Source organism: Triticum urartu, chromosome 6 (genome assembly GCF_003073215.2).
Source record: "Triticum urartu cultivar G1812 chromosome 6, Tu2.1, whole genome shotgun sequence".
Taxonomy (NCBI): domain Eukaryota; kingdom Viridiplantae; phylum Streptophyta; class Magnoliopsida; order Poales; family Poaceae; genus Triticum; species Triticum urartu.
Genome location: NC_053027.1, coordinates 295,958,144 through 296,102,322, shown reverse-complemented (window position 1 = coordinate 296,102,322; position 144,179 = coordinate 295,958,144).

Below are 144,179 nucleotides of genomic sequence, written 5' to 3'. Positions count from 1 at the left end.
CAGGTCGATCTCCTTAATACATGAGGTAGGCCTCTCTCCTCCTCCACACATATACCAGCCATTGTACCTCTATAGTTAATTGGGCCTCCCTCTTCCCCCACCACACACCGATAGTCGAGCGCTGCAGGTAGGTATCCATGCCACAGAGACAACCTGGACATGTCCCATCTCACGTTCCAGTAGACCAGCCACTCTATATCTTTGACGTGGGCACACACAAATTCGATGACACTCTTTATCGATCGCGCGCGCACACACACACACGCACGCACGCACACACACACACACACATCATCCCTCTCTTTGATTCTATGGACACCTCAAGCCGATGATACCTCCACTCTCTTCTCGTGGATCGCCCCCTCTATATATATGTTACATCCAGGACTCTATTTCACACACATTGCATATGTTAAATTTTTTGATTGACCCCCCCCCCACAAAAAAAACTCTCAAGAACCCACACACTATATCTCTCTAGGTTTGTATCTCTCTCACACAACCCCACATAGGTGGTGTACGTATACAAGAAGAGAATAGGTGCACCGTGCACGTACTCACGCTTCGTGCCCAGCCACACCCGCGCGGGTACACGGTGGAGCTCAATTCTCCTCAGAAGCTAAATTTGTTTTTGAAACATCAAGTGGCCAGAGACTCGAAAACTTATTTGCCCATTAGTGACTTGTCAGGGCAGTGGATTTTAGTTTGTACAATAATGTTGCATCCACCTAAAGTAACGAAAGTTCTTACGTAAACTTCCTAGTAATTCCCTCTTCGTAGGTGCAACATTACTCCTAACATTTGTAATATCAGTTTGAAACTGGTAATATTGCCGTGTCCTATTCCCGCGTTTTTCGAAATCCTGCGAATCAAACAGGTCCTGAGTTGGTGATGATGTTGTGCCTCCCATCTTTCACCAATAGCCGTCGGATCTAGATCTGACGCATACAAACCAAGCTTCTCCATTTTTCCAAAAAGATGCCCGCACTTGTTCCCTGTTTACAAACAACTCATTGTCTCTCACAATCAGCCTCATCTCCTCCCCACCACATCTAGGAGTAGAAGGCCATGGAAAAATCTGGAGCGATGGCCGCTGCCGGAGCCGTCCACCCCCAATCTTGGTGTTCCGTGCAATGCACGGGCATCTACGCACGGGAAATTATGTCGAACAGGGCTAGTTGTAAGCAGGATAGCTCTACAGCCATGATGATAGTAACTGCAGACGGTGAGGCTGACTATGGTATGCCGAACACGGCGCCTATACTCAGCTGTCATCTCCGGCGCAGGGTCTTGTCACTTCACTGTGAGGAGCAGCACGTAATAATTTGACCAAAGGATATTCACTTTGAGGAACTGCCTTTGGGTGAATGACACGTGGCCCCAGGGGGTGGCTAGCCCACCTATCATACAGCCAAAGGCAGGTGCAGTAGAGGTCTGAGGAGTAGTACGAAATCCTACGCACCTACAAACGCTAACCTAGGGCTGAGTGATCACTCGAATCGCAAGATCAGTTGACTAGAAGCTACGCTAGACCCATGGAGGCGATGAGCGCGAGCATCAGCCGGCAGTGCCAGATGGTCCACGACGCCGGCCTGCGGCCCGGCACCGAGGAAAGTCTTGTGGTAGTATTGCTTGGGGCCGCCAGGGCGAGGGGACGCTTGGACGACAGCTTCGTCTCCTTGTTCGATAAGGTCCTCGTCGGTTTCCTCGACAAGTTCACCGTCGTCAAGAAGCTTGCGGACGACTTTGACGTAAGCCTCCAGCCGACACGCCCAGGCTCTGCGATGCCCGCCACCCTCAACGGCCACTATGGTAACAACCTCTTCGACGCACTGGTGGCCCTGCGACTGCCCGCCGTTGCGCCAGAGAATGTCCACCTCGAGGTCGCGCTCGCCGCGCAGCGCCTGGCGCAGCAAGACACCATCGACATAATCACCCACGTCTACGCGCAAATCGTCCACAAGGACTACTACATGCAAGAGGAGGACGATAGGACGCTGGCCTTCTTGGAGCGCAGGGCAACCTTGGACGACACTATTCAGAAGCACGTTGAGCTCGCCACCAACGCCACTGCTCCTCACACGTCAGTTGGTGACCCGGCGCACTAGGGCGTGAGGATGTCGTTGAACGTTGATGGATCCGTATGTATTTTTATCTTTCCGTAAAATCCATGTAGTAGTATATGATGTTGGGGAACGTAGTAGAATTTAAAATTTTCTACGCATCACCAAGCGTCGAACGGACGGCACCTCCGCGTTCAACACATGTACGGTTGGGAAGACGTCTCCTCCTTCTTGATCCAGCAAGGGGGAAGGAGAGGTTGATGGAGATCCAGTAGCACGACGGCGTGGTGGTGGAAGCAGCGGTGATCTCGGCAGGGCTTCGCCAAGCTCAACGAAAGGGAGAGGTGTCACAGGAGGGAGAGGGAGGCACCAGGGGCTAGGGTTCTGCTGCCCTCCCTCCCCCCCACTATATATAGGGCCCCTAGGGGGGGCGCCGTCCCTAGAGATTGGATCTCAAGGGGGGGCGGCGGCCAAGGGGAGTGGCTTGCCCCCCAAGCCAAGTGGGGCGCCCCCACCCCTAGGGTTTCCAACCCTAGGTGCAGGGGGAGGCCCAAGGGGGGCGCACCAGCCCACCAGGGGCAGGTTCCCTTCCCCACTTCAGCCCATGGGGCCCTCCGGGATAGGTGGCCCCACCCGGTGGACCCCTGGGACCCTTCCGGTGGTCCTGGTACAATACCGGTGACCCCCGAAACTTTCTCGATGGCCGAAACTGGACTTCCTATATATAATTCTTCACCTCCGGACCATTCCGAAACTCCTCGTGACGTCCGGGATCTCATCCGAGACTCCGAACAACTTTCAGGTTACCGCATACTAATATATCAACAACCCTAGCATCACTGAACCTTAAGTGTGTAGACCCTACGGGTTCGGGAGACACGCAGACATGACCGAGATGACTCTCCGGTCAATAACCAACAGCGGGATCTGGATACCCATGTTGGCTCCCACATGCTCCTCGATAATCTCATTGGATGAACCACGATGTCGAGGATTCAATCAATCCCGTATACAATTCCCTCTGTCAATCGATACGTTACTCGCCCGAGACTCGATAGTCGGTATCCCAATACCTCGTTCAATCTCGTTACCGGCAAGTCACTTTACTCGTACCTTAATGCATGATCCCGTGATTGACCACTTGGTCACATTGAGCTCATTATGATGATGCATTACTGAGTGGGCCCAGAGATACCTCTCCGTCATAGGAGTGACAAATCCCAGTCTCGATTCGTGCCAACCCAACAGACACTTTCGTAGATACCCGTAGTGCACCTTTATAGTCACCCAGTTACGTTGTGACGTTTGGCACACCCAAAGCACTCCTACGGTATCCTGGAGTTGCACAATCTCATGGTCTAAGGAAATGATACTTGACATTCGGAAAAGCTCTAGCAAACGAACTACACGATCTTTGAGCTATGCTTAGGATCGGGTCTTGTCCATCACATCATTCTCCTAATGATGTGATCCCGTTATCAACAACATCTAATGTCCATAGTCAGGAAACCATGACTATCTTTTGATCAACGAGCTAGTCAACTAGAGGCTCACTAGGGACGTGTTGTGGTCTATGTATTCACACATGTATTACGATTTCCGGATAACACAATTATAGCATGAACAATAGACAATTATCATGAACAAGGAAATATAATAATAACCATTTTATTATTGCCTCTAGGGCATATTTCCAACAGTCTCCCACTTGCACTAGAGTCAATAATCTAGTTACATTGTGATGAATCGAACACCCATAGAGTTCTGGTGTTGATCATGTTTTGCTATAGGGAGAGGTTTAGTCAACGGATCTGCTACATTCAGGTCCGTATGTACTTTACAAATATCTATGTCTCCATTTTGAACACCTTCACAAATGGAGTTGAAGTGATGCTTGATATGCCTGGTCTTCCTGTGAAACCTGGGCTCCTTGGCAAGGGAAATAGCTCTAGTGTTGTTACAGAAGAGAGTCATCGGGCCCGACGGGAATGACTCCTAGGTCGGTAATGAACTCCTTCACCTAGATTGCTTCTTGTGCTGCCTCCAAGGCTGCCATGTACTCCGCTTCACATGTAGATCCCGCCACAACGCTTTGCTTGCAACTGCACTAGCTTACTGCCCCACCATTCAAAATATACACGTATCCGGTTTGTGACTTAGAGTCATCCAGATCTGTATCGAAGCTAGCATCGATGTAACCCTTTACGACGAGCTCTTCATCACCTCCATAAACGAGAAACATATCCTTAGTCCTCTTCAGGCACTTCAGGATATTCTTGACCGCTGTCCAGTGTTCCATGCCGGGATTACTTTGGTACCTTCCTACCAAACTTACGACAAGGTTTACATCAGGTCTGGTACACAACATGGCATACATAATAGACCCTATGGCCGAGGCATAGGGGACGACACTCATATTTTCTCTATCTTCTACCGTGGTCGGGCATTGAGCCGTGCTCAATTGCACACCTTGCAATATAGGCAAGAACCCCTTCTTGGACTGATCCATATTGAACTTCTTCAATATCTTGTCAAGATACGTACTTTGTGAAAGACCAATGAGGCGTCTCGATCTATCTCTATAGATTTTGATGGCTAATATATATGCAGCTTCTCCAAGGTCCTTCATCTAAAAACACTTGTTCAAGTAGGCCTTTATGCTTTCCAAGACTTCTATATCATTTCCCATCAACAGTATGTCATCCACATATAATATGAGAAATGCTACGGAGCTCCCACTCACTTTCTTGTAAACACAGGCTTCTCCATAAGTCTGTGTAAACCCAAACGCTTTGATCATCTCATCAAATCGAATGTTCCAACTCTGAGATGCTTGCACCAGCCCATAGATTGAGCGTTGGAGCTTGCACACCTTGTTAGCATTCTTAGGATCGACAAAACCATCTGGCTGCATCATATACAATTCTTCCTTAAGAAAGCCGTTAAGGAATGACGTTTTGACGTCCATTTGCCATATCTCATAATAATAGAATGCGGCAATTGCTAACATGATTCGGACGGACTTCAGCTTCGCTATGGGTGAGAAAGTCTCATCATAGTCAACCCCTTAAACTTGTCGATAACCCTTAGCGACGAGTCGAGCCTTGTAGATGGTCACATTACCATCTGCGTCTGTCTTCCTTTTAAAGATCCATTTATTTTCTATGGCTCGTCGATCATCGGGCAAGTCAGTCAAAGTCCATACTTCGTTTTCATACATGGATCCTATCTCGAATTTCATGGCTTCTAGCCATTTGTCGAAATCTGGGCCCGCCATCGCTTCCTCATAGTTCGAAGGTTCACCGTTGTCTAACAACATGATTTCCAAGACAGGGTTGCCGTACCACTCTGGTGCGGAACGTGTCCTTGTGGACCTACGAAGTTCAGTAGCAACTTGATCTGAAATTTCATCATCATCATCATTAACTTCCTCTCTAGTCGGTGCAGGCACCTCAGTAACATTTTCTTGAGTTGCGCCACTTTCCGGTTCAAGAGGTAATACTTCATCAAGTTCTACTTTCCTCCCACTTACTTCTTTCGAGAGAAACTCTTTCTCTAGAAAGGATCCATTCTTGGCAACAAAGATCTTGCCTTCGGATCTGAGGTAGAAGGTATACCCAATAGTTTCTTTAGGGTATCCTATGAAGACGCATTTTCCGACTTGGGTTCAAGCTTTTCAGGTTGAAGTTTCTTGACATAAGCATCGCATCCCCAAACATTTAGAAATGACAACTTAGGTTTCTTCCCAAACCATAATTCATACGGTGTCATCTCAACGGATTTCGATGGAGCCCTATTTAAAGTGAATGCGGCAGTCTCTAAAGGATAGCCCCAAAATGACAGCGGTAAGAGACATCATAGATCGCACCATATCCAATAGAGTGCGATTACGACGTTCGGACACACCATTACGCTGAGGTGTTCCAGGCGGCGTGAGTTGTGAAACTATTCCACATTTCCTTAAGTGCGTGCCAAATTCGTGACTCAAGTATTCTCCCCCACGATCTGATCACAAGAACTTGATTTTCCTATCACGTTGATTCTCAACTTCACTCTGAAATTCCTTGAACTTTTCAAAGGTCTCAGACTTGTGTTTCATTAAGTAGACATACCCATATCTACTCAAGTCATCAGTGAGGGTGAGAACATAATGATAGCCACCGCGAGCCTCGACACTCATTGGACTGCACACATCAGTATGTATGATTTCCAATAAGTTGGTTGCTCGCTCCATTGTTCCTCAGAATGGAGTCTTGGTCATTTTACCCATGAGGCATGGTTCACACGTGTCAAATGATTCGTAATCAAGAGACTCCAAAAGTCCATCTGCATGGAGCTTCTTCATGCGTTTGACACCTATGTGACCAAGGCGGCAGTGCCACAAGTATGTGGGACTATCATTATCAACCTTACATCTTTTGGTATTCACACTATGAATATGTGTAACATTACGCTCGAGATTCATTAAGAATAAACCATTCACCAGCGGAGGATGACCATAAAACATATCTCTCATATAAATAGAACAACCATTATTCTCGGATTTAAATGAGTAGCCATCTCGAATTAAACGAGATCCTGATACAATGCTCATGCTCAAAGCTGGCACTAAATAACAATTATTGAGGTTTAAAACTAATCTCGTAGGTAAATGTAGAGGTAGCGTGCCGACGACGATCACATCGACCTTGGAACCATTCCCGACGCGCATCGTCACCTCGTCCTTCGCCAGTCTCCGCTTATTCCGCAACTCTTGCTTTGAGTTACAAATGTGAGCAACCGCACCGGTATCAAATACCTAGGAGCTACTACGAGTACTAGTAAGGTACACATCAATTACATGTATATCACATATACCTTTAGTGTTGCCGGCCTTCTTGTCCGCTAAGTATTTGGGGCAGTTCCGCTTCCAGTGACCACTTCCCTTGCAATAAAAACACTCAGTCTCGGGCTTGGGTCCATTCTTTGGCTTCTTCCCGGCAGCTTGCTTACCTGGCGCGGCAACCCCCTTGCCGTCCTTCTTTAAGTTCTTCTTACCCTTGCCTTTCTTAAACTTAGTTGTTTTATTCACCATCAACACTTGATGTTCCTTTTTGATCTCCACCTCCGCTGATTTCAGCATTGAATAGACCTCAGGAATGGTCTTTTCCATCCCTGCATATTGAAGTTCATCACAAAGCTCTTGTAGCTCGGTGGAAGCGACTGAAGGATTCTGTCAATTACCGCGTCATCCGGGAGATTAACTCCCAGCTGAGTCAAGCGGTTATGCAACCCATACATTTTGAGTATGTGCTAACTGATAGAACTATTTTCCTCCTTCTTACAACTGAAGAACTTGTCGGACACTTCATATCTCTCGACCCGGGCATGAGCTTGGAAAACCATTTTCAGCTCTTCGAACATCTCATATGCTCCGTGTTGCTCAAAACGCTTTTGGAGCCCCGGTTCTAAGCTGTAAAGCATGCCGCACTAAACGAGGGAGTAATCATCAGCACGTGACTGCCAAGCGTTCATAACGTCTTGGTTCTCTGGGATGGGTGCGTCTCCTAGCGGTGCTTCTAGGACATAATCTTTCTTGGAAGCTATGAGGATGATCCTCAGGTTCCGGACCCAGTCCGTATAGTTGCTGCCATCATCTTTCAGCTTCGTTTTCTCTAGGAACGCGTTGAAGTTGAGGGCAACATTAGCGTGGGCCATTTGATCTACAAGACATATTGTAAAGAGTTTAGACTAAGTTCATGATAATTAAGTTCATCTAATCAAATTATTCAATGTACTGCCACTCAGATAGACATCCCTCTAGTCATATAAGTGAAACATGATCTGAGTCAACTAGGCCGTGTCCGATCATCACGTGAGACGGACTAGTCAACATCGGTGCACATCTTCATGTTGATCACATCTTCTATACGACTCATGCTCGACCTTTCGGTCTTCTATGTTCCGAGGCCATGTCTGTACATGCTAGGCTTGTAAAGTCAACCTAAGTGTATTGCATGTGTAAATCTGGCTTACACCCGTTGTATTCGAACGTTAGAATCTATCACACCCGATCATCACGTGGTGCTTCGAAACAACGAACCTTCGCAATGGTGCACAGTTAGGGGGAATACTTTCTTGAAATTATGTGAGGGATCATCTTATTTAAGCTATTGTCGTTCTAAGCAAATAAGATGTAAAAACATGATAAACATCACATGCAATCAAATAGTGACATGATATGGCCAATATCATTTGCTCCTTTTGATCTCCATCTTCGGGGTGCCATGATCATCATCGTCACCGGCATGACACCATGATCTCCATCATCGTGTCTTCATGAAGTTGTCTCGTCATCTATTACTTCTACTACTATGGCTAACGGTTTAGCAATAAAGTAAAGTAATTACATGACGTTTATGTTGACACGCGGGTCATAAATAAATTAAGACAACTCCTATGGCTCCTACCGGTTGTCATACTCATCGACATGCAAGTCGTGATTCCTATTACAAGAACATGATCAATCTCATACATCACATATATCATTCATCACATCCTTTTGGCCATCTCACATCACACGGACATGCTGCAAAAACAAGTTAGACGTCCTCTAATTGTTGTTGCAAGTTTTTTACGTGGCTGCTATAGGTTTCTAGCAAGAACGTTTCTTACCTATGCCAAAACCACAATGTGATATGCCAATTTCTATTTACCCTTCATAAGGACCCTTTTCATCGAATCCGATCCGACTAAAGTGGGAGAGACAGACACCCGCTAGCCACCTTATGCAACTAGTGCATGTCAGTCGGTGGAACCAGTCTCACATAAGCGTACCTGTAAGGTCGGTCCGGGCCGCTTCATCCCACGATGCCGCTGAATCAAGATAAGACTAGTAAAGGCAAGTAAATTGGCAATATCGACGCCCACAACTGCTTTGTGTTCTACTCGTGCATAGAAACTACGCATAGACCTGGCTCATGATGCCACTGTTGGGGAACGTAGCAGAATTTAAAATTTTCTACGCATCACCAAGATCAATCTATGGAGTTATCTAGCAACGAGGGAAAGGGGAGTGCATCTACATACCCTTGTAGATCGCGAGCGGAAGCGTTCAAGAGAACAGGGTTGATGGAGTCGTACTCGTCGTGATCCAAATCACAAATGACCTAGGGCCGAACGGACGATACCTCCAGGTTCAACACACGTACGGTTGGGAAGACGTCTCCTCCTTCTTGATCCAGCAAGGGGGAAGGAGAGGTTGATGGAGATCCAGTAGCACGACGGCGTGGTGGTGGAAGCAACGGTGATCTCGGCAGGGCTTCGCTAAGCTCATCGAGAGGGAGAGGTGTCACGAGAGGGAGAGGAAGGCGCCAGGTGCTAGGGTTCCACTGCCCTCCCTCCCCCCCCCCACTATATATAGGGCCCCTAGGGGGGCGCCGGCCCTAGATATTGGATCTCAAGGGGGGCGGCGGCCAAGGGGGGTGGCTTGCCCCCGAAGCCAAGTGGGGCGCCCCCCACCCCTAGGGTTTCCAACCCTAGGCGCAAGGGAAGGCCCAAGGGAGGCGCACCAGCCCACCAGGGGCTGGTTCCCTTCCCACTTCAGCCCATGGGGCCCTCCGGGATAGGTGGCCCCACCTGGTGGACCCCCGGGACCCTTCCGGTGGTCCCGGTACAATACCGGTGACCCCCGAAACTTTCCCGATGGCCGAAACTGGACTTCCTATATATAATTCTTCACCTCCGGACCATTCCGGAACTCCTCGTGACGTCCGGGATCTCATCCGGGACTCCGAAAAACTTTCGGGTTACCACATACTAATATCTCAACAACCCTAGCGTCACCGAACCTTAAGTGTGTAGACCCTACGGGTTCAGGAGACATGCAAACATGACCGAGACGACTCTCCGGTCAATAACCAACAGCGGGATCTGGATACCCATGTTGGCGCCCACATGCTCCTCAATGATCTCATCGGATGAACCATGATGTCGAGGATTCAATCAATCCCGTATACAATTCCCTTTGTCAATCGATACGTTACTCGCCCGAGACTCGATTGTCGGTATCCCAATACCTCGTTCATTCTCGTTACCGGCAAGTCACTTTACTCGTACCGTAATGCATGATCCCGTGATCAACCACTTGGTCACATTGAGCTCATTATGATGATGCATTATCGGGTGGGCCCAGAGATACCTCTCCGTCATATGGAGTGACAAATCCCAGTCTCGATTCGTGCCAACCCAACAGACACTTTCGGAGATACCCGTAGTGCACCTTTATAGTCACCCAGTTACGTTGTGACGTTTGGCACACCCAAAGCACTCCTACGGTATCGGAGAGTTGCACAATCTCATGGTCTAAGGAAATGATACTTGACATTTGGAAAAGCTCTAGCAAACGAACTACACGATCTTTGAGCTATGCTTAGGATCGGGTCTTGTCCATCACATCATTGTCCTAATGATGTGATCCCGTTATCAATGACATATAATGTCCATAGTCAGGAAACCATGACTATCTTTTGATCAACGAGCTAGTCAACTAGAGTCTCACTAGGGACGTGTTGTGGTCTATGTATTCACACATGTATTATGATTTCCGGATAACACAATTATAGCATGAACAATAGACAATTATCATGAACAAGGAAATATAATAATAACCATTTTATTATTGCCACTAGGGCATATTTCCTACATATGATACTACAGTAATTATCTTACCTTTCGCATCAACTTCATAATTTTCGTACGTACTCCATGCATGAACGGCGCTAGAACCAAACTTCTCATTACTCTAGGCAAAATCGTTATTTTCTATCTATCGGTCGCGCCATGGAGCAGAACCAAATTTTACAAGTTACGAGTTCAAAAGGAAAAGCCTGCCGTGTTCGCGTCGCACCCCCACACGGTTGGTCCGGCACGCCGCTCAAGCGGGAATGCGTGCGGTGTTGCATTTTCACTTACAAGTGGGACCGCAGTTGAGCAAACCGACTATCGGCAAACCCCCACCCCGCCACCGCGCGATGGCTGAGAAAACAGGAGGGATAAGAGAAGGTTGTAGCATGGACTCCAAGAAAATTGGTGTCGAATAGGACTCGTGTGGGTGGCGTGTGCCGTACTTCTAGACGTGAATGCTAGTTATGGCCCATGCCACCCCACTATATCGAGCCTATATCGAGGTACGTAGAACAAATTTCCTGCAGTCCGTGCTCAACCCTCCTCTATCTCTTTTCTGAGCCAGCCATCGGACGCGCGAAGCCCATCGTCTGTTTGCTCACATGCGGCCCCACATGTCAGTGAAAACGCAAGAGGAGGACCCACTGAACCTGCACATCTTTCACCTCGACATGCTAGTGATGAAAAACAAATCCAATAAAGATCTTCGGTGGCCGCTTTTGGAGTTACTCAAGAGTAGTAAGATTCTATTTACAGTTTAACCCAAGATGCACATCTCGTGGCTTCAACTACCACTCTATTTTCTTTCATGACACGACCTGGATGCTGGATGTCCAACATGTTGGCAAAAGGAGGAAGAACCCGACCAAATCTTCGGTTCTACTCTCGGATTAGATTAGTGCACTTGTTGATACTCCTACTAGAATAGAGGCTAGACATGAGACTAGATGCGAAGAAGCAACGTCTACTTCTTTACACTCGAAGAAGAAAGAAGCACGCAAGATCGAGCCTCCGCAGATCAACAATGAATGCATCGAGAAGACACTAATCCAACTTACAGGAGTAGTAAAATGTATTCTTGTGGTTCTTGTTTTCTTTGGTCTTGCTTTTCTAGTCAAAATTATCGTTGGAGTTCGTGCAAAATGGAGGTGCATTTGGGGTCGTGCGTTGGAGTTGGCCTTACAAGTGGGACCGCAGTTAAGGAAACCGACTATCGGCAAACCCCCACCTCGTCCGCCGCGCGATGGCTGAAGTTAGAGAAACGACGAGGTTGAAGAGATTGCTCTAGCACGAACTCCAAGAAATAATACGGTGTCATATGGATGTCGTGGTGGTGGCGTGTGCCGTACTCCTAGACGTGAATGCTTGTTCTGGCCCATGCCACCCTACTACTCCTATTACTTACTCCTACTAGTATATAGTATATAGTAGTATCGAGGATTCAAGGTGCTGGTTACGTACAACGAACACATTAACATATGGCTACAGTAAAAAAACCCGCCCGACGCGCGAAGTATGTGAAGCTAGTACAAATTTAGAGAAGCGACTCGAAAGCCATTCATAAATTTAGTAAGTTTATCACAGGCATATCATTTTATTACATACAACAGGTCATCAACCCACATCGACAACAAGGATACATTATAAATACTAAAGTTTTCACCACACAACAAATAACAAGCCATGAAATGAACTTCAACTCAACCATTCCACGGCGTTGGAAACGCTTGCGTTGAACCACAAGTGATTCTTTGGGACGGGCCATCCGTTGTCGATCTGGAGACCAACGCAGGACCGATCATCCAGGCTGAAGCGGCCTACTATATCAGTACCAGGGTAGGGAACCACCCAAATGTCCGAGGTATAGACACAGGTGCTTCTCATAAATGTGTCAACAGCAGTTGGATCGCCTTTCACCATCATCAGATAGTTTTGTCCAAGGAAGAGTGAGTTTTCTCCAAGACTATCAATTCTGTGCCAGGGAGAAGGAGTTGGCGCTAGCACACTAGTAACCATCCCGAATACCATGCAACGGGTGTTGGAATAGGTCCGGAGAGTGCGACCATGGGAGACACCTGCTTCCTTACCAGTAACATCATCAGTGGGCTGTATACACACAAGAAGAGGTGATCCATCGGAATTAGTTGCCAGGCGCCACAGAGTATATGGGCGCTGCTCGTCCTCATGCTCGTGATCATCACCATCAGAATCTCCCCCTTGGTTATAAAATTTTTCAAGAATAGGTGGTGGGATGTTCACAGGACATTGGAAACACAAGAAGAAGGTTAATTAGTAAAGGGAAACTTGCTAACCCGCATGCATGTGGATGAAACCATTATAATTACGGTGGAAGACAAACGTACCGAAACTACCAGGATGCCATGCAAAAACAGTGCCACGAGTGGTGGCAGCAAACACAAGGCCCTCGTATTGAATTGCATCACAGTACTTATCCGTGTACAGAAACTGATTTTTGAGCAATATCCATCGAGTCGAACCACGAAGGACGGCAACAAGCTTGACGAAGATAGCAACAACTTGATAGTTGTTGTAATTCCAAGGGCGGTTGGGAACTCGAAAAATTTCTATCTTCCGTAGAAGACAGTCACCATGATCGTATTTGAACGTGCGTACATTAACGGTGTGCTCAACCTCTGGGCAGTGTGCTGAGATTTTTGGAAGTGGAACCCAGTGACGAGTGTACGCATTCACAAGTTCCCACTCGCAGTTGGACCCAATGTAAGCAACCGAATCTCCATTTGCGCCCGCCCAAGCCTTGCCCTCAAGCGATGGCATCTTAACATCATACGTATCATTATCAAGCGGCATCAACTGGCACAGGGCGAGGCCTCCGTCGTGCCGGCGCCAGTCATTAGGGTCACGGCGAAGAAGATAGGGGAGATCAAACCGCTCCTTGACTCTTGGGTTCTTTGTAATGGTGTTATTAGTTGAGTCGAGAATGGGCTTGAACGAACCTGCCATGCTAGCCGAGGTGATGACGTCGCACTGATCAATGAGTTCCTCCACCATGTCATCTTTCAGATCGGGGCAAGAATAACGGGGTTGTTTCCGGCCTGTTCCCTCCATGGAGAAGACGATCGAACAATGGCAGAAGAAAGGGTGAAGGGCTGAAGGAAAATGGAGGAGGGAGAGCAAGAGCGTGCGACAGCAGTTCCAAATCGAGAGGGAAAGGCGAAGAGTCGGTGGACGGTTGCGAGTTTGCCACGGTTCACGAAGAGGCGCCCCGGCCTACACGTCCGTTCGGAAATACTCCTACTACTCGTCGTTGTCTCACTGATATGTTGGAACGGGACCACATGTCAACGAAACATGGTGTGTAATTTCTCGTGCAAAATGCGATCTGGCCGCGTTGGCCCGAGGTGCCGCATTAGTTATCCACCTTTATTTTTGTAATGACGTGCCGATCAGTTTTGAACCACGACTAACTGGTACTGTATGTGGAGAGGATGACAGCAGGGACCCGCCAAGTTCATGGCAGTACGCAAGCAAGCGCCTCCTTATTTCAAGCCAATAAAAAAATGGCTCCTCCTAGTGGATTTTTGACATCTGGGTCCCATGCCATTGTCAAACATAGTCAATAAACGAGAGAATTGCACAACGAGCGACTGGCACCAGGGACCCAGCAGCTCGCCCAGTTATTTTTGTTTTGGGTTAATTTGATAAATGCCACTCCAAATCTGGTGTATCCGAGAAATGCCACTGCAATTTCCAAACTTTGAAAAATGCCATTTCATGCCATTTCTAGTGGCATTTTTCGAAGTCTGGAGTGGCGTTTTTCAAAGTTTGCAAACTGCAGTGGCGTTTTTCAAAGTTTGCAAACTGCAGTGGCGTTTTTCAAAGTTTGCAAAAATTGCAGTGGCATTTTTCAAAGTTTGGAAATTGCAGTGGAATTTTTATGAATCGCCATAATTGGAGTGGAATTTATCTAATTTGTTTTTGAGACGAAAGCAGGGTGTCAATTGGGCTGTGCGGGACACTCTGGCCTGTCTAGACAGCCTTTTCTTTTATGTTTACCACAGACCAGCCCAGTAGTTTTTTTCTTTTTGAAAATGGCTAGCCCAGTTCTTTTGTGATTTGTCAAGTAAGTCACTTTATCAGGCCTGTTGGGATGCAAATCTTTCAAGACGAGGAGAGCTTCATTGGGCTGGCCGAGAAAATGGCCTATCAGTAATGAGAAATGGGCTGTACATTTTTAAAGCACATCAAACCCGCAATTATATTCAAATATCTTTTTTTTCATTTCGAGATTTTAAATTGCATTGATTTTTATGCGTGGACAATTTATTGGATTTAATATTGATATACATTTATTTTTAAAATTAGTCTGAATGTGACTCGAAATTTCGGGATTAAAAATAGTTCAGACTGCACCGACATATGCAAAATTTCGTATAATTTTTTAACTGTGGCCACAATATGGGCTGTAATGCTAACATAAAGAATATGGGATCCAAAAACCCGTAAGAATTAGCAAATGGGTTGTAAATTATTTGAAATAATGGCAGATGGGTTGTATGCTGTTTTCCACAGATTTGAGGCTTTCCACAGATGGCCTGTATACTGTTGGATGTCCATCCGACGGCCATCGTGCTTCTTCAATCTCTGCTCTTCCTACTCCAGTCGCTAAAAACAAGCGCTGGCGGGACTGCCTGATCCCTCCTCCCCGCGGCCGGCTGTGCTGCCGCGCATGCCTCACCGCCCCACCGTACTCCCATTGCTGGCCTAGCCATCCCTCTACTCACCCACACCTGTTGTTATTCTCTGGCGACCGCAGACAAACCAGTAAACCCTCGTACAGTCGTACTCCCGTCCGCGTGGGAAACAAAAACAACGGTCGAGTCTTCCCTGCCTCCGTGTCGTTCCCTTCCTAGGCCTCGCCGTCGTCCACCGCCCTGATGCTCTCGACGTGGCATGGTCAGCGTGGTCAACAACCGACATGCATCTGAAGTGGACTGTACGTGGAGAGGCTGACAGCTGGGTCCACGGCCGCACGCAAGGAAATGACTCCTTATTACGCGCAAAATAATGATTTCCTCCGCTTGACATCTGGGACCCACCGAAACGGCCTCTGTATTTCGCGAAAAAAAATGTTACCGCCGCTGACAGCTCGGACCCACCAGCTATATCTTCGCACGCAAGGAAGTGCCTCCTTATTACGCACAAAAAAATGAATACCCCCCAGCTAGTTGGGACCCAGTATAGTGGGCCTACTAAGTTGACGGGGACGCAGGGCTTTGTCAACTTAGTCAATATGCACAATTCTAGCTCGACTGACCGTACGATGTCCATCCAACGGCCGTAGTGCTTCTTCAACCTCTGGTCTTCTTGCTCTAGCCGACCAAAGCAGCACCGGTCGTGCCGCCTGCTCCTGCCTCCCGTGGCCGGCTGTGCTGCCGCGGAGGCCTCACCACCCCCATACTACTCCCACCGCTTGCCAGGCCATCCCTCCACTCCACTCACCCACACCCCCTGTTATTCTGCAGCGACGGCAGCGCAGCCGAACCAGTGAACCCTCGTACTCCTCTCCACGTGGGCATCCACTGCCACGTCTTCCCCGGCTCCGCGTCGTCCCCTTCCTAGGCCTCGCCGTCATCCACTGCCGTGGTGTTGTCGGCGCGGCGTGGTCAATGTGGTCAACGACCGAATTCCATCGGAAGAATACTGTATGTGGAGAGGCTGACAGCTAGGTCCACGGCAGCCGCAAGAAAGTGCCTCCTTATTACGCGGAAAATAATTATTCCTCCACCTTACAGCAGGGTCCCACTGGACGCCCACCAGCATATCGCAAAAAAAAACATTTGCCCCTGATTGCTTGGACCCACCCGACGGGCCACCGTATTTCGCAAAAAAACGTTCCCCCTGATGTCAGCTCAGACCCACCGGAAGTGCCTCCTTATTACGCATAAAAAATGAATACCCCCCTACTAGCTAGGACCCACCTTGGTGGGAGGCTGACTTGTGGGCCTACTAAGTTGATGGGGACAGAGGGCTTTGTCAACTTAGTCAATATGCACGATTCTAGCTCCAGTGACCGTACGATGTCCATCCAACGGCCGTAGTGCTTCTTCAACCTCTGGTCTTCTTGCTCCAGCCGCCCAAACCAGCGCCGGTCGTGCCTCGTGCTCCTGCCTCCCGTGGCCGGCTGTGATGCGGCGGAGGCCTCACCGCCCCTACTACTCCCACCGCTGGCCAGGCCATCCCTCTACTCACCCACACCCCCTGTTATTCTGCGGCGACGGCAGCCTCACACCGCAGCGAACCATTGAACCCTCATACTCCTCTACGCGTGGGCATCCACTGCCGCGTCTTCCCCGGCTCCGCATCGTCCCCTTCCTAGGCCTCGTCGTCGTCCACCACCCTGGTGCTCTCGGCGCGGCGTGGTCAACGTGGTCAAGGAATGCCTTCCATCAGACGTGGACTGTACGTGGAGAGGCTGATAGCTGGGTCCACGGCCGCAGCAAAGTAGTGCCTCCTTATTACGTGTAAAATAATTATTCCTCCACCTGATACTGGGGACCCACCAGACGGGCCACCGTATTTCACGAAAAAAACGTTTGCCCCTGACTGCTGGGACCCACCAGCTACATCTTCACACGCAAGGAAGTGCCTGATAGTCGGGACCCACCTGGTCGAAGCGTACGTAGCGTTGTCATTCTGGTCGCGAACGTGTACGTACATATATACTAGTGGATGTAGAGGCGCACACATGTCGTATTAGAGGCGCACACGTAGCATGTACACGTACGTATAGCGGCCAGGGTGCAAGAAAGAAAATACGGCCACGTATATGTATATACGGGCGGGGTCTCGAACGCCTACCCGCGCAAATGTACGGCCAGGGCTCGTGTACATGTCTAGGTCAGAACAGAGAAACAGCGTCGTCGTCGTGTTCATGGGGAGGCAACGGAATGCGTCGTGTTCATGGGGAGGCAACGGAATGCGTCGTGTTCATCTAGAGGGCTTGGACGGAACAGGCGATGGAAACGAGGCCTGGCGTACCGCAGAACGGAGGAAACGACCTTGTGTTCGACTGGCCACGTTCGAAACGGGATCCTGTTGATTTGGAGGGGTCTGGCATACCGCAAAACGGAGGAAACGGACCTCCTACGGTCGAAACGGGGGGCCTGTTCATCGGGAGGGGTGTAGTGTACCGCAAAACGGAGGAAACGGACTTGTGTTGGAGCGCTACGGTCGAAACGGGGGTCCTGTTCATTGAGAGGGGTGTGGCGTACCGCAAAACGGGACTCCACGGGATACTGTTCATCTCCACCGTCGACCCCCTCCAGCCTCCACGAGCTACTGTTCATCCACCGTCGACCTCCTCCAGCCTCCACCTGCGACTGTTCATCCATGGGCTCCTGTTCATCCAGCCTCCACCGCGCGCTACTCCACCGACTACTGTTCAACCAGCCCTCTCCACGGGCTCCTGTTCAACCACCCCTCCACGGGCTACTATTCATCCTGCCCTCCACCTTCTACTGTTCATCCTGCCCTCCACGGGGTGGTCCTGTTCATCCAGCCCTCCACGGGGTCCTGTTCATCCAGCCCCAACCGGCTCGATCGATCGGGGTCCTGTTCATCTAGAGGAAACACCACGGGGTCCTGTTCATCCACCCCCACCGGGAACTGTTCATCCAAACCCCCCGCAACGCTCACTGTTCATCCAGAGGCAGCATCGATCGGCGTCAGTTAGTAGCAGTAGCGAAGGAATCGCTCGATCGGGTTCAGTTAACAGCCATCGATCGATCGCTCGGGTTAAGTAACGCATAGCCTGCAGTGCAATCGCTCGGGTTCAGTTAGAGCCCAATGCCTCGCTCGGGTTTAGTTAGAGCCAACGCCTCACACACACGCGCGCACGTGTACGAGAGAAGCACGCATCGCTCGTCCCCCGACCTCCCACCGTAACCGGGAACTCCCCGAAATTTTCCTCCCCCTCGCTTCTACCACGGTTTTTTCCATCATGGACAGCCTAAAGAATGTCATGCAGCTGCGTCTCCGGCCCGCCCATGACGAAAAGCCCATTTTCTGTCATAATTTTTTGTCATAGAAGTAGGAGCCCATCACATCTATGATGATACCGGGTTTTGTCACAATTATCGTCATAGAAGTGTCTTATGTATGATAGAAAAAAATTTCGTTCGGCCCAAAATGTCACGGATGTGTCTTTTTTTGTAGTGTTTCTTTCTGTGTTGTGAGTTCATCGAGTTCATCCGCAAGATCTTAGCGAGCTTGAGCGTAGATCGGTAGGAGGGAAAGACTTCACGCACACCCCAGTGTTCGAACCTTAAGGGTTAGCTGGAACCCCACATCCGACATTTGGTGCACCAGGTAGGGGTGCGCCGTAGCTTCCTTTCCGTCAGTCCGTCCCACGCGTCGCTGTGTCGTCTCCATGTCGGACGCTCGCCGCGCTTGAGCTGAGCATCAGGCTGCCCTCGCCGCCCGTGTCGCTCAGACAGCTCCCATCGGTGGGCCACCTCCTCGTTCTCCATCCCCCGCCGCCAATGCTGCCACCGGCCCGGTGGGGAACGAGCAGCAGGCGTCCTCGCAGCATCCTTTGGTGCGGCAGGATGGCCGCACCGCTACTCCATCACTCACCCCTGTTGGTTGTTCGTCCCACATGCACCGCACTCCCATGGAGGCATGGGCCACGCTCATCGTGGCGAACGAGCTCCTGTGTTACCACTCCGTCGACGACCTCTACGAGGAGTGGCTCGACCGCGTCGCCGAGCTCATCCGTGCCGCAGGGGGCTCTCCGACGCCGTCTCGCTCTCTGCCTCCCCCTCAACCAGCCACAGGCGACGGGGCTCATGGCGTGCCTCCACCACCTTGACCCCAAGACGGTGCCTTGGCACCAAGGCGCGCGCCTCCGCAACGTGATCCACCGCGCCCGGCGCCCGCGCGTGAAGAAAGAAGCTACCAAGAAATCCCGCGACCGCGAGAAGCTGCACCGGCGCTCCCCACGCCACCTCGCCAAGATCGCGTGCCGCCTGCAGTGGTGCAATGCGGACCTCGTCAAGACCTAGCTCCACCTCCGAAACGGGCCCCGGCAACCACAGCCGGCTGCCGCACCTTCACCCCTGAGCTGCGTAGCGTTGCCTGGCCAGGCAAGTTCAAGCCAGATCTACCTCCTCGATACGACGGCACCGCCGACCCCGCGGAGTTCCTGCAGCTCTATGAGCTGAGCATCGAAGCGGCCAACGGCGACGAAAAAGTCATGGCGAACTGGTTTCCCATTTCTCTCAAGGGTAGGGCCCGCTCCTGGCTCCTGAACCTGCAGCACGGCTCGATCTCCTCCCGGGACGATATGCGCGACCGCTTCATCGCCAACTTCCAGGGCACTCGCGACCGCCCACCGGCCGCAGGCGATCTACGCCGCATCAAGCAACAGCTAGGAGAGACCCTCCAGAAGTACATCCAGCGCTTCAACAACACCCGCCTCAAGATCCCCAAGGTCACGGACGAAGCCATCATCTCCGCGTTCTCGGACGCCGTCCGTGATGTCAAGATGAAGGAACAGTTGGCTATCCGAGAGGAGCTTTGCATATCTCAGGAGCTGTTCAACCTGGCGACCAAGTGCACAAGAGCTGAGGAGGGGCACCTCTCTCTCCTTGAGCTGGCAGCTGCAGGAGTGGAGGAGAAGAAGGCCAAGGCCAAGGATGTGAAGTGCAAAGAGGCAGTGGTGCTCGCAGCGGAGCCCGACACCAAGCGAGACAGAGATCAGCCCGAGTCATCCAAGAACGGCCGTCTGTTCTGCGCCTTCCACAACATGAACACCCACAACACCAGTGACTATCAAGAGCTCAGAGCCATCCGGGAAGGACGCTTCGGTCGACGCCCCGAGCGCAACGACTGGGGCTACGGCCGCGGAGGTGGACGCTGCGACGACCGTGGCCCACGCCAGGAGTGGTGCGACCGGCCTCGTGAGGACCGCTGGTAGGACCAGCCTCGCGAGGGTGCCTAGAGGGACCCGCCTCGTGAGGATCGCCCCCAGGGCAACACCGGTCTTCCCCCGTTGCCGCCACCGAGAAGGAACGATGACCACCACCAGGACGTGGGGGCTGGGGGCTTCCAGGAGCCGCGTGCGATCGCTTGCATCTTGGGCGGAGCTCAGGCCCCCGCCTCCCAGCACATCTTTAAACAGTTCGCTCGCGAGGTGAACGCGGTGCTCCCCAAGCTCGAGGCCACGCGCCCACTCAGGTGGTCCCAATGCGCCATCACCTTCAAGTCGGCAGAATAGCTCAAGTGCGCAGCCACCGCTGGCACCCTGCCAATGCTGTGTTCCCCAGTCATCAGCAATGTGCAAGTCACCAAGACTCTCATCGACGGCGGCGCAGGGCTCAACGTCCTATCCGTCGACATGTTCCACAACCTCCAAGTGCCCTATGAGCAGCTCCAGCCAACCAAGCCTTTCTCAAGAGTGACTGACGGTTCTACCACACCGATAGGGCAAGTCCGCCTGCCTGTCACCTTCGGGGAGCGCAATAACTACCGCACCGAGCTCGTCGACTTCGACGTCGCGCACATCCGCCTGCCGTACAATGCCATCCTCGGGTATCCAGCCCTGGCCAAGTTCATGGCAGTCACTCACCATGGCTACAACGTTCTCAAGATGCCAGGAAGCGGGGGAATCATCACGGTCCCATGTGAAGAAAGGGATGCGGTGTGCTCCCTTGAGCGCACCTTCCAAGCCGTAGCAATCGACAACCCTAACAGCAGAAGTGAAGGCCCTCCGGAGACCATCCCCAAGAAGAAGTTGCCATACTGCGCAGGAGCCCAAGAAGATGGCGTCACGTCAGGAGCCTCGTCGGGATCAGCGCCCGCTACAGGGGCGCCTCCCTCCACCGCATAGGAAAGCGCGCCCGGCGCCCTCCTCAGGCAGGACTCGGGGACTCTCTCCTGGAGAGCCTCAGACCTTGGCAACCTCACAAGGGAGGCGCTTGGGCACCACTTGGAAGCATGCTTCACCGCACACTTTCCTCATGAGAGCACAAGGCAAGGTGTGCCCACCGCTCAGGAGTTCATCACCAAGAACACCGAGGAACCGCAAGAAGCAAGGGCCATGTGCGGCCACGACCGCTCACAAGGCGCAGCCCCCCATCCAGGCGAGGATGCCGGGCTGCGGGTCTGCATCGACATCCCATGGCTCAACAGGGCCGCATCTCAGGAGCGCTTCTGGCCTTCGAGTGCGGGTCGTTGCGAGTGTCCACCACACAGCTACGTCTGCATGCCCTTCGGCTTGCGGACCGTGGCGTCGGCCTAGCAACGCAACCTGCGGCCTGTACTGGCGGCTCAGGAAGCCATATACCATGCCGTCCTGGAAGAGATGGAGACAGTCTTTAGGGAACCTCCTGAGCCCCCAGAGCCTCCCGAGGCTCAGGGTCCCGGTGGCTCATGAGGAGCCATTCCTTCAAGGTGTGGCTTCAGCTGCACCAACTCTACTTCGTCTACAGGACCACGTGGCATCTTCCAAGTTCATTTAAGTTGAGAGCGCCCCTCGGGCTGCATTATTCCCAGGCCACATGGGTCCGTCCCTGTGGCATGTATCCCTTTTGCTTATATCTTTAGCTTACCTAGTTGGGGGCGCCCCTCGGGCTGCATCATCCCCACGCCGCTCGGGCCAGACCCAGTGGCATGTATCTTCCTGCATTTATCCAAGTCGATCTGCTCTTCATGCTTAACCTGCCGACGGCTATCGCCTACTCGGTTGCCGCCCGCCGCGGCTCTGTTTATCCCATGCAACCCGCTTGCACGTTAAAAGGGGGGATCCTAAGCATCGCGACTCAGTGGCTCTTACTGGCTCTCCAACCCTCACCCCCTGGCCTTGACCACGGCATCGCGACCTGGCATACTAGCGGCGGCTGAGATCGCTCGATGGCCGGGACCTGAGGACGCAGAGTGCTTGCATCTAACCGCCTTGCAGGGACATACAGTCACCAAGACGCAAGACCAGGCGCAACCCGCCTTGAGGTAGGGCCTCGTGAGTCCCGCGCTGGCTCACGAGTACCCAGATAGACCTTGCAGCCCTGCCGTGCAAGCCACGTGTCAGGGCGGGGTTGTACACGCCCCTAGGGCTCCTCCCGGAGGGGGCCCCCATCCCACGCCCAAGTGGAAGCTCCATGCTCCGCGCTGACTGTCGACACTGCGGAGGAGCGGCTATGCCCGTGCACAAGCGGAAGCACTATGCTCCGCGCTGGTGATAAACAACTGAGGGCGACCCCACGGTCGTACCAACCTCAGGGAGCCCAGATCTCAGCGCCCAGCCTCACCACGACGCCTCCCCTTGGGAGAGTCGCGTGAGGGGGCTGCGCTCGGGTCACGCCCAAGCGCACGCCACCCAACCAGGTCCCCCAGACCTGGGCGTCGTGCACCCCTCCCGAGGCCTCGGCGAGGGCAGGTATGGGAATTGTTTGAACGTCAAGGGGGACTCCTGAGCATCGCGACTCAGGAGCCTAACTGGTCACGTAGCCCCTCACTCCTTGGTTCGTCCTGGTCTCCAGTCGGCCCAATGGCGTTTGAGGTATGCGCGGGGCCGGGCTCTGCCAACGTAGAACATTAATCTATCCTCACGAACTCTCCCTATATGATGTTCGGACGTCAAGGGGGACTCCTGAGCATCGCGACTCAGGAGCCTAACAGGTCACGTAGCCCCTCACTCCTTGGACCGTCCTGGTCTCCGGTCGGCCCAATGGCGGTTGAGGTATGCGCGGGGCCGGGCTCTGCCGATGCCGAACAAAGCAAATAGGAAGGAAAACCCAAAATCTCGAAGCAAATATTACAAGCATACTATTCTCACAATACCAAATGAAAAGTCTAAACGCCTCCACGAGGCCTGATGTATGTCGCAGGAATGAAACGAGAAGAATAGCCGCAGGTCACCCTGGATGTCGCCGTCGCCCGCGGAAGGTGCTCCCCCATGGGCGACGATGTTCTCACCTTCACCACCAGCCGCAGGATCCGCGGCATCGCCAGAGAGAGGATCCGAGACAAAGCCATGGAACTTCCCCAGCAAAGTTTCCACTTGACCTTGAACAGCTGCGGCGGCGGCTTTGCAGAGATCTTCAGCCACAGGCTCCAGCAGCTCGTCAAGGCGGGCGTCGGGGTCGCGGAGGTGCAGATGGCTGAGGACGCGAGTCAGTGCGGCTGAAGACAGAACGTGAGCTTCTGCCTCCGCCATGGGACCGAGGCCCTCAACGATCTCCTCAAGTGCCTTCACCACGAGAAGAAGCAGCTGGGTGGGGCCGTCCTCATCAGTGTCCAGCGTCTTCTCCAGGCCATGCTCGTAGAGCGTCCTCAGCGCCTTGCGAGATCTCTTCTCGAGATCGGCAAAGGCCACACGGTCTTCGGCTAGGACTCGTGCATTGGCATCAAGATCGACCTCCCTCGCCCACATCTTCTGCTCCAACTCTTCCAACCGGTTGCGCTCGACAGCCGGCTTCTTCCCCACCTCAGCATCACGGTTCTTGACGGCTTCCTCCCGGGCCTTCATCTCCTTCTCCTCTGCTTGGCGGCGGCGTACCTCTTCAGCGTGCTTGTCAGCGGTCACAGGCGGCATTGGCGACTTTCAGCGCCGCCTCACGATCGGCTGTAGCACCGATGACCCCTTGCTTCTCCCTCTCGGAAGTCGCAACAGCCTGGCCCAGCGCCGCGCGAGCGCCAGGTCAGAATGAAGCCAGCAGAGGCCAACTCCAGACGCCCGGCCACTAGGCGCGGGTCAGCGCTCAGGAGATCCGCCTGTAGTTGGGTCATCTCTGAAAGGGCATGCTCCAAGATGGCAGCAGGAGTAGAAGGACTAGGAAGTGGAGATGCGGCAGTAGGAGGAAGCGACATCATCACCAGGGCTTGGGAGACCACGGGTTCCGGAGCTGCTGGGACCCATATAGCCGCGCCAAGTACCGGCACCTCCGGAGCCAGCGGGGCCATGGGGGCTGACTCCACGTGGCGATGCTCCTCTTGGCCCTGCGAGGACGACCGGGCTGGCGAGACACGGGCGATGTTGCCTCCTCGCTCTACGGAGGGAGGCACAGCCGCCGTACCCTCCTTTCTCTTCTTCGCCGAAGATGTCGGCCTGATCAACAAAAGGTGAGCGTCAGGAAATAACAAGTACCAGCAGGGATAAAGTGAAGTTCAAGACACCCACCGGTCCTCCGCGAAGTACTTCACCTTTCGCTAGTGAAGCTTGAGTCCTGGCAGCATCGGGGCCTGAGGGGCAGGCGTCTGGGCCCCGGCGGCTCCATGCGATGCGGAGGCAGAACCGGATCCTGCCCTAGGAGGTGTTGGGGTGGAGTCGGCACCACGGTCCACCAGCGATGACCTACCCTTCGTCGGGACGAGGGGTTGCCTCTTCCTCCCTTCGTAGGCGTCGGCCTCAACATCATCAGGAAGGGCGCGGAGAATCTCGGCCTTGCTCAGAGGGGAAGTCTCCCCAACCTCTTCCGGGGTCTCCTCCGAGTCCACCTCCTCTTCCCCCTCTCCGCGGGACTCGCCAGAAGACACCTCCACCGGTTTCTGTACCGAAGGAGCTCCCGAAAACACCGGTGGCACCAGCCCACACGCATCAAAAGTCGGCCTGGAGGTGACGAACTCCTCGCGGTCCCTGCGTTGGAACAGGGGGATGAAGGCGCTAGGCGGGTACTCCTGGTTGTCTCCGACTATGAGACGCAAGACGGCGTCCAGTTCGTCGTCAGGCGGGCCTTGTTTTCCCCTCCACAAGCTCCCGGAAGGGGCGCGCGCGCCTGGAGCAGGGCAACCCGCAGCGTCAAGAACTCCCTCAGGAGCATCGCTCCCGTTATTTTGGCCGCCCTCGCATTGCCTGGCTTCAGGTCAGTCATCATCTGGCCCAACAATGACGATGCCCGCTTGTCGACAAGCTCCGCCCTGGGCCACTCCTTGCCTTGCCGGGGCGCCTCCGTTGGCAGCACCAGGCGCGGATGGGCAAGCTTGGCGTCCACCATGACCCATTTGGATCGAATGTTGTCGTCCCTCTTCCCGGTGCTCCAGATCGAGTTGGCCTTGCCAGACGCAACAAAGTTGGCGCATCCAGAGATGTGACCCTCGCTGACGCGGAGAAAGAAGAAATGGCGCAGGAGCGCCACGGACGGCATCACGCCTAGGTACGCCTCATAGTAGTAGGCAAAGATGGATAGGAGGAGGATAGAGTTGGGATGGAGATGCAACACTTGCAGCCCATAGCGGTCGAGGACTTCATAAAAGAAATTAGAGAAGGGAGGGACCAACCCAACGGCAACGTTGCTCGAAAAGAAGGGAAAGAAGGTGCTCCCCTCAGGCTCCGGCTCATCGGAGGCAAGCCGGAGCTCCGTCTTCCCCCATTCGTTGCTCTCTCCCGCCGTCAGCAGGCGCACGGAGGCAAGGCCCTTCTCCGTGATAGTGGGCACCTCAAGAGCAGGCTCGTACCAAGCCGGAGCCGAGGAAGTCTTGGCCTTGCGCGGCACCATGGGCGGCAGATGCAGAGCAAGGCCGGAGCAGATCTGTAGGTAGCGGCGGCGAAGAGCGAGAAAGGGGATCTGGGGCGAGGCAAGGAAGAAGCAATGAAGGCAAGTGCAGCCCGCGCTAGCCTTTTGTCAGGTCAAGCAGTTGCCGAGGCAACATGGGGAAGCGGAGACGCCCACGTCCAATCAACCGCCACGCGTCAACCGAGGCCGTAGGCTTTTTGGGCCCGCGGTTCTCCGAGCTTGACCCATGGCTTCACCGCGAAGCCAAGCCCGAGTGCACCTTGGGCCCGGGGGCTACTGTCGGTGTTCTGGGAACGGGGGCCCCTAGACCTGCCTGCCTACGGCCCACGGCGTGGCTGAGCCAGCAGGCCGTATGACCCATCTTCACCAACAAGGCATCCAAGACCCTCGCGAGGGGCCAAGCCTCACGAGGGGGACGACGCAAGACCTCCTCTGGAGTGTCCTGGTCAGGCAGGCTCATGAGGAGCAGAGATATCAAGGCGGGGCAAACCTCATGAGGCTCTCATGACGTGAGCCATGACGGTCGACACCAGACGGGCGCCAGGCAGGCGCCAGAGCACGCAACGTCCTTGTTTCCACTTTGGTGCAAAGGTTGCCATTTCGGTGCAACAAGACCAAGACCACGGACTGCAAGACGGAGGTCATCATGGAGCCCAAGACGACGTCACCCTAGAGCTTTTCGCAGGCGAAGAACGCTTTTGTCAGGATAGCTTGTACTAGTTGTCCCCCTTCGAATTATCCCGCCATTGTTGGCTCCCCTCCCGCTCAATATTTGGGAAGAGGACCAGGGCCGTATAAGTAGAGCTAGCCACCACCAAAGTAGGGACGCCTCATCTTAGCTTGAGGGAATCTACACAGCACAAGTTCATACGCACAAGAACACCTCAACCTCAGGAGGCTGTTCTTTCACTTGTATTGTTCATCATTAGCCCAAGAAGGCAATCCACCACCACCACACTGGAGTAGGGTATTACACCACAACGGTGGCCTGAACCAGTATAAACCCCGTGTCTTCCTGTGTTGTGAGTTCGTCGAGTTCGTCCGCATGATCTTAGCGAGCTTGAGCGTAGATCGGTAGGAGGGAAAGACTTCGCGCGCACCCCGGTGTTCGAACCTTAAGGGTTAGCTGGAGCCCCACATCCGATAGCGGAGTACCGAGGCATAAAGCAAAGGTTTCCATATTGGTGCAACGAGATCAAGATGAGAAGGATGACAAGACAGAGGTCACCATGGAGCCCAGGACGGCGTCACCACCAGAACCTTTGGCAGGCGAAGACCACCTTTTGTCAGGATAGCTTGTACTAGCTGTCCCCTTTCAAATTGGCCGTTGTTGACTCCCTTCCCGCTCAATATTCAGGGAGAGGACCAGGGCCTCTATAAATAGGACTAGCCACCACCATAGGCAAGGGGATCGAGCATCAAGGTCATCCCCAGCCACACAAGTGCACCAAGCACAAGAACATCTCAACCTCAGGAGGCTCTTCTTCCCCTTGTACTATTCATCATCAGTCCAAGAGGCAATCCACCACCACCACACTAGAGTAGGGTATTACACCACAACGGTGGCCCGAACTAGTATAAATCTTGTGTACCTTGTGTTGTAAGTTCGTCGAGTTAGTTCGCGAGATCTAGGCTAAGTTAGGACGTGGATCGATAGGGGGGAGATCTTCACGCACACCCCAGTGTTCGAACCTTAAGGGTTTTGCCAGAACCCGTGATCCGACATTTGGCGCGCCAGGTAGGGGTGCGCCGGAGTCTTCCTTCTGTCGGCTCGCGCTCCACCATCTTCGCGCCCGCTGCCCATGGCGGACGCCCCTCCAGGTGGATCTACCGGTGCCCACGGCAACGCTCGGGGGCTCTGAGCCCTCGCCCCCGCCTTGCGGCTGGTGTAGTGGCCACCCAAGTTCAAGACGGAGATGCCGCCACGCTACGATGGCACGGCGGACCCGTCGGCTTTCCTGCTGGCATACGAGGAGGCCGTCCTGGAAGCCGGGGGCGACGACAAGGTCATGGCCAACTGGTTCCCAATGTCCCTTGCGGGCGCGCCGAGCACCTGGCGCCTCCACTTGTCGGAGTCTTCTATCGCCACCTGGGAGGAGCTGCGCGACCTCTTCGTCACATGCTTCGGGGAACCGGCGGCCACCATCGTCGCAGCTCTTCTCGGCGGTTCGGAAGCATCACCCTCAGATCGGCACATCAAGCCGTACCTTCGCCAGATCGGTGTCTCTTCCAAGCGCCCGGGGGCTCCGCCCGGCTGGGCCGCGCCTGAGGCCAACCTCACCTTCAACTCGGTGGACCATCCCACCTCCACCGTCGGTTCGGATGCGCTCCCGATGCTGTGCGCACCCACCATCTACCACGTATCCATCACCAAGACGCTCTTCGACGGCGGCGCCGGCCTTAGTGTGCTCTCTGTCGAGGACTTCAACCTCCTTCACATACCGTTCGAGCGACTCCACCCCAGCAAGCCCTTCTCGGGAGTTCGAGGGGACCCCGCCCGCTCCCTGGGGAAGATCCACCTCCCCGTGACCTTCGGCACGCGCAACAACTACCGCACCAAGCTCATCGACTTCGACATCGCCCGCATTGGCCTTCCATACAACGCCATCCTCGGGTACCCAGCTTTGGCCCAGTTCGTGGGAGCAACCCATCCTGCTTACAATCTCATGAAGATGCCGGGGAGCCAGGGCGTCCTCACCATCAAGGGGGACGCCAAGGAGGCCCTGGCGGTGCTCAAGCTCGCCCACAAGGCCGCCGCGGCAGCACGACCCACCGACGCGGATACTTCCAAGGCCAAGGGAGCCGTACCAACCAACAAGAAGCAGTTCTTCACTCAGGCCAAGGCAGAAACCAAGCAAGTGTTGGTCGAGGAGGATGGGTCCTCAGGGGCAACCTCTACCATAGGTGCCAACCTCGAGCCTGCTCAGGAGGAGGCTCTAGTGAAGGTTTTGCATGCAAACAAGGAAGTGTTTGCCTGGGAGCCCGATCAGCTGGTAGGGGTCCCAAGAGAGGTAATAGAGCACCACCTAAAGGTGTGCCCCAACATACGCCCTTTGACACAGAAGGCAAGGCGGCAGTCCATGGAGAAGCAAGCTTTCATCGTCCAAGAAACCCGCGAGTTGGAGGCCGCGGGTGTCATTCGCGAGGTTCGTTACCCCAAGTGGCTGGCAAACCCCATCGTCGTCCCCAAGAAAGGCGGGAAGGAGCGGATGTGCATCGACTTCACCAACCTCAACAAAGCCTGCCCCCAAGATCCATTACCACTTCCGCGCATCGACTAGATCGTCGACTCCACCGCCGAGTGCGATTTGCTATGCTTCCTGGATGTGTTCTCAGGATATCACCAGATCAAGATGGCGGTAGAAGATGTGGAGAAGACGGCCTTCCTGACCCCATGTGGGGTGTACTGCTACACCTGCATGTCGTTCGGACTGTGCAACGCGGGCGCAACCTTCCAGCGACTCATGCACATCGCCTTTGGGCGGTAGCTCAGGAGAAACGCTGAAGCCTACGTCGATGACATCATGGTGAAGTCTCGGGAGGCGGAGACCTTGATCCGAGATCTAGAGGAGGCCTTTGAAAGCCTTCGCCAGGTGGACCTGCGGCTCAACCCGGAGAAATGCGTGTTTGGCGTCCCTTCCGGCAAGCTGCTGGGGTTCCTGGTGTCCCACAGGGGGATCAAGGCCAACCCAGAAAAGGTGAAGTCCATTGAAGACATGAGTCCACCACAGACCCTCAAGGAAATGCAGAAGCTGGCTGGTCGGGTGACTGCATTGGGGCGCTTCATCTCCAAGCTGGGAGAGCGCACCCTACCCTTCTTCAAGCTGATGAAAAAGAAGGGCCCATTCGAGTGGACCCCGGATGCCGACCAAGCTTTCCAAGACCTCAAGAGATATCTGACCAGCCCCCCAGTAATGGTGGCGCCATTACCTCGCGAGCCACTAGTGCTCTAGCTGGCTGCCACTCCGTACTCAGCCAGCGCGGCCATGGTGGCGGTTCGGGAAGAACACCAAGCCAAGGGCGCATCGCGCCGTGCCACACCTCCAGCGGAGACGAGGAAAGACCGGAAGGGTGCCGCAAGGGCCGAAGTAGCAGCGGCAGAGGGTCGGGCTCGGTAGGACGACGCCCCCGAACCTGCAAAGACTTCAGCAGGCGACCAATCATCAGGGGCTCTGCCCCCTCAGGAGACTCCTCAGCTTCCAGAAGACACAAACCTCATCACCTCACCAACCCTCGTTGAGCACCCGGTATACTTCATCAGCACAGTGTTGAGAGATGCAAGAGCGCGATACCCCGTGCCTCAGAAGCTCCTACTGGCACTCCTACCCACCTCGCGAAAGATGTGGCACTACTTCCAGGGCCATCCCATCAAGGCCGTCTCAGCTTACCTATTAGAGAGAGTTCTCAGGAGCCCCAACTCTGCCGGAAGAGTTTCTGAATGGAACATCGAGTTGCAAGCATTCCGACTGGAGTTCAGTACCACCAGGGTCATCAAGGGGGCCGCACTTGCTGATTTCATGGAAGAGTGGATGGATGCCCCAGCATTTGAAGAAGGCGAGGACTGGTCCCTCTCGCCGGGGAGCGAAGCGCCCGACGGCTGGGTCATGTATTTCGATGGTGCCTTCGCGCGTCGGGGCATGGGGGCTGGAGCTGTACTTATCTCGCCCACTCAAGACAAGCTCTACTACGCCGTGCAGCGATCCATTTATGGACTGGTGCAAGCCTCTCGGAGTTGGAATATATGCTTTGATAGTGTGATCAAAGCATATGGTTTTATACAAACTTTTGGAGAAGCTTGTATTTACAAGAAAGTGAGTAGGAGCTCTGTAGCATTTCTGATATTATATGTGGATGACATATTGCTAATCGGAAATGATACTAAATTTCTAAATAGCATAAAAGGATACTTGAATAAGAATTTTTCAATGAAAAGACCTCGGTGAAGCTGCTTATATATTGGGCATCAAGATCTATAGAGATAGATCAAGACGCTTAATTGGACTTTCACAAAGCACATACCTTGATATAGCTTTGAAGAAGTTCAAAATGGATCAAGCAAAGAAAGGGTTCTTGCCTGTGTTACAAGGTGTGAAGTTGAGTCAGACTCAATGCCCGACCACTTCAGAAGATAGAGAGAAAATGGAAGCCATTCCCTATACTTCAGCCATAGGTTCTATCGTGTATGCAATGCTGTGTAGCAGACCTGATGTGTGCCCTGCTATTAGTTTAGCATGGAGGTACCAACGTCATCCAGGAGTGGATCACTGGACAACGGTCAAGAACATCCTGAAATACCTGAAAAGGACAAAGGATATGTTTAACGTGGGAGACTGAAGGACGAGCTCCTAGTGCAAGTGGGACACTGAAGGAAATATGCCCTAGAGGCAATAATAAAGTTGTTATTTATATTTCCTTATATCATGATAAATATTTATTATTCATGCTAGAATTGTATTAACCGTAAACTTAGTACATGTGTGAATACGTAGACAAACTGAATGTCACTAGTATGCCTCTACTAGTCTAGCTCGTTAACCAAAGATGGTTAAGTTTCCTAGCCATGGACAAAGAGTTGTCATTTGATAAACGGGATAACATCATTAGAGAATGATGTGATTGACTTGACCCATCCGTTAGCTTAGCACTATGATCGTTTAGTTTATTGCTATTGCTTTCTCCATAACATATACATGTTCCTATGACTAAGATTATGCAACTCCCGGATACCGGAGGAACACTTAGTGTGCTATCAAACGTCACAACATAACTACATGACTATAAAGATGCTCTGCAGGTGTCTCCGATGGTGTTTGCTGAGTTGGCATTGATCGAGATTAGGATTTGTCACTCCGTGTATCGGAGAGGTATCTCTAGGCCCTCTCGGTAATGCACATCACTATAAGCCTTGCAAGCAATGTAACTATTTAGTTAGTTACAGGATGTAGCATTATGGAATGAGTAAACATACTTGTCGGTAACGATATTGAACTAGGTATTGAGATACCAACAATCGAATCGCAGGCAAGTAACATACGGATGACAAAGGGAACAACGTATGTTGTTATGCGGTTTGACCGATAAAGATCTTCATAGAATATGTAGGAACCAATATGAGCATCCAGGTTCCGCTATTGGTTATTGACCGGAGATGAGTCTTGGTCATGTTTACATAATTCTTGAACCCGTAGGGTCCACACGCTTAACGTCTGGCCGGACATGTCCACTCCGCCTGTCCGCGCCTCCCTAATCGCACGGTTGCCGCGCCCACTTCGCCGCGCCTCCACCCGCGCACCGGCCCGCTCGGCCCACGTAGGGCCCCTGCGGGCCTGAAGCTCCACGCCGCCCGGGAGCCCGAGCCGCCGCCGTCCTCTTCCCCGCGACGCCTGGTCGCCGGCCGCCGCCGCGCGCCATCGCCGACCTCCACCTCTTCCCCGCCGTCCGCCGCCGCCAAACCGCGTCGGGGCCGCGCCCGACGGCCGCCGTCTCCTCCTCCGCCGCCCTCGTGCTCGGATCCGGCTCCCTCTCCCTCCTCCTCCTCTGAACGGCAAGTCCGGCGACCCGCCAGCGACCTCAAAGCTCCGGCCGACGAACCTCGTAGAGCGTGCCAGATCTGAGATCTAAAATCTCGAGGGTTGACTTTTTGCCCAAAACCCTAGTTCATTTGCTCATCTTCATCGCATTGTAACTTTGCATCTGTAGCACCGTTTTGGGCACATAGCATATCAAAATGTTTGTCTCAGAGAGTACATCATTTCATTCCATTGCATAATTTTCATTTGAGTTCATCTTGACGCCCGAAATGCTGTTAGAAGAAGGCTACTTGAGATAATTGTCAGATCTGCTGCTCCATTTAGAGATTTGTCAGTTTTGCCATGATTAATGTGTGCACGATATGCCCATGAGTTCTACATATGTTTTGTTAAGGGTTTTGCCATCTTTCTAGACGTGCAACCCATGTATTTTTGTGATGTGTGTGGTGGCTAGCACAAGCTTGCCACTAATTCTGATTTCAGGGACTTAGCATTTCCACTAAGTCCTTGATCTGTTTATCTCATATTGCCATATGTTTATGTTGTTTCCTAGTGATCCGTGCCTCTTTTGAGGATGATCAGTAAGGATGTTTTATTAATCTTGTAGTGCTCTATCCGTCCATGTCTTTGATTGCATTTATGGAGCACCCTAGCTTGAGTCAATCGAGCTCTACTTTTGCTACTTCGTGAATCTGGGCAGATTGTCTACGTGTTAGCAATTTTGCCGAGGATGTTGTAGTTGATCCGTGCATGCTATGTTATTGTTCTTGCCATGTCTAGCTTTCATTTTGTGTATTATTGATGGATGTATGCTTAGCTTATCATGACTTGCTCCGTAGTGAGTGCATCGAGCTCGTAAACATGCCTACTTGATATCAGTTTTCAGCATGTGCCAGTTTTCACTAAGTCTAAAAACTGATTATGCTTTTGCTATGTTCACATGCTTGCAAATGTGTTTTCTGATCCCTTTTGGCTCAAGGTCACTAAGGGACTTTTGTTAAGCCTTTTGAGTAGCTCCATGCCATGTTTTACTTTTCCATGTTCAGGTCCTGTAGCTTGTAGTTTTGTTGCTCCGAAGAGTGCTACCTGATCTAAAATTCCAGACAAGTGTTAATTTCACTAAGTCTGAGATCTGTTTGCCATATTCATTTTTGCCATGCTTATTTGAACCTGTTAGTGGATGAATTGGCCGTAGCTCAGTGCTATACTTTTGTTAAGCATCTTGAATGCATCCCTGCCATGTATTTTGTTGTCATGTTTGGGTGCTGTAGCATGTTCATCTCATTGCTTTTAGATGACTACTTGCTGTAAATCGCAGATCGTGGTCATATTTGAATTGCTTGCCATTTCCAAACCGTAACTCTGATTCCGGTGATCTTTATATCGTTTTCAAGCGATTTTATCTCACCTTTCCAGTGGCATGCTTGGATTTCCAAGTTGAGGCCAGGTTCATGCATCCCTTGTCAAATCTTGCACATGCATCCCGCATAGCATACCATCCTTGCATCATATTGCTTGAGCTTTGCACGTGATTGATTGTGTTCCGTTTGCTTGTTTGTCTTGTTTGGATAAATCCGGGAGACTAGTTTGCTAACGAGGAGCCTGTTGAGTTTGCTTTTGAGGATCCAGTCAACTCTGACAACTTTGCAAGCAAGATGATCATACCCTCGAAATCACTACTATCTTTGCTATGCTAGATGCTCGCTCTTTCGCTATGCCAATGCTACGATGCCTACCACTTACTTTCAAGCCTCCCAAATTGCCATGTCAAACCTCTAACCCACCATGTCCTAGCAAACCCTTGATTGGCTATGTTACCGCTTTGCTCAGCCCCTCTTATAGCGTTGCTAGTGGCAGGTGAAGATTGGAGATCGTTCCTTGTTGGAACATTTATTTACATGTTTGGTTATCTTTTATTTTGGCGTCGTAGTCGGGCCATGAGTGTTTGGATGATGTAATGTTATTTATGTACTTGATTGACGTGGCGAGTGTAAGCCAACTATGTTATCTCCCCTTTTATTATCTATATTACATGGGATGTTCTGATGATTGCCTAACTTGCGACATATGCCTTCAATGCGATTATGTCTCTAAGTCGTGCCTCGACACGTGGGAGCTGTAGTCGCATCGAGGGTGTTACAGACCTCATCTGGATCTAGAGATCATGGGATGTCACCGAGCTGAACGTGTGCAGATCATGGAGGTGTCGTATCTTTGGTGCTTGGATCAGTCGGATCGTGAAGACGTACGACTACATCAACTGCGTTGTCATAACGCTTCCGCTTTCGGTCTACGAGGGTACGTGGACAACACTCTTCCCTATCGTTGCTATGCATCACCTAGATAGATCTTGCGTGTGTGTAGTAATTTTTTAAAAAATTACTGCGTTCCCCAACATAGAGTGGAGCAGCTTCAGGGCCTCGAGGAGGGCCTCGAAGAACATGGTCAGCCCGGCGCTCGTAGTCACCCTCTCCTCGGAAGAATACCTGAAATTCGATAGGCCCACGGTGGATAGTTATGCTGTGACCCTCTCCACGACGTCAATAAGGCGCTCAGTCTAGATGCCCACGCCTTATTCATGGTCATTATAGGTGCCGGCAGCGCTCTCAAGCAGATCCTTCTCGTCCTTGAGGATCTTGGCCAGGATCTTCTCCTTATCCATGCTGATCTCAAGGGACTCCTTCAGCGTGGTCAGCTTCAGCTCCAGATCGGCAATGGAGTCGTTGGTAGAGGAGAGCTCCTTGGTTTTCTTGGATATGTTAGTCTGCATCTCCGTGAAGGTATAGAGAGTTTTTCTCTGTCGCTTTTATGTGTAGAGATCTCCTTGCCGTGCTTCTCCAGATCCGCCTCCAACTTCTCCACCTTCCCGGCCAGCTCATTCTTGTCGGCCTCTGCAGCTTTGGCGGCATTGACAGCTCCCTTCAGCTTGCCGGCATGGTCCAAGACCAGAGCGTCAAGTGTCTTTTTGTGCCCCTGCTCCAATTCTTGGGTCTGGCGCGCAACAAGTTTCTCAATTTCTTCATCCTTGCCACAGAGCTTGGCAGCAAGTGCCTCCTCGCGAGCGGCAAGGTCCTCTTCATGAGCGTCGAGCAAGACACAACGTTCCGTAGTTGAGCATCTTCCTTAGCGGCCTATTGAGCGGCCTCCTCCTGTGCCTTCTCAATGTCGGACTACTTCAAAAGGAGCTCGTCCCAACATTGGCTCAGCTACTCCCAGCCAGTCCTCGGCTCTTGCTAGGCCTCGGCAAACCAGACCTGCATCTACTCGATGCGCTTCTGGAGGCCTGCCTCTGTTGCATCGACAACTGCTGCCCTGAAGTCTAACTTCTCCTTTCGCGTGCGGTGAAGCGCCTGGAGCTTTTGGAAGTTGTCACTCATGGCCTGGAGGAGCTGATCTTCTTTGGATCCACTGCTGCTGGCGCACGGCTCGTCAACAATCTTGAGCTCGGCAGCAACAATGACTTCTTCATCAAAAACCTCTCCCTCGATTGGTGTTCCAGTGCTTGTCGTCCCCGGGATGTTGATGAAAAGGTTGTCGCCAACTTTTAGGTACCTGCTTGAGGGGGGTTTGGGATGTTGATAGTTGGTCCTCGACAACTTTCTCCCTGGCAAATGAGGGCTTCGGGACCGATGTAGCGCCAGGCGCTCCTGCGGCAGGAATGCCATAAGTACGGTCACCGGTCTCCTTGCCGGCCTCCCCAGCAGACCCTGTGGCGGTTTCTTCTTGCAGATCCTTGGCGGCCTCGTCAACAGGGACCCTAGCGCCTTTGGTGGCAGCATCCTTGGCGGTCTCCTCGATGACGACGTCTGTCAGGGTATGGGGTCCCAGCAAACCCTTAAGGTTCGAACACTAGGGTGCGCGTGAAGTCTTTCCCTCCAACCGATCTACGCTCTAGCTCGCTAGGATCTTGTGGACAAACTCCTGGAATATGCCTGAAAAGGACGAGCTCCTAGTGCAAGTGGGAGACTAAAGGAAATATGCCCTAGAGGCAATAATAAAGTTGTTATTTATATTTCCTTATATCATGAGAAATGTTTATTATTCATGCTAGAATTGTATTAACCGTAAACTTAGTACATGTGTGAATACGTAGACAAACTGAATGTCACTAGTATGCCTCTACTAGACTAGCTCGTTAATCAAAGATGGTTAAGTTTCCTAGCCATGGACAAAGAGTTGTCATTTAATAAATTGGATCACATCATTACAGAATGATGTGATTGACTTGGCCCATCCGTTAGCTTAGCACTATGATCGTTTAGTTTATTGCTATTGCTTTCTCCATAAGATATACATGTTCCTATGACTGAGATTATGCAACTCCTGGATACCGGAGGAACACTTAGTGTGCTATCAAACGTCACAATGTAACTAGATGACTATAAAGATGCTCTGCAGGTGTCTCCGATGGTGTTTGTTGAGTTGGCATTGATCGAGATTAGGATTTGTCACTCTGTGTATCGGAGAGGTATCTCTGGGCCCACTCGGTAATGCACATCACTATAAGCCTTGCAAGCAATGTAACTATTTAGTTAGTTATGGGATGTAGCATTATGGAATGAGTAAAAAGACTTGTCGGTAACGATATTGAACTAGGTATTGAGATACCAACGATCGAATCTCAGGAAAGTAACATACGGATGACAAAGGGAACAACGTATGTTGTTATGCGGTTTGACCGATAAAGATCTTCGTAGAATATGTAGGAACCAATATGAGCATCCAGGTTCCGCTATTGGTTATTGACCGGAGATGAGTCTCGGTCATGTTTCATAGTTCTTGAACCTGTAGGGTCCGCACGCTTAACGTTCGGTGACGATCGGTATTATGAGTTTATGTGTTTTGATGTACCGAAGGTAGTTCAGAGTCCTGGATATGGTCACGGACATGCCTAGGAGTCTAGGAATGGTCGAGACATAAAGATTGATATATGGGAAGCCTATGTTTGGACATCGGAATGGTTCCAGGTGTGTTCGGGCATATACCGGAGTACCGGGAGGTTACTAGAACTCCCCGGGAAGTATATGGGCCTTATTGGCCCAAAGTGGGAGAGAGGAGAGGGGAGCCTAGGAGGGGGCGCCCCCCAATCCCAATCCGAATTGTGTGGGGGGCGGCCCCCCTTTCCTTCCCCCTCTCTCCCTTCCTTCCTCTCCTAATCCCACTAGGGAAAGGGGGGATCCTACACCCGGTGGGAGTAGGACTCCCTTGGGTGCGCCATAGAGGGGTTGGCCCTCCCCCTCCTCCACTCCTTTATATACGGGGAGGGGGGCACCCCATAGACACACAAGTTGATTGTTTAGCCATGTGCGGTGCCCCCCTCCACAGATTTCCACCTCGGTCATATCGTTGTAGTACTTAGGCGAAGCCCTGAGTCAGTAACTTCATCATCACCGTCATCATGCCATCGTGCTGACGAAACTCTCCCTCGACCTCATCTGGATCTAGAGATCATGGGATGTCACCGAGCTGAACGTGTGCAGATCATGGAGGTGTCGTATCTTTGGTGCTTGGATCGGTCGGATCGTGAAGACGTACGACTACATCAACTGCGTTGTCATAATGCTTCCACTTTCGGTCTACGAGGGTACGTGGACAACACTCTCCCCTCTCATTGCTATGCATCACCTAGATAGATCTTGCGTGTGTGTAGTAATTTTTTTAAAAATTACTGCGTTCCCCAACATAGAGTGGAGCAGCTTTAGGGCCTCGAGGAGGGCCTCGAAGAACATGGTCAGCCTGGCGCTCGGAGTCGCCCTCTCCTCGGAAGAATACCTGAAATTCGATAGGCCCATGGTGGACAGTTATGCTGTGAGCCTCTCCACGACATCAATAAGGCGCTCAGTCTAGATGCCCACGCCTTATTCATAGTCATTATAGGTGGCGGCGGCGCTCTCAAGAAGATCCTTCTCGTCCTTGAGGATCTTGGCCAGGGTCTTCTCGTTATCCATGCTGATCTCAAGGGACTCCTTCAGCATGGTCAGCTTCAGCTCCAGATCGGCAATGGAGTCGTTGGCAGAGGAGAGCTCCTTGGTTTTCTTGGATATGTTAGTCTGCATCTCCATGAAGGTATAGAGTGTTTTTCCTCTGTCGCTTTTGTGCGTCAAGATCTTCTTGCCGTGCTTCTCCAGATACGCCTCCAACTTCTCCACCTTCCCGGCCAGCTCGTTCTTGTCGGCCTCTGCAGCTTCGGCGGCATTGACAGCTTCCTTCAGCTTGCCGGCATGGTCCAAGACCAGAGCGTCAAGTGTCTTTTTGTGCCCCTGCTCTAATTCTTGGGTCTGCCGCGCAACAAGTTTCTCAATTTCTTCATCCTTGCCACAGAGCTTGGCGGCAAGTGCCTCCTCGCGAGCGGCAAGGTCCTCTTCATGAGCGTCGAGCAAGACACAACGTTCCTTAGTTGAGCATCTTCCTTAGCGGCCTGTTGAGCGTCCTCCTCCTGTGCCTTCTCAATGTCGGACTGCTTCAAAAGGAGCTCATCCCAACATTGGCTCAGCTACTCCCAGCCAGTCCTCGGCTCTTGCCAGGCCTCGGCAAACCAGACCTGCATCTACTCGATGCGCTTCTGGAGGCCTGCCTCTGTTGCATCGACAACTGCTACCCTGGAGTCTAACTTCTCCTTTCGGGTGTGGTGAAGCGCGTGGAGCTTCTGGAAGTTTTCACTCATGGCCTGGAGGATCTGATCTTCTTTGGATCCACTGCTGCTGGCGCACGGCTCGTCAACAATCTTGAGCTCGGCAGCAACAATGACTTCTTCATCGAAAACCTCTCCCTCGATTAGTGTTCCAGTGATTGCCGTCCCTGGGATGTTGATGAACAGGTTGTCGGCAACTTTTAGGTACCTGCTTGAGGCGGGTTTTGGATGCTGATAGCTGGTCCTCGACAACTGTCTCCTTGGCAAATGAGGGCTTCGGGACCGATGTAGCGCCAGGCGCTCCTGCGGCAGGAATGCCATAAGTACGGTCACCGGTCTCCTTGCCGGCCTCCCCAGCAGACCCTGTGGCGGTTTCTTCTTGCACATCCTTGGCGGCCTCGTCAACAGCGACCCTAGCGCCTTCGGTGGCAGCATCCTTGGTGGTCTCCTCGATGACGACATCTGTCAGGGTATGGGGTCCCGGGAAACCCTTAAGGTTCGAACACTGGGGTGCGCGTGACGTCTTTCCCTCCAACCGATCTATGCTCTAGCTCGCCAGGATCTTGTGGATGAACTCGACGAACTCACAACAAAGAAGGACATAGGGTTTATACTGGTTCGGGCCACCGTTTTGGTGTAATACCCTACTCCAGTGTGGTGGTGCTGGATTTCCTCTTGGGCTGATGATGAACAATACAAGGGAAGAACGGCCTCCCGAGGGTGAGGCGTTCTTGTGCTCAGTGAGCTTTTGTGTGTGGGGGTGGTCTCTAGCTAAGATCAGATCGTCCTCTCCAGCCTCGATCAAGCCCAGATCCGATCCTCCTTCTCTACTGTGGTGGCTAGTCCTATTTATAGAGGCCCTGATCCTCTTCCCAAATATCGAGCGGGAAGGGAGCCAACAATGGCGGGCTAATTTGAAGGGGGACAGCTAGTACAAGCTATCCTGACAAAAGTAGTCTTCGCCTGCACAAAGTTCTGGTGGTGACGCTGTTCTGGGCTCCATGGTGACCTCCTTCTTGCAGTCCATGGTCTTGGTCTTGTTGCACCAGAATGGCAACCTTTACCTGGGGCCTCGGTACTCCGCGGCTGCGCTTGCGCCCTTTGCACCAAAGAGGAAACAAGGATGCTGTGCACGCTGGCGCCCGCCTAGTGCCCGCCTGGTGTCAATCGTCACGGCTCACGTCACGAGAACCTCGTGAGGTTCGCCTCGCCTTGATATCTCCGCTCCTCGTGAGCCTGCCTGGCTAGGCCACTCCAGAGGAGGTCTTGCGTCGTCCGCCTCGCGAGGCTTGGCCCCTCACGATGGTCTTGGGTGCTTTGTTGGTGAAGATGGACCATACGGCCTGCTGGCTTACCCACGCCGCGGGCCGCAGGCAGGCAAGTCTGGGGACCCCCGTTCCCAGAATGCCGACAGTAGCCCCTGGGCCCAAGGTGCGCGCGGGCTTGGCTTCCTGGTGAAGCCAAGGGTCAAGCTCGAAGCGTCGCGGGCCCCCAAAGCCTGCGGCCTCGGTTGGCGCGTGGCAGTTGATTGGACGTGGGCGTCTCCGCTTCCCCATGCTGTTTCGGCAACTGCTTGACGTGACAAAAGGCTGGTGTGGGCGGCACTTGCCTTCATTGATTCTTCCTCGCGTCGCTCCAGATCCCCTTTCTTGCTCTTCGCTGCCGCTACCTACAGATCTGCTTCGGCCTCACTCTGCATCTGCTGCCCATGGCGCCGCGCAAGGTCAAGACTTCCTCGTCCCCGGCTTGGTACGAGCCCGCTCTTGAGGCGCCTACTGTCACGGAGAAGAGCCTTGCCTCCGTGCACCTGCTGACGGCGGGCGAGAGCAACGAGTGGCGGAAGACAGAGCTCCGGCTTGCCTCCGACGAGCCGGAGCCTGAGGGGAGCACCTTCTTTCCCTTCTTCTCGAGCAGCATAGCCGTCGGGTTGGTTCCTCCCTTCTCTAATTTCTTTTATGATGTCCTCGACCACTATGGGTTGCAAGTGTTGCACCTCCATTCCAACTCTGTCCTCCTCTTGTCCATCTTTGCCTACTACTGTGAGGCGTACCTGGGCGTGATGTCGTCCGTGGCACTCCTGCGCCATTTCTTCTTCCTCTGCGTCAGCGAGGGCCACATCTCTGGATGTGCTAACTTCGTCGTGTCCGGCAAGGCCAAATCGATCTCGAGCACCGGGAAGAGGGCCGACAATATTCGATCCAAGTGGGTCATGGTGGACGCCAAGCTCGCCCATCCGCGCCTGGTGTTGCTGATGGAGGCGCCTCAGCAAGGCAAGGAGTGGCCCAGGGCGGAGCTTGTCGACGAGCAGGCGTCGTCAGTGTTGGAGCAGACGATGGCTGACCTGAAGCCAGGCAATGCGAGGGCGGCCAAAATAACGGGAGCGATGCACCTGAATGAGTTCTTTATGCTGCGGGTTGCCCCACTCCAGGCGTGCGCGCCCCCCTTCTGGCAGCTTGAAGGAGGGGAAAACAAGGCCCGCCTGAGGCCGGGGGACCTGCCTGACGACCAACTGGACGTTGTCCTGTGCCTCATAGTTTGACACAACCAGGAGTACCGGCCTAGCGCCTTCATTCCCCTACTCCAATGCATCGACCGGGAGGAATTCATCGCCTCTAGTCCGACTTTTGATGCGCTCGGGCTAGTGCCGCTGGTGCTTTCGGGAGCTCCTTCAGCGCCAAAGCCGGTGGAGGTGTCTTCTGGCGAGTCCCGGGTGCGGGGGAGGAGGAGGAGGACTCTGAGGAGACCCCGGAAGAGGTGGAGGAGACCTCCCCTCCGAGCAAGGGCAAGATTCTCCGCGCCCTTCCTGATGAGGCTAAGGCCGACGCTTGTCAAGGAGGGAAGGTGCAACCCCTTGTCCCGACGAAGGGTAGGTCGTTGTTGGTGGACCGTGGTGCCACCTCCACTCCAACACCTCCTGGGGCTAGATCCTGTTCCGCCTCCGCACCGCATGGCGCCACCGGAGCCCGAGCGCCTGCTCCTTAGGTCCCGATGCTGTCGGGCCTCATGCTTCACAAGCGAAGGGTGGAGTACCTTGCGGTGGACTGGTAGGTCTTTTGAACTTCACTTGGTCCGTGCAGGTGCCTATTTTTTTCTGACGCTCGCCTTTGGTTGATCAGGCTGACATCTTCGGCGAAGAAGAGGAAGGATGGTAAGGTAGTTGTGCCTCCCTCCACAGACCAAGGATCCAACATCACCCGTGCCTCCCTAGCCCGGTCGTCTTCGCGGCGCCAAGAGGAGCCTCGTCGCATGGAGTCAGCCCCCATGGCCCCGCTGGCTCCGGAGGTGCAAGTACATGGCGCGGCTGATGAGGTCCCAGCTGCTCCGGAGCCCGTGGTCTCCCAAGCCCTGGAGACGGCGCCACTTCCTCCTACTGCTGTGTCTCCACTCCTTGGTTCCACTGCTCCTGCAGGCGGAGCGTGCCTTTTTAGAGATGACCCAACTGTAGGCGGATCTCCTGAGCACTGACCCGCACCTGGTGGCCGCCCGTCTGGAGTTGGCCTCCGGCTGGCTTCACTCTGACCTGGCGGTACGCGCGGCGCTGGGCCAGGCTGTTGCGGCTTCCGAGAGGGAGAAGCAAGGGGCCGTCGGCGCTGCAGCCGATCGCGAGGTGGCGCTGAAAGACGCCCAGGCCGCCCATGACCGCTGCCAAGCACTGGAGGGCGAGTTGCGGAGCCTGCGCAATAAGCACGACGAAGAGGCGTGCCGCCGTGAAAGCAGAGGAGAAGGAGATGAAGTCCCGGGAAGAAGCCGTCAGGAACCGTGATGCTGAGCTGGCGGAGCTACGAAAGAGGCAGGTTGCCGAGCGCAACCGGTCGAAGGAGCTGGAGCGGAAGATGGGGGAAAAGGAGGCCGATCTCAACGCCAAGGCGCGGGTCTTGGCCGAAGACCGTGTGGCCTTCACCGATCTCGAGAAGAGATCTCGAAAGGCGCTGAAGACGCTCTATGAGCGTGGCCTGGAGAAGCCGCTGGATACCGAGGAGGACGGCCCCGCCCAGCTGCTTCCTCTCGTGTTCAAGGTGCTTGAGGAGGTTGTTGAGGGCCTCAGTTCCATGGTAGAGGCGGAAGCTCGCGTTTTGTCTTCAACCGCTCTTACCCGCGTACTCAGCCATCTGCACCTCCGCGACCCCAACGCCCAGTTTGACGAGCTGCTAGAGCCTGTGGCTGAAGATCTCTACGAGACCACTGCCGTAGCCGTCCAAGGTCAAGTGGAGGCTTTGTTGGGGAAGTTCTGCGGCTTTGTCTCTGATCCTCCGTCTGGTGATGCCGCGGAACCTGCGGCTGGTGGCGAAGGTGAAGACATCGCCGCCCACAGGGGAGCTCCTTCCACAGGCGAAGGTGACATCCAAGGGTGACCCGCGGCTATTCTCCTTGTTTCATTCCTGCGACATACATTATGCCTCGTGGAGGCGTTTAGACTTTTCATTTGATATTGCAAGAACTGTATGCTTGTAATATTTGCTTTGAGATTCTGCGTTTTCCTTCCTTATTTGCCTTGTTCTGTGTCGGCAGAGCCCAGCCCCGCTCATACCTCAACCGCCATTGGGCCGACTGGAGACCAGGATGGTCCAAGGAGTGAGGGGCTACGTGACCAATTAGGCTCCTGAGTCGCGATGCTCAGGAGTCCCCCTTGACGTGCGAACAGCATATAGGGAGAGTTTGTGAGGAATGATTAATGTTCTACATCGGCAGAGCCCGGCCCCGCGCATACCTAAACCGCCATTGGGCCAACCAGAGACCAGGACGGACCAAGGAGCAAGGGGCTACATGACCAGTTAGGCTCCTGAGTCGCGATGCTCAGGTGTCCCCCTTGACGTTCAAACAATTTCCATACCTGCCCTCGCTGAGGCCTCGGGAGGGGTGCGCGATGCCCAGGTCCGGGGGACCTGGTTGGGTGGCGTGCGCTTGGGCGTGACCTGAGCGCAGCCCCCGTGCTCAGCCCCCTCGCGCGACTCTCCCGAGGGGAGGCATCGTGGTGAGGCTGGGCGCTGAGCTCTGGGCTCCCTGAACTTGGTACGACCGTGGGGTCGCCCTCAGTTGTTTATCACCAGCGCAGAGCGTAGTGCTTCCGCTTGTGCACGGGCACAGCCGCTCCTCGGCAGTGTCGACAGCCAGCGCGGAGCATGGAGCTTCCACTTGGGTGTGGTATGGGGGCCCCCCTCTTGGAGGAGCCCCCGGAGCGTGTACAGCCCCGCCCTGACACGTGGCTTGCACGGTAGGGCTGCGAGGTGTATCTGGGCAATCGCGAGCCAGCGCAGGACTCACGAGGCCCTACCTCAAGGCGGGTTGCACCTGGTCTTGAGTCTTGGTGACTGTATGTTCCTGCAAGGCGGTTAGATGCAAGCACTCTACGTCCTCAGGTCCCGGCCCTCGAGCGAGCTCAACTGCCGCTGGTATGCCAAGTCGCGATGCCGTGGTCAAGGCTAGGGGGTGAGGGCTGGAGAGCCAGTAAGAGCTCCTAAGTCGCGATGCTCAGGAGCCCCCCTTTTAGCGTGCAAGCAAATTGCATGGGGCGAACGGAGCCGTGGCGGGCAGTAATCAAACAGGTGATAGCAGTTGGCAGGTTAAGCTTGAAGCGCAGATTGCCTGAGATAAATGCAGGAAGGTACATGCCACTGGGTCTGGCCTGAGCGGCGTGGGGATGATGCATCCTGAGGGGCGCCCCCAGTGAGGTAAGCTTAGAAACATAATCATAAGGGATACATGCCACAGGGACGGACCCACGTGGCCTGGGAATAGTGCAGCTCGAGGGGTGCTCCCAGCTTAAATGAACTTGGAAGATGTCACATGGGTCTGTAGACGGAGTAGAGCTGGTGCAGCTGAAGCCACGCATTGAAGGAATGACTCCTCATGAGCCACTAGGACCCTAAGCCTCGGGAGGTTCTCGGGGCTCAGGAGGTTCCCTGAAGGCCGCCTCCATCTCCTCCAGAACGGCGTGGAACCTGGCCTCCTGAGCCGCCTGGACTTGCCCCATATTACGCTGATGGGCCGACGCCACGCTCGGCAAGCCGAAGGGCATGCGAACGAAGCTGTGTGGTGGACCACCACAGCGGCCCACGCGTGATGGCCAGAAGCATTCCTGAGATGCGGCCCTGTTGAGCCCTGGGATGTCGACACAGGCGCGCAGCTCAGCACCTTCGGTTGGGTGGTGAGCCACACTCTTTGAACGGCTGTCGCCACGCATTGCCCTTGCGTCTTGTAGCTCTTGGGTGGTCTTGGTGATGAACTCCTGGGTGGTGGGCATTCCTCGCCCCATGCTCTCCTGAGGAACACGTGCCGTGAAGCACGCTTCCAAGTAGTGCCCAAGCGCCTCCCTCGTGAGATTGGCAAGGTCTGAGGCCCTCCAGAAGAGATCCCCCGAGCCCTGCCTGAGGAGGGCGCCGGACACAGTTTCCTATGCGGTGGAGGGACGTTCCCCTGGTGCGGGCGCTGATCCTGACGAGGCTCCTGATGCGACGCCATCTTCTTGGTGTCCTACTCGGCGCGGCAGCTTCTTCTTGGGGATGGTCTCCGGAGGGCCTTCACTTCTGCTGTCAGGGATGTCGATTGTCGCGCCTTGGAAGGCGCGCTCAAGGGAGCACACTGCATCCCTTTCTTCACATGGGACTGTGATGACCCCCCCCCCCGCTTCGTGGCATCTTGAGAACATTGTGGCCGTGGTGAGTGACTGCCATGAACTTGGCCAGGGCTGGATACCCAAGGATGGCATTGTACGGCAGGCGGATGTGCGCAACATGGAAGTCGATGAGCTCGGTGCGGTAATTCTTGCGCTACCCAAAGGTGACAGGCAGGCAGACTTGCCCAATTGGTGTGGTGGAACCGTCAGTCACACCTGAGAAAGGCTTGGTTGGCTGGAGCTGCTCATAGGGCACTTGGAGGTTCTCGAATGTGTCAGCGGATAGGATGTTGAGCCCTGCGCCGCCATCAATGAGAGTCTTGGTGACTTGCACATTGCTGATGACTGGGGAGCACAACATAGGGAGTGTGCCAGCGGTGGCTGCGCACTTGAGCTGGTCGGCCGAGCTGAAGGTGATGGCGCACTCGGACCAACGGAGCGGGCGCGTGGCCTCGAGCTTGGGGAGCGCCGCGTTCACCTCGCGACCGAACTGTTTCAAGATGCGATGAGAGGCTGGGGCCTGAGCGCCGCCCAAGATGCAAGCAACCACGCGTGGCTCCTGGAAGCCCCCAGCCCCCTCATCCTGGTGGTCGTCGTTGTTCCTCCTTGGCGGCAGCAACGGGGGAAGAGCAGCATTGCCCTGGGGGTGATCCTCATGAGGCAGGTCCCTCCAGGCGCCCTCGCGAGGTTGGTCCTGCCAGCGGTCCTCACAAGGCCGGTCTCGCCACTCCTGGTGCGGGCCATGGTCGTCCCAGCGTCTGCCTCCACGTCCTCCTCCGCGGCCGTAGCCCTAGTCGTTGCGCTCGGGGCATCGGCCGAAGCATCCTTCCAGGATGGCTCTAAGCTCTTGACAGTCGCTGGTGTTGTGGTGTTCAGGTTGTCGAAGACGCAGAATGGGCGGCCATTCTTGGATGACTCGGTCTGATCTCTGCCTCGCTTGGTGTCGGGCTCTACTGCGAGCACTACTGCCTCCTTGCGCTTCACATCCTTGGCCTTGGTCTTCTTTTCCTCCACTCATGCAGCTGGCAGCTCAAGGAGAGAGAGGCGCCCCTCCTCAGCTCTTGCGCACCTGGTCGCCGGGTTGAACATCTCCTGAGATGTGCAAAGCTCCTCATGGATAGCCAGCTCTTCCTTCATCTTGACGTCGCGGACGCAGTCGGAAAACGCGGAGATGATGGCCTTGTCCGTGACCTTGGGGATCTTGAGGCGGGTTTTGTTGAAGTGCTGGATGTACTTTTGGAGGGTCTCTCCTGGCTGTTTCTTGATGCGGCGTAGGTCGCCCGCGACTGGTGGGCGGTCACGAGTGCCCTGGAAGTTGGCGACAAAGCGGTCACGCATCTCGTCCCAGGAGGAGATCGAGCCGTGCTGCAGGTTCAGGAGACAGGAGCGGGCCCCATCCTTGAGAGCCATGGGAAACCAGTTCAACATGACTTTTTCGTCACCGTTGGCCGCTTCGATGCTCATCTCATAGAGCTGCAGGAACTCTGCGGGGTCGGCGGTGTCGTCGTACCAAGGAGGCAGATCTGGCTTGAACTTGCCTGGCCAGGCAACGCTACGCAGCTCAGGGGTGAAGGCGCGGCAGCCTACCGTGGTTTCCGGGCCCCGTTTCGGGGGCAGAGCTTGGTCTTGGAGGGGTCCGCGCTGTGCCACCGCAGGCGGCATGCGGTCTTGATGAGGCGGCGCGAGGAGCGCTGGTGCAGCTTCCCGCGGCCGCGGGATTTCTTGGCAGCTCCTTTCTTCACGCGCGGGCACCGGGCGCGGCGGATCACACCGTGGAGGCGCACGCCTTGGCACCAAGGCATCGTCTTGGGTTCGAGGCGGTGGAGGCACGCCACGAGCCCCGTCGCCCACGGCCTGCTGAGGGGGAGGCAGAGAGTGAGACGGCGCCAGAGAGCCCCCCACTGCACGGACGAGCTCGGCGACGCGGTCGAGGCACTCCTCATAGACGTTGTCGATGGGGCGGTAATGCAGGAGCTCGTTCGCCGCGATGAGCGTGGCTCGTGCCTCCATGGGAGCGCGGTGCACGTGAGACGAAGAGCCAGCAGGAGTGAGCGATGGGGTAGCGGTGTGACCGTCTTGCCGCACCGAAGGATGTTGCGAGGATGCCTGCTGCTCGTTTCCCACCGGGCCGGTGGCAGCGTTGGCGGCGGGGGACGGAGAACGACGAGGCGGCCCGCCGACGGGAGCCGTCTGAGTGATGCGGGCGGCGAGGGCGGCCCGACGCTCAGCTCGAGCGCGGCAAGCGTCCGACATGGAGACGACGGCGCGACAGAGCGACGAACTGATGGAAGGGAAGCTACGGCGCACCCCTACTTGGTGTGCCAAATGTCGGGGTATGGGGTCCCGGCAAACCCTTAAGGTTCGAACACTAGGGTGCGCGCGAAGTCTTTCCCTCCAACCAATCTACGCTCTAGCTCGCTAGGATCTTGCGGACGAACTCGACGAACTCACAACACAGAAGGACACAGGGTTTATACTGGTTCGGGCCACCATTGTGGTGTAATACCCTACTCCAGTGTGGTGGTGCTGGATTGCCTCTTGGGATGATGATGAACCATACAAGGGAATAACGGCCTCCCGAGGTAGAGGCGTTCTTGTGCTCGGCGAGCTTGTGTGTGTGGGGGTGGTCTCTAGCTAAGATCAGATCATCCTCTCCAGCCTCGATCAAGCCCAGATCCGATCCTCCTTCTCTATTGTGGTGGTTAGTCCTATTTATAGAGGCCCTGGTCCTCTTCCCAAATGTCGAGCGGTAAGGGAGCCAACAATGGCGGGCTAATTTGAAGGGGGGCAGCTAGTACAAGCTATCCTGACAAAAGTAGTCTTCGCCTGCACAAAGTTCTGGTGGTGACGCTGTTCTGGGCTCCACGGTGACCTCCGTCTTGCAGTCCATGGTCTTGGTCTTGTTGCACCGGAATGGCAACCTTTGCCTGAGGCCTCGGTACTCCGCGGCTGCGCTTGCCCCCTTTGCACCAAAGAGGAAACAAGGACGATGTGTGCGCTGGTGCCCGCCTAGCGCCCGCCTGGTGTCGATCGTCACGGCTCACCTCATGAGAACCTCATGAGGTTCGCCTCGCCTTGATATCTCCGCTCCTCATGAGCCTGCCTGGCTAGGCCACTCCAGAGGAGGTCTTGCGTCGTCCGCCTCGTGAGCCTTGGCCCTTCGCGAAGGTCTTGGGTGCTTCGTTGGTGAAGATGGACCGTATGGCCTGCTGGCTTAGCCACGCCGCGGGCCGCAGGAAGGCAAGTCTGGGGACCCTCGTTCCCAGAACGCCGACAACGTCGATGTCCATCTGGTCCGTCAAGGGAAGATCTGGAAGCCATGGAGGAGAAACAAGATGAAACCAAGGTTGAAGCTCAAAGCAGAAAGGGAAGAGAGGAAAATCATACATCAAGAATGATGAGTGCCCAAAAGCAAGTGGCATACTTGTGACGAGCGCCTGGGAGGTGGCCCCCTCCCTGTCAACATTCGTTGCCGGTATGGAGCTGCCGGCGCCTGTGCTCGCCTGCTCTTCCTCCACGCGCGTGGGCTCGCCAATGGAATCCCTTGCCGGGGATCCATCCTTGGGCGGTGTGGTTGATGGAGGCCACATGTCAGGGTCGGCCCTCAGTGGCTCTCCTTGTTGTTGTTCTTCTCCTGCAAACCCGACAATATCAGCAGCAAGGATACACACCCGATGCCCGCCAGCGAGAGATGAGTAATGGGCTCACGCTGGGGGCTGGTTTGGGGACTGCGTCGTGGGATGGACTCTGGGCTGATTGTGATCATCTTCGGTGCACCTGAGGTGCTTGCCGGGGGCCCGTCACCCATTGAGGTCTTGGCCTTCTTTGCCATCCTTTGTGGCAACGTTTCCGTGTCTTTGTGAGGACGGGCCAAAGCAAGGGTAAGATAAGATAAGCAAATCAGAGACTCAGGGGATAATGAAAGCGGCGGGACAATTACTCGTCTTCTACTCCTGGCCTCTTCTCCCTCCTCGGGCTAAAAGAGGAGAGGCCAAAGTCGACCTCCGCTATTGTAGGATCAAAAGTATGTCTAGAGGGGGGGGTGATTAGACTACTTGACCAAATAAAACTTAGCCTTTTCCCAATTTTAGTTCTTGGCAGATTTTAGCTAATTTGGGACAAGTCAAGCAATCATCACATAATTCAAGCAAGCATGCAAAGACTATATAGGCAGCGGAAAGTAAAGCATGCAACTTGCAAGAATGTAAAGGGAAGGGTTTGGAGAATTCAAACGCTATTGGAGACACGGATGTTTTTCCCATGGTTCGGATAGGTGGTGCTATCCTACATCCACGTTGATGGAGACTTCAACCCACGAAGGGTAACGGTTGCGCGAGTCCACACAGGGCTCCACCAAAGGGTAACGGTTGCGCGAGTCCACACAGGGCTCCACCCACGAAGGGTCCACGAAGAAGCAACCACCCACAAAGGGTCCACGAAGGAGCAACCTTGTCTATCCCACCATGGCAATCGCCCACACAGGACTTGCCTCACTAGCGGTAGATCTTCACGAAGTAGGCGATCTCCTTGCCCTTACAAACTCCTTGGTTCAACTCCACAATCTTGTCGGAGGCTCCCAAGTGACACCTAGCCAATCTAGGAGACACCACTCTCTAAGAAGTAACAAATGGTGTGTAGGTAATTGAACTCCTTGCTCTTGTGCTTCAAATGATAGTCTCCCCAACACTCAACTCTCTCTCATAGGATTTGGATTTGGTGGAAAGAAGATTTGAGTGGAAAGCAACTTGGGAAGGCTAGAGATCAAGATTCATATGGTAGGAATGGAATATCTTGGTCTCAACACATGAGTAGGTGGTTCTCTCTCAGAACATATGAGTTGGAATGTGTGTGTGTTCTGATGGCTCTCTCACTTAATGAAGAGGAGGTGGAGGGGTATATATAGCCTCCACACAAAATCCAACCGTTACACAGTTTTCCAATCTCGGTGGGACCGAATCAACAAACTCGGTCGGACCAAAAAGGTAAACCTAGTGACCGTTAGTGATTTTTGGTGGGACTGAGATGCAACTCGGTAGGACCGATATGGTTAGGGTTTGGGCATAACGTAATCTCGGTGAGACCGATTACACAAACTCGGTGAGACCGAATTTGCTAATTAGCTAACCAGAGAGTTGGTCAGGTAAACTCGGTGGGACCGATTTGCTCTTTCGGTGGGACCGAGTGGAACTCGGTGAGACCGAAAAGTTACAAAGGGGAAACACTAAGTTTACATTGCAATCTCGGTGGGACCGATTCGCTCTTTCGGTGGGACCGAAAAGTTACAAAAGGGAAACAGAGAGTTTGCAACCCCATCTTGGTGAGACCAAGATCCCTATCGGTAGGACCGAATTGCTAGGGTTTGGCAGTGGCTAATGACAAGTGAAACTCGGTGGCGCCGGATAGGAAGAATCGGTAGGACCGAGTTTGGCTTAGGGTTTAGGTCATATGTGGATATGGGAAAGTAGTTGAGGGTTTTGGAGCATATCACTAAGCACATGAAGCAAGAGGCTCATTAAGCAACACCTCATCCCTCCTTGATAGTATTGGCTTTTCCTAAAGACTCAATGTGATCTTGGATCACTAAAATATAAAATGAAGAGTCTTGAGCTTTTGAGCTTGAGCCAATCCTTTGTCCTTAGCATTTTGAGGGTTCCACTTTCACATCCATGCCATGCCAATCATTGAGCTTTCCTGAAATAATCATCTTGGAATAGCATTAGCTCAATGAGCGATATGTTGTTATGAATTACCAAAACCACCTAGGGATAGTTGCACTTTCAATCTCCCCCTTTTTGGTAATTCATGACAACATATAGATCAAAGCTTCGACAAATGATAATAAGCAAGAAATACATCGTCGCTTTGAGAAGTATGTGATAAGTAAGAGCTCCCCCTAAATTTGTGCATATTTAAAATTTGCTTTGGACTGCAAATGCACAAAGAGTTAGAGTCATGGGTTACTCTTCCATGTCACATACATCTTGGTGGAGCGCTCAAAATGATAAGAATGAAATACTTGCACTCATCACCAAGAAAAGTGAATGATCACACAAGATAGATAGACAGGATAATAGTATTAAGCAAGCATTATGTGTAGCATATGATCAAACACATGATCATCAATGTCTCACAAGCAATGACATAGTATCTCACACAAAAGCAAACAAGGTTCGAAAAAACCACCAAATAAAGCAAGAGAGAAAAGCAACACTCTCTCTCTCGAAGCCTATGATCTATACATCTTCTCCCCCTTTGGCAACAAGTTATCAAAAAGTTCCTAGAAAATGCATAGCACTAGATCGACGCTCAGGCTTGATCTTCAGGTGGTGGTGGAGGCCGGATCACTCCAAGGACGAAGGCTTCAGTAGATGCTGAAGTAGTCGCTGGAGTTGGAGCTGAAGTAGATGCTGGAGCTGGTGGAACTGAGGCTGTGGCTGGTGTGTCAGCAACTGGCATGGCAGATGACCTCAGGCCTCGTGGCACTCTGGCAAAGGCATGAGTGGTAGTCCTGCCTCTCCTCTCCTACATGTCCTCCTGGAGCTGCTCCACTGCAGACTGAACTTCCGTTACCTTGACATCCAAGTCATAGAACTTCTGTTCCATGATTCTCTCTAGGCTCTGCTGATTCTGAGTGAGGGTGGCCAGACTTTGCTCAATCCTCAGCGTGGATGCAATCAAGTAACCAAGCTGCTCTTGTTTAGTCTTCAAGAAATACTCAGATGCCTCCTCTTGAGTAGGCATCTTGGCAGCTTTCTCCTTCCTCGCCTTCTCCTTCTTCGCGTATGCTTGGGCAGATGATGGCTCGTTCTCAGTCATGACAACCCGATTGTCCTCGAAATCTGGACGGATGGGCAGGTGTTCCTTGTCCAATAGATATATGCCCGTGCCCATCTTGGAGTTGATGAGCTCCTGAATTTGAGGGGCATATCCGCAGCTCCTCTTCTGATCTGCTGGAGTCCTCTTGATTGTTTCCACTATGAGGCTCATCACCTTGAACTTCTGAGGCACATCAAACACATGTAGCAAGTTGATAGCATGGCCTCTGATCATCTTGTGATCTCTAGACTTGGGCAGTAAGGTGTGCCTTAGTATCCAATTGATTGTAGGCAGTCCTGACAGAAGGTAATGCACAAACCCAAATTTGAAGGTGTCAAGAGCTTCATTGGGAATTTCCTTGTACATATTGGACATGGAGTTATGGTCCATCTTCTTCTTGGCATAGATATCCAAGTCATCATCTTGCTCCTCTGGGGCATTAATGATCTGTGCCCACTCAGCCACTGTGGATTGGTACCTTGTACCCTCATACATCCATGTGATCCTCCCATCTGGATAAAAGTGTCTCGTGGAGTAGAACTGCATGATAAGCTCCTCGTTCCACTTTGTGAGCTTCTGCCCAACAAAGTCAGCAACTCCACAAGCATGAAAGCTGTCATATACTCCTGGGTAGTGTTCCTCCTTCTCCCTCATGTAGGTCCAGTCAACCCATCTCATGTCACAGACAATTGGCTTCTTATCTAGCAAAACAGTCTCATAGAAATCCTGCTGCTCCTTGGTGTGAAACCTGTAGTCCACTGATGTCCTTCTCCTTGAAGCATATGGGTCTGCTTCTCTCCACTTCCTCAGCCCTGAATCTCTCCTGAGCTTCATATCCTCGGCCATAGGATGAGCATCGTTGTGGTCTGGGATCTTGGGCTTTAGCTTTCTCAGGACGTTCTCTTCCTCTTCTTCAGCAAAAGTCTCAGGCACTGGGGCCTTGTTCTTCTCAGCTGCAGGAATGCTCCTTGTATTCCTCTTTGGTTTTGTCTTGGAGGCAGCTTTGGGATTAGATGCAGTAGCCCCTGACCTTATGGCATCACCCATCAGCTTGGGTGCCTTGGGTGCTGGTGCAGCTACCTCTTCTTCCTCTTCCTCTTCCATGATGGAAGCTTTTCCAAGCACTCTAGCCACAGTCTTCTTCACCGTTTCCTTTCTTTTCTTGCCCTCTGCAGCAACTGGCTCTTGGGGAGTGGGCTTCTCAGTTGAGGCTCTTGCCTTTGACATGGGCTGCCTGCCTGCTGGCCTTTTGATTTTCAGCCCTGGCTTAGTGCCTTGAGCTGGCTCAACTCTCTTGGAAGTGGCCTCCTCCTCTGCCACATAGTCCTCATCTTCGGAATCTGATGTCCTCTTCTTCCTTTGTCTCGTGGCAGCCTTTGGCAAATTGCTAGGAGTGCTCCTGCTGCCTTCATCAGATGAACTGGAGGGACTAGTGCCCTCACTCATCACCACTTGCTGCTCTGACATATTTTGGCTATCACTTTGATCAGACATGCTGCAAACTAACTGTTGACCCCTAGTTCGGCGGGGACTTGCTACGGTGGCAATGGCGGGGCAGAATTCCCGTTGACGGTGACGGAGACCAGCGACTGCAGGCTGCTGGCGGCGAGAAGACGATCCGAAGACCACGAGGGCAGAGCAGGCTATCGCGCGGGCGAAGGGGTTCGGAGAAATTTCCAAAATTTTGCCCGTGACTATATATAGCCCGACCCTGTCGGTGTGACCGAGTGGAACAACTCGGTGGCACCGAGATTCATAACTGCGTGCAGTTACTGAAACTCGGTGTGACCGAAAGGTTCAAATCGGTTGCACCGAGATCAAAAACCTAGATCAACTTAATGATCTCGGTAGGACCGAAGGTGGAGTATCGGTCAGACCGAGTATCATAAAGAGGTTTTGGAAGTTTAAGTCTATGACGAATCGGGGACTCCGAGCGCTCCTCACACAGAGTGGTTCGAATCTGACTTGATCAAATTTTGTGATGCAGCATGAATAGAGTTTGAGACGAGAAAAGCATAGATAGCTAGAGGAGGTTCTTAGGCATTCTTGTCCATCCACTTGGCAAAAAAAGATAAAACCAAATAATCAAAACAACAAGTGGATGTCCTCGAATGAGTAAAGTATGCAACCAGCATGCTCACACAATAAGATGGCAAATGAAATATGTGACAAGGCATGCACAACCAATTCTAGCATCTATCAAGCAATTTGCGATGACTGGGTCATCTATATATGAGTATATTGACTTAGGAGCCAAGTGAGAACACTTGATCATAGGTCATACTCATCGTTTAAGCTCAAGTGGGGTTACCACTTTTACATAATGCATTGTTTTGTTCACATCTTTAGAGTTGCTTTAGCTCAAGTCTTAGAGTAAAGCTCCCCCTAGATGTGATATCCCCCCTAAGAGGGATGAACTAACCTTGGGTTTTTTCGATGATGACTTCATGTAGATGTTGAAGATGTGGATGCTCAATGTTGATGTAGATCACTTGGAGCTATCCATTTGAGTGAATTGCACTTTCAATACCTACATGGGTTAGTCCCACAAGGAACAAACAAGGATATGCATAGACATAGAGTGATGCACACAAAAGATGATGTCCATGAAAACTTTTTAGGTTACCTTGTCCCTTGTTTTACCAACAAGAGGGTTTGTGACTCCTTGAACTAGTGCAAGATGTGGAAGTTGATTGCACTTGTTCTTGCCAAAATGATAAGAGTGAAGTATGTTGGCGGAGTCACCCTCAAGAACTCTCTAGTTCTTCTTCTTTTGGATCCACATCATCTTGATGGGAATCCTTGGAGTTGTAGTCGTACTTGATGAAGTGGAACTTCAAGTAGTCTTGGGAATCCACTTGACTAAGGTCTTAGGAGCTTATTCAAATGCATCAATTTCCTCTTAAAGCTTGTCCTTCCCTTTTTGCTCGTAGTCTTGTGGTGGAAGATCATCTTGAGCTTGCGTCCCCTTGAAAGAAGCATACTTCTCTTGTTGAGGGACAAACTTTGTCTTGGGGTATTGATCTTCTTCCCACTCAACTCCATTGGCATTGAACTTTCGTTCAAAACCAACGCCTTGATTCTTCTGATGCATTCCTTGCTTGCGCACAATTTCCTCGAATTGCTTACTCCCGGCAAGGCTTTTGTACACTCCTTTCTCTATATTCCCTTCAATAAGCTATTTTCTTGCTCAAGTGTAACTTGGCTAAGAGAATCATTAGTGGAATCAAGAGAACTACTAGAAGCAACAACATTGGATTTAACATGATCATTGTTACTGCTAGAGGAAGAATCTTTCTTGTTACTAGACTTGACTTGAGGCATGTAAGTAGATAAGAGTAAACGCTTGGCAATGTAAGAAGAACTTTTCTTGCGGAGATCATCATTGATTGCTTTTAAGAACTCATGCTCTTGCTCAAGATTGAGCTTCTCAAAGCGTAATTTCTCATGAGCTCTTAAAAGTTCTCAATGATCTTCGAAGATGGTTTCATGAGCTAACTTAAGAGTGTTTAGTTCTTTAGTTAGGGCCTCAATCTTCTCCTTATCATTGTCATTCGTTTTATCTTGATTAGCATGTTTAATTGACATTTCATCATAGTATTCATCACTAGAGTTGTCACCAAGCAAATCATCACCTAACAAGTCATCTTCATCACTATTGAAATCAACATACTCGGGGTGTGTTACCTTAGGACCTTTGGCCATGAAGCATCTTCCAATTCCTTCATTTGGTGAGTCAAATATGTCATAGGAGTTGGTTGACACAAGTTCTAGACCGGCAACACCTTCATCTTGAGTATCTTCGGAGCCGGAGTAATAACTTCTCTCGGAGTGGCTGCCGGAGTCGGAGCCGGATACCCATTCACCAACATGAGCTTGATGTCTTCGTCTTGTGTAGCTCCTTGATGATTTTTCCTTCCTTTCCGAATCCTTGCTTCTCCGTGAGTATCTTCGTTCATGACGATCATCTCTACTCCTTCTCTCTCTTGGTGGTGATACTTTGCTTCTTCTTTTTGGAGAATCTTCTCTTCTCTTGTAGGGAGCCGTACACTCATTGGAATAGTGTCCGGGTCTTCCACAATTGTAGCAGTTTCGCTCTCGACTAGAAGATCTTTTGTCATTGTAGGACCTTGACTTGGAGCTTCTATCTTTGCTTCTACTCTTGTAGAACTTGTTGAAGTTATTCACCATTAAGCTCAATTCTTCATTGAAGTCTTGTTTCTCACTTGATGATGTAGGGGCTTCACATGAGGCTTTATAGGCACCACTTGATTTGTTGTGAAGTTCCTATTTATCCTTAAGTGACATCTCATGAGCAACAATTCTTCCAATCACCTCCGTTGGCTTGAGATCTTTGTAATTGGGCATCATTTGGATCAATGTGCACACGGTATCATATTTTCCATCCAAGGCTCTTAGAATCTTCTTGATGATGAATTTATCGGTCATCTCTTCACTTCCTAAGCCGGCAATCTCATTTGTGATGAGAGCAAGCCTAGAGTACATTTCAGCGACACCTTCACCATCCTTCATCTTGAACTTGTCAAGTTGGCTCTGAAGCACATCCAACTTGGATTCCTTGATGGAGTCGGTACCTTCGTGCATATCAATCAAAGTGTCCCAAATTTCCTTTGCATTCTCAAGGCGGCTGATTTTGTTGAATTCTTCGGGGCACAATCCGTTGAAGAGAATATCACAAGCTTGAGCATTGTATTGCAACATCTTCAACTCATCCGCGGTAGCTTCACGGTTCGGTTCTCTCCCATCAAAGAAGTCACCTTGCAAACCAACACACACAATAGCCCAAACGGCGGGGTAATGTCCAAGAATATGCATTTTCATTTGATGCTTCCAACTAGCAAAATTAGTACCATCAAAGTAAGGACCTCTACGGTGATAATTTCCCTCGCTAGACGCCATACTCTCCTAGGTTGTGAAACCAAGGCTATGACCACCAAAAGCTATGGAGATCAAAGCAAATGGAGACCAAAGCTCTGATACCACTTGTAGGATCGAAAGTATGTCTAGAGGGGGGGTGATTAGACTACTTGACCAAATAAAACTTAGCCTTTTCCCAATTTTAGTTCTTGGCAGATTTTAGCTAATTTGGAACAAGTCAAGCAATCATCACATAATTCAAGCAAGCATGCAAAGAGTATATAGGCAGCGGAAAGTAAAGCATGCAACTTGCAAGAATGTAAAGGGAAGGGTTTGGAGAATTCAAACGCTATTGGAGACACGGATGTTTTTCCCGTGGTTCGGATAGGTGGTGCTATCCTACATCCACGTTGATGGAGACTTCAACCCACGAAGGGTAACGGTTGCGCGAGTCCACACAGGGCTCCACCCAAGGGTAACGGTTGCACGAGTCCACACAGGGCTCCACCCACGAAGGGTCCACGAAGAAGCAACCACCCACAAAGGGTCCACCAAGAAGCAACATTGTCTATCCCACCATGGCCATCGCCCACACAGGACTTGCCTCACTAGCGGTAGATCTTCACGAAGTAGGCGATCTCCTTGCCCTTACAAACTCCTTGGTTCAACTCCACAATCTTGTCGGAGGCTCCCAAGTGACACCTAGCCAATCTAGGAGACACCACTCTCCAAGAAGTAACAAATGGTGTGTAGGTAATGAACTCCTTGCTCTTGTGCTTCAAATGATAGTCTCCCCAACACTCAACTCTCTCTCATAGGATTTGGATTTGGTGGAAAGAAGATTTGAGTGGAAAGCAACTTGGGAAGGCTAGAGATCAAGATTCATATGGTAGGAATGGAATGTCTTGGTCTCAACACATGAGTAGGTGGTTCTCTCTCAGAACATATGAGTTGGAATGATGTGTGTGTTCTGATGGATCTCTCATCGAATGAGAAGAAGGTGGAGGGGTATATATAGCCTCCACACAAAATCCAACCGTTCACAGTTTTCCAATCTCGGTGGGACCGAATCAATAAGCTCGGTCGGACCGAAAAAGTAAACCTAGTGACCGTTAGTGATTTTCGGTGGGACTGAGATGCAACTCGGTAGGACCGATATGTTTAGGGTTTGGGCATAACGTAATCTCGGTGAGACCGATTACACAAACTCGGTGAGACCGAATTTGGTAATTAGCTAACCAGAGAGTTGGTCAGGCAAAATCGGTGGGACCGATTTGCTCTTTCGGTGGGACCGAGTGGAACTCGGTGAGACCGAAAAGTTACAAAGGGGAAACACTGAGTTTACATTGCAATCTCGGTGGGACTGATTCGCTCTTTCGGTGGGACCGAAAAGTTACGAAAGGGAAACAGAGAGTTTGCAACCCCATCTCGGTGAGACCGAGATCCCTATCGGTAGGACCGAATTGCTAGGGTTTGGCAGTGGGTAATGACAAGTGAAACTCGGTGGCGCCGGATAGGAAGAATCGGTAGGACCGAGTCTGGCTTAGGGTTTAGGTCATATGTGGATATGGGAAAGTAGTTGAGGGTTTTGGAGCATATCACTAAGCACATGAAGCAAGAGGCTCATTAAGCAACACCTCATCCCTCCTTGATAGTATTGGCTTTTCCTAAAGACTCAATGTGATCTTTGATCACTAAAATATAAAATGAAGAGTCTTGAGCTTTTGAGCTTGAGCCAATCCTTTGTCCTTAGCATTTTGAGGGTTCCACTTTCACATCCATGCCATGCCAATCATTGAGCTTTCCCGAAATAATCATCTTGGAATAGCATTAGCTCAATGAGCTATATGTTGTTATGAATTACCAAAACCACCTAGGGATAGTTGCACTTTCACCAGCAGCTGGGATTCTGGGCTGGAAATGGAGCAAATATTAGAGACCTATCCTGCACAGCTCCAAAAGTCCTGAAACTTCACGGAAGTCATTTTCAGAATATATAAAAATATTGAGCGCAAGAATTTCCGAAGGGGGCCACACGCTGCCCACGAGGGTGGGGGGCACGCCCCCCTGCCTCGTGGGCTCCCTGGTGGCCCTCCGATGCCCATATTCTGCTATATGGAGTCTTTCGATGAGGAAAAAAAATCATACCAGCTTTCGGGACGAGACTCCACCGCCACGAGGAGGAACCTTGGCGGAACCAATCTAGGGCTCTGGCGGAGCTGTTCTGCCGGGGAAACTTCCCTCCGGGAGGGGGAAATCATCGCCATCGTCATCACCAACGCTCCTCTCATCGGGAGGGGCCCAATCTCCATCAACATCTTCACCAGCACCATCTCCTCTTAAACCCTAGTTCATCTCTTGTATCTAATTCTTGTCTCTAATTCTGGGATTGGTACCTGTAGGTTGCTAGTAGTGTTGATTACTCCTTGTAGTTGATGCTAGTTGGTTTATTTGCTGGAAGATCATATGTTCAGATCCTATATGCATATCAATACCCCTCTGATTATGAACATGAATATGCTTTGTGAGTAGTTATGTTTGTTCCTGAGGACATGGGAGAAGTCTTGCTATTAGTAGTAATGTGAATTTGGTATTCGTTCGATATTTTGATGAGATGTATGTTGTCTTTCCTCTAGTGGTGTTATGTGAACGTCGACTACATGACACATCACCATTATTTGGGCCTAGAGGAAGGCATTGGGAAGTAATAAGTAGATGGTGGGTTGCTAGAGTGACAGAAGCTTAAACCCAAGTTTATGCATTGCTTCGTAAGGGGCTAATTTGGATCCATATGTTTCATGCTATGGTTAGATTTACCATAATACTTCTGTTGTAGTTGCAGATGCTTGCAATGGGGGTTAATCATAAGTGGGATGATTGTCCAAGTAAGGGCAGTACCCAAGCACCAGTCCACCCACATATCAAATTATCAAAGTACCGAACGTGAATCATACGAACGTGATGAAAACTAGCTTGACGATAATTCCGATGTGTCCTCAGGAGTGCTTTTCTCTATATAAGAATTTGTCCAGGCTTGTCCTTTGCTACAAAAAGTATTGGGAACACCTTGCTGCACTTTATTTACTTTTGTTACTTGTTGCTCGTTACAAATTATCTTATCACAAAACTATCCGTCACCTATAATTTCAGTGCTTGCAGAGAATACCATGCTGAAAACCGCTTATCATTTCCTTCTGCTCCTCGTTGGGTTCGACACTCTTACTTATCGGAAGGACTACGATAAATCCCCTATACTTGTGGGTCATCAGAACTCTGCCTTCTGGTCTTCACAAAGATCTGCATGCCACCACGCAGATACCCCTGGATCTTGGTCTGGACATTGTTGATGGTGTCAGAGCTCTCAACCTCAAGGGTAGTGGTCTTAATGGGGCTTCGCCAACAATTCCGGAAAGGAGCTTGCCAGGGCTTGCAAACCAACCCGACAAGGATCTTGCTGGGGGCTCAGCTTGTCTTCTGTCCTCTGATTACTGGCTCAAATGTCGTCTTGGTCATCTAGTACTCGCCTCCAGTTGTCCCCGTCAGGCCTTGCTATGGGTACGGCTGCAACTACCCATGCACAAGTAAGGGGTACTAAAAAGGCCCAAACTTTAGTACACTGACACATATTAGCTAGATCCAATGCTCAAGTACGATCATAGTGCCCCTTAGTTGGTGCTTTATAAGAGAATATGGAGACTCAAGTAAGAATAAAATTTGCATAAAGTAAAAAGAAAGGCCCTTCGCAGAGTGAAGTAGGGATGTGTAGAGGTGCCAGAGCTCAAAGCAAAAATTAAGAGATCAAAAAATTGACAGGCATAGTTTTCCCGTCAATGAAAACGACCGAGTAATTCCCAACACTTTCCATGCTAGATACATCATAGGCGGTTGCCAAACAGAAAATAACGTTTATTCCTTTTGTCGGGGAACAACACCTATGGGATCCCATGGATCCCCTCTATGGTTTGGCCCGGAAGAGGAGTGCGCAAAGAGCAGATCTAACGATCAACACGAGGGATTTTTACCCAGGTTCGGACCGCTGAGAAGCGTAAAACCGTAGTCCTGCTATTAGTGTATTGAGTGTTCTTGAGCTTTGGCTAGCTGCTACGCATGCAAACTGGGCCGGAATGTCCAAAAATTCCCTTCCTGCATCGCCTTGGGCCTCCTTTTATACCAAGGGGCTACCAGAGTGGCGTATAGGCATACAAGAGGTGTAAAGTAGCTACAGTGTACATTCTTATCACCGACGTCTTAGGACAAACACATTAAATGCATTGTTTACGTGCCCCTAACTTTATCGGGGACGGAAACAGAGTCCGTCCCGTCCATCGCCGCCTCACCCCATCTCGACACGCACCCAGGATGATGAGGCATGCAATGCCAAGCTGACTAGCTGGCCGTTGCACTAGAGCGGTGGCAGGATCTTCATGAAGGTCTACATGCCACCACGCAGGCGCTTGCCAAGCTGGCAGGCTAGTCGTTGCGCTGGAGCGGTGGCAGGGCAGTGGAACCTTGCTATGTGCGAGCCTTGTCATGGCCTCGCAAACGTCCCTGGCAAGATTCTTGCTGGGGCCTCACAAATGTTCCCGGCAAGAATCTTGCTGGGAAGTCTGCCTTGTGGTCTTCACAAAGATCTAGATGCCACCATGCAGATGCCCCTAGATCTTGGTCTTAACATTGTCGATGGTGTGAGAGCTCTCAACCTCAAGGGTAGTGGTCTTGCTGGGGCTTCGCCAACGATTCCGGCAAGGAGCTTGCCGGGGCTTGCAAACCATCCCGGCAAGAATCTTGCCGGGGGCTCAGCTTGTCTTTTGTTCTCTGATTACTGGCTCAAATGCTGTCTTGGTCGTCTAGTACTCGCCTCTAGTTGTCCCCGTCAGACCTTGCTGCGGGTACGGCTGCAACTGCCCATGAACAAGTAAGGGGTAGTAAAAAGGCCCAAACTTTAGTACATCGACAGGAGCCCCCGGGCCTGGGCCACACAGGAGTGCGAGGCGTTGTTGGGCTAGGCCCAAACAGTGCATGGCACGTGTGGCAAGTATTAACTATTGTAATGATCTCGTCTACTATACTTCCCCATGATCTGTATTGAGTGTGCGACGTGGGGTGCGTGCGCGGAACGGTCGCAGCAGCAGCACCCCTGCAGAAATGCCTTCACATCGAACAGTAAAGAGGCAGCCTCGTGCGTTCCCCATAAAAGAGGAATCCGCAAAGGTGCTGCTCATTTACCTCTCGCGCGTCCCAATCTAGGAACCGCAATCAACTTCCTTCTCGAGCTCGAAGCAGGGCCCCCTCTTCCGTCCGCCGCCCCCATGCTCCCACCGTCCTGGGCCTCCTACCCTCCCCCGGCTGCTCTGGCGCCCAAAGCGAGCAAGGGCAAGGAAGCGCCCAAGGCGGGCAAGGGAAAAGGTGCGCCCAAGGCGGGCAAGGGCAAAGATGTATCGTAGAGTGAATTGGTGAAGATGCGGAAGAGGAACGTCGTCTTCGCCTCGACGCTCGACGCACGTGCGCTGAAGGATTGATACCTATGCATGTGGGGAGGTGCAACAAAGGGGCATCCTGCTACCCGCGTCATCCCTGCTTCCAGCGCCAAGCTGACCCCAGATGAATTCCCCATCTTTGTTGATTATCTCTACTGTGGGCTGTGCCCCCCATTTTCCAATTTCTTTGTCGACATCATGTACACATTTGGCTTCCACCTTCTGGATTTTATGCCGAATGCCGTGGCTTGTATGTCTATCTTCGCCCACCTCTGTGAAAACTTCACTGGAGTGGTCCTCAACACATCCCTCTTCCGCCACTTCTTCATCCCCCGCATTCAGCCCGGAGAGGCCCTTTTTGGCTGCGTCACTTGGATCCCAAGGGCATGGAACAAGGAGACGTACCCAGACGGGCTCTACCGCGAGAAGTGGGATGTGTGGTGGGGCCGGTGGTGCTGGATCATGGAGGAAGATCCGCAGCCGTTCTATCGGTGCAACAAACCCTGGGTCTATTGCCCAAACTATGCACAGGCACAAGAGCAAGATTGAAGCATGAGCCCAAGCCAAAGTGCAAGAAACCAAGATTTGAAGAACCAACATGCAGCTCAAAGAGACCAAGATCAAGCTAGCGAAACAGAGTCTTGACAAGAGAAGGGCCTCCCTTGCCGGGCAGGCGAGCCCAGCAAGGGGCGAGGCCACCACCTGAAGCAGGTAACCTAGGCAACCCGGCAGGGTCTGCTGGGGCTCGCGGAGGTGAAACCACCTCACCAACCACTCAAGAACGACCCATGTCATCAATCAGTGCGGTGTCAAGCCGCAAGGTGATTAAGTCGCAGCCATTCGCCACATGGCAGCCATTTCCTACAGGAGAAACCCGCAGATGACACCCGTCCTGCGGTGTGTCAACGGAACAGGCGCAGAGCTGGCAAGATAGCCCGGCTAGCCTTGCGGGGCAACCAGTGATGTGACACTAAGCGGTGCATTTAATGCACCCTGTCAGCCCGCAGAGTTAGGTATGATAGCACTATTTTCTATCAAATAAGTGGATAATGACTACTTTGTCATTGTGGTAACCCCTTGATCTATAAAAGGAGGCCCATGGCACCCGTAGGAGGGTTGGAAAGTTGATGAACCCACACCCCACACACGCGTAGTCGCTGCTGCCCTACGACACCCCTTGTCGGGCAAGTGTACTGCGTTTCTCCATCCCCATTCCACTATCAATCCACGAAAGCAGGAGTAGGGTCTTATGCCTCGCGGCGACCCGAACCTGGGTAAATTGCTTGTGTGCCCTCTGACGTGCTGCCATGCGCTGGTCTGCTCTTTGTGCAATGCGACGTCCCCCTGCCGAACCAGCAAGGGGCCCCCTGGCCCCATAGGCGGTCGTGGATATCCCGCGACATCTTTGGCATGCCAGGTAGTGGGGTCGCTTGCACGAACCTGAAAGCATGCTCAGTGCGTCATCTTCATCACCATCTTCATCTTCGACGATGCCATCGACCATGGAGCCTAAGAAGAAGAAGTCCGGTGCTTCGACCCATCCATCCACCTCGAAGGTTCAGCCGCCCGCGACCTCTAGCGCCACGGGGGATGCAGGGGCAAGCGAGGACGTGAGCGCTGCTGGGGGCATGATTGGAGCAGGTGATGCCATCACCACTCCCCTCACGGCCGACACGGGAGCTGAAGGTATCGGAGGAGAACAACATCAACAGCACCTCGACGGTCATGCTCCACAAGGTGCGGGCGAGGGGGTCACTCCATCTGCACCCTCTCCTCCCACCGACGGGCACAGCCGTAACAACGGCGCTCGGTCCGGGGTGAGCCATCACCCTCCGGCCGCCTCAACCACAGGAGCGACCGTGGCCCATGCGCCTCCTCCCGGACGAGCCAACCGGACCGTTGCGCTCGACAGAGCCGCTGACCAACGAGCACCGCTACCGTGCAACCCCGCTGCCCAGGTGGTCATACCACAGCTGCGAGGACGCATCACCACCGCCGTCGCTGCCGCTGGCACCATTAGGAGCCAAGCGACGATGCGGTCGACATCATCAACATCTGTGCCAAGCACAGCCACGGAGGCTATGGCACGAGCTTAGTTGCTACTGAGGTTTCCACGAGCGGCCGAGCAGATGGATGAATGGCGTGCCACCATGCAAAGCCTGGTCGGTTTCAGCGAAGCTGGGGGCTCACGATGAGCTGGCCCGCCACGACCTCCCCAAGCGACAGCAACCGCCCGTACTGCTGGCCGAATGGAGGGGGCGTCCCCACGGTGCAATCCTCACCATGGCAGCCGACGCGGGCGCAGCTGAATCAAGACCCCGATGACGTCTTGATGGCCTCTTCTGACCCTCAAGAGCGTCTAGGCCAATGTCGAGCCCCAGAGGATAGGTGGCGGGGAGATGCGCGCATCGTCGTAGATCGGCACCACGACGACCTCCGCTAGACTGACGGGTGCGACGACCTCAACGTCAACGAGCCTGCGCTCGGCGTTGGCGGGTGCCTACCTTTCGAGGTCGGCCACCCTTCCTTTACACGAGAGCTGCGACGAGTCTGTTGGCCGTCCGTTCGCACATTCAAGCCAAAGATACCCGAGAAGTACAATGGGAGGCTGAACCTGGCAGAGTTCCTCAGTATCTACGCCATCGCTGTTCAGACTGCCGGGGAAGTGATGAGAAGGTGTTTGCCAACTACTTCCCTTTAGCCCTCAAGTCCAACGTGAGGTCTTGGCTAATGCACCCGCCGGAGAACTCCATTTCATCATGGGCAGACCCGTGCCACGAGTTCGTCGGTGCCTTCACCGGTGGCCAAAAAGAGCCCAGCAGGCCCGGCGATCTGCAACTTCTATAGCAGAAAGAAGGAGAAACCCTCCGTAAGTATTTACAAAGATTCAGCAAAGTTCATAGGAATATTCCAAATATCCATCCGGCAGTCGTTATAGCGGCTATCTAGTCCAATGTGCGTAACCGTCACATTCGTTCTAAGATGAACGTGCGGTTGCCCAAGACTAAGATGAACACAATGGTGGATCATCAATGTTGATTCAGAGGATGATGATGAATCAACTAGTCAGAGAAAGGGCAAGAAGCGCAGTAAGAAGCCGAGAGATAAGGCAGTGATGACTGTGGAAGGTTCAGGCACACCGAGTACCGGCAAGAAGGCCAAGGCTGAGGCCCCCAGCAAGGAAATTGCCTCTTGCATAGCCTGCTAGGAAGCCGCTGCCGCCAAGAAAGCTGGGAAAGGCGATGACCCATACTTCAAGATCCATCGGACGAAGGGCCATGACCTTCAGGAGTGTTACCAGGTTGAGCAGCTTGTCAAAAAACAGAGGGCAAAATATGATAAGCGTGACAAGGAAAAAGGTCAGAATGCCGCTGTTGGAAAGGGCCGAGGCGATGAAGAAAATCACCCCAGCAAACCCTTTCGGAACAAAGAAAAACCCACCAGGGATCTAGAGAAGAAAGCCTGTGATGATGTGAGTGATGGAGGGAATGAAGAGGAAACCAGTGAGTAGGAGTTTTAGAAGGCCACCGACGTCCTATGCATTAATGGGGGTGCATCTTTGCATGCCTCTCACTGTCGGCTCAAGCGGTGGGCACGAGAGGTCAATGTCGTGGAGCCAGCGCCGGAGGCCCGGAAGTCGCTCAAATGGTCCTGCATGCTCATCATCTTTGATGAGGAGGATCACCCTGGCCGCACCACTGCGGTAGGATGTTTGCCATTGTTGGTCTCCCCGACAATTCGCAACCTCAAGGTCACAAAGATGTTAGTGGATGGTGGGGCCGGGTTGAATCTGATTTCCCCGGCAGTTATCAGCAAGCTTCAGATAGGAGAAGAAGAGCTAGAGGTTACCGGCACGTTTCAAGGAGTTAACCCCGGCAGGAGCCATCCTAAAGGGAAGATTACGTTGCCGGTGATGTTTGGGGTTGAACTGAACTACCAGACAAAGAAGATTGTGTTTGATGTGGTTGATCTCCCCCTGCCGTACAATGGGATTCTTGGGCACCCGACCCTGGCCAAGTTGATGGCAGCATCCCACTATGCTTACAACACCTTGAAGATGGCTAGGCCACTGGGAGTCATCACTATCCCATTAGATGAGAAGGATGCAATTATGTGCGTGGACAAGATGTACCAGCATGCAGTCGCGGCAGAGGCTGTGGCAGCAATAGCTCCCGCCAAGGAAAGCAAAGGAAAGAAGAGGGATTATAGGACCACCGGCAAGGAATCCAGGAAGCGTGCCCCCTCCGAGTGCATGGCACCCATTGACGACGTGCCGGAGTACAACAAGAGATCCAAGGTTGATGCACCCCAATTGAAGAAGGTCCCGGCAGGGCTGGCTGGTGTTGATGGCACTTTCACCATCAACGCCACCCTCGATGACAAATAGGAAAGTGCACTCGTTGCCTTCATGCGGGCGAATATCGATGTGTTTGCCTGGCAACCATCTGATATCCCCGGTGTTCCCAGGGAGGTAATCGAGCACCACCTTGCTGTCTGCCCACACGTCCGACCTGTCAAGCAGAAAGTCCGGAAGCGGGCCTTGGAAAGGTAGCAATTCATTGCCGAGGAAATCAAGAAACTGGAGGCAGTTGGTTTGGTCAGAGGAGTACTACATCCTACGTGGTTAGCAAATCCAGTGGTAGTCTGGAAGGCTAATGGGAAATGGAGGCTTTGCATTGATTTCACAGATCTCAACAGGGCTTGCTCGAAGGACCCATTTCCCTTGCTGCGCATCTACCAGATTGTGGTTTCCACTTCAGGTTGTGATTTTCTCTCCTTTTTGGACGCGAACTCCGGATATCACCAGATCTTCGTGTCCAAAGAAGATGAAGTGAAGACGTCGTTCATCACTCCATGTGGTACGTATTGCTTTATCTGCATGCCATTTGGACTAAAGAGTACCGGGTCCACTTTTGCAAGGGTAGTTCAGATTGGTTTTGAGCCACAATTACACAAAAATATAGAAGCCTATATGGATGATATCATGGCCAAAACAAAGGATAAGACCACCCTTATCCAGGATTTGGAGGAGACATTTAATAATCTATGCAAGGTTAATTTGAAGCTTAATCCTGAGAAGTGTGTGTTTGTTGTCCCCTCCGGCAAGATGCTTGGTTTCTTCGTGTCCCATCGGGGGATTGAAGCTAACCTCGATAAGATCAAAGCCATCGAGCAGATCCAGGCATCAACGATAGTTAAGGATGTGAGGCACTTGATGGGATGCATTGCCGCGCTAAGTAGATTCATTTCCAAGTCTGCTGAGCGTGCCCTGCCGTTCTTTAGAATTTTGAAGAAGGCATGGCCTATGAAGTGTTCCTCGGAAGCAGATGCGACTCTATAGGAGTTGAAAGCCTACCTATCGTCTGTGCCTACCTTGGTTGCACGCAAACCTCAAGAGCCGTTGTTGCTATACCTGGTGGCAACCAACCAAGTGGTCAGTGCGGCCTTGGTAGCACAGCGAGAAGTGGATGAGGCAGAAAGTGGGCAAATAACAACAGAGTCAGAAAAGGATCAGGGCAGCAATGAGCACGACAACGAGAGCAACCCCAAGGACGCGGCAAGGAAGAAAGTGCTGCAGCGCCCAATGTACTTCGTAAGCTCCTTGTTACAGGGGGCTAGATCGAGGTACTCTGGCGTGCAAAAGTTGATCTTTGGTCTCATTATGGCCTCAAGGAAACTGTGCCACTACTTCCAAGCCCATAAGATCACGGTTGTCACTCGTTTTCCGTTGCAAAGGATACTCCGAAATCCTAAGGCTACTGGCCGAATAGTGGAGTGGGCATTGGAGTTATCCAGCTTTGGTTTGAAGTTTGAGAGCACGTCAACTATTCAGAGCAGGGCACTGGCAGAGTTTATTGCAGAATGGACACCAACCCCTGATGAGGAAGTGATAGAGACAGCTATCCCCGACAAGGAATCACCCCAAGAATGGATTATGTATTTTGATGGTGCTTTTCCCTATGAGGTGTTGGGGCTGGTGTGCTTCTTGTTGCCCCCTCCGAGGAACACTTGAAGTATGTCGTTCAAATGCACTTTTCCCGGGAAGAAGCCACCAACAATGCAGCTGAGTATGAAGGGATCCTTGCCGGGCTTAGAATTGCGGCAGAATTAGGAATTAAGAAGCTGATCATATGGGGGGATTCACAGCTTGTGGTGAGACAAGTCAACAAGGATTATCAAAGCCCATTGATGGAAGCATACGTCAAGGAAGTAAGGAGATTGGAGGAGCACTTTGATGAGTTGCAAACAGAGCACGTTCCCATGCGGAAAACAGCGTAGCTGATCACCTGTCAAAGTGTGCTGCACAGAAGCTTCCTGTGGAACCAGGAACTTTTGCTCTCCATCTCTCACAGCCCTCCGTATCCCCAGCCACAATGGCCCGGAAGAGGAGAAAGTAGGACCACGGTAAGCCTCTCCCGGTCGAGCTGTCCGCTCTCGCAGAGACCCTGTCGGAAACAACTCCTCATAGCCTGCCGGACCACCCCGTCCAGCCGGCCCCATGGGCCCCGCAGACGAGGCTGGTGCTCCCACAGCAGAGGAGGTGCCGCTAGTCCTCGTTGACGAGCCCCAAGCTCCAACTTGGGAAAGGCACATCATCCACTTCCTCCAAATCGGAGAACTTCCCGGCGACCAAGATGAAGCTGAAAAAGTAGTCCGGAGGGCCTGTATGTATCAGTTTGTCGATGACACTCTATACAGAAGGAGGCCCAACGGTGTGAAATTGAAGTGTGTCTGCCGGGAGGATGGAAAGGAACTGCTGGCTGAGATTCACAGAGGAATGTGCGGCTCCCAAATTGGATCAAGAGCATTAGTTGGGAAAGCATTCCGGCAAGGATTCTATTGGCCAACAGCCCTCCAACATGCGGTCGAGCTCGTCACAACATGTGAAGCCTGCCAGTTCCATTCCAAGAGAACACACCTGCCTGCCCAAGCCCTTCAGACAATCCCTCTATCATGGCCATTTCGGTGTAGGGGCTCAATATCCTCGGCCCCTTGCTTCAAGCAATCGGGGGCTTTGAATTCTTGGTCGTCGCCATCGACAAGTTTACAAAGTGGCTGAAAGTGACTGCCGTGAGAAAGGTGATTGTACAGTCAACTATCAAGTTCTTGAAAGACTTGGTGTGTCGTTTGGGAGTTCCAGCAAGGATCATCACCGACAACGGCATCCAATTCACGAGCCACGCCTTCATGCAATATGTTCGTACCCTCGGATGCAAGATCTCATTTGCCTCTGTGGCACACCCCCGGAGCAATGGACAGGCTGAGAGGGCGAACACTGAAGTGCTACGTGGACTCAAGACAAGAACTTTTGATACGCTGCAGAAGCACGGAAGGCGGTGGATCGAGGAGCTGCAGGCAGTTCTCTGGTCCATCAGAATGACACCTAACCAAGCTACTAGGCAGACTCCCTTCTCACTGGTCTACGAGGCAGAAGCGGTTATCCACACGGAACTCATTTACGGGTCCCCTCGAGTGCTTGCCTACGATGAAGTAGCGCAAGATCAGCACCGGCGTGACGACACTGTGCTACTCGAGGAGAACCGTCTCCGGGCTGCTACGCGTGCTGCAGGCTACCAGCAAGCCCTGCGTCGCTATCACAGCCGCAGGGTTCATGCCCGGTGCTTTGAGGAAGGTGACCTTGTCCTTTGGGGTGTTCAGTCCGCCAAGGGGTACAAACAAGTTGTCACCAAAGTGGGAAGGCCCTTACCGGGTGGTACGAGTCACCAGACCCGGCGCAGTCTGCCTGGAGACCGGAGATGGCACTCAGTTGCAAAACTCATGGAATATTGAGCATCTCCGCAAGTGCTACCCGTAACGTGCGAGGCTGTCGGGCATTGCCCGACAGCCACCCTTTTGTATAGGCCTTGCCTCAGTTGCATGGAACCCCTTCTACAAAGCCGGGGCGATGACCCCATGCAAGAGAAAATAAAGAAGCGTTGTAGGGCGCCCCCCAACTAAGATTGCATGCATGCATGAGCACACAAAGATCACTGCATAAGCATTTCATGAGCATTTGCATGTGCATATAGATAGGATCGCATCCTGCATTCATTCTCATCTACATGGAGTTGCAGGTTCCTGCCGTGACCTTGGCTTCGACAATGGACTGGAAGATTGCATGGCACAATGACCCCTGGCAAGCCAAACAGATAAGTTTTACCTCTTGTCCATTAGTGTTCTGTAAAGCTAGAACTTTGCATGAGAAAACCTCGCCTCTCTTTTGAAACTTAGGTGCTCCCATCCATAACTCGAACATTGCTTCGGTAAGGATGGTTGAAGTGGCATTTAGTAAAAAGAAGTTGGCGGGGGGATAGCCCCTCTGTCTATCCCTCGACGGGCGTAGCTCTCCAGCAGAAAAAGAGGGTGCCGACAGGATATCCTGCTAGGGAAAACTCGTTTATTTACATTAAGGAGGCACTCCACCTCTGCATGGAAATACACATGCTCGGGCTCCCGACAGGGTTCATCTTTTTCATTCATATGCTAATACAAGTACAAGCATTACAAGACACAAAGATGGACTCGAGAGGTTACATTATTTGGATTGAAATTTGGCGATTGCCTACAAATTTAAGATTGAAAAAAGATATGTGCTCTGTAATGCACTTTATGTTGGGGAACGTAGTAATTCAAAAATTTCCTACAATCATGCAAGATCTATCTAGGAGAAGCATAGCAATGAGACGGGAGAGTGTGTCCACGTACCCTCGTAGACCGAAAGCGGAAGCGTTATGTTAATGCGGTTGATGTGGTTGAACGTCTTCACGATCCAACCGATCTAAGTACCGAACGTACGGCACCTCCGTGTTCAGCACACGTTCAGCTCGATGACGTCCCTCAAGCTCTTGATCCACTAGAGGGTTGAGGGAGAGTTCCGTCAGCACGACAGCGTGGCGATGGTGTTGGTGATGTGATCCGCGCAGGGCTTCGCCTAGGCACTACGACAATATGACCGAGGTGGTAAACAGTGGAGGGAGGCACTGCACATGGCTAAGACAAATCTTGATGTGTCTTTGGGGTGCCCCTCCACCCCCGTATATAAAGGAGGGGAGGAGGCGGCCAACCTAGGGGGCGCACCAAAGGGGGGAGTCCAACTAGGACTCACAATCCTAGTTGGACTCCCTTTCCTTTTCCGGAGGGGGAGGGAGGGAAGGGAGAGGAAGAGGAGAAGGAAAGGGGGGGGCGCCCCCTCCCAAGTGCAATTCGGACTCCCTATAGGGAGGGGGCGCGGCCACCCCTTATGGGCTGCCTCCCGTCTCCCCTATGGCCCATGTAGGCCCAATATTCCCCCCGGGGGTTCCGGTAACCCCTCAGTACTCCAGTAAAATACCCGAATCACTCGGAACCATTCCGATGTCTGATTACAACCTTCCAATATATGAATATTTACCTCTTGACTATTTCGAGACTCCTCGTCATGTCCGTGATCTCATCCGGGACTCCAAACAAACTTCAGCCACCAAAATACATAACTCATAATACAAATCATCATCGAAGTTAAGCGTGCCAACCCTACGGGCTCGAGAACTATGTAGACATGACCAAGACACATCTCCGATCAATAACAAATAGCGGAACCTAGATGCTCATATTCGTTCCTACATATTATAGGAAGATCTTTATCGGTCAAACCGCATAACAACATACGTCATTCCCTTTGTCATCGGTATATTACTTGCTGAAATTCGATCGTCGGTATCATCATACCTAGTTCAATCTTGTTACCGGCAAGTCTCTTTACTTGTTTCGTAATGCATCATCCCACAACTAACTCATTAGTCGCATTGCTTGCAAGGCTTATAGTGATGTGCATTACCGAGAGGGCCCAGAGATACCTCTCCGATACATGGAGTGACAAATCCTAATCTTGATCTATGCCAACCCAACAAACACCTTCGAAGAAACCTGTAGAGCATCTTTATAATCACCCAGTTACGTTGTGACATTTGATAGCACACAAGGTGTTCCTCCGGTATTCGGGAGTTGCATAATCTCATAGTCAGAGGAATATGTATAAGTCATGAAGAAAGCAATAGCAATAAAACTTAACGATCATTATGCTAAGCTAATGGATGGGTCTTGTCCATCACATCATTCTCTAATGATGTGATCCCGTTCATCAAATGACAACACATGTCTATGGTGAGGAAACATAACCATATTTGATAAACGAGCTAGTCAAGTAGAGGCATACTAGGGACACTCTATTTTGTCTATGTATTCACACATGTACTAAGTTTCCGGTTAATACAATTCTAGGATAAATAATAAACATTTATCATGATATAAGGAAATATAAATAACAACTTTATTATTGCCTCTAGGGCATATTTCCTTCACTTTCTAGTCCCTCTCCTCCTAGGAATAGTCGTTGAAGGCGAGGGTGGCAAAAGGAGCGCCTAGGCGGAGGCCCAGCCCACCCCCATCGGGCTCCAGGAGAGGTAGCATGGCGGGAACGGAAGCGCGAGGGAACGCCTCAATGGAGAGCACGGCGGAAGGAGGCCCCGTCAACCACCATCACCGGGGCCAGCAAGACTCGGTAGGGCTAACGAAGCTGCAGCCCGAGAGGAAGCCTACCGGAGTCCAGCTGGAGAGCCGATAGAGGAACCCGACATCACCATCCACACCGCGGCATCCAACTCCCCGGCAAATCACATTGCCGGGGAGGAGACGCAGATGCAGATGATGGTGCTGCCGCCTGATGAAGATGGTGCGGGCGACAATCAGCCGGAGTCAGAGTCGTCGCTCCCCCGCCCGCTGCCGTCGTCATCGCCATCACTGTCCTCCTTGTTGCTTTTGCTCGAGGAGGAGCTTTTGTCGTCGGTCAAGCTCTTCGTGCAGCACCCTAAATGGCCTCCCGAACGCCCAAAATCTTGACGGAGAGAAGGCCATTCTCCATTAATTTGAACTGGAGAATGTTCCCCTCCGAGAAACCGTGGGCACAGGCGAAGGTCTTCCAGCCGCGGGCTACATCACATGAGGAGCAGGGAAGTCGACGTCAACCCTCCTACCTCCATTCCAGCAGCCCCTCATGTGTAGCCATAGAGCGCGTGGTTGCTCGAGCTCCATTTCCCTCGCGAAGGGAATTGGGAGGCGAAGGTGACCACACATGGGCTTGTACAGCCTGATGATGAACTCCCGGGGTTGGTCGCCAACGTAGCCTTCCATCGGGGGAGGAGTCGCCGGCGGGGGTGGCGCCAAGGCACCGCCTCGCCCTCCTCCTCCTTGAGCACCACGACGACCGCGGCCATGTCGCATTCCTGCTCTCCTTGCAGATGATTCCGCTGCCTCAAGGTCTAGGGGAGGAGGGGCGCTCTATCGAGAAGAAGTCCTCATCGTTGCCGCCTGAGCACCAACGCGCCCTCGCCCTCGCCCTCGCGCCATGACTAGAAGAGAAGGATCACAGAGAAGAAGGAGAAGTGTGTGTGCAGAAGAATATCGCCCCGGCCCCTTTTTATAGGGACACGGGGCATGGGCTGGCTCCTCATACGGGAAACAGCCGCCCCTCTCCCCAGTGCGGCCTCTCTACACCCACTGTGACTCTGAGGGTCAAGGCCGACCCTCTACTCCAACCATCGACTCTCGGTTTTCAGCCATGGCACCCCTCCCCGTGTCCTCCGCATCCACCACCTACCACGCCCAATGCATGTGGAACACGTGACAAGTGCGTGCGGGACGGGAGGCAAGTGGGATGGTAGTTTCCACCCCGTGACCATGGGGCGAGGAGAATCCGCGGGCCACGATCTGAGTTCTCCCACAACATCGGGCATGACGCGTGATGAAACTGGAAACTGGCCCGAAATCAAAGCTAATGAAGTAGCAATGGAAACCTCAAGGGGCCAACCCCTTCAGCAACCCTGCCTGTGCACTTATTAGGCCCTACCCCGACGACACTCAGCAGCGTGTTCGGGGCAGGCCCGGGGGCTTCTGTCGGTGCAACAAACCCTGGGTCCGTTGCCTAGACTATGCATAGACACAAGAGCAAGATTGAAGCACTAGCCCAAGCCAGAGTGCAAGAAACCAAGATTTGAAGAACCAACATGCAGCTCAAAGAGACCAAGATCAAGCTAGCGAAATAGGGTATCGGCCAGAGAAGGGCCTCCCTAGCCGGGCACGCGAGCCCGGCAAGGGGTGAGGCCACCACCTGAAGCAGGCAACCAAGGCATCCCGACAGGGTCTGCCGGGGCTCGCGGAGGTAAAACCACCACACCAACCACTCAAGCATGACCCACATCGTCAGTCAGTGCGGTGTCAAGCCGCAAGGTGATTAAGTGGCAGCCATTCGCCACATGGAAGCTATTTCCTACAGGATATACCCACAGATGACACCGTCCCGCGACGTGTCAAGGGAACAGGCGCGAAGCTGGCAAGATAGCCCGGCAAGCCTTGCCGGGCAACCAGTGATGTGACACTAAGCGGTGCATTTAATGCACCCTGTCAGCCCGCAGAGTTAGGTATGATAGCACTGTTTTCTATCAAATAAGTGGATAATGACTACTTTGCCATTGTGGTGACCCCTTGATCTATAAGGAGGCCCATGGCACCTGTAGGAGGGGCTAGAAAGTTGACAAACCCACACCCCCATACGCGCGTAGTCGCTGCTGCCCTACGATAACCCCTGCCAGGCAAGTGTACTGTGTTTCTCCATCCCTATTCCACTATCAATCCATCAAAGCAGGAGTAGGGTCTTATGCCTCGCAGCGGCCCGAACCTGGGTAAATTGTTTGTGTGCTCTCTGCCATGCTACAGTGCGCTGGTCTACTCTTTCTGCAACATGACATCCCCCTGCCGAACCAGCAAGGGGCCCCCTGGCCCCATAGGTGGCCGTGGATATCCCACGACATGTTCTGTATGCCCCGGCTAACAAAGCTGACCCGCGGCAACGGTTGGAGCGCCCTCGACCCTTGAGACGGGGAGCTCTCAATCGCAGTCGATGGGATCAAATGCCTCAAAGCCGCCGGGCTCACCCGTCGAGATGGTTGGCGCTGACTTCCTCCGCCGCTGCATCGCCCCTCTAAAGGACAAGGGGAGACCAGCCTGGTAGTATCGGAATGCTGCAGATATCATGAGGTTGCAGCCCAGTCTGAACAACAACTTGACGGTCATGCAGCACGCAGCTCTCTACCACAAGATGTTCAGGACCGAAAGCAAGTACAAGCTACCGGCAAGAGTCACCCCCCTGTGCAACAACACCGCCCTAACTTCGATCATTGCCATGATGTCGGTGTTCAACGCCCATGGCCTTGATCAGACTTGGGCCGAGCCATCCACGGAGCAGGTGAAGGATTTTTTTGACAACCTGTCGAAGGAGGCCGTTCGGGTAGAGATGAATTTCAGCCACCCCATCACCGACGAAGAGGTGGCGTACATTGCCAGCAGGGTGGAAGAGGCAGCCCTTGGCGAGAGGCCGGCAACATTAGCTTCGTTGAAGACGAAGCCAGTGTAGAGGAGGATTTTGCTGAGCGGTGGGAGCCTGCTGGAGAGCACAGTAGCGTAGTTTCCGGGGACCCTTCCACTGAAGATACAGCTGAGGAGCAGCTGCATGAGGAGCCCCTAGCTCCAGAGAAGAAGAAGCGGGTCCTAGGCAAGCCATTTCCGACGAGGCAATCCAGCGAGCTTCCTTGCCCAAAGAGGTTCCCGGCAAGGCTGTGGAGCGGCAAGGAGTTCAACAGCAACTAGTGCGCCTGACGAGGAGCATGACTGTGGTAGCAAGGAACGCGGCGGGGGCGGCCGACGTTGTCGGCATTCTGGGAACGGGGGTCCCCAGACTTGCCTGCCTGCGGCCTGCGGTGTGCGTCAAAGGGGGGCCCAGCACGGCCCGTCTTCACCAACACAAACCCAAGACCCTTGAGAGGGGCCAAGCCTCGCGGGGCGGGCGACACGGAGCTTCCTCAGGCACGGCCTCGTCAGGCTGGCTCACGAGGAGGCGGAGAGATCAAGGCGGGGTTCCTCACGAGGTGCCCGTGACGCAAGCCATGATGACTCATGGCGCCAGGCGGGTGCCAGCCCGCGCAGCGTCCTCCTTTCCTCTTTGGTGCAAAGGGGGCAAGCGCAGCCGCGGAGTACCGAGGCATCAGGCAAAGGTTGCCATTTCGGTGCAACGAGACCAAGACCAGGAGGACTACGATACGGAGGTCATCGTGGAGCCCAAGACGGCGTCATCACCAGAGCTTTGCGCAGGCGAAGACTACTTTTGTCAGGATAGCTGATACCTATTGTCCCCCTTCAAATTAGCCCGCCAATGTTGGCTCCCTTCCCGCTCGATATTTGGGAAGAGGACCAGGGCCTGTATAAATAGGACCAGCAACCCACATGGCAAGGGGTCGGTCGTTCGGTCGGTTGGAGGAAGCAGAGAAAGAGAGAGAGAGAAAGGTGACTGAACTCCTCCGAGCAGTTCATCGCCCTAGCCAAGAACAGACCCTCGCGAGGCTGTTCTTCCTTGTATTGTTCATCATCATCAGCCCAAGAGGCAATCCACCACACCACACACTGGAGTAGGGTATTACACCACAACGGTGGCCCAAACCAGCATAAACCCTGTGTCTCTTGTGTTGTTCTTTCCTTAGTTTTAGATCCTAGCATGGCGGAGGGGTGCAGGTAGGTAGGAGGCGAAATCTCGGCGCGCACCCCAGTGTTCGAATCCCAAGGGTCTGCCGGAACCCGAAACCCGACATTTGGCGCGCCAGGTAGGGGTGCGCCGGAATTCGTCTTCGACCGCCCCGTTCTCTTCCGACCATCACTCCCATGTCTGACGCTCATCGGGCCCGCGCGGAGCATCGGGCCACACTCGCTTCCCGCGTCGCCCAGACGGCCCCTGTCGGCAGGCATCCACGCCGTTCCCCGTCACCTGCCGTCAACGCCGCCACCGGCCCGGCGGGGGACGAGCGGCAAGCATCGTCCCAGCATCCATCGGTGCGGCAAGACGGCCGCACCGCAACTCCCTCGCTCGCCCCGGCTGGATCTTCGTCCCGCGCGCTTCGCGCACCCATGGAGGCTCGAGCTGCGCTCATTGCGGCGAACGAGCTCCTGCGCTACCATCCCGTTGACGACGTCTACGAAGAATGGCTCGACCGCGTCGCCGAGCTCATCCGCGCCGCAGGGGGCTCTTCTGCGCCATCCGTTTCGCTGCACCGCACCCCGCCCCGAGCGGGCGACGAGGCTCCGGCGGCGCCCTGGCCGCCTCCTCCTCAAGAAGACCCCATGGCTCCAAGGCACGTGGCCCCTGGGCGGAACCCGCTCCGCCAGGTGTCAGCGCGGCAAGAACAGAGCTGCCAAGAAGTCCCACGCCCGCCAGAAGCTGCCCGGGCGCTCCCTGCTCCAGCACGTCGCGACCATCCTCCTGCTCCAGCGCGTGGGGACATGCAAGACCAGGCTCTCCGTCACCCAAGGCCTCCCGTGGCCACAGCAGGCTGCCGCGCCTTCACCACCGAACTACGCAGCGTCGCGTGGCCCGGCAAGTTCAAGCCAGACTTGCCTCCTCGCTACGACGGCACGGCTGACCCTGCAGAGTTCCTCCAGCTCTATGAGCTGGGCATCAAAGCTGCCAACGGAGACGAGAAGGTCATGGCGAACTGGTTTCCCATGGCACTCAAGGACGGGAACTGCACCTGGCTCCTAAACCTGGCTCCAGGCACAATCTCCTCCTGGGAGGAGATGCGCACCCACTTCATTGCCAACTTCCAAGGCACTCGCGACCGGCCACCCGCCGTAAGCGACATGCGCCGCATCAAGCAACAGCCCGGGGAGACCCTGCAGAAGTACATCCAGCGCTTCAACAATGCACGCCTCAAGATTCCCAAGGTGACTGAGGAGGCCATCATCTCGGCCTTCTCCGACGGCGTGCGTGACGTCAAGATGAAGGAGGAGCTGGCGATGCATGAAGACATGTGCACTTCCTTGGAGCTGTTCAACTTGGCGAACAAGTGCGCCGGGGCTGAGGAAGGGCGTCTCTCCCTCCTCGAGCTGCCTGCCGAGACCCAGAAGAGAAGAAGCTCAAGGCCAAGTATGTGAAGCGCAAGGGGGCTGCCGTGCTCGTGGCAGAACCAGACACCAAGCGGGGCAGAGATCAGCCCGAACCTTCCAAGGGCAGCCGGTACTGTGTGTACCACGACCTCCACACCCACAACACCAACGAATGTCAAGAACTCCGAGTCGTGCGTGAAGGAAGGACCGTCCGTCGCCCCGACCATGGTGACTGGGGATACGGTCGAGGAGGAGGAAGGAACGCAGGACCCTGGGAAGACCGTGGCCCGCGCCAAGGGTGGCGCGACCAACCTCGCGAGGATCGCTGGCAAGACCCGCCTCGCGAGAGAGGATGGAGGGATCAGCCTCACGAGGGAGACTAGAGGGATCCGCCTCGCAAGGATCGCCTGTAAGGCAACGCAGGCCTCCCACCGCTGCCGCCGTAGCCAAGGAGAAACGAGGACCGCCACCAGGATGAGGAGGCTGGGGGCTTCCAGGAGTCGCGCGCAATCGCCTGCATCTTGGGCGGAGCACAAGCCCCCGCCTCTCAGCACATCTTCAAGCAGTTCGCCCGCGAAGTGAATGCAGTCCTCCCCAGGCTCGATGCCACGCGCCCTCTCAGGTGGTCGGCATGCGCCATCACGTTCAGCTCAGCAGATCAGCTCAAGTGTGCGGCTACAGCCGGAGTTCTCCCGATGCTTTGCTCCCCAATCATCAGCAACGTGGTGGTCACCAAGACCCTCATCGATGGCGGGGCAGGGCTCAACGTCCTGTCCGTGGAGACATTCAACAACCTCCGAGTGCCCTACAGCCAGCTTCAGCCAACCAAGCCTTTCTCCGGTATCACCGATGGCTCCACGGTCCCGATTGGGCAGGTCCGCCTCCCTGTCACCTTCGGGGCACGCGACAACTACCGCACCGAGCTCATCGACTTCGACGTCGCCCACATTCGCCTACCGTACAATGCCATCCTTGGGTACCTAGCGCTGGCCAAGTTCATGGCCGTAACTCACCACGGCTACAACATCCTCAAGATGCCAGGAAGCGGCGGAGTCATCACGGTGCCCTGTGAAGAGAACGACGCGGTGTGTTCCCTCGAACGAGCCTTTCAGGCCGCGTCACTGGAAGACCCGGATCATGGAGGCGGGAGGCCTCCCGAGACCGCCCCCAAGAAGAAGAAGACATCGTCCGACCCGACCACTCAAGAGACAGGCCCCTCTGGGCCCGCGCCTGCCCAGGGGGAACCTCCCTCCATCGCATAGGAAAGCGCGCCCGGCACCCTCCTCAGGCAGGGCTCGGGGGATCTCCCCTGGAGGGCCACCGACCTAGCTAGGGTCACGAGGGAGGCGCTTGGGCACAACGTGGAGGCGTGTTTTGAAGCACGTTTCCCTCAAGAAGGAGCAAGGCAAGGAGATCCAGACCCTCAGGAGTTCGTCAGCAAGGTCATTCAGGAGCTACAGGAGTCGAGAGTCATGAAAGGCGGCCGCCGCCTGCCAGCAGTGGCTCCCCATCCAGGCGAGGATGGTGGGCTGCGCGTCTGCATCGACATACCAGGGCTCAACCGAGTCGCCTCCCTGGAGCGCCTCTGGCCCTCGCGAGTGGGGCGCTGCGGAGGTCCACCCCATAGCTACGTTCGCATGCCTTACGGCTTGCCGAGCGCGGCTGACGTGTACCAGCGCCTCATGAGGGGCATCACAGAGGCACGAGAGGGCAGGCGTTCCGCTGCCCTGGCAGGGGTGGAGATGGCCCGCGAGGAGCCGCCAGCGCCTCCGGAGCCTCCCGAGGCTCCTGGGCTTGGGGGCTCATGAGGATCGGCTTCCACAGCCCACCGAGTCTGCTACACCAACACCCTTCGTCTTCAGCGTCATCAGGTGACATCTTTCAAGTTTCACTTTCAACTAGGAGCGCCCCCCAGGGCTGCATTATTCCCAGGCCGCGGGGGTCCGTCCCTGCGGCATGTATCCCTTTTTTATTCTATGTTGTCAGCTTACCTTGTTGGGGGCGCCCCTCGGGTTGCATCACCCCCAAGTCGCTCGGGCCTGACCCAGTGATCTCTGCATTCCCAGCATCTATTTGAACGAATCCACTCTTTCGCGGCTAATGTGTTTTACCCAGTTGCCTGCTCAGCTGACGCCAACTAACGAAGCTGCTCCCAAACGGCACGACGCTTGCGCATGGGTCCGTCCCTGCAACGCTGACAAACCTGGATGGCTGAGCTCAGGCCGTGGCAGCGCCGCATAGCGTCACCTCGTCAAGCCTTCAATGCCTCACTACCCCTTGGAAGCAACCCACGGCTGACCGTCAATTGTCATGGCAACCCTTTGCTTTTTCTATGATGGACCTGCAGGACCTCCCGAAGGAGCTGCGTCAGGCGAGGCCCTTGTGGTGTCTCCTTCGCTCTCGTGCACGCGAACCGCTTGCACGTTAAAGGGGGGTGCCTGAGCATCGTGACTCAGGGCTCCTACTGGCTCTCTAGCCCTCACCCTCTGGCCTTGACCACGGCATCGCGACCTGGCATACGAGCGATGGCTCAGACTCGCTCGAGGGCCGGGACCCGAGGACGTAGAGCAGAAAGGGGAGCAAAAGCGAGAGGGGAGAGACACACGAGGACCTCGCCAAGCAACCTCGCGCCTACTGATGCACGGACCCGGTGACACACCAGAGAGCGGCCCCTGATCCTCGAGATAAGTCATCGCCCGGAAGCGCCAGCTACCGTGGCACCATCCCCGCACCTAATGCTATCCCATGTTAGCGACGCCGCTCTCCTTTCTCACCAAACGACGGCTGCTTGGGCGCCAAAGGGGACCTCCTGAGCATCGCGACTTAGGGGCTCTTACCGGACTCTGGGTCGCTCACCTCCTGGCCTTGACCACGGCATCGCGACCTGGCATACCAGCGACGGCTGAAGCCGCCTTGGGACTGGGACCTGTCGGCGCAGAGCACCAAGCCCTCGTGAGGTTTGAAAGGGAGGACTGGGCTAAGATGGAATGAGAAACTCGCGCAATTCTACGACAAGGGTTATATATACAAAACGGGATCACAGGCACCTTACAAGCCCCCACGGGGCGCGTTTTTGGTTCCTCGTAGGGAACAGATCCTGAAGAGACGCAAACTACGCGCATTCTTACAAAAGACGCCATCATCAACAGTGGGCCGTCAAGCATCAACGCGAACCCCATCCAGATCAGAGTCGACGGCAGCCTGACGAGCCCGCCCTGCTCTAGGAGCGGCGCCGGCTCGGGGGCTCGTAACTATCGTTGCTCGTCTCCGGAGTCGCCAAGGGCTCGCCGGAGTCTCTGGAACCTCCGACGCCTCCACCGCCTGAGGAGCCTCTAAGGGAGCGGGTGGCGAGCCCGGTCCTCGTCACAGCAGGGCCCTGGCCACCTTCCCCGGGGCAGCACTTCAGCCGGCGCCCGCTCGCATCGAAGACCTTGAAGAGCATCACCGAAGCACCGTCGAAGTCCAAGTGGATCGCGATGACACCCCTTGTCCTACAAACCCGGGCGATCTCCCTCCAGCCCCGAGTCATGTAGACCTCGCCCGGGGCGACGACCGCGACCTCTGCCTCGGTCGCGAGGGTGCTGCAGCTGGCGTGTTGTAGCCAGAGCTCCAGGGGCTCCCCCTGCGGGATGATGGAGGCGAAGAAGGGAGGAAGGCAGATCCAAGACTGAAGAGGAATGGCGACGTGGAGCACGAACTCTTGGAAGGAGCCCTCGGTGTGGACCCCAGGGGGGACGACGCACACCTTAGTGACCCGGCGGCGCCGCCCGTGGCGGTCAGCATCAACTCCTTCGGGGCCCTCGACATGGGCGTACAATGGAAGCGGGAACCCCGGCGGCGCCCGCTCGCCCCAAGGCCTCGGCACTACCTGAAGGGCCCCTTCGTCCGGGCCACGGGGGATAAGCCGTTTCTTCGGCGGGAGTGGGTCTGGTCCCTCTCGGGGAACCTTTCCCTTCTCTGCCGTTGAGAACCGGCGGATCGGAGCCATCGCGGCAAGACGGAGCAAGGATCGGGAACAAGGAGAAGCAAGGAGGGATGGACTAGAAGGGCGTGCGCCGTTCCGTACTTATGGCCGGCGAAGGCCAACCGCCGACCTCCACGATCGCAGGTAATCATGACCCGTTTTTGCATGCAGGGACTTGTCCCATCCATGCAGTTGCCGAGGCGTCGTGGGGAAGTGGAGGCGCCCACGTCCAGTCAACCGCCACGCGGCGCCCAAGGCCGCAGGCTGTTAGGGCCCTCGGTGCTTCGCTCTTGCCCTTCCGCCTCCCTGCACGGCCAAGTCCGGGCGCGCCATGGGCCCGGGGGCTACTGTCAGCGTTTTGGGAACGAGGGTCCATAGACTTTCCTGCCTACGGCTTGCGGCGTGGCTCAAAGGGGGGCCAGCACGGCCCGTCCTCACCAACACAAACCCAAGACCCTCGCGAGGGGCCAAGCCTCGCGGGGCGGGCGACGCGGAGCTTCCTCAGGCACGGCCTCGTCAGGCTGGCTCACGAGGAGGCGGAGAGATCAAGGTGGGGTACCTCATGAGGTGCCCGTGATGCAAGCCATGACGACTCAGGGCGCCAGGCGGGTGCCAGCCCGCGCAGCGTCCTCCTTTCCTCTTGGGTGCAAAGGGGGCAAGCGCAGCCGCGGAGTACCGAGGCATCAGGCAAAGGTTGCCATTTCGGTGCAACGAGACCAAGACTAGGAGGAGTACAAGACGAAGGTCATCGTGGAGCCCAAGACGGCGTCATCACCAGAGCTTTGCGCAGGCGAAGACTACTTTTGTCAGGATAGCTGATACCTACTGTCCCCCTTCAAATTAGCCCGCCAATGTTGGCTCCCTTCCCGCTTGATATTTGGGAAGAGGACCAGGGCCTCTATAAATAGGACCAGCCACCCACATGGCAAGGGGTCGGTCGTTCGGTCGGTTGGAGGAAGCAGAGAAAGAGAGAGAGAGAGAGAGAGAGAGAGAGAGAGAGAGAGAGAGAAAGGTGACTGAACTCCTCCGAGCAGTTCATCGCCCTAGCCAAGAACAGACCCTCGCGAGGCTGTTCTTCCTTGTATTGTTCATCATCATCATCCCAAGAGGCAATCCACCACACCACACACTGGAGTAGGGTATTACACCACAACGGTGGCCCGAACCAGTATAAACCCTGTGTCTCTTGTGTTGTTATTTCCTTAGTTTTAGATCCTAGCATGGCGGAGGGGTGCAGGTAGGTAGGAGGCGAAATCTCCGCGTGCACCCTAGTGTTCGAACCCCAAGGGTCTGTCGGAACCCAAAACCCGACAGACATGATGGCGCTAGTAGCTGAAGCAGGCTCACATCAGCCTGCTGCTCTGGCCATAGCCAAGCGGCCCAGTTCCCCGTCGCCACCCCCTCGTGTGGACACCATAGCTCAAAGTGCAACTATCCCTAGGTGGTTTTGGTAATTCATAACAACATATAGCTCATTGAGCTAATGCTATTCCAAGATGATTATTTCGGGAAAGCTCAATGATTGGCATGGCATGGATGTGAAAGTGGAACCCTCAAAATGCTAAGGACAAAGGATTGGCTCAAGCTCAAAAGCTCAAGACTCTTCATTTTATATTTTAGTGATCAAAGATCACATTGAGTCTTTAGGAAAAGCCAATACTATCAAGGAGGGATGAGGTGTTGCTTAATGAGCCTCTTGCTTCATGTGCTTAGTGATATGCTCCAAAACCCTCAACTACTTTCCCATATCCACATATGACCTAAACCCTAAGCCAGACTCGGTCCTACCGATTCTTCCTATCCGGCGCCACCGAGTTTCACTTGTCATTACCCACTGCCAAACCCTAGCAATTCGGTCCTACCGATAGGGATCTCGGTCTCACCGAGATGGGGTTGCAAACTCTCTGTTTCCCTTTCGTAACTTTTCGGTCCCACCGAAAGAGCGAATCAGTCCCACCGAGATTGCAATGTAAACTCAGTGTTTCCCCTTTGTAACTTTTCGGTCTCACCGAGTTCCACTCGGTCCCACCGAAAGAGCAAATCGGTCCCACCGATTTTGCCTGACCAACTCTCTGGTTAGCTAATTACCAAATTCGGTCTCACCGAGTTTGTGTAATCGGTCTCACCGAGATTACGTTATGCCCAAACCCTAAACATATCGGTCCTACCGAGTTGCATCTCAGTCCCACCGAAAATCACTAACGGTCACTAGGTTTACTTTTTCGGTCCGACCGAGCTTATTGATTCGGTCCCACCGAGATTGGAAAACTGTGAACGGTTGGATTTTGTGTGGAGGCTATATATACCCCTCCACCTTCTTCTCATTCGATGAGAGATCCATCAGAACACACACATCATTCCAACTCATATGTTCTGAGAGAGAACCACCTACTCATGTGTTGAGACCAAGACATTCCATTCCTACCATATGAATCTTGATCTCTAGCCTTCCCAAGTTGCTTTCCACTCAAATCTTCTTTCCACCAAATCCAAATCCTATGAGAGAGAGTTGAGTGTTGGGGAGACTATCATTTGAAGCACAAGAGCAAGGAGTTCATTACCTACACACCATTTGTTACTTCTTGGAGAGTGGTGTCTCCTAGATTGGCTAGGTGTCACTTGGGAGCCTCCGACAAGATTGTGGAGTTGAACCAAGGAGTTTGTAAGGGCAAGGAGATCGCCTACTTCGTGAAGATCTACCGCTAGTGAGGCAAGTCCTGTGTGGGCGATGGCCATGGTGGGATAGACAATGTTGCTTCTTGGTGGACCCTTTGTGGGTGGTTGCTTCTTCGTGGACCCTTCGTGGGTGGAGCCCTGTGTGGACTCGTGCAACCGTTACCCTTGGGTGGAGCCCTGTGTGGACTCGCGCAACCGTTACCCTTCGTGGGTTGAAGTCTCCATCAACGTGGATGTAGGATAGCACCACCTATCCGAACCACGGGAAAAACATCCGTGTCTCCAATAGCGTTTGAATTCTCCAAACCCTTCCCTTTACATTCTTGCAAGTTGCATGCTTTACTTTCCGCTGCCTATATACTCTTTGCATGCTTGCTTGAATTATGTGATGATTGCTTGACTTGTTCCAAATTAGCTAAAATCTGCCAAGAACTAAAATTGGGAAAAGGCTAAGTTTTATTTGGTCAAGTAGTCTAATCACCCCCCCTCTAGACATACTTTCGATCCTACAAGTGGTATCAGAGCTTTGGTCTCCATTTGCTTTGATCTCCATAGCTTTTGGTGGTCATAGCCTTGGTTTCACAACCTAGGAGAGTATGGCGTCTAGCGAGGGAAATTATCACCGTAGAGGTCCTTACTTTGATGGTACTAATTTTGCTAGTTGGAAGCATCAAATGAAAATGCATATTCTTGGACATTACCCCGCCGTTTGGGCTATTGTGTGTGTTGGTTTGCAAGGTGACTTCTTTGATGGGAGAGAACCGAACCGTGAAGCTACCGCGGATGAGTTGAAGATGTTGCAATACAATGCTCAAGCTTGTGATATTCTCTTCAACGGATTGTGCCCCGAAGAATTCAACAAAATCAGCCGCCTTGAGAATGCAAAGGAAATTTGGGACACTTTGATTGATATGCACGAAGGTACCGACTCCATCAAGGAATCCAAGTTGGATGTGCTTCAGAGCCAACTTGACAAGTTCAAGATGAAGGATGGTGAAGGTGTCGCTGAAATGTACTCTAGGCTTGCTCTCATCACAAATGAGATTGCCGGCTTAGGAAGTGAAGAGATGACCGATAAATTCATCATCAAGAAGATTCTAAGAGCCTTGGATGGAAAATATGATACCGTGTGCACATTGATCCAAATGATGCCCAATTACAAAGATCTCAAGCCAACGGAGGTGATTGGAAGAATTGTTGCTCATGAGATGTCACTTAAGGATAAATAGGAACTTCACAACAAATCAAGTGGTGCCTATAAAGCCTCATGTGAAGCCCCTACATCATCAAGTGAGAAACAAGACTTCAATGAAGAATTGAGCTTAATGGTGAATAACTTCAACAAGTTCTACAAGAGTAGAAGCAAAGATAGAAGCTCCAAGTCAAGGTCCTACAATGACAAAAGATCTTCTAGTCGAGAGCGAAACTGCTACAATTGTGGAAGACCCGGACACTATTCCAATGAGTGTACGGCTCCCTACAAGAGAAGAGAAGATTCTCCAAAAAGAAGAAGCAAAGTATCACCACCAAGAGAGAGAAGGAGTAGAGATGATCGTCATGAACGAAGATACTCACGGAGAAGCAAGGATTCGGAAAGGAAGGAAAAATCATCAAGGAGCTACACAAGACGAAGACATCAAGCTCATGTTGGTGAATGGGTATCCGGCTCCGACTCCGGCAGCCACTCCGAGAGAAGTTATTACTCCGGCTCCGAAGATACTCAAGATGAAGGTGTTGCCGGTCTAGAACTTGTGTCAACCAACTCCTATGACATATTTGACTCACCAAATGAAGGAATTGGAAGATGCTTCATGGCCAAAGGTCCTAAGGTAACACACCCCGAGTATGTTGATTTCAATAGTGATGAAGATGACTTGTTAGGTGATGATTTGCTTGGTGACAACTCTAGTGATGAATACTATGATGAAATGTCAATTAAACATGCTAATCAAGATAAAACGAATGACAATGATAAGGAGAAGATTGAGGCCCTAACTAAAGAACTAAACACTCTTAAGTTAGCTCATGAAACCATCTTCGAAGATCATTGAGAACTTTTAAGAGCTCATGAGAAATTACGCTTTGAGAAGCTCAATCTTGAGCAAGAGCATGAGTTCTTAAAAGCAATCAATGATGATCTCCGCAAGAAAAGTTCTTCTTACATTGCCAAGCGTTTACTCTTATCTACTTACATGCCTCAAGTCAAGTCTAGTAACAAGAAAGATTCTTCCTCTAGCAGTAACAATGATCATGTTAAATCCAATGTTGTTGCTTCTAGTAGTTCTCTTGATTCCACTAATGATTCTCTTAGCCAAGTTACACTTGAGCAAGAAAATAGCTTATTGAAGGGAATATAGAGAAAGGAGTGTACAAAAGCCTTGCCGGGAGTAAGCAATTCGAGGAAATTGTGCGCAAGCAAGGAATGCATCAGAAGAATCAAGGCGTTGGTTTTGAACGAAAGTTCAATGCCAATGGAGTTGAGTGGGAAGAAGATCAATACCCCAAGACAAAGTTTGTCCCTCAACAAGAGAAGTATGCTTCTTTCAAGGGGACGCAAGCTCAAGATGATCTTCCACCACAAGACTACGAGCAAAAAGGGAAGGACAAGCTTTAAGAGGAAATTGATGCATTTGAATAAGCTCCTAAGACCTTAGTCAAGTGGATTCCCAAGACTACTTGAAGTTCCACTTCATCAAGTACGACTACAACTCCAAGGATTCCCATCAAGATGATGTGGATCCAAAAGAAGAAGAACTAGAGAGTTCTTGAGGGTGACTCCGCCAACATACTTCACTCTTATCATTTTGGCAAGAACAAGTGCAATCAACTTCCACATCTTGCACTAGTTCAAGGAGTCACAAACCCTCTTGTTGGTAAAACAAGGGACAAGGTAACCTAAAAAGTTTTCATGGACATCATCTTTTGTGTGCATCACTCTATGTCTATGCATATCCTTGTTTGTTCCTTGTGGGACTAACCCATGTAGGTATTGAAAGTGCAATTCACTCAAATGGATAGCTCCAAGTGATCTACATCAACATTGAGCATCCACATCTTCAACATCTACATGAAGTCATCATCGAAAAAACCCAAGGTTAGTTCATCCCTCTTAGGGGGGATATCACATCTAGGGGGAGCTTTACTCTAAGACTTGAGCTAAAGCAACTCTAAAGATGTGAACAAAACAATGCATTATGTAAAAGTGGTAACCCCACTTGAGCTTAAACGATGAGTATGACCTATGATCAAGTGTTCTCACTTGGCTCCTAAGTCAATATACTCATATATAGATGACCCAGTCATCGCAAATTGCTTGATAGATGCTAGAATTGGTTGTGCATGCCTTGTCACATATTTCATTTGCCATCTTATTGTGTGAGCATGCTGGTTGCATACTTTACTCATTCGAGGACATCCACTTGTTGTTTTGATTATTTGGTTTTATCTTTTTTTGCCAAGTGGATGGACAAGAATGCCTAAGAACCTCCTCTAGCTATCTATGCTTTTCTCGTCTCAAACTCTATTCATGCTGCATCACAAAATTTGATCAAGTCAGATTCGAACCACTCTGTGTGAGGAGCGCTCGGAGTCCCCGATTCGTCATAGACTTAAACTTCCAAAACCTCTTTATGATACTCGGTCTGACCGATACTCCACCTTCGGTCCTACCGAGATCATTAAGTTGATCTAGGTTTTTGATCTCGGTGCAACCGATTTGAACCTTTCGGTCACACCGAGTTTCAGTAACTGCACGCAGTTATGAATCTCGGTGCCACCGAGTTGTTCCACTCGGTCACACCGACAGGGTCGGGCTATATATAGTCACGGGCAAAATTTTGGAAATTTCTCCGAACCCCTTCGCCCGCGCGATAGCCTGCTCTGCCCTCGTGGTCTTCGGATCGTCTTCTCGCCGCCAGCAGCCTGCAGTCGCTGGTCTCCGTCACCGTCAACGGGAATTCTGCCCCGCCATTGCCACCGTAGCAAGTCCCCGCCGAACTAGGGGTCAACAGTTAGTTTGCAGCATGTCTGATCAAAGTGATAGCCAAAATATGTCAGAGCAGCAAGTGGTGATGAGTGAGGGCACTAGTCCCTCCAGTTCATCTGATGAAGGCAGCAGGAGCACTCCTAGCAATTTGCCAAAGGCTGCCACGAGACAAAGGAAGAAGAGGACATCAGATTCCGAAGATGAGGACTATGTGGCAGAGGAGGAGGCCACTTCCAAGAGAGTTGAGCCAGCTCAAGGCACTAAGCCAGGGCTGAAAATCAAAAGGCCAGCAGGCAGGCAGCCCATGTCAAAGGCAAGAGCCTCAACTGAGAAGCCCACTCCCCAAGAGCCAGTTGCTGCAGAGGGCAAGAAAAGAAAGGAAACGGTGAAGAAGACTGTGGCTAGAGTGCTTGGAAAAGCTTCCATCATGGAAGAGGAAGAGGAAGAAGAGGTAGCTGCACCAGCACCCAAGGCACCCAAGCTGATGGGTGATGCCATAAGGTCAGGGGCTACTGCATCTAATCCCAAAGCTGCCTCCAAGACAAAACCAAAGAGGAATACAAGGAGCATTCCTGCAGCTGAGAAGAACAAGGCCCCAGTGCCTGAGACTTTTGCTGAAGAAGAGGAAGAGAACGTCCTGAGAAAGCTAAAGCCCAAGATCCCAGACCACAACGATGCTCATCCTATGGCCGAGGATATGAAGCTCAGGAGAGATTCAGGGCTGAGGAAGTGGAGAGAAGCAGACCCATATGCTTCAAGGAGAAGGACATCAGTGGACTACAGGTTTCACACCAAGGAGCAGCAGGATTTTTATGAGACTGTTTTGCTAGATAAGAAGCCAATTGTCTGTGACATGAGATGGGTTGACTGGACCTACATGAGGGAGAAGGAGGAACACTACCCAGGAGTATATGACAGCTTTCATGCTTGTGGAGTTGCTGACTTTGTTGGGCAGAAGCTCACAAAGTGGAACGAGGAGCTTATCATGCAGTTCTACTCCACGAGACACTTTTATCCAGATGGGAGGATCACATGGATGTATGAGGGTACAAGGTACCAATCCACAGTGGCTGAGTGGGCACAGATCATTAATGCCCCAGAGGAGCAAGATGATGACTTGGATATCTATGCCAAGAAGAAGATGGACCATAACTCCATGTCCAATATGTACAAGGAAATTCCCAATGAAGCTCTTGACACCTTCAAATTTGGGTTTGTGCATTACCTTCTGTCAGGACTGCCTACAATCAATTGGATACTAAGGCACACCTTACTGCCCAAGTCTAGAGATCACAAGATGATCAGAGGCCATGCTATCAACTTGCTACATGTGTTTGATGTGCCTCAGAAGTTCAAGGTGATGAGCCTCATAGTGGAAACAATCAAGAGGACTCCAGCAGATCAGAAGAGGAGCTGCGGATATGCCCCTCAAATTCAGGAGCTCATCAACTCCAAGATGGGCACGGGCATATATCTATTGGACAAGGAACACCTGCCCATCCGTCCAGATTTCGAGGACAATCGGGTTGTCATGACTGAGAACGAGCCATCATCTGCCCAAGCATACGCGAAGAAGGAGAAGGCGAGGAAGGAGAAAGCTGCCAAGATGCCTACTCAAGAGGAGGCATCTGAGTATTTCTTGAAGACTAAACAAGAGCAGCTTGGTTACTTGATTGCATCCACGCTGAGGATTGAGCAAAGTCTGGCCACCCTCACTCAGAATCAGCAGAGCCTAGAGAGAATCATGGAACAGAAGTTCTATGACTTGGATGTCAAGGTAACGGAAGTTCAGTCTGCAGTGGAGCAGCTCCAGGAGGACATGTAGGAGAGGAGAGGCAGGACTACCACTCATGCCTTTGCCAGAGTGCCACGAGGCCTGAGGTCATCTGCCATGCCAGTTGCTGACACACCAGCCACAGCCTCAGTTCCACCAGCTCCAGCATCTACTTCAGCTCCAACTCCAGCGACTACTTCAGCATCTACTGAAGCCTTCGTCCTTGGAGTGATCCGGCCTCCACCACCACCTGAAGATCAAGCCTGAGCGTCGATCTAGTGCTATGCATTTTCTAGGAACTTTTTGATAACTTGTTGCCAAAGGGGGAGAAGATGTATAGATCATAGGCTTCGAGAGAGAGAGTGTTGCTTTTCTCTCTTGCTTTATTTGGTGGTTTTTTCGAACCTTGTTTGCTTTTGTGTGAGATACTATGTCATTGCTTGTGAGACATTGATGATCATGTGTTTGATCATATGCTACACATAATGCTTGCTTAATACTATTATCCTGTCTATCTATCTTGTGTGATCATTCACTTTTCTTGGTGATGAGTGCAAGTATTTCATTCTTATCATTTTGAGCGCTCCACCAAGATGTATGTGACATGGAAGAGTAACCCATGACTCTAACTCTTTGTGCATTTGCAGTCCAAAGCAAATTTTAAATATGCACAAATTTAGGGGGAGCTCTTACTTATCACATACTTCTCAAAGCGACGATGTATTTCTTGCTTATTATCATTTGTCGAAGCTTTGATCTATATGTTGTCATGAATTACCAAAAAGGGGGAGATTGAAAGTGCAACTATCCCTAGGTGGTTTTGGTAATTCATAACAACATATCGCTCATTGAGCTAATGCTATTCCAAGATGATTATTTCAGGAAAGCTCAATGATTGGCATGGCATGGATGTGAAAGTGGAACCCTCAAAATGCTAAGGACAAAGGATTGGCTCAAGCTCAAAAGCTCAAGACTCTTCATTTTATATTTTAGTGATCCAAGATCACATTGAGTCTTTAGGAAAAGCCAATACTATCAAGGAGGGATGAGGTGTTGCTTAATGAGCCTCTTGCTTCATGTGCTTAGTGATATGCTCCAAAACCCTCAACTACTTTCCCATATCCACATATGACCTAAACCCTAAGCCAAACTCGGTCCTACCGATTCTTCCTATCCGGCGCCACCGAGTTTCACTTGTCATTAGCCACTGCCAAACCCTAGCAATTCGGTCCTACCGATAGGGATCTTGGTCTCACCAAGATGGGGTTGCAAACTCTCTGTTTCCCTTTTGTAACTTTTCGGTCCCACCGAAAGAGCGAATCGGTCCCACCGAGATTGCAATGTAAACTTAGTGTTTCCCCTTTGTAACTTTTCGGTCTCACCGAGTTCCACTCGGTCCCACCGAAAGAGCAAATCGGTCCCACCGAGTTTACCTGACCAACTCTCTGGTTAGCTAATTAGCAAATTCGGTCTCACCGAGTTTGTGTAATCGGTCTCACCGAGATTACGTTATGCCCAAACCCTAACCATATCGGTCCTACCGAGTTGCATCTCAGTCCCACCAAAAATCACTAACGGTCACTAGGTTTACTTTTTCGGTCCGACCGAGCTTATTGATTCGGTCCCACCGAGATTGGAAAACTGTGTAACGGTTGGATTTTGTGTGGAGGCTATATATACCCCTCCACCTTCTTCTCATTCGATGAGAGAGCCATCAGAACACACACATCATTCCAACTCATATGTTCTGAGAGAGAACCACCTACTCATGTGTTGAGACCAAGACATTCCATTCCTACCATATGAATCTTGATCTCTAGCCTTCCCAAGTTGCTTTCCACTCAAATCTTCTTTCCACCACATCCAAATCCTATGAGAGAGAGTTGAGTGTTGGGGAGACTATCATTTGAAGCACAAGAGCAAGGAGTTCATTACCTACACACCATTTGTTACTTCTTAGAGAGTGGTGTCTCCTAGATTGGCTAGGTGTCACTTGGGAGCCTCCGACAAGATTGTGGAGTTGAACCAAGGAGTTTGTAAGGGCAAGGAGATCGCCTACTTCGTGAAGATCTACCGCTAGTGAGGCAAGTCCTGTGTGGGCGATTGCCATGGTGGGATAGACAAGGTTGCTCCTTCGTGGACCCTTTGTGGGTGGTTGCTTCTTCGTGGACCCTTCGTGGGTGGAGCCCTGTGTGGACTCGCGCAACCGTTACCCTTTGGTGGAGCCCTGTGTGGACTCGCGCAACCGTTACCCTTCGTGGGTTGAAGTCTCCATCAACGTGGATGTAGGATAGCACCACCTATCCGAACCATGGGAAAAACATCCGTGTCTCCAATAGCGTTTGAATTCTCCAAACCCTTCCCTTTACATTCTTGCAAGTTGCATGCTTTACTTTCCGCTGCCTATATAGTCTTTGCATGCTTGCTTGAATTATGTGATGATTGCTTGACTTGTCCCAAATTAGCTAAAATCTGCCAAGAACTAAAATTGGGAAAAGGCTAAGTTTTATTTGGTCAAGTAGTCTAATCACCCCCCCCTCTAGACATACTTTTGATCCTACAATAGCGGAGGTCGACTTTGGCCTCTCCTCTTTTAGCCCGAGGAGGGAGAAGAGGCCAGGAGTAGAAGACGAGTAATTGTCCCGCCGCTTTCATTATCCCCTGAGTCTCTGATTTGCTTATCTTATCTTACCCTTGCTTTGGCCCGTCCTCACAAAGACACGGAAACGTTGCCACAAAGGATGGCAAAGAAGGCCAAGACCTCAATGGGTGACGGGCCCCCGGCAAGCACCTCAGGTGCACCGAAGATGATCACAATCAGCCCAGAGTCCATCCCACGACGCAGTCCCCAAACCAGCCCCCAGCGTGAGCCCATTACTCATCTCTCGCTGGCGGGCATCGGGTGTGTATCCTTGCTGCTGATATTGTCGGGTTTGCAGGAGAAGAACAACAACAAGGAGAGCCACTGAGGGCCGACCCTGACATGTGGCCTCCATCAACCACACCGCCCAAGGATGGATCCCCGGCAAGGGATTCCATTGGCGAGCCCACGCGCGTGGAGGAAGAGCAGGCGAGCACAGGCGCCGGCAGCTCCATACCGGCAACGAATGTTGACAGGGAGGGGGCCACCTCCCAGGCGCTCGTCACAAGTATGCCACTTGCTTTTGGGCACTCATCATTCTTGATGTATGATTTTCCTCTCTTCCCTTTCTGCTTTGAGCTTCAACCTTGGTTTCATCTTGTTTCTCCTCCATGGCTTCCAGATCTTCCCTTGACGGACCAGATGGACATCGACGTTGTCGGCGTTCTGGGAACGAGGGTCCCCAGACTTGCCTTCCTGCGGCCCGCGGCGTGGCTAAGCCAGCAGGCCATACGGTCCATCTTCACCAACGAAGCACCCAAGACCTTCGCGAAGGGCCAAGGCTCACGAGGCGGACGACGCAAGACCTCCTCTGGAGTGGCCTAGCCAGGCAGGCTCATGAGGAGCGGAGATATCAAGGCGAGGCGAACCTCATGAGGTTCTCATGAGGTGAGCCGTGACGATCGACACCAGGCGGGCGCTAGGCGGGCACCAGCGCACACATCGTCCTTGTTTCCTCTTTGGTGCAAAGGGGGCAAGCGCAGCCGCGGAGTACCGAGGCCTCAGGCAAAGGTTGCCATTCCGGTGCAACAAGACCAAGACCATGGACTGCAAGACGGAGGTCACCGTGGAGCCCAGAACAGCGTCACCACCAGAACTTTGTGCAGGCGAAGACTACTTTTGTCAGGATAGCTTGTACTAGCTGCCCCCCTTCAAATTAGCCCGCCATTGTTGGCTCCCTTACCGCTCGACATTTGGGAAGAGGACCAGGGCCTCTATAAATAGGACTAACCACCACAATAGAGAAGGAGGATCGGATCTGGGCTTGATCGAGGCTGGAGAGGATGATCTGATCTTAGCTAGAGACCACCCCCACACACACAAGCTCGCCGAGCACAAGAACGCCTCTACCTCGGGAGGCCGTTATTCCCTTGTATGGTTCATCATCATCCCAAGAGGCAATCCAGCACCACCACACTGGAGTAGGGTATTACACCACAATGGTGGCCCGAACCAGTATAAACCCTGTGTCCTTCTGTGTTGTGAGTTCGTCGAGTTCGTCCGCAAGATCCTAGCGAGCTAGAGCGTAGATTGGTTGGAGGGAAAGACTTCGCGCGCACCCTAGTGTTCGAACCTTAAGGGTTTGCCGGGACCCCATACCCCGACATTTGGCACACCAAGTAGGGGTGCGCCGTAGCTTCCCTTCCATCAGTTCGTCGCTCTGTCGCGCCGTCGTCTCCATGTCGGACGCTTGCCGCGCTCGAGCTGAGCGTCGGGCCGCCCTCGCCGCCCGCATCACTCAGACGGCTCCCGTCGGCGGGCCGCCTCGTCGTTCTCCGTCCCCCGCCGCCAACGCTGCCACCGGCCCGGTGGGAAACGAGCAGCAGGCATCCTCGCAACATCCTTCGGTGCGGCAAGACGGTCACACCGCTACCCCATCGCTCACTCCTGCTGGCTCTTCGTCTCACGTGCACCGCGCTCCCATGGAGGCACGAGCCACGCTCATCGCGGCGAACGAGCTCCTGCATTACCGCCCCATCGACAACGTCTATGAGGAGTGCCTCGACCGCGTCGCCGAGCTCGTCCGTGCAGTGGGGGGCTCTCTGGCGCCGTCTCACTCTCTGCCTCCCCCTCAGCAGGCCGTGGGCGACGGGGCTCGTGGCGTGCCTCCACCGCCTCGAACCCAAGACGATGCCTTGGTGCCAAGGCGTGCGCCTCCACGGTGTGATCCGCCGCGCCCGGTGCCCGCGCGTGAAGAAAGGAGCTGCCAAGAAATCCCGCGGCCGCGGGAAGCTGCACCAGCGCTCCTCGCGCCGCCTCATCAAGACCGCATGCCGCCTGCGGTGGCACAGCGCGGACCCCTCCAAGACCAAGCTCTGCCCCCGAAACGGGGCCCGGAAACCACGGTAGGCTGCCGCGCCTTCACCCCTGAGCTGCGTAGCGTTGCCTGGCCAGGCAAGTTCAAGCCAGATCTGCCTCCTTGGTACGACGACACCGCCGACCCCGCAGAGTTCCTGCAGCTCTATGAGATGAGCATCGAAGCGGCCAACGGTGACGAAAAAGTCATGTTGAACTGGTTTCCCATGGCTCTCAAGGATGGGGCCCGCTCCTGTCTCCTGAACCTGCAGCACGGCTCGATCTCCTCCTGGGACGAGATGCGTGACCGCTTTGTCGCCAACTTCCAGGGCACTCGTGACCGCCCACCAGTCGCGGGCGACCTACGCCGCATCAAGAAACAGCCAGGAGAGACCCTCCAAAAGTACATCCAGCACTTCAACAAAACCCGCCTCAAGATCCCCAAGGTCACGGACAAGGCCATCATCTCCGCGTTTTCCGACTGCGTCCGCGACGTCAAGATGAAGGAAGAGCTGGCTATCCATGAGGAGCTTTGCACATCTCAGGAGATGTTCAACCCGGCGACCAGGTGCGCAAGAGCTGAGGAGGGGCGCCTCTCTCTCCTTGAGCTGCCAGCTGCATGAGTGGAGGAAAAGAAGACCAAGGCCAAGGATGTGAAGCGCAAGGAGGCAGTAGTGCTCGCAGTAGAGCCCGACACCAAGCGAGGCAGAGATCAGACCGAGTCATCCAAGAATGGCCGCCCATTCTGCGTCTTCGACAACCTGAACACCACAACACCAGCGACTGTCAAGAGCTTAGAGCCATCCTGGAAGGATGCTTCGGCCGATGCCCCGAGCGCAACGACTAGGGCTACGGCCGCGGAGGAGGACGTGGAGGCAGACGCTGGGACGACCATGGCCCGCACCAGGAGTGGCGAGACCGGCCTTGTGAGGACCGCTGGCAGGACCAACCTCGCGAGGGCGCCTGGAGGGACCTGCCTCATGAGGATCACCCCCAGGGCAATGCTGCTCTTCCCCCGTTGCTGCCGCCAAGGAGGAACAACGACGACCACCAGGATGAGGGGGCTGGGGGCTTCCAGGAGCCACGCGTGGTTGCTTGCATCTTGGGCGGCGCTCAGGCCCCAGCCTCTCATCGCATCTTGAAACAGTTCGGTCGCGAGGTGAACGCGGCGCTCCCCAAGCTCGAGGCCACGCGCCCGCTCCGTTGGTCCGAGTGCGCCATCACCTTCAGCTCGGCCGACCAGCTCAAGTGCGCAGCCACCGCTGGCACACTCCCTATGTTGTGCTCCCCAGTCATCAGCAATGTGCAAGTCACCAAGACTCTCATTGATGGCGGCGCAGGGCTCAACATCCTATCCGCTGACACATTCGAGAACCTCCAAGTGCCCTATGAGCAGCTCCAGCCAACCAAGCCTTTCTCAGGTGTGACTGACGGTTCCACCACACCAATTGGGCAAGTCTGCCTGCCTGTCACCTTTGGGTAGCGCAAGAATTACCGCACCGAGCTCATCGACTTCCATGTTGCGCACATCCGCCTGCCGTACAATGCCATCCTTGGGTATCCAGCCCTGGCCAAGTTCATGGCAGTCACTCACCACGGCCACAATGTTCTCAAGATGCCACGAAGCGGGGGGGGGGGTCATCACAGTCCCATGTGAAGAAAGGGATGCAGTGTGCTCCCTTGAGCGCGCCTTCCAAGGCGCGACAATCGACATCCCTGACAGCAGAAGTGAAGGCCCTCCGGAGACCATCCCCAAGAAGAAGCTGCCGCGCCGAGTAGGACACCAAGAAGATGGCGTCGCATCAGGAGCCTCGTCAGGATCAGCGCCCGCACCAGGGGAACGTCCCTCCACCGCATAGGAAACTGTGTCCGGCGCCCTCCTCAGGCAGGGCTCGGGGGATCTCTTCTGGAGGGCCTCAGACCTTGCCAATCTCACGAGGGAGGCGCTTGGGCACTACTTGGAAGCGTGCTTCACGGCACGTGTTCCTCAGGAGAGCATGGGGCGAGGAATGCCCACCACCCAGGAGTTCATCACCAAGACCACCCAAGAGCTACAAGACGCAAGGGCAATGCGTGGCGACAGCCGTTCAAAGAGTGTGGCTCACCACCCAACCGAAGGTGCTGAGCTGCGCGCCTGTGTCGACATCCCAGGGCTCAACAGGGCCGCATCTCAGGAATGCTTCTGGCCATCACGCGTGGGCCGCTGTGGTGGTCCACCACACAGCTTCGTTCGCATGCCCTTCGGCTTGCCGAGCGTGGCGTCGGCCCATCAGCGTAATATGGGGCAAGTCCAGGCGGCTCAGGAGGCCAGGTTCCACGCCGTTCTGGAGGAGATGGAGGCGGCCTTCAGGGAACCTCCTGAGCCCCGAGAACCTCCCGAGGCTTAGGGTCCTAGTGGCTCATGAGGAGTCATTCCTTCAATGCGTGGCTTCAGCTGCACCAGCTCTACTCCGTCTACAGACCCATGTGACATCTTCCAAGTTCATTTAAGCTGGGAGCACCCCTCGAGCTGCACTATTCCCAGGCCACGTGGGTCCGTCCCTGTGGCATGTATCCCTTATGATTATGTTTCTAAGCTTACCTCACTGGGGGCGCCCCTCAGGATGCATCATCCCCACGCCGCTCAGGCCAGACCCAGTGGCATGTACCTTCCTGCATTTATCTCAGGCAATCTGCGCTTCAAGCTTAACCTGCCAACTGCTATCACCTGTTTGATTACTGCCCGCCACGGCTCCGTTCGCCCCATGCAATTTGCTTGCACGCTAAAAGGGGGGCTCCTGAGCATCGCGACTTAGGAGCTCTTACTGGCTCTCCAGCCCTCACCCCCTAGCCTTGACCACGGCATCGCGACTTGGCATACCAGCGGCAGTTGAGCTCGCTCGAGGGCCGGGACCTGAGGACGTAGAGTGCTTGCATCTAACCGCCTTGCAGGAACATACAGTCACCAAGACTCAAGACCAGGTGCAACCCGCCTTGAGGTAGGGCCTCGTGAGTCCTGCGCTGGCTCGCGATTGCCCAGATACACCTCGCAGCCCTACCGTGCAAGCCACGTGTCAGGGCGGGGCTGTACACGCTCCGGGGGCTCCTCCAAGAGGGGGGCCCCCATACCACACCCAAGTGGAAGCTCCATGCTCCGCGCTGGCTGTCGACACTGCCGAGGAGCGGCTGTGCCCGTGCACAAGCGGAAGCACTACGCTCTGCGCTGGTGATAAACAACTGAGGGCGACCCCACGGTCGTACCAAGTTCAGGGAGCCCAGAGCTCAGCGCCCAGCCTCACCACGATGCCTCCCCTCGGGAGAGTCGCGCGAGGGGGCTGAGCACGGGGGCTGCGCTCAGGTCACGCCCAAGCGCACGCCACCCAACCAGGTCCCCCGGACCTGGGCATCGCGCACCCCTCCCGAGGCCTCAGCGAGGGCAGGTATGGAAATTGTTTGAACGTCAAGGGGGACACCTGAGCATCGCGACTCAGGAGCCTAACTGGTCATGTAGCCCCTTGCTCCTTGGTCCGTCCTGGTCTCTGGTTGGCCCAATGGCGGTTTAGGTATGCGCGGGGCCGGGCTCTGCCGATGTAGAACATTAATCATTCCTCACAAACTCTCCCTATATGCTGTTCGCACGTCAAGGGGGACTCCTGAGCATCGCGACTCAGGAGCCTAATTGGTCACGTAGCCCCTCACTCCTTGGACCATCCTGGTCTCCAGTCGGCCCAATGGCGGTTGAGGTATGAGCGGGGCTGGGCTCTGCCGACACAGAACAAGGCAAATAAGGAAGGAAAACGCAGAATCTCAAAGCAAATATTACAAGCATACAGTTCTTGCAATATCAAATGAAAAGTCTAAACGCCTCCACGAGGCATAATGTATGTCGCAGGAATGAAACAAGGAGAATAGCCGCGGGTCACCCTTGGATGTCACCTTCGCCTGTGGAAGGAGCTCCCCTGTGGGCGGCGATGTCTTCACCTTCGCCACCAGCCGCAGGTTCCGCGGCATCACCAGACGGAGGATCAGAGACAAAGCCGCAGAACTTCCCCAACAAAGCCTCCACTTGACCTTGGACGGCTACGGCAGTGGTCTCGTAGAGATCTTCAGCCACAGGCTCTAGCAGCTCGTCAAACTGGGCGTTGGGGTCGCGGAGGTGCAGATGGCTGAGTACGCGGGTAAGAGCGGTTGAAGACAAAACGCGAGCTTCCGCCTCTACCATGGAACTGAGGCCCTCAACAACCTCCTCAAGCACCTTGAACACGAGAGGAAGCAGCTGGGCGGGGCCGTCCTCCTCGGTATCCAGCGGCTTCTCCAGGCCACGCTCATAGAGCGTCTTCAGCGCCTTTCGAGATCTCTTCTCGAGATCGGTGAAGGCCACACGGTCTTCGGCCAAGACCCGCGCCTTGGCGTTGAGATCGGCCTCCTTTTCCCCCATCTTCCGCTCCAGCTCCTTCGACCGGTTGCGCTCGGCAACCTGCCTCTTTCGTAGCTCCGCCAGCTCAGCATCACGGTTCCTGACGGCTTCTTCCCGGGACTTCATCTCCTTCTCCTCTGCTTCACGGCGGCACGCCTCTTCGTCGTGCTTATTGCGCAGGCTCCGCAACTCGCCCTCCAGTGCTTGGCAGCGGTCATGGGCGGCCTGGGCGTCTTTCAGCGCCACCTCGCGATCGGCTGCAGCGCCGACGGCCCCTTGCTTCTCCCTCTCGGAAGCCGCAACAGCCTGGCCCAGCGCCGCGCGTACCGCCAGGTCAGAGTGAAGCCAGCCGGAGGCCAACTCCAGACGGGCGGCCACCAGGTGCGGGTCAGTGCTCAGGAGATCCGCCTACAGTTGGGTCATCTCTAAAAAGGCACGCTCCGCCTGCAGGAGCAGTGGAACCAAGGAGTGGAGACACAGCAGTAGGAGGAAGTGGCGCCGTCTCCAGGGCTTGGGAGACCACGGGCTCCGGAGCAGCTGGGACCTCATCAGCCGCGCCATGTACTTGCACCTCCGGAGCCAGCGGGGCCATGGGGGCTGACTCCATGCGACGAGGCTCCTCTTGGCGCCGCGAAGACGACCGGGCTAGGGAGGCACGGGTGATGTTGGATCCTTGGTCTGTGGAGGGAGGCACAACTACCTTACCATCCTTCCTCTTCTTCGCCGAAGATGTCAGCCTGATCAACCAAAGGCGAGCGTCAGAAAAAAATAGGCACCTGCACGGACCAAGTGAAGTTCAAAAGACCTACCAGTCCACCGCAAGGTACTCCACCCTTCGCTTGTGAAGCATGAGGCCCGACAGCATCGGGACCTAAGGAGCAGGCGCTCGGGCTCCGGTGGCGCCATGCGGTGCGGAGGCGGAACAGGATCTAGCCCCAGGAGGTGTTGGAGTGGAGGTGGCACCACGGTCCACCAACAACGACCTACCCTTCGTCGGGACAAGGGGTTGCACCTTCCCTCCTTGACAAGCGTCGGCCTTAGCCTCATCAGGAAGGGCGCGGAGAATCTTGCCCTTGCTCGGAGGGGAGGTCTCCTCCACCTCTTCCGGGGTCTCCTCAGAGTCCTCCTCCTCCTCCCCCGCACCCGGGACTCGCCAGAAGACACCTCCACCGGCTTTGGCGCTGAAGGAGCTCCCGAAAGCACCAGCGGCACTAGCCCGAGCGCATCAAAAGTCGGACTAGAGGCGATGAATTCCTCCCGGTCGATGCATTGGAGTAGGGGAATGAAGGCGCTAGGCCGGTACTCCTGGTTGTGTCAAACTATGAGGCACAGGACAACGTCCAGTTGGTCGTCAGGCAGGTCCCCCGGCCTCAGGCGGGCCTTGTTTTCCCCTCCTTCAAGCTGCCAGAAGGGGGGCGCGCACGCCTGGAGTGGGGCAACCCGCAGCATAAAGAACTCATTCAGGTGCATCGCTCCCGTTATTTTGGCCGCCCTCGCATTGCCTGGCTTCAGGTCAGCCATCGTCTGCTCCAACACTGACGACGCCTGCTCGTCGACAAGCTCCGCCCTGGGCCACTCCTTGCCTTGCTGAGGCGCCTCCATCAGCAACACCAGGCGCGGATGGGCGAGCTTGGCGTCCACCATGACCCACTTGGATCGAATATTGTCGGCCCTCTTCCCGGTGCTCGAGATCGATTTGGCCTTGCCGGACACGACGAAGTTAGCACATCCAGAGATGTGGCCCTCGCTGACGCAGAGGAAGAAGAAATGGCGCAGGAGTGCCACGGACGACATCACGCCCAGGTACGCCTCACAGTAGTAGGCAAAGATGGACAAGAGGAGGACAGAGTTGGAATGGAGGTGCAACACTTGCAACCCATAGTGGTCGAGGACATCATAAAAGAAATTAGAGAAGGGAGGAACCAACCCGACGGCTATGCTGCTCGAGAAGAAGGGAAAGAAGGTGCTCCCCTCAGGCTCCGGCTCGTCGGAGGCAAGCCGGAGCTCTGTCTTCCGCCACTCGTTGCTCTCGCCCGCCGTCAGCAGGTGCACGGAGGCAAGGCTCTTCTCCGTGACAGTAGGCGCCTCAAGAGCGGGCTCGTACCAAGCCGGGGACGAGGAAGTCTTGACCTTGCGCGGCGCCATGGGCAGCAGATGCAGAGTGAGGCCGAAGCAGATCTGTAGGTAGCGGCAGCGAAGAGCAAGAAAGGGGATCTGGAGCGACGCGAGGAAGAATCAATGAAGGCAAGTGCCGCCCACACCAGCCTTTTGTCACGTCAAGCAGTTGCCGAAACAGCATGGGGAAGCGGAGACGCCCACGTCCAATCAACTGCCACGCGCCAACCGAGGCCGCAGGCTTTGGGGGCCCGCGACGCTTCGAGCTTGACCCTTGGCTTCACCAGGAAGCCAAGCCCGCGCGCACCTTGGGCCCAGGGGCTACTGTCGGCATTCTGGGAACGGGGGTCCCCAGACTTGCCTGCCTGCGGCCCGCGGCGTGGGTAAGCCAGCAGGCCGTATGGTCCATCTTCACCAACAAAGCACCCAAGACCATCGTGAGGGGCCAAGCCTCGCGAGGCGGACGACGCAAGACCTCCTCTGGAGTGGCCTAGCCAGGCAGGCTCACGAGGAGCGGAGATATCAAGGCGAGGCGAACCTCACGAGGTTCTCGTGACGTGAGCCGTGACGATTGACACCAGGCGGGCACTAGGCGGGCGCCAGCGTGCACAGCATCCTTGTTTCCTCTTTGGTGCAAAGGGCGCAAGCGCAGCCGCGGAGTACCGAGGCCCCAGGTAAAGGTTGCCATTCTGGTGCAACAAGACCAAGACCATGGACTGCAAGAAGGAGGTCACCATGGAGCCCAGAACAGCGTCACCACCAGAACTTTGTGCAGGCGAAGACTACTTTTGTCAGGATAGCTTGTACTAGCTGTCCCCCTTCAAATTAGCCCGCCATTGTTGGCTCCCTTCCCGCTCGATATTTGGGAAGAGGATCAGGGCCTCTATAAATAGGACTAGCCACCACAGTAGAGAAGGAGGATCGGATCTGGGCTTGATCGAGGCTGGAGAGGACGATCTGATCTTAGCTAGAGACCACCCCCACACACAAAAGCTCACTGAGCACAAGAACGCCTCACCCTCGGGAGGCCGTTCTTCCCTTGTATTGTTCATCATCAGCCCAAGAGGAAATCCAGCACCACCACACTGGAGTAGGGTATTACACCAAAACGGTGGCCCGAACCAGTATAAACCCTATGTCCTTCTTTGTTGTGAGTTCGTCGAGTTCATCCACAAGATCCTGGCGAGCTAGAGCATAGATCGGTTGGAGGGAAAGACGTCACGCGCACCCCAGTGTTCGAACCTTAAGGGTTTCCCGGGACCCCATACCCTGACAGATGTCGTCATCGAGGAGACCACCAAGGATGCTGCCACCGAAGGCGCTAGGGTCGCTGTTGACGAGGCCGCCAAGGATGTGCAAGAAGAAACCGCCACAGGGTCTGCTGGGGAGGCCGGCAAGGAGACCGGTGACCGTACTTATGGCATTCCTGCCGCAGGAGCGCCTGGCGCTACATCGGTCCCGAAGCCCTCATTTGCCAAGGAGACAGTTGTCGAGGACCAGCTATCAGCATCCAAAACCCGCCTCAAGCAGGTACCTAAAAGTTGCCGACAACCTGTTCATCAACATCCCAGGGACGGCAATCACTGGAACACTAATCGAGGGAGAGGTTTTCGATGAAGAAGTCATTGTTGCTGCCGAGCTCAAGATTGTTGACGAGCCGTGCGCCAGCAGCAGTGGATCCAAAGAAGATCAGATCCTCCAGGCCATGAGTGAAAACTTCCAGAAGCTCCACGCGCTTCACCACACCCGAAAGGAGAAGTTAGACTCCAGGGTAGCAGTTGTCGATGCAACAGAGGCAGGCCTCCAGAAGCGCATCGAGTAGATGCAGGTCTGGTTTGCCGAGGCCTGGCAAGAGCCGAGGACTGGCTGGGAGTAGCTGAGCCAATGTTGGGATGAGCTCCTTTTGAAGCAGTCCGACATTGAGAAGGCACAGGAGGAGGACGCTCAACAGGCCGCTAAGGAAGATGCTCAACTAAGGAACGTTGTGTCTTGCTCGACGCTCATGAAGAGGACCTTGCCGCTCGCGAGGAGGCACTTGCCGCCAAGCTCTGTGGCAAGGATGAAGAAATTGAGAAACTTGTTGCGCGGCAGACCCAAGAATTAGAGCAGGGGCACAAAAAGACACTTGACGCTCTGGTCTTGGACCATGCCGGCAAGCTGAAGGAAGCTGTCAATGCCGCCGAAGCTGCAGAGGCCGACAAGAACGAGCTGGCCGGGAAGGTGGAGAAGTTGGAGGCGTATCTGGAGAAGCACGGCAAGAAGATCTTGACGCACAAAAGCGACAGAGGAAAAACACTCTATACCTTCATGGAGATGCAGACTAACATATCCAAGAAAACCAAGGAGCTCTCCTCTGCCAACGACTCCATTGCCGATCTGGAGCTGAAGCTGACCATGCTGAAGGAGTCCCTTGAGATCAGCATGGATAACGAGAAGACCCTGGCCAAGATCCTCAAGGACGAGAAGGATCTTCTTGAGAGCGCCGCCGCCACCTATAATGACTATGAATAAGGCGTGGGCATCTAGACTGAGCGCCTTATTGATGTCGTGGAGAGGCTCACAGCATAACTGTCCACCATGGGCCTATCGAATTTCAGGTATTCTTCCGAGGAGAGGGCGACTCCGAGCGCCAGGCTGACCATGTTCTTCGAGGCCCTCCTCGAGGCCCTAAAGCTGCTCCACTCTATGTTGGGGAACGCAGTAATTTTTAAAAAAATTACTACACACACGCAAGATCTATCTAGGTGATGCATAGCAATGAGAGGGGAGAGTGTTGTCCACGTACCCTCGTAGACCGAAAGTGGAAGCATTATGACAACGCAGTTGATGTAGTCGTACGTCTTCACGATCCGACCGATCCAAGCACCAAAGATACGACACCTCCATGATCTGCACACGTTCAGCTCGGTGACATCCCATGATCTCTAGATCCAGATGAGGTCGAGGGAGAGTTTCGTCAGCACGATGGCATGATGACGGTGATGATGAAGTTACTGACTCAGGGCTTCGCCTAAGTACTACAACGATATGACCGAGGTGGAAATCTGTGGAGGGGGGCACCGCACATGGCTAAACAATCAACTTGTGTGTCTATGGGGTGCCCCCCTCCCCGTATATAAAGGAGTGGAGGAGGGGGAGGGCCAACCCCTCTATGGCGCACCCAAGGGAGTCCTACTCCCACCGGGTGTAGGATCCCCCCTTTCCCTAGTGGGATTAGGAGAGGAAGGAAGGGAGAGAGGGGGAAGGAAAGGGGGGCCGCCCCCCACACAATTCGGATTGGGATTGGGGGGCGCCCCCTCCTAGGCTCCCCTCTCCTCTCTCCCACTTTGGGCCAATAAGGCCCATATACTTCCCGGGGAGTTCTAGTAACCTCCCGGTACTCCGGTATATGCCCGAACACACCTGGAACCATTCCGATGTCCAAACATAGGCTTCCCATATATCAATCTTTATGTCTCGACCATTCCTAGACTCCTAGGCATGTCCGTGACCATATCCAGGACTCTGAACTACCTTCGGTACATCAAAACACATAAACTCATAATACCGATCGTCACCGAACGTTAAGCGTGCGGACCCTACAGGTTCAAGAACTATGAAACATGACCGAGACTCATCTCCGGTCAATAACCAATAGCGGAACCTGGATGCTCATATTGGTTCCTACATATTCTACGAAGATCTTTATCGGTCAAACCGCATAACAACATACGTTGTTCCCTTTGTCATCCGTATGTTACTTTCCTGAGATTCGATCGTTGGTATCTCAATACCTAGTTCAATATCGTTACCGACAAGTCTTTTTACTCATTCCATAATGCTACATCCCATAACTAACTAAATAGTTACATTGCTTGCAAGGCTTATAGTGATGTGCATTACCGAGTGGGCCCAGAGATACCTCTCCGATACACAGAGTGACAAATCCTAATCTCGATCAATGCCAACTCAACAAACACCATCGGAGACACCTGCAGAGCATCTTTATAGTCATCTAGTTACATTGTGACGTTTGATAGCACACTAAGTGTTCCTCCGGTATCCAGGAGTTGCATAATCTCAGTCATAGGAACATGTATATCTTATGGAGAAAGCAATAGCAATAAACTAAACGATCATAGTGCTAAGCTAACGGATGGGCCAAGTCAATCACATCATTCTGTAATGATGTGATCCAATTTATTAAATGACAACTCTTTGTCCATGGCTAGGAAACTTAACCATCTTTGATTAACGAGCTAGTCTAGTAGAGGCATACTAGTGACATTCAGTTTGTCTACGTATTCACACATGTACTAAGTTTACGGTTAATACAATTCTAGCATGAATAATAAACATTTCTCATGATATAAGGAAATATAAATAACAACTTTATTATTGCCTCTAGGGCATATTTCCTTTAGTCTCCCACTTGCACTAGGAGCTCGTCCTTTTCAGGCATATTCCAGGAGTTTGTCCACAAGATCCTAGCGAGCTAGAGCGTAGATCGGTTGGAGGGAAAGACTTCACGCGCACCCTAGTGTTCGAACCTTAAGGGTTTGCTGGGACCCCATACCCTGACAGACGTCGTCATCGAGGAGACCGCCAAGGATGCTGCCACCAAAGGCGCTAGGGTCCCTGTTGACGAGGCCGCCAAGGATCTGCAAGAAGAAACCGCCACAGGGTCTGCTGGGGAGGCCGGCAAGGAGACCGGTGACCGTACTTATGGCATTCCTGCCGCAGGAGCGCCTGGCGCTACATCGGTCCCGAAGCCCTCATTTGCCAGGGAGAAAGTTGTCGAGGACCAACTATCAACATCCCAAACCCCCCTCAAGCAGGTACCTAAAAGTTGGCGACAACCTTTTCATCAACATCCCGGGGACGACAAGCACTGGAACACCAATCGAGGGAGAGGTTTTTGATGAAGAAGTCATTGTTGCTGCCGAGCTCAAGATTGTTGACGAGCCGTGCGCCAGCAGCAGTGGATCCAAAGAAGATCAGCTCCTCCAGGCCATGAGTGACAACTTCCAAAAGCTCCAGGCGCTTCACCGCACGCGAAAGGAGAAGTTAGACTTCAGGGCAGCAGTTGTCGATGCAACAGAGGCAGGCCTCCAGAAGCGCATCGAGTAGATGCAGGTCTGGTTTGCCGAGGCCTAGCAAGAGCCGAGGACTGGCTGGGAGTAGCTGAGCCAATGTTGGGACGAGCTCCTTTTGAAGTAGTCCGACATTGAGAAGGCACAGGAGGAGGCCGCTCAATAGGCCGCTAAGGAAGATGCTCAACTACGGAACGTTGTGTCTTGCTCGACGCTCATGAAGAGGACCTTGCCGCTCGCGAGGAGGCACTTGCTGCCAAGCTCTGTGGCAAGGATGAAGAAATTGAGAAACTTGTTGCGCGCCAGACCCAAGAATTGGAGCAGGGGCACAAAAAGACACTTGACGCTCTGGTCTTGGACCATGCCGGCAAGCTGAAGGGAGCTGTCAATGCCGCCAAAGCTGCAGAGGCCGACAAGAATGAGCTGGCCGGGAAGGTGGAGAAGTTGGAGGCGGATCTGGAGAAGCACGGCAAGGAGATCTCTACACATAAAAGCGACAGAGAAAAACTCTCTATACCTTCACGGAGATGCAGACTAACATATCCAAGAAAACCAAGGAGCTCTCCTCTACCAACGACTCCATTGCCGATCTGGAGCTGAAGCTGACCACGCTGAAGGAGTCCCTTGAGATCAGCATGGATAAGGAGAAGATCCTGGCCAAGATCCTCAAGGACGAGAAGGATCTGCTTGAGAGCGCTGCCGGCACCTATAATGACCATGAATAAGGCGTGGGCATCTAGACTGAGCGCCTTATTGACGTCGTGGAGAGGGTCACAGCATAACTATCCACCGTGGGCCTATCGAATTTCAGGTATTCTTCCGAGGAGAGGGTGACTACGAGCGCCGGGCTGACCATGTTCTTCGAGGCCCTCCTCGAGGCCCTGAAGCTGCTCCACTCTATGTTGGGGAACGCAGTAATTTTTTAAAAAATTACTACACACACGCAAGATCTATCTAGGTGATGCATAGCAACGATAGGGAAGAGTGTTGTCCACGTACCCTCGTAGACCGAAAGCGGAAGCGTTATGACAACGCAGTTGATGTAGTCGTACGTCTTCACGATCCGACTGATCCAAGCACCAAAGATACGACACCTCCATGATCTGCACACGTTCAGCTCGGTGACATCCCATGATCTCTAGATCCAGATGAGGTCTGTAACACCCTCGATGCGACTACAGCTCCCACGTGTCGAGGCACGACTTAGAGACATAATCGCATTGAAGGCATATGTCGCAAGTTAGGCAATCATCAGAACATCCCATGTAATATAGATAATAAAAGGGGAGATAACATAGTTGGCTTACACTCGCCACGTCAATCAAGTACATAAATAACATTACATCATCCAAACACTCATGGCCCGACTACGACGCCAAAATAAAAGATAACCAAACATGTAAATAAATGTTCCAACAAGGAACGATCTCCAATCTTCACCTGCCACTAGCAACGCTATAAGAGGGGCTGAGCAAAGCGGTAACATAGCCAATCAAGGGTTTGCTAGGACATGGTGGGTTAGAGGTTTGACATGGCAATTTGGGAGGCTTGAAAGTAAGTGGTAGGCATCGTAGCATTGGCATAGCGAAAGAGCGAGCATCTAGCATAGCAAAGATAGTAGTGATTTCGAGGGTATGATCATCTTGCTTGCAAAGTTGTCAGAGTTGACTGGATCCTCAAAAGCAAACTCAACAGGCTCCTCGTTAGCAAACTAGTCTCCCGGATTTATCCAAACAAGACAAACAAGCAAACGGAACACAATCAATCACGTGCAAAGCTCAAGCAATATGATGCAAGGATGGTATGCTATGCGGGATGCATGTGCAAGATTTGACAAGGGATGCATGAACCTGGCCTCAACTTGGAAATCCAAGCATGCCACTGGAAAGGTGAGATAAAATCGCTTGAAAACGATATAAAGATCACCGGAATCAGAGTTACGGTTTGGAAATGGCAAGCAATTCAAATATGACCACGATCTGCGATTTACAGCAAGTAGTCATCTAAAAGCAATGAGATGAACATGCTACAGCACCCAAACATGACAACAAAATACATGGCAGGGATGCATTCAAGATGCTTAACAAAAGTATAGCACTGAGCTACGGCCAATTCATCCACTAACAGGTTCAAATAAGCATGGCAAAAATGAATATGGCAAACAGATCTCAGACTTAGTGAAATTAACACTTGTCTGGAATTTTAGATCAGGTAGCACTCTTCGGAGCAACAAAACTACAAGCTACAGGACCTGAACATGGAAAAGTAAAACATGGCATGGAGCTACTCAAAAGGCTTAACAAAAGTCCCTTAGTGACCTTGAGCCAAAAGGGATCAGAAAACACATTTGCAAGCATGTGAACATAGCAAAAGCATAATCAGTTTTTAGACTTAGTGAAAACTGGCACATGCTGAAAACTGATATCAAGTAGGCATGTTTACGAGCTCGATGCACTCACTACGGAGCAAGTCATGATAAGCTAAGCATACATCCATCAATAATACACAAAATGAAAGCTAGACATGGCAAGAACAATAACATAGCATGCACGGATCAACTACAACATCCTCGGCAAAATTGCTAACACGTAGACAATCTGCCCAGATTCACGAAGTAGCAAAAGTAGAGCTCGATTGACTCAAGCTAGGGTGCTCCATAAATGCAATCAAAGACATGGACGGATAGAGCACTACAAGATTAATAAAACATCCTTACTGATCATCCTCAAAAGAGGCACGGATCACTAGGAAACAACATAAACATATGGCAATATGAGATAAACAGATCAAGGACTTAGTGGAAATGCTAAGTCCCTGAAATCAGAATTAGTGGCAAGCTTGTGCTAGCCACCACACACATCACAAAAATACATGGGTTGCACGTCTAGAAAGATGGCAAAACCCTTAACAAAACATATGTAGAACTCATGGGCATATCGTGCACACATTAATCATGGCAAAACTGACAAATCTCTAAATGGAGCAGCAGATCTGACAATTATCTCAAGTAGCCTTCTTCTAACAGCATTTCGGGCGTCAAGATGAACTCAAATGAAAATTATGCAATGGAATGAAATGATGTACTCTCTGAGACAAACATTTTGATATGCTATGTGCCCAAAACGGTGCTACAGATGCAAAGTTACAATGCGATGAAGATGAGCAAATGAACTAGGGTTTTGGGCAAAAAGTCAACCCTCGAGATTTTAGATCTCAGATCTGGCACGCTCTACGAGGTTCGTCGGCCGGAGCTTTGAGGTCGCTGGCGGGTCGCCGGACTTGCCGTTCAGAGGAGGAGGAGGGAGAGGGAGCCGGATCCGAGCACGAGGGCGGCGGAGGAGGAGACGGCGGCCGTCGGGCGCGGCCCCGACGCGGTTTGGCGGCGGCGGACGGCGGGGAAGAGGTGGAGGTCGGCGATGGCGCGCGGCGGCGGCCGGCGACCAGGCGTCGCGGGGAAGAGGACGGCGGCGGCTCGGGCTCCCGGGCGGCGTGGAGCTTCAGGCCCGCAGGGGCCCTACGTGGGCCGAGCGGGCCGGTGCGCGGGTGGAGGCGCGGCGAAGTGGGCGCGGCAACCGTGCGATTAGGGAGGCGCGGACAGGCGGAGTGGACATGTCCGGCCAGACGTTAAGCGTGTGGACCCTACGGGTTCAAGAATTATGTAAACATGACCAAGACTCATCTCCGGTCAATAACCAATAGCGGAACCTGGATGCTCATATTGGTTCCTACATATTCTATGAAGATCTTTATCGGTCAAACCGCATAACAACATACGTTGTTCCCTTTGTCATCCGTATGTTACTTGCCTGCGATTCGATTGTTGGTATCTCAATACCTAGTTCAATATCGTTACCGACAAGTATGTTTACTCATTCCATAATGCTACATCCTGTAACTAACTAAATAGTTACATTGCTTGCAAGGCTTATAGTGATGTGCATTACCGAGAGGGCCTAGAGATACCTCTCCGATACACGGAGTGACAAATCCTAATCTCGATCAATGCCAACTCAGCAAACACCATCGGAGACACCTGCAGAGCATCTTTATAGTCATGTAGTTATGTTGTGACGTTTGATAGCACACTAAGTGTTCCTCCGGTATCCGGGAGTTGCATAATCTTAGTCATAGGAACATGTATATGTTATGGAGAAAGCAATAGCAATAAACTAAACGATCATAGTGCTAAGCTAACGGATGGGTCAAGTCAATCACATCATTCTCTAATGATGTTATCCCGTTTATCAAATGACAACTCTTTGTCCATGGCTAGGAAACTTAACCATCTTTGGTTAACGAGCTAGACTAGTAGAGGCATACTAGTGACATTCAGTTTGTCTACGTATTCACACATGTACTAAGTTTACGGTTAATACAATTCTAGCATGAATAATAAATATTTATCATGATATAAGGAAATATAAATAACAACTTTATTATTGCCTCTAGGGCATATTTCCTTCAGTGTCCCACTTGCACTAGGAGCTCGTCCTTCAGTCTCCCACGTTAAACATATCCTTTGTCCTTTTCAGGTATTTCAGGATGTTCTTGACCGTTGTCCAGTGATCCACTCCTGGATGACGTTGGTACCTCCATGCTAAACTAATAGCAGGGCACACATCAGGTCTGCTACACAGCATTGCATACACGATAGAACCTATGGCTGAAGTATAGGGAATGGCTTCCATTTTCTCTCTATCTTCTGAAGTGGTCGGGCATTGAGTCTGACTCAACTTCACACCTTGTAACACAGGCAAGAACCCTTTCTTTGCTTGATCCATTTTGAACTTCTTCAAAGCTATATCAAGGTATGTGCTTTGTGAAAGTCCAATTAAGCGTCTTGATCTATCTCTATAGATCTTGATGCCCAATATATAAGCAGCTTCACCGAGGTCTTTTCATTGAAAAATTCTTATTCAAGTATCCTTTTATGCTATTTAGAAATTTAGTATCATTTCCGATTAGCAATATGTCATCCACATATAATATCAGAAATGCTACAGAGCTCCTACTCACTTTCTTGTAAATACAAGCTTCTCCAAAAGTTTGTATAAAACCATATGCTTTGATCACACTATCAAAGCATATATTCCAACTCCGAGAGGCTTGCACCAGTCCATAAATGGATCGCTGCACGGCGTAGTAGAGCTTGTCTTGAGTGGGCGAGATAAGTACAGCTCCAGCCCCCATGCCCCGACGCGCGAAGGCACCATCGAAATACATGACCCAGCCGTCGGGCGCTTCGCTCCCCGGCGAGAGGGACCAGTCCTCGCCTTCTTCAAATGCTGGGGCATCCATCCACTCTTCCATGAAATCAGCAAGTGCGGCCCCCTTGATGACCCTGGTGGTACTGAACTCCAGTCGGAATGCTTGCAACTCGATGTTCCATTCAGAAACTCTTCCGGCAGAGTTGGGGCTCCTGAGAACTCTCTCTAATAGGTAAGCTGAGACGGCCTTGATGGGATGGCCCTGGAAGTAGTGCCACATCTTTCGCGAGGTGGGTAGGAGTGCCAGTAGGAGCTTCTGAGGCACGGGGTATCGCGCTCTTGCATCTCTCAACACTGTGCTGATGAAGTATACCGGGTGCTCAACGAGGGTTGGTGAGGTGATGAGGTTTGTGTCTTCTGGAAGCTGAGGAGTCTCCTGAGGGGGCAGAGCCCCTGATGATTGGTCGCCTGCTGAAGTCTTTGCAGGTTCGGGGGCGTCGTCCTACCGAGCCCGACCCTCTGCCGCTGCTACTTCGGCCCTTGCGGCACCCTTCCGGTCTTTCCTCGTCTCCGCTGGAGGTGTGGCACGGCGCGATGCGCCCTTGGCTTGGTGTTCTTCCCGAACCGCCACCATGGCCGCGCTGGCTGAGTACGGAGTGGCAGCCAGCTAGAGCACTAGTGGCTCGCGAGGTAATGGCGCCACCATTACTGGGGGGCTGGTCAGATATCTCTTGAGGTCTTGGAAAGCTTGGTCGGCATCCGGGGTCCACTCGAATGGGCCCTTCTTTTTCATCAGCTTGAAGAAGGGTAGGGTGCGCTCTCCCAGCTTGGAGATGAAGCGCCCCAATGCAGTCACCCGACCAGCCAGCTTCTGCATTTCCTTGAGGGTCTGTGGTGGACTCATGTCTTCAATGGACTTCACCTTTTCTGGGTTGGCCTTGATCCCCCTGTGGGACACCAGGAACCCCAGCAGCTTGCCGGAAGGGACGCCAAACACGCATTTCTCCGGGTTGAGCCGCAGGTCCACCTGGCGAAGGCTTTCAAAGGCCTCCTCTAGATCTCGGATCAAGGTCTCCGCCTCCCGAGACTTCACCATGATGTCATCGACGTAGGCTTCAGCGTTTCTCCTGAGCTACCGCCCAAAGGCGATGTGCATGAGTCGCTGGAAGGTTGCGCCCGCGTTGCACAGTCCGAACGACATGCAGGTGTAGCAGTACACCCCACATGGGGTCAGGAAGGCCGTCTTCTCCACATCTTCTACCGCCATCTTGATCTGGTGATATCCTGAGAACACATCCAGGAAGCATAGCAAATCGCACTCGGCGGTGGAGTCGACGATCTAGTCGATGCGCGGAAGTGGTAATGGATCTTGGGGGCAGGCTTTGTTGAGGTTGGTGAAGTCGATGCACATCCGCTCCTTCCCGCCTTTCTTGGGGACGACGATGGGGTTTGCCAGCCACTTGGGGTAACGAACCTCGCGAATGACACCCGCGGCCTCCAACTCGCGGGTTTCTTGGACGATGAAAGCTTGCTTCTCCATGGACTGCCGCCTTGCCTTCTGTGTCAAAGGGCGTATGTTGGGGCACACCTTTAGGTGGTGCTCTATTACCTCTCTTGGGACCCCTACCAGCTGATCGGGCTCCCAGGCAAACACTTCCTTGTTTGCATGCAAAACCTTCACTAGAGCCTCCTCCTGAGCAGGCTCGAGGTTGGCACCTATGGTAGAGGTTGCCCCTGAGGACCCATCCTCCTCGACCAACACTTGCTTGGTTTCTGCCTTGGCCTGAGTGAAGAACTGCTTCTTGTTGGTTGGTACGGCTCCCTTGGCCTTGGAAGTATCCGCGTCGGTGGGTCGTGCTGCCGCGGCGGCCTTGTGGGCGAGCTTGAGCACCGCCAGGGCCTCCTTGGCGTCCCCCTTGATGGTGAGGACGCCCTGGCTCCCCGGCATCTTCATGAGATTGTAAGCAGGATGGGTTGCTCCCACGAACTGGGCCAAAGCTGGGTACCCGAGGATGGCGTTGTATGGAAGGCCAATGCGGGCGATGTCGAAGTCGATGAGCTTGGTGCGGTAGTTGTTGCGCGTGCCGAAGGTCACGGGGAGGTGGATCTTCCCCAGGGAGCGGGCGGGGTCCCCTCGAACTCCCGAGAAGGGCTTGCTGGGGTGGAGTCGCTCGAACGGTATGTGAAGGAGGTTGAAGTCCTCGACAGAGAGCACACTAAGGCCGGCGCCGCCGTCGAAGAGCGTCTTGGTGATGGATACGTGGTAGATGGTGGGTGCGCACAGCATCGGGAGCGCATCCGAACCGACGGTGGAGGTGGGATGGTCCACCGAGTTGAAGGTGAGGTTGGCCTCAGGCGCGGCCCAGCCGGGCGGAGCCCCCGGGCGCTTGGAAGAGACACCGATCTGGCGAAGGTACGGCTTGATGTGCCGATCTGAGGGTGATGCTTCCGAACCGCCGAGAAGAGCTGCGACGATGGTGGCCGCCGGTTCCCCGAAGCATGTGACGAAGAGGTCGCGCAGCTCCTCCCAGGTGGCGATAGAAGACTCCGACAAGTGGAGGCGCCAGGTGCTCGGCGCGCCCGCAAGGGACATTGGGAACCAGTTGGCCATGACCTTGTCGTCGCCCCCGGCTTCCAGGACGGCCTCCTCGTATGCCAGCAGGAAAGCCGACGGGTCCGCCGTGCCATCGTAGCGTGGCGGCATCTCCGTCTTGAACTTGGGTGGCCACTACACCAGCCGCAAGGCGGGGGCGAGGGCTCAGAGCCCCCGAGCGTTGCCGTGGGCACCGGTAGATCCACCTGGAGGGGCGTCCGCCATGGGCAGCGGGCGCGAAGATGGTGGAGCGCGAGCCGACAGAAGGAAGACTCCGGCGCACCCCTACCTGGCGCGCCAAATGTCGGATCACGGGTTCTGGCAAAACCCTTAAGGTTCGAACACTGGGGTGTGCGTGAAGATCTCCCCCCTATCGATCCACGTCCTAACTTAGCCTAGATCTCGCGAACTAACTCGACGAACTTACAACACAAGGTACACAAGATTTATACTAGTTCGGGCCACCGTTGTGGTGTAATACCCTACTCTAGTGTGGTGGTGGTGGATTGCCTCTTGGACTGATGATGAATAGTACAAGGGGAAGAAGAGCCTCCTGAGGTTGAGATGTTCTTGTGCTTGGTGCACTTGTGTGGCTGGGGATGACCTTGATGCTCGATCCCCTTGCCTATGGTGGTGGCTAGTCCTATTTATAGAGGCCCTGGTCCTCTCCCTGAATATTGAGCGGGAAGGGAGTCAACAACGGCCAATTTGAAAGGGGACAGCTAGTACAAGCTATCCTGACAAAAGGTGGTCTTCGCCTGCCAAAGGTTCTGGTGGTGACGCCGTCCTGGGCTCCATGGTGACCTCTGTCTTGTCATCCTTCTCATCTTGATCTCGTTGCACCAATATGGAAACCTTTGCTTTATGCCTCGGTACTCCGCTATCGGATGTGGGGCTCCAGCTAACCCTTAAGGTTCGAACACCGGGGTGCGCGCGAAGTCTTTCCCTCCTACCGATCTACGCTCAAGCTCGCTAAGATCATGCGGACGAACTCGACGAACTCACAACACAGGAAGACACGGGGTTTATACTGGTTCAGGCCACCGTTGTGGTGTAATACCCTACTCCAGTGTGGTGGTGGTGGATTGCCTTCTTGGGCTAATGATGAACAATACAAGTGAAAGAACAGCCTCCTGAGGTTGAGGTGTTCTTGTGCGTATGAACTTGTGCTGTGTAGATTCCCTCAAGCTAAGATGAGGCGTCCCTACTTTGGTGGTGGCTAGCTCTACTTATACGGCCCTGGTCCTCTTCCCAAATATTGAGCGGGAGGGGAGCCAACAATGGCGGGATAATTCGAAGGGGGACAACTAGTACAAGCTATCCTGACAAAAGCGTTCTTCGCCTGCGAAAAGCTCTAGGGTGACGTCGTCTTGGGCTCCATGATGACCTCCGTCTTGCAGTCCGTGGTCTTGGTCTTGTTGCACCGAAATGGCAACCTTTGCACCAAAGTGGAAACAAGGACGTTGCGTGCTCTGGCGCCTGCCTGGCGCCCGTCTGGTGTCGACCGTCATGGCTCACGTCATGAGAGCCTCATGAGGTTTGCCCCGCCTTGATATCTCTGCTCCTCATGAGCCTGCCTGACCAGGACACTCCAGAGGAGGTCTTGCGTCGTCCCCCTCGTGAGGCTTGGCCCCTCGCGAGGGTCTTGGATGCCTTGTTGGTGAAGATGGGTCATACGGCCTGCTGGCTCAGCCACGCCGTGGGCCGTAGGCAGGCAGGTCTAGGGGCCCCCGTTCCCAGAACACCGACAGTAGCCCCCGGGCCCAAGGTGCACTCGGGCTTGGCTTCGCGGTGAAGCCATGGGTCAAGCTCGGAGAACCGCGGGCCCAAAAAGCCTACGGCCTCGGTTGACGCGTGGCGGTTGATTGGACGTGGGCGTCTCCGCTTCCCCATGTTGCCTCGGCAACTGCTTGACCTGACAAAAGGCTAGCGCGGGCTGCACTTGCCTTCATTGCTTCTTCCTTGCCTCGCCCCAGATCCCCTTTCTCGCTCTTCGCCGCCGCTACCTACAGATCTGCTCCGGCCTTGCTCTGCATCTGCCGCCCATGGTGCCGCGCAAGGCCAAGACTTCCTCGGCTCCGGCTTGGTACGAGCCTGCTCTTGAGGTGCCCACTATCACGGAGAAGGGCCTTGCCTCCGTGCGCCTGCTGACGGCGGGAGAGAGCAACGAATGGGGGAAGACGGAGCTCCGGCTTGCCTCCGATGAGCCGGAGCCTGAGGGGAGCACCTTCTTTCCCTTCTTTTCGAGCAACGTTGCCGTTGGGTTGGTCCCTCCCTTCTCTAATTTCTTTTATGAAGTCCTCGACCGCTATGGGCTGCAAGTGTTGCATCTCCATCCCAACTCTATCCTCCTCCTATCCATCTTTGCCTACTACTATGAGGCGTACCTAGGCGTGATGCCGTCCGTGGCGCTCCTGCGCCATTTCTTCTTTCTCCGCGTCAGCGAGGGTCACATCTCTGGATGCGCCAACTTTGTTGCGTCTGGCAAGGCCAACTCGATCTGGAGCACCGGGAAGAGGGACGACAACATTCGATCCAAATGGGTCATGGTGGACGCCAAGCTTGCCCATCCGCGCCTGGTGCTGCCAACGGAGGCGCCCCGGCAAGGCAAGGAGTGGCCCAGGGCGGAGCTTGTCGACAAGCGGGCATCGTCATTGTTGGGCCAGATGATGACTGACCTGAAGCCAGGCAATGCGAGGGCGGCCAAAATAACGGGAGCGATGCTCCTGAGGGAGTTCTTGACGCTGCGGGTTGCCCTGCTCCAGGCGCGCGCGCCCCTTCCGGGAGCTTGTGGAGGGGAAAACAAGGCCCGCCTGACGACGAACTGGACGCCGTCTTGCGTCTCATAGTCGGAGACAACCAGGAGTACCCGCCTAGCGCCTTCATCCCCCTGTTCCAACGCAGGGACCGCGAGGAGTTCGTCACCTCCAGGCCGACTTTTGATGCGTGTGGGCTGGTGCCACCGGTGTTTTCGGGAGCTCCTTCGGTACAGAAACCGGTGGAGGTGTCTTCTGGCGAGTCCCGCGGAGAGGGGGAAGAGGAGGTGGACTCGGAGGAGACCCCGGAAGAGGTTGGGGAGACTTCCCCTCTGAGCAAGGCCGAGATTCTCCGCGCCCTTCCTGATGATGTTGAGGCCGACGCCTACGAAGGGAGGAAGAGGCAACCCCTCGTCCCGACGAAGGGTAGGTCATCGCTGGTGGACCGTGGTGCCGACTCCACCCCAACACCTCCTAGGGCAGGATCCGGTTCTGCCTCCGCATCGCATGGAGCCGCCGGGGCCCAGACGCCTGCCCCTCAGGCCCCGATGCTGCCAGGACTCAAGCTTCACTAGCGAAAGGTGAAGTACTTCGCGGAGGACCGGTGGGTGTCTTGAACTTCACTTTATCCCTGCTGGTACTTGTTATTTCCTGACGCTCACCTTTTGTTGATCAGGCCGACATCTTCGGCGAAGAAGAGAAAGGAGGGTACGGCGGCTGTGCCTCCCTCCGTAGAGCGAGGAGGCAACATCGCCCGTGTCTCGCCAGCCCGGTCGTCCTCGCAGGGCCAAGAGGAGCATCGCCACGTGGAGTCAGCCCCCATGGCCCCGCTGGCTCCGGAGGTGCCGGTACTTGGCGCGGCTATATGGGTCCCAGCAGCTCCGGAACCCGTGGTCTCCCAAGCCCTGGTGATGATGTCGCTTCCTCCTACTGCCGCATCTCCACTTCCTAGTCCTTCTACTCCTGCTGCCATCTTGGAGCATGCCCTTTCAGAGATGACCCAACTACAGGCGGATCTCCTGAGCGCTGACCCGCGCCTAGTGGCCGGGCGTCTGGAGTTGGCCTCTGCTGGCTTCATTCTGACCTGGCGCTCGCGCGGCGCTGGGCCAGGCTGTTGCGACTTCCGAGAGGGAGAAGCAAGGGGTCATCGGTGCTACAGCCGATCGTGAGGCGGCGCTGAAAGTCGCCAATGCCGCCTGTGACCGCTGACAAGCACGCTGAAGAGGTACGCCGCCGCCAAGCAGAGGAGAAGGAGATGAAGGCCCGGGAGGAAGCCGTCAAGAACCGTGATGCTGAGGTGGGGAAGAAGCCGGCTGTCGAGCGCAACCGGTTGGAAGAGTTGGAGCAGAAGATGTGGGCGAGGGAGGTCGATCTTGATGCCAATGCACGAGTCCTAGCCGAAGACCGTGTGGCCTTTGCCGATCTCGAGAAGAGATCTCGCAAGGCGCTGAGGACGCTCTACGAGCATGGCCTGGAGAAGACGCTGGACACTGATGAGGACGGCCCCACCCAGCTGCTTCTTCTCGTGGTGAAGGCACTTGAGGAGATCGTTGAGGGCCTCGGTCCCATGGCGGAGGCAGAAGCTCACGTTCTGTCTTCAGCCGCACTGACTCGCGTCCTCAGCCATCTGCACCTCCGCGACCCCGACGCCCGCCTTGACGAGCTGCTGGAGCCTGTGGCTGAAGATCTCTGCAAAGCCGCCGCCGCAGCTGTTCAAGGTCAAGTGGAAACTTTGCTGGGGAAGTTCCATGGCTTTGTCTCGGATCCTCTCTCTGGCGATGCCGCGGATCCTGCGGCTGGTGGTGAAGGTGAGAACATCGTCGCCCATGGGGGAGCACCTTCCGCGGGCGACGGCGACATCCAGGGTGACCTGCGGCTATTCTTCTCGTTTCATTCCTGCGACATACATCAGGCCTCGTGGAGGCGTTTAGACTTTTCATTTGGTATTGTGAGAATAGTATGCTTGTAATATTTGCTTCGAGATTTTGGGTTTTCCTTCCTATTTGCTTTGTTCGGCATCGGCAGAGCCCGGCCCCGCGCATACCTCAACCGCCATTGGGCCGACCGGAGACCAGGACGGTCCAAGGAGTGAGGGGCTACGTGACCTGTTAGGCTCCTGAGTCGCGATGCTCAGGAGTCCCCCTTGACGTCCGAACATCATATAGGGAGAGTTCGTGAGGATAGATTAATGTTCTACGTTGGCAGAGCCCGGCCCCGCGCATACCTCAAACGCCATTGGGCCGACTGGAGACCAGGACGAACCAAGGAGTGAGGGGCTACGTGACCAGTTAGGCTCCTGAGTCGCGATGCTCAGGAGTCCCCCTTGACGTTCAAACAATTCCCATACCTGCCCTCGCCGAGGCCTCGGGAGGGGTGCACGACGCCCAGGTCTGGGGGACCTGGTTGGGTGGCGTGCGCTTGGGCGTGACCCGAGCGCAGCCCCCTCACGCGACTCTCCCAAGGGGAGGCGTCGTGGTGAGGCTGGGCGCTGAGATCTGGGCTCCCTGAGGTTGGTACGACCGTGGGGTCGCCCTCAGTTGTTTATCACCAGCGCGGAGCATAGTGCTTCCGCTTGTGCACGGGCATAGCCGCTCCTCCGCAGTGTCGACAGTCAGCGCGGAGCATGGAGCTTCCACTTGGGCGTGGGATGGGGGCCCCCTCCGGGAGGAGCCCTAGGGGCGTGTACAACCCCGCCCTGACACGTGGCTTGCACGGCAGGGCTGCAAGGTCTATCTGGGTACTCGTGAGCCAGCGCGGGACTCACGAGGCCCTACCTCAAGGCGGGTTGCGCCTGGTCTTGCGTCTTGGTGACTGTATGTCCCTGCAAGGCGGTTAGATGCAAGCACTCTGCGTCCTCAGGTCCCGGCCATCGAGCGATCTCAGCCGCCGCTAGTATGCCAGGTCGCGATGCCGTGGTCAAGGCCAGGGGGTGAGGGTTGGAGAGCCAGTAAGAGCCACTGAGTCGCGATGCTTAGGATCCCCCCTTTTAACGTGCAAGCGGGTTGCATGGGATAAACAGAGCCGCGGCGGGCGGCAACCGAGTAGGCGATAGCCGTCGGCAGGTTAAGCATGAAGAGCAGATCGACTTGGATAAATGCAGGAAGATACATGCCACTGGGTCTGGCCCGAGCGGCGTGGGGATGATGCAGCCCGAGGGGCGCCCCCAACTAGGTAAGCTAAAGATATAAGCAAAAGGGATACATGCCACAGGGACGGACCCATGTGGCCTGGGAATAATGCAGCCCGAGGGGCGCTCTCAACTTAAATGAACTTGGAAGATGCCACGTGGTCCTGTAGACGAAGTAGAGTTGGTGCAGCTGAAGCCACACCTTGAAGGAATGGCTCCTCATGAGCCACCGGGACCCTGAGCCTCGGGAGGCTCTGGGGGCTCAGGAGGTTCCCTAAAGACTGTCTCCATCTCTTCCAGGACGGCATGGTATATGGCTTCCTGAGCCGCCAGTACAGGCCGCAGGTTGCGTTGCTAGGCCGACGCCACGGTCCGCAAGCCGAAGGGCATGCAGACGTAGCTGTGTGGTGGACACTCGCAACGACCCGCACTCGAAGGCCAGAAGCGCTCCTGAGATGCGGCCCTGTTGAGCCATGGGATGTCGATGCAGACCCGCAGCCCGGCATCCTCGCCTGGATGGGGGGCTGCGCCTTGTGAGCGGTCGTGGCCGCACATGGCCCTTGCTTCTTGCGGTTCCTCGGTGTTCTTGGTGATGAACTCCTGAGCGGTGGGCACACCTTGCCTTGTGCTCTCATGAGGAAAGTGTGCGGTGAAGCATGCTTCCAAGTGGTGCCCAAGCGCCTCCCTTGTGAGGTTGCCAAGGTCTGAGGCTCTCCAGGAGAGAGTCCCCGAGTCCTGCCTGAGGAGGGCGCCGGGCGCGCTTTCCTATGCGGTGGAGGGAGGCGCCCCTGTAGCGGGCGCTGATCCCGACGAGGCTCCTGACGTGACGCCATCTTCTTGGGCTCCTGCGCAGTATGGCAACTTCTTCTTGGGGATGGTCTCCGGAGGGCCTTCACTTCTGCTGTTAGGGTTGTCGATTGCTACGGCTTGGAAGGTGCGCTCAAGGGAGCACACCGCATCCCTTTCTTCACATGGGACCGTGATGATTCCCCCGCTTCCTGGCATCTTGAGAACGTTGTAGCCATGGTGAGTGACTGCCATGAACTTGGCCAGGGCTGGATACCCGAGGATGGCATTGTACGGCAGGCGGATGTGCGCGACGTCGAAGTCGACGAGCTCGGTGCGGTAGTTATTGCGCTCCCCGAAGGTGACAGGCAGGCGGACTTGCCCTATCGGTGTGGTAGAACCGTCAGTCACTCTTGAGAAAGGCTTGGTTGGCTGGAGCTGCTCATAGGGCACTTGGAGGTTGTGGAACATGTCGACGGATAGGACGTTGAGCCCTGCGCCGCCGTCGATGAGAGTCTTGGTGACTTGCACATTGCTGATGACTGGGGAACACAGCATTGGCAGGGTGCCAGCGGTGGCTGCGCACTTGAGCTATTCTGCCGACTTGAAGGTGATGGCGCATTGGGACCACCTGAGTGGGCGCGTGGCCTCGAGCTTGGGGAGCACCGCGTTCACCTCGCGAGCGAACTGTTTAAAGATGTGCTGGGAGGCGGGGGCCTGAGCTCCGCCCAAGATGCAAGCGATCGCACGCGGCTCCTGGAAGCCCCCAGCCCCCACGTCCTGGTGGTGGTCATCGTTCCTTCTCGGTGGCGGCAACGGGGGAAGACCGGTGTTGCCCTGGGGGCGATCCTCACGAGGCGGGTCCCTCTAGGCACCCTCGCGAGGCTGGTCCTACCAGCGGTCCTCACGAGGCCGGTCGCACCACTCCTGGCGTGGGCCACGGTCGTCGCAGCGTCCACCTCCGCGGCCGTAGCCCCAGTCGTTGCGCTCGGGGCGTCGACCGAAGCGTCCTTCCCGGATGGCTCTGAGCTCTTGATAGTCACTGGTGTTGTGGGTGTTCATGTTGTGGAAGGCGCAGAACAGACGGCCGTTCTTGGATGACTCGGGCTGATCTCTGTCTCGCTTGGTGTCGGGCTCCGCTGCGAGCACCACTGCCTCTTTGCACTTCACATCCTTGGCCTTGGCCTTCTTCTCCTCCACTCCTGCAGCTGCCAGCTCAAGGAGAGAGAGGTGCCCCTCCTCAGCTCTTGTGCACTTGGTCGCCAGGTTGAACAGCTCCTGAGATATGCAAAGCTCCTCTCGGATAGCCAACTGTTCCTTCATCTTGACATCACGGACGGCGTCCGAGAACGCGGAGATGATGGCTTCGTCCGTGACCTTGGGGATCTTGAGGCGGGTGTTGTTGAAGCGCTGGATGTACTTCTGGAGGGTCTCTCCTAGCTGTTGCTTGATGCGGCGTAGATCGCCTGCGGCCGGTGGGCGGTCGCGAGTGCCCTGGAAGTTGGCGATGAAGCGGTCGCGCATATCGTCCCGGGAGGAGATCGAGCCGTGCTGCAGGTTCAGGAGCCAGGAGCGGGCCCTACCCTTGAGAGAAATGGGAAACCAGTTCGCCATGACTTTTTCGTCGCCGTTGGCCGCTTCGATGCTCAGCTCATAGAGCTGCAGGAACTCCGCGGGGTCGGCGGTGCCGTCGTATCGAGGAGGTAGATCTGGCTTGAACTTGCCTGGCCAGGCAACGCTACGCAGCTCAGGGGTGAAGGTGCGGCAGCCGGCTGTGGTTGCCGGGGCCCGTTTCGGAGGTGGAGCTAGGTCTTGACGAGGTCCGCATTGCACCACTGCAGGCGGCACGCGATCTTGGCGAGGTGGCGTGGGGAGCGCCGGTGCAGCTTCTCGCGGTCGCGGGATTTCTTGGTAGCTTCTTTCTTCACGCGCGGGCGCCGGGCGCGGTGGATCACGTTGCGGAGGCGCGCGCCTTGGTGCCAAGGCACCGTCTTGGGGTCAAGGTGGTGGAGGCACGCCATGAGCCCCGTCGCCTGTGGCTGGTTGAGGGGGAGGCAGAGAGCGAGACGGCGTCGGAGAGCCCCCTGCGGCACGGATGAGCTCGGCGACGCGGTCGAGCCACTCCTCGTAGAGGTCGTCGACGGAGTGGTAACACAGGAGCTCGTTCGCCACGATGAGCGTGGCCCATGCCTCCATGGGAGTGCGGTGCATGTGGGACGAACAACCAACAGGGGTGAGTGATGGAGTAGCGGTGCGGCCATCCTGCCGCACCAAAGGATGCTGCGAGGACGCCTGCTGCTCGTTCCCCACCGGGCCGGTGGCAGCATTGGCGGCGGGGGATGGAGAACGAGGAGGTGGCCCACCGATGGGAGCTGTCTGAGCGACACGGGCGGCGAGGGCAGCCTGATGCTCAGCTCAAGCGCGGCGAGCGTCCGACATGGAGACGACACAGCGACGCGTGGGACGGACTGACGGAAAGGAAGCTACGGCGCACCCCTACCTGGTGCACCAAATGTCGGATGTGGGGTTCCAGCTAACCCTTAAGGTTCGAACACTGGGGTGTGCGTGAAGTCTTTCCCTCCTACCGATCTACGCTCAAGCTCGCTAAGATCTTGCGGATGAACTCGATGAACTCACAACACAGAAAGAAACACTACAAAAAAAGACACATCCGTGACATTTTGGGCCGAACGAAATTTTTTTCTATCATACATAAGACACTTCTATGACGATAATTGTGACAAAACCCGGTATCATCATAGATGTGATGGGCTCCTACTTCTATGACAAAAAATTATGACAGAAAATGGGCTTTTCGTCATGGGCGGGCCGGAGACGCAGCTGCATGACATTCTTTAGGCTGTCCATGATGGAAAAAACCGTGGTAGAAGCGAGGGGGAGGAAAATTTCGGGGAGTTCCCGGTTACGGTGGGAGGTCGGGGGACGAGCGATGCGTGCTTCTCTCGTACACGTGCGCGCGTGTGTGTGAGGCGTTGGCTCTAACTAAACCCGAGCGAGGCATTGGGCTCTAACTGAACCCGAGCGATTGCACTGCAGGCTATGCGTTACTTAACCCGAGCGATCGATCGATGGCTGTTAACTGAACCCGATCGAGCGATTCCTTCGCTACTGCTACTAACTGACGCCGATCGATGCTGCCTCTGGATGAACAGTGAGCGTTGCGGGGGGTTTGGATGAACAGTTCCCGGTGGGGGTGGATGAACAGGACCCCGTGGTGTTTCCTCTAGATGAACAGGACCCCGATCGATCGAGCCGGTTGGGGCTGGATGAACAGGACCCCGTGGAGGGCTGGATGAACAGGACCACCCCGTGGAGGGCAGGATGAACAGTAGAAGGTGGAGGGCAGGATGAATAGTAGCCCGTGGAGGGGTGGTTGAACAGGAGCCCGTGGAGAGGGCTGGTTGAACAGTAGTCGGTGGAGTAGCGCGCGGTGGAGGCTGGATGAACAGGAGCCCATGGATGAACAGTCGCAGGTGGAGGCTGGAGGAGGTCGACGGTGGATGAACAGTAGCTCGTGGAGGCTGGAGGGGGTCGACGGTGGAGATGAACAGTATCCCGTGGAGTCCCGTTTTGCGGTACGCCACACCCCTCTCAATGAACAGGACCCCCGTTTCGACCGTAGCGCTCCAACACAAGTCCGTTTCCTCCGTTTTGCGGTACACTACACCCCTCCCGATGAACAGGCCCCCCGTTTCGACCGTAGGAGGTCCGTTTCCTCCGTTTTGCGGTATGCCAGACCCCTCCAAATCAACAGGATCCCGTTTCGAACGTGGCCAGTCGAACACAAGGTCGTTTCCTCCGTTCTGCGGTACGCCAGGCCTCGTTTCCATCGCCTGTTCCGTCCAAGCCCTCTAGATGAACACGACGCATTCCGTTGCCTCCCCATGAACACGACGCATTCCGTTGCCTCCCCATGAACACGACGACGACGCTGTTTCTCTGTTCTGACCTAGACATGTACACGAGCCCTGGCCGTACATTTGCGCGGGTAGGCGTTCGAGACCCCGCCCGTATATACATATACGTGGCCGTATTTTCTTTCTTGCACCCTGGCCGCTATACGTACGTGTACATGCTACGTGTGCGCCTCTAATACGACATGTGTGCGCCTCTACATCCACTAGTATATATGTACGTACACGTTCGCGACCAGAATGACAACGCTACGTACGCTTCGACCAGGTGGGTCCCGACTATCAGGCACTTCCTTGCGTGTGAAGATGTAGCTGGTGGGTCCCAGCAGTCAGGGGCAAACGTTTTTTTCGTGAAATACGGTGGCCCGTCTGGTGGGTCCCCAGTATCAGGTGGAGGAATAATTATTTTACACGTAATAAGGAGGCACTACTTTGCTGCGGCCGTGGACCCAGCTATCAGCCTCTCCACGTACAGTCCACGTCTGATGGAAGGCATTCCTTGACCACGTTGACCACGCCGCGCCGAGAGCACCAGGGTGGTGGACGACGACGAGGCCTAGGAAGGGGACGATGCGGAGCCGGGGAAGACGCGGCAGTGGATGCCCACGCGTAGAGGAGTATGAGGGTTCAATGGTTCGCTGCGGTGTGAGGCTGCCGTCGCCGCAGAATAACAGGGGGTGTGGGTGAGTAGAGGGATGGCCTGGCCAGCGGTGGGAGTAGTAGGGGCGGTGAGGCCTCCGCCGCATCACAGCCGGCCACGGGAGGCAGGAGCACGAGGCACGACCGGCGCTGGTTTGGGCGGCTGGAGCAAGAAGACCAGAGGTTGAAGAAGCACTACGGCCGTTGGATGGACATCGTACGGTCACTGGAGCTAGAATCGTGCATATTGACTAAGTTGACAAAGCCCTCTGTCCCCATCAACTTAGTAGGCCCACAAGTCAGCCTCCCACCAAGGTGGGTCCTAGCTAGTAGGGGGGTATTCATTTTTTATGCGTAATAAGGAGGCACTTCCGGTGGGTCTGAGCTGACATCAGGGGGAACGTTTTTTTGCGAAATACGGTGGCCCGTCGGGTGGGTCCAAGCAATCAGGGGCAAATGTTTTTTTTTGCGATATGCTGGTGGGCGTCCAGTGGGACCCTGCTGTAAGGTGGAGGAATAATTATTTTCCGCGTAATAAGGAGGCACTTTCTTGCGGCTGCCGTGGACCTAGCTGTCAGCCTCTCCACATACAGTATTCTTCCGATGGAATTCGGTCGTTGACCACATTGACCACGCCGCGCCGACAACACCACGGCAGTGGATGACGGCGAGGCCTAGGAAGGGGACGACGCGGAGCCGGGGAAGACGTGGCAGTGGATGCCCACGTGGAGAGGAGTACGAGGGTTCACTGGTTCGGCTGCGCTGCCGTCGCTGCAGAATAACAGGGGGTGTGGGTGAGTGGAGTGGAGGGATGGCCTGGCAAGCGGTGGGAGTAGTATGGGGGTGGTGAGGCCTCCGCGGCAGCACAGCCGGCCACGGGAGGCAGGAGCAGGCGGCACGACCGGTGCTGCTTTGGTCGGCTAGAGCAAGAAGACCAGAGGTTGAAGAAGCACTACGGCCGTTGGATGGACATCGTACGGTCAGTCGAGCTAGAATTGTGCATATTGACTAAGTTGACAAAGCCCTGCGTCCCCGTCAACTTAGTAGGCCCACTATACTGGGTCCCAACTAGCTGGGGGGTATTCATTTTTTTGTGCGTAATAAGGAGGCACTTCCTTGCGTGCGAAGATATAGCTGGTGGGTCCGAGCTGTCAGCGGCGGTAACATTTTTTTTCGCGAAATACAGAGGCCGTTTCGGTGGGTCCCAGATGTCAAGCGGAGGAAATCATTATTTTGCGCGTAATAAGGAGTCATTTCCTTGCGTGCGGCCGTGGACCCAGCTGTCAGCCTCTCCACGTACAGTCCACTTCAGATGCATGTCGGTTGTTGACCACGCTGACCATGCCACGTCGAGAGCATCAGGGCGGTGGACGACGGCGAGGCCTAGGAAGGGAACGACACGGAGGCAGGGAAGACTCGACCGTTGTTTTTGTTTCCCACGCGGACGGGAGTACGACTGTACGAGGGTTTACTGGTTTGTCTGCGGTCGCCAGAGAATAACAACAGGTGTGGGTGAGTAGAGGGATGGCTAGGCCAGCAATGGGAGTACGGTGGGGCGGTGAGGCATGCGCGGCAGCACAGCCGGCCGCGGGGAGGAGGGATCAGGCAGTCCCGCCAGCGCTTGTTTTTAGCGACTGGAGTAGGAAGAGCAGAGATTGAAGAAGCACGATGGCCGTCGGATGGACATCCAACAGTATACAGGCCATCTGTGGAAAGCCTCAAATCTGTGGAAAACAGCATACAACCCATCTGCCATTATTTCAAATAATTTACAACCCATTTGCTAATTCTTACGGGTTTTTGGATCCCATATTCTTTATGTTAGCATTACAGCCCATATTGTGGCCACAGTTAAAAAATTATACGAAATTTTGCATATGTCGGTGCAGTCTGAACTATTTTTAATCCCGAAATTTCGAGTCACATTCAGACTAATTTTAAAAATAAATGTATATCAATATTAAATCCAATAAATTGTCCACGCATAAAAATCAATGCAATTTAAAATCTCGAAATGAAAAAAAAGATATTTGAATATAATTGCGGGTTTGATGTGCTTTAAAAATGTACAGCCCATTTCTCATTACTGATAGGCCATTTTCTCGGCCAGCCCAATGAAGCTCTCCTCGTCTTGAAAGATTTGCATCCCAACAGGCCTGATAAAGTGACTTACTTGACAAATCACAAAAGAACTGGGCTAGCCATTTTCAAAAAGAAAAAAACTACTGGGCTGGTCTGTGGTAAACATAAAAGAAAAGGCTGTCTAGACAGGCCAGAGTGTCCCGCACAGCCCAATTGACACCCTGCTTTCGTCTCAAAAACAAATTAGATAAATTCCACTCCAATTATGGCGATTCATAAAAATTCCACTGCAATTTCCAAACTTTGAAAAATGCCACTGCAATTTTTGCAAACTTTGAAAAACGCCACTGCAGTTTGCAAACTTTGAAAAACGCCACTGCAGTTTGCAAACTTTGAAAAACGCCACTCCAGACTTCGAAAAATGCCACTAGAAATGGCATGAAATGGCATTTTTCAAAGTTTGGAAATTGCAGTGGCATTTCTCGGATACACCAGATTTGGAGTGGCATTTATCAAATTAACCCAAAACAAAAATAACTGGGCGAGCTGCTGGGTCCCTGGTGCCAGTCGCTCGTTGTGCAATTCTCTCGTTTATTGACTATGTTTGACAATGGCATGGGACCCAGATGTCAAAAATCCACTAGGAGGAGCCATTTTTTTATTGGCTTGAAATAAGGAGGCGCTTGCTTGCGTACTGCCATGAACTTGGCGGGTCCCTGCTGTCATCCTCTCCACATACAGTACCAGTTAGTCGTGGTTCAAAACTGATCGGCACGTCATTACAAAAATAAAGGTGGATAACTAATGCGGCACCTCGGGCCAACGCGGCCAGATCGCATTTTGCACGAGAAATTACACACCATGTTTCGTTGACATGTGGTCCCGTTCCAACATATCAGTGAGACAACGACGAGTAGTAGGAGTATTTCCGAACGGACGTGTAGGCCGGGGCGCCTCTTCGTGAACCGTGGCAAACTCGCAACCGTCCACCGACTCTTCGCCTTTCCCTCTCGATTTGGAACTGCTGTCGCACGCTCTTGCTCTCCCTCCTCCATTTTCCTTCAGCCCTTCACCCTTTCTTCTGCCATTGTTCGATCGTCTTCTCCATGGAGGGAACAGGCCGGAAACAACCCCGTTATTCTTGCCCCGATCTGAAAGATGACATGGTGGAGGAACTCATTGATCAGTGCGACGTCATCACCTCGGCTAGCATGGCAGGTTCGTTCAAGCCCATTCTCGACTCAACTAATAACACCATTACAAAGAACCCAAGAGTCAAGGAGCGGTTTGATCTCCCCTATCTTCTTCGCCGTGACCCTAATGACTGGCGCCGGCACGACGGAGGCCTCGCCCTGTGCCAGTTGATGCCGCTTGATAATGATACGTATGATGTTAAGATGCCATCGCTTGAGGGCAAGGCTTGGGCGGGCGCAAATGGAGATTCGGTTGCTTACATTGGGTCCAACTGCGAGTGGGAACTTGTGAATGCGTACACTCGTCACTGGGTTCCACTTCCAAAAATCTCAGCACACTGCCCAGAGGTTGAGCACACCGTTAATGTACGCACGTTCAAATACGATCATGGTGACTGTCTTCTACGGAAGATAGAAATTTTTCGAGTTCCCAACCGCCCTTGGAATTACAACAACTATCAAGTTGTTGCTATCTTCGTCAAGCTTGTTGCCGTCCTTCGTGGTTCGACTCGATGGATATTGCTCAAAAATCAGTTTCTGTACACGGATAAGTACTGTGATGCAATTCAATACGAGGGCCTTGTGTTTGCTGCCACCACTCGTGGCACTGTTTTTGCATGGCATCCTGGTAGTTTCGGTACGTTTGTCTTCCACCGTAATTATAATGGTTTCATCCACATGCATGCGGGTTAGCAAGTTTCCCTTTACTAATTAACCTTCTTCTTGTGTTTCCAATGTCCTGTGAACATCCCACCACCTATTCTTGAAAAATTTTATAACCAAGGGGGAGATTCTGATGGTGATGATCACGAGCATGAGGACGAGCAGCGCCCATATACTCTGTGGCGCCTGGCAACTAATTCCGATGGATCACCTCTTCTTGTGTGTATACAGCCCACTGATGATGTTACTGGTAAGGAAGCAGGTGTCTCCCATGGTCGCACTCTCCGGACCTATTCCAACACCCGTTGCATGGTATTCGGGATGGTTACTAGTGTGCTAGCGCCAACTCCTTCTCCCTGGCACAGAATTGATAGTCTTGGAGAAAACTCACTCTTCCTTGGACAAAACTATCTGATGATGGTGAAAGGCGATCCAACTGCTGTTGACACATTTATGAGAAGCACCTGTGTCTATACCTCGGACATTTGGGTGGTTCCCTACCCTGGTACTGATATAGTAGGCCGCTTCAGCCTGGATGATCGGTCCTGCGTTGGTCTCCAGATCGACAACGGATGGCCCGTCCCAAAGAATCACTTGTGGTTCAACGCAAGCGTTTCCAACGCCGTGGAATGGTTGAGTTGAAGTTCATTTCATGGCTTGTTATTTGTTGTGTGGTGAAAACTTTAGTATTTATAATGTATCCTTGTTGTCGATGTGGGTTGATGACCTGTTGTATGTAATAAAATGATATGCCTGTGATAAACTTACTAAATTTATGAATGGCTTTCGAGTCGCTTCTCTAAATTTGTACTAGCTTCACATACTTCGCGCGTCGGGCGGGTTTTTTTACTGTAGCCATATGTTAATGTGTTCGTTGTACGTAACCAGCACCTTGAATCCTCGATACTACTATATACTATATACTAGTAGGAGTAAGTAATAGGAGTAGTAGGGTGGCATGGGCCAGAACAAGCATTCACGTCTAGGAGTACGGCACACGCCACCACCACGACATCCATATGACACCGTATTATTTCTTGGAGTTCGTGCTAGAGCAATCTCTTCAACCTCGTCGTTTCTCTAACTTCAGCCATCGCGCGGCGGACGAGGTGGGGGTTTGCCGATAGTCGGTTTCCTTAACTGCGGTCCCACTTGTAAGGCCAACTCCAACGCACGACCCCAAATGCACCTCCATTTTGCACGAACTCCAACGATAATTTTGACTAGAAAAGCAAGACCAAAGAAAACAAGAACCACAAGAATACATTTTACTACTCCTGTAAGTTGGATTAGTGTCTTCTCGATGCATTCATTGTTGATCTGCGGAGGCTCGATCTTGCGTGCTTCTTTCTTCTTCGAGTGTAAAGAAGTAGACGTTGCTTCTTCGCATCTAGTCTCATGTCTAGCCTCTATTCTAGTAGGAGTATCAACAAGTGCACTAATCTAATCCGAGAGTAGAACCGAAGATTTGGTCGGGTTCTTCCTCCTTTTGCCAACATGTTGGACATCCAGCATCCAGGTCGTGTCATGAAAGAAAATAGAGTGGTAGTTGAAGCCACGAGATGTGCATCTTGGGTTAAACTGTAAATAGAATCTTACTACTCTTGAGTAACTCCAAAAGCGGCCACCGAAGATCTTTATTGGATTTGTTTTTCATCACTAGCATGTCGAGGTGAAAGATGTGCAGGTTCAGTGGGTCCTCCTCTTGCGTTTTCACTGACATGTGGGGCCGCATGTGAGCAAACAGACGATGGGCTTCGCGCGTCCGATGGCTGGCTCAGAAAAGAGATAGAGGAGGGTTGAGCACGGACTGCAGGAAATTTGTTCTACGTACCTCGATATAGGCTCGATATAGTGGGGTGGCATGGGCCATAACTAGCATTCACGTCTAGAAGTACGGCACACGCCACCCACACGAGTCCTATTCGACACCAATTTTCTTGGAGTCCATGCTACAACCTTCTCTTATCCCTCCTGTTTTCTCAGCCATCGCGCGGTGGCGGGGTGGGGGTTTGCCGATAGTCGGTTTGCTCAACTGCGGTCCCACTTGTAAGTGAAAATGCAACACCGCACGCATTCCCGCTTGAGCGGCGTGCCGGACCAACCGTGTGGGGGTGCGACGCGAACACGGCAGGCTTTTCCTTTTGAACTCGTAACTTGTAAAATTTGGTTCTGCTCCATGGCGCGACCGATAGATAGAAAATAACGATTTTGCCTAGAGTAATGAGAAGTTTGGTTCTAGCGCCGTTCATGCATGGAGTACGTACGAAAATTATGAAGTTGATGCGAAAGGTAAGATAATTACTGTAGTATCATATGTAGGAAATATGCCCTAGTGGCAATAATAAAATGGTTATTATTATATTTCCTTGTTCATGATAATTGTCTATTGTTCATGCTATAATTGTGTTATCCGGAAATCATAATACATGTGTGAATACATAGACCACAACACGTCCCTAGTGAGACTCTAGTTGACTAGCTCGTTGATCAAAAGATAGTCATGGTTTCCTGACTATGGACATTATATGTCATTGATAACGGGATCACATCATTAGGACAATGATGTGATGGACAAGACCCGATCCTAAGCATAGCTCAAAGATCGTGTAGTTCGTTTGCTAGAGCTTTTCCAAATGTCAAGTATCATTTCCTTAGACCATGAGATTGTGCAACTCTCCGATACCGTAGGAGTGCTTTGGGTGTGCCAAACGTCACAACGTAACTGGGTGACTATAAAGGTGCACTACGGGTATCTCCGAAAGTGTCTGTTGGGTTGGCACGAATCGAGACTGGGATTTGTCACTCCATATGACGGAGAGGTATCTCTGGGCCCACCCGATAATGCATCATCATAATGAGCTCAATGTGACCAAGTGGTTGATCACGGGATCATGCATTACGGTACGAGTAAAGTGACTTGCCGGTAACGAGAATGAACGAGGTATTGGGATACCGACAATCGAGTCTCGGGCGAGTAACGTATCGATTGACAAAGGGAATTGTATACGGGATTGATTGAATCCTCGACATCATGGTTCATCCGATGAGATCATTGAGGAGCATGTGGGCGCCAACATGGGTATCCAGATCCCGCTGTTGGTTATTGACCGGAGAGTCGTCTCGGTCATGTTTGCATGTCTCCTGAACCCGTAGGGTCTACACACTTAAGGTTCGGTGACGCTAGGGTTGTTGAGATATTAGTATGTGGTAACCCGAAAGTTTTTCGGAGTCCCGGATGAGATCCCGGACGTCACGAGGAGTTCCGGAATGGTCCGGAGGTGAAGAATTATATATAGGAAGTCCAGTTTCGGCCATCGGGAAAGTTTCGGGGGTCACCGGTATTGTACCGGGACCACCGGAAGGGTCCCGGGGGTCCACCAGGTGGGGCCACCTATCCCGGAGGGCCCCATGGGCTGAAGTGGGAAGGGAACCAGCCCCTGGTGGGCTGGTGCGCCTCCCTTGGGCCTTCCCTTGCGCCTAGGGTTGGAAACCCTAGGGGTGGGGGGCGCCCCACTTGGCTTCGGGGGCAAGCCACCCCCCTTGGCCGCCGCCCCCCTTGAGATCCAATATCTAGGGCCGGCGCCCCCCTAGGGGCCCTATATATAGGGGGGGGGGGGAGGGAGGGCAGTGGAACCCTAGCACCTGGCGCCTTCCTCTCCCTCTCGTGACACCTCTCCCTCTCGATGAGCTTAGCGAAGCCCTGCCGAGATCACCGTTGCTTCCACCACCACGCCGTCGTGCTACTGGATCTCCATCAACCTCTCCTTCCCCCTTGCTGGATCAAGAAGGAGGAGACGTCTTCCCAACCGTACGTGTGTTGAACCTGGAGGTATCGTCCGTTCGGCCCTAGGTCATTTGTGATTTGGATCACGACGAGTACGACTCCATCAACCCTGTTCTCTTGAACGCTTCCGCTCGCGATCTACAAGGGTATGTAGATGCACTCCCCTTTCCCTCGTTGCTAGATAACTCCATAGATTGATCTTGGTGATGCGTAGAAAATTTTAAATTCTGCTACGTTCCCCAACAGTGGCATCATGAGCCAGGTCTATGCGTAGTTTCTATGCACGAGTAGAACACAAAGCAGTTGTGGGCGTCGATATTGCCAATTTACTTGCCTTTACTAGTCTTATCTTGATTCAGCGGCATCGTGGGATGAAGCGGCCCGGACCGACCTTACAGGTACGCTTATGTGAGACTGGTTCCACCGACTGACATGCACTAGTTGCATAAGGTGGCTAGCGGGTGTCTGTCTCTCCCACTTTAGTCGGATCGGATTCGATGAAAAGGGTCCTTATGAAGGGTAAATAGAAATTGGCATATCACATTGTGGTTTTGGCATAGGTAAGAAACGTTCTTGCTAGAAACCTATAGCAGCCACGTAAAAAACTTGCAACAACAATTAGAGGACGTCTAACTTGTTTTTGCAGCATGTCCGTGTGATGTGAGATGGCCAAAAGGATGTGATGAATGATATATGTGATGTATGAGATTGATCATGTTCTTGTAATAGGAATCACGACTTGCATGTCGATGAGTATGACAACCGGTAGGAGCCATAGGAGTTGTCTTAATTTATTTATGACCCGCGTGTCAACATAAACGTCATGTAATTACTTTACTTTATTGCTAAACCGTTAGCCATAGTAGTAGAAGTAATAGATGACGAGACAACTTCATGAAGACACGATGATGGAGATCATGGTGTCATGCCGGTGACGATGATGATCATGGCACCCCGAAGATGGAGATCAAAAGGAGCAAATGATATTGGCCATATCATGTCACTATTTGATTGCATGTGATGTTTATCATGTTTTTACATCTTATTTGCTTAGAACGACAATAGCTTAAATAAGATGATCCCTCACATAATTTCAAGAAAGTATTCCCCCTAACTGTGCACCATTGCGAAGGTTCGTTGTTTCGAAGCACCACGTGATGATCGGGTGTGATAGATTCTAACGTTCGAATACAACGGGTGTAAGCCAGATTTACACATGCAATACACTTAGGTTGACTTTACAAGCCTAGCATGTACAGACATGGCCTCGGAACATAGAAGACCGAAAGGTCGAGCATGAGTCGTATAGAAGATGTGATCAACATGAAGATGTGCACCGATGTTGACTAGTCCGTCTCACGTGATGATCGGACACGGCCTAGTTGACTCAGATCATGTTTCACTTATATGACTAGAGGGATGTCTATCTGAGTGGCAGTACATTGAATAATTTGATTAGATGAACTTAATTATCATGAACTTAGTCTAAACTCTTTACAATATGTCTTGTAGATCAAATGGCCCACGCTAATGTTGCCCTCAACTTCAACGCGTTCCTAGAGAAAACGAAGCTGAAAGATGATGGCAGCAACTATACGGACTGGGTCCGGAACCTGAGGATCATCCTCATAGCTTCCAAGAAAGATTATGTCCTAGAAGCACCGCTAGGAGACGCACCCATCCCAGAGAACCAAGACGTTATGAACGCTTGGCAGTCACGTGCTGATGATTACTCCCTCGTTTAGTGCGGCATGCTTTACAGCTTAGAACCGGGGCTCCAAAAGCGTTTTGAGCAACACGGAGCATATGAGATGTTCGAAGAGCTGAAAATGGTTTTCCAAGCTCATGCCCGGGTCGAGAGATATGAAGTGTCCGACAAGTTCTTCAGTTGTAAGAAGGAGGAAAATAGTTCTATCAGTTAGCACATACTCAAAATGTATGGGTTGCATAACCGCTTGACTCAGCTGGGAGTTAATCTCCCGGATGACGCGGTAATTGACAGAATCCTTCAGTCGCTTCCACCGAGCTACAAGAGCTTTGTGATGAACTTCAATATGCAGGGATGGAAAAGACCATTCCTGAGGTCTATTCAATGCTGAAATCAGCGGAGGTGGAGATCAAAAAGGAACATCAAGTGTTGATGGTGAATAAAACAACTAAGTTTAAGAAAGGCAAGGGTAAGAAGAACTTAAAGAAGGACGGCAAGGGGGTTGCCGCGCCAGGTAAGCAAGCTGCCGGGAAGAAGCCAAAGAATGGACCCAAGCCCGAGACTGAGTGTTTTTATTGCAAGGGAAGTGGTCACTGGAAGCGGAACTGCCCCAAATACTTAGCGGACAAGAAGGCCGGCAACACTAAAGGTATATGTGATATACATGTAATTGATGTGTACCTTACTAGTACTCGTAGTAGCTCCTAGGTATTTGATACCGGTGCGGTTGCTCACATTTGTAACTCAAAGCAAGAGTTGCGGAATAAGCGGAGACTGGCGAAGGACGAGGTGACGATGCGCGTCGGGAATGGTTCCAAGGTCGATGTGATCGTCGTCGGCACGCTACCTCTACATTTACCTACGAGATTAGTTTTAAACCTCAATAATTGTTATTTAGTGCCAGCTTTGAGCATGAGCATTGTATCAGGATCTCGTTTAATTCGAGATGGCTACTCATTTAAATCCGAGAATAATGGTTGTTCTATTTATATGAGAGATATGTTTTATGGTCATCCTCCGCTGGTGAATGGTTTATTCTTAATGAATCTCGAGCGTAATGTTACACATATTCATAGTGTGAATACCAAAAGATGTAAGGTTGATAATGATAGTCCCACATACTTGTGGCACTGCCGCCTTGGTCACATAGGTGTCAAACGCATGAAGAAGCTCCATGCAGATGGACTTTTGGAGTCTCTTGATTACGAATCATTTGACACGTGTGAACCATGCCTCATGGGTAAAATGACCAAGACTCCATTCTGAGGAACAATGGAGCGAGCAACCAACTTATTGGAAATCATACATACTGATGTGTGCAGTCCAATGAGTGTCGAGGCTCGCGGTGGCTATCATTATGTTCTCACCCTCACTGATGACTTGAGTAGATATGGGTATGTCTACTTAATGAAACACAAGTCTGAGACCTTTGAAAAGTTCAAGGAATTTCAGAGTGAAGTTGAGAATCAACGTGATAGGAAAATCAAGTTCTTGTGATCAGATCGTGGGGGAGAATACTTGAGTCACGAATTTGGCACGCACTTAAGGAAATGTGGAATAGTTTCACAACTCACGCCGCCTGGAACACCTCAGCGTAATGGTGTGTCCGAACGTCGTAATCGCACTCTATTGGATATGGTGCGATCTATGATGTCTCTTACCGCTGTCATTTTGGGGCTATCCTTTAGAGACTGCCGCATTCACTTTAAATAGGGCTCCATCGAAATCCGTTGAGATGACACCGTATGAATTATGGTTTGGGAAGAAACCTAAGTTGTCATTTCTAAATGTTTGGGGATGCGATGCTTATGTCAAGAAACTTCAACCTGAAAAGCTTGAACCCAAGTCGGAAAATGCGTCTTCATAGGATACCCTAAAGAAACTATTGGGTATACCTTCTACCTCAGATCCGAAGGCAAGATCTTTGTTGCCAAGAATGGATCCTTTCTAGAGAAAGAGTTTCTCTCGAAAGAAGTAAGTGGGAGGAAAGTAGAACTTGATGAAGTATTACCTCTTGAACCGGAAAGTGGCGCAACTCAAGAAAATGTTACTGAGGTGCCTGCACCGACTAGAGAGGAAGTTAATGATGATGATGATGAAATTTCAGATCAAGTTGCTACTGAACTTCGTAGGTCCACAAGGACACGTTCCGCACCAGAGTGGTACGGCAACCCTGTCTTGGAAATCATGTTGTTAGACAACGGTGAACCTTCGAACTATGAGGAAGCGATGGCGGGCCCAGATTTCGACAAATGGCTAGAAGCCATGAAATTCGAGATAGGATCCATGTATGAAAACGAAGTATGGACTTTGACTGACTTGCCCGATGATCGACGAGCCATAGAAAATAAATGGATCTTTAAAAGGAAGACAGACGCAGATGGTAATGTGACCATCTACAAGGCTCGACTCGTCGCTAAGGGTTATCGACAAGTTTAAGGGGTTGACTATGATGAGACTTTCTCACCCATAGCGAAGCTGAAGTCCGTCCGAATCATGTTAGCAATTGCCGCATTCTATTATTATGAGATATGGCAAATGGACGTCAAAACGTCATTCCTTAACGGCTTTCTTAAGGAAGAATTGTATATGATGCAGCCAGATGGTTTTGTCGATCCTAAGAATGCTAACAAGGTGTGCAAGCTCCAACGCTCAATCTATGGGCTGGTGCAAGCATCTCAGAGTTGGAACATTCGATTTGATGAGATGATCAAAGCGTTTGGGTTTACACAGACTTATGGAGAAGCCTGTGTTTACAAGAAAGTGAGTGGGAGCTCCGTAGCATTTCTCATATTATATGTGGATGACATACTGTTGATGGGAAATGATATAGAAGTCTTGGAAAGCATAAAGGCCTACTTGAACAAGTGTTTTTAGATGAAGGACCTTGGAGAAGCTGCATATATATTAGCCATCAAAATCTATAGAGATAGATCGAGACGCCTCATTGGTCTTTCACAAAGTACGTATCTTGACAAGATATTGAAGAAGTTCAATATGGATCAGTCCAAGAAGGGGTTCTTGCCTATATTGCAAGGTGTGCAATTGAGCACGGCTCAATGCCCGACCACGGTAGAAGATAGAGAAAATATGAGTGTCGTCCCCTATGCCTCGGCCATAGGGTCTATTATGTATGCCATGTTGTGTACCAGACCTGATGTAAACCTTGTCGTAAGTTTGGTAGGAAGGTACCAAAGTAATCCCGGCATGGAACACTGGACAGCGGTCAAGAATATCCTGAAGTGCCTGAAGAGGACTAAGGATATGTTTCTCGTTTATGGAGGTGATGAAGAGCTCGTCGTAAAGGGTTACATCGATGCTAGCTTCGATACAGATCTGGATGACTCTAAGTCACAAACCGGATACGTGTATATTTTGAATGGTGGGGCAGTAAGCTAGTGCAGTTGCAAGCAAAGCGTTGTGGCGGGATCTACATGTGAAGCGGAGTACATGGCAGCCTTGGAGGCAGCACAAGAAGCAATCTAGGTGAAGGAGTTCATTACCGACCTAGGAGTCATTCCCGTCGGGCCCGATGACTCTCTTCTGTAACAACACTAGAGCTATTTCCCTTGCCAAGGAGCCCAGGTTTCACAGGAAGACCAGGCATATCAAGCATCACTTCAACTCCATTTGTGAAGGTGTTCAAAATGGAGACATAGATATTTGTAAAGTACATACGGACCTGAATGTAGCAGATCCGTTGACTAAACCTCTCCCTATAGCAAAACATGATCAACACCAGAACTCTATGGGTGTTCGATTCATCACAATGTAACTAGATTATTGACTCTAGTGCAAGTGGGAGACTGTTGGAAATATGCCCTAGAGGCAATAATAAAATGGTTATTATTATATTTCCTTGTTCATGATAATTGTCTATTGTTCATGCTATAATTGTGTTATCCGGAAATCGTAATACATGTGTGAATACATAGACCACAACACGTCCCTAGTGAGCCTCTAGTTGACTAGCTCGTTGATCAAAAGATAGTCATGGTTTCCTGACTATGGACATTAGATGTTGTTGATAACGGGATCACATCATTAGGAGAATGATGTGATGGACAAGACCCGATCCTAAGCATAGCTCAAAGATCGTGTAGTTCGTTTGCTAGAGCTTTTCCGAATGTCAAGTATCATTTCCTTAGACCATGAGATTGTGCAACTCCAGGATACCGTAGGAGTGCTTTGGGTGTGCCAAACGTCACAACGTAACTGGGTGACTATAAAGGTGCACTACGGGTATCTACGAAAGTGTCTGTTGGGTTGGCACGAATCGAGACTGGGATTTGTCACTCCTATGACGGAGAGGTATCTCTGGGCCCACTCAGTAATGCATCATCATAATGAGCTCAATGTGACCAAGTGGTCAATCACGGGATCATGCATTAAGGTACGAGTAAAGTGACTTGCCGGTAACGAGATTGAACGAGGTATTGGGATACCGACTATCGAGTCTCGGGCGAGTAACGTATCGATTGACAGAGGGAATTGTATACGGGATTGATTGAATCCTCGACATCGTGGTTCATCCAATGAGATTATCGAGGAGCATGTGGGAGCCAACATGGGTATCCAGATCCCGCTGTTGGTTATTGACCGGAGAGTCATCTCGGTCATGTCTGCGTGTCTCCCGAACCCGTAGGGTCTACACACTTAAGGTTCAGTGATGCTAGGGTTGTTGATATATTAGTATGCGGTAACCTGAAAGTTGTTCGGAGTCTCGGATGAGATCCCGGACGTCACGAGGAGTTTCGGAATGGTCCGGAGGTGAAGAATTATATATAGGAAGTCCAGTTTCGGCCATCGAGAAAGTTTCGGGGGTCACCGGTATTGTACCAGGACCACCGGAAGGGTCCCAGGGGTCCACCGGGTGGGGCCACCTATCCCGGAGGGCCCCATGGGCTGAAGTGGGGAAGGGAACCTGCCCCTGGTGGGCTGGTGCGCCCCCCTTGGGCCTCCCCCTGCACCTAGGGTTGGAAACCCTAGGGGTGGGGGCGCCCCACTTGGCTTGGGGGGCAAGCCACTCCCCTTGGCCGCCGCCCCCCCTTGAGATCCAATCTCTAGGGACGGCGCCCCCCCTAGGGGCCCTATATATAGTGGGGGGGAGGGAGGGCAGCAGAACCCTAGCCCCTGGTGCCTCCCTCTCCCTCCTGTGACACCTCTCCCTTTCGTTGAGCTTGGCGAAGCCCTGCCGAGATCACCGCTGCTTCCACCACCACGCCGTCGTGCTACTGGATCTCCATCAACCTCTCCTTCCCCCTTGCTGGATCAAGAAGGAGGAGACGTCTTCCCAACCGTACATGTGTTGAACGCGGAGGTGCCGTCCGTTCGACGCTTGGTGATGCGTAGAAAATTTTAAATTCTACTACGTTCCCCAACATCATATACTACTACATGGATTTTACGGAAAGATAAAAATACATACGGATCCATCAACGTTCAACGACATCCTCACGCCCTAGTGCGCCGGGTCACCAACTGACGTGTGAGGAGCAGTGGCGTTGGTGGCGAGCTCAACGTGCTTCTGAATAGTGTCGTCCAAGGTTGCCCTGCGCTCCAAGAAGGCCAGCGTCCTATCGTCCTCCTCTTGCATGTAGTAGTCCTTGTGGACGATTTGCGCGTAGACGTGGGTGATTATGTCGATGGTGTCTTGCTGCGCCAGGCGCTGCGCGGCGAGCGCGACCTCGAGGTGGACATTCTCTGGCGCAACGGCGGGCAGTCGCAGGGCCACCAGTGCGTCGAAGAGGTTGTTACCATAGTGGCCGTTGAGGGTGGCGGGCATCGCAGAGCCTGGGCGTGTCGGCTGGAGGCTTACGTCAAAGTCGTCCGCAAGCTTCTTGACGACGGTGAACTTGTCGAGGAAACCGACGAGGACCTTATCGAACAAGGAGACGAAGCTGTCGTCCAAGCGTCCCCTCGCCCTGGCGGCCCCAAGCAATACTACCACAAGACTTTCCTCGGTGCCGGGCCGCAGGCCGGCGTCGTGGACCATCTGGCACTGCCGGCTGATGCTCGCGCTCATCGCCTCCATGGGTCTAGCGTAGCTTCTAGTCAACTGATCTTGCGATTCGAGTGATCACTCAGCCCTAGGTTAGCGTTTGTAGGTGCGTAGGATTTCGTACTACTCCTCAGACCTCTACTGCACCTGCCTTTGGCTGTATGATAGGTGGGCTAGCCACCCCCTGGGGCCACGTGTCATTCACCCAAAGGCAGTTCCTCAAAGTGAATATCCTTTGGTCAAATTATTACGTGCTGCTCCTCACAGTGAAGTGACAAGACCCTGCGCCGGAGATGACAGCTGAGTATAGGCGCCGTGTTCGGCATACCATAGTCAGCCTCACCGTCTGCAGTTACTATCATCATGGCTGTAGAGCTATCCTGCTTACAACTAGCCCTGTTCGACATAATTTCCCGTGCGTAGATGCCCGTGCATTGCACGGAACACCAAGATTGGGGGTGGACGGCTCCGGCAGCGGCCATCGCTCCAGATTTTTCCATGGCCTTCTACTCCTAGATGTGGTGGGGAGGAGATGAGGCTGATTGTGAGAGACAATGAGTTGTTTGTAAACAGGGAACAAGTGCGGGCATCTTTTTGGAAAAATGGAGAAGCTTGGTTTGTATGCGTCAGATCTAGATCCGACGGCTATTGGTGAAAGATGGGAGGCACAACATCATCACCAACTCAGGACCTGTTTGATTCGCAGGATTTCGAAAAACGCGGGAATAGGACACGGCAATATTACCAGTTTCAAACTGATATTACAAATGTTAGGAGTAATGTTGCACCTACGAAGAGGGAATTACTAGGAAGTTTACGTAAGAACTTTCGTTACTTTAGGTGGATGCAACATTATTGTACAAACTAAAATCCACTGCCCTGACAAGTCACTAATGGGCAAATAAGTTTTCGAGTCTCTGGCCACTTGATGTTTCAAAAACAAATTTAGCTTCTGAGGAGAATTGAGCTCCACCGTGTACCCGCGCGGGTGTGGCTGGGCACGAAGCGTGAGTACGTGCACGGTGCACCTATTCTCTTCTTGTATACGTACACCACCTATGTGGGGTTGTGTGAGAGAGATACAAACCTAGAGAGATATAGTGTGTGGGTTCTTGAGAGTTTTTTTTGTGGGGGGGGGGTCAATCAAAAAATTTAACATATGCAATGTGTGTGAAATAGAGTCCTGGATGTAACATATATATAGAGGGGGCGATCCACGAGAAGAGAGTGGAGGTATCATCGGCTTGAGGTGTCCATAGAATCAAAGAGAGGGATGATGTGTGTGTGTGTGTGTGCGTGCGTGCGTGTGTGTGTGTGCGCGCGCGATCGATAAAGAGTGTCATCGAATTTGTGTGTGCCCACGTCAAAGATATAGAGTGGCTGGTCTACTGGAACGTGAGATGGGACATGTCCAGGTTGTCTCTGTGGCATGGATACCTACCTGCAGCGCTCGACTATCGGTGTGTGGTGGGGGAAGAGGGAGGCCCAATTAACTATAGAGGTACAATGGCTGGTATATGTGTGGAGGAGGAGAGAGGCCTACCTCATGTATTAAGGAGATCGATCTGCCTCATGTATTAAGGGAGATCGATCGGCATCCATGCATATGTGCAGGAGATGAATAAGGTTGGGAGAGAGACAGAGCTAGAGTGTTGGAG